Source organism: Strix aluco, chromosome 1 (assembly GCF_031877795.1).
Source record: "Strix aluco isolate bStrAlu1 chromosome 1, bStrAlu1.hap1, whole genome shotgun sequence".
NCBI lineage: Eukaryota > Metazoa > Chordata > Aves > Strigiformes > Strigidae > Strix > Strix aluco.
Genome location: NC_133931.1, coordinates 10,982,915 through 11,126,785, shown reverse-complemented (window position 1 = coordinate 11,126,785; position 143,871 = coordinate 10,982,915). Strand labels below are relative to the sequence as shown.

At 45.7% G+C, this 143,871-nt stretch overlaps 1 protein-coding gene and 1 long non-coding RNA gene across 2 annotated transcripts; both read left to right on the top strand.

The window, feature by feature from the left end:
• Positions 1–33,782: 33,782 nt before the first annotated feature.
• Positions 33,783–37,732, top strand: MYC (MYC proto-oncogene, bHLH transcription factor). Its single transcript, XM_074841767.1, has 3 exons — positions 33,783–33,913; positions 34,857–35,571; positions 36,596–37,732. Exons 2-3 carry the CDS (start codon positions 34,872–34,874, stop codon positions 37,156–37,158), a joined length of 1,263 nt encoding a protein of 420 aa, XP_074697868.1. The 5' UTR covers positions 33,783–33,913; positions 34,857–34,871; the 3' UTR covers positions 37,159–37,732.
• Positions 37,733–52,925: 15,193 nt separating this feature from the next.
• On the top strand, positions 52,926–102,694 carry LOC141932674 (uncharacterized). The gene is made up of 4 exons (XR_012625881.1): positions 52,926–53,086; positions 62,793–62,973; positions 95,005–95,365; positions 102,417–102,694. It is a non-coding gene; the product is annotated as an uncharacterized LOC141932674 (long non-coding RNA).
• The last annotated feature ends 41,177 nt before the right edge of the window (positions 102,695–143,871 follow it).

Genomic DNA, 143,871 nt, shown 5'->3' with positions numbered 1-143,871 from the left:
AGTGTATCACCCTTTAGCTGTTCCCCAGCACACAGCCTGCTGCTGGCATACAACCAGTGAAACTCCAACCCATAACAACATCAAGAAACAATTGTTGTTCCTGCTATCACAAGAATCCTGTTCAGCTTTGGGGATGGGCGGCTCAATCACAATCTTCATAACAGATCATCCAGGCCAATGAACAGTTCACTTTTGGAGCTACAGATAAAGAAATCATGGAGGGATGTAAAATGCCACCCAAACACCTCTGAGGAATCATTTTCCTATTTTGGAGATTTATTTGTAATACTGTTAAAGAGATTACTGTTTACAAGTAGCCCTGTATCTTTAAAATGTTTCTAACTAATATGAATTGGAGGCTTCCTCACACGCACAGCACCATTATCTCTTGGGTTTAATACATTCTCAACTGTGGAATAGTGTGGGGATACTTAGAACATCAAACAAGCTATTAATTTTGTGATTATGGAAATGAGTAGATTGTAGTTTGTTTCCTAGAACAGCTTCTCCCAGGGAACTGAACACGGTGCTTGGAAAACCTTGTTTGAAAAGAAAAAACCCACAAGTTGTTATTCACAGACTGACCAAAGCAACAATCCCTAAATATCACCCCAGTCGTCTAAATACATACAGAACAGGCAAAAATATTTTAAAAATCCACAGATGGGAAAAAAAACTACTCTGGAGATGGAATTCACTTAACCTGATATGTATCTACCAAAGTATGTGTCTGTATCTGGGCAGGTCACCTGAAGATGTCTTCACAGACAACAAAGAATTAGACAAACAAATTAATGAAGATGGTGACACAATTAATCTCATTAGTTTCCTACATTCTTAATTGCATTTTACCAGTTCTATTAACTGCTTTCTCTAGATCTCCCTTGCTATAATAGATGTTTATGAGGAGGAGATCTAAAAATGATGGACCTCACCCTAATCTGCAAGGTGTTCTCAGCTCTCCAACAGCAGAGGACCTTCACTGTAGTCCATACATATTAAAGTTCACTTTCACATCTTTATTTAATCTGAATGTTTCCCACATTGGAAACATGTATTGAAATCCTCAGTTGAGGCCCTTCTAATCCATGTGAAACCATTTGAGGAGCCAGTGTGTACAAATCTGTAAATATCATCCATGTCAGAGGTCACACTGGGTATGATGCCTAAATAACATCTATGTGCCTGAAAATTCTTTATTAAAATGTGATGTAGGGATACATGATACATACTAACATGCCAGGTTGTTCACCACCAACCTAACTGGTCATAAATCACCTCTTTAAAAATGAACCAGAAGAACACAGGAAGAGTTTACTTGCAAATATCCAATGACTCAGCATATACAAGCCCCATGCTGGCAGAGTAAGAGTACGTTTAAGAGACTAAATTATTTGCCTCTATCTCATAGTTTAGGCATAAGACAGCTGAAGAAAATAAAAACAAACAAACAAAAAAACAAACCACCCTTGTGATACCATGACTATATCATACGGATGATTGGCCAGAAACCTTCCTGTTACCCTAATCTATATGACAAGCAGACAAACAGGTACACAACCTGTCCAACTGCCCCTAGCAAAAGGGCAGCTGCAGGTTATAGAGGCAATGGCCACTCCACCTAGACCTACCCATGAACAAGTCCTGAAATCCACAAAGAGCCCAAACTTGGAATGACTAGGGTGCTGAGCTATCTGTACAGGGATTAACCTCCTCACCTTTGCAACGCCTCTTACTTTTGGTTTGAATACAAACTTTTTCTCCCTTCTCAAGGCATAAGTGGTGCCTTTCCTTATCAGCATGATGTTAGTGGCTCCTATGAGCAGCTCCCTCAACAGTGCACACTAAGCGTTGCATAAGAGAGCAATAAATCATGGTGCTGTTCAATGGTGACTACACTTTTTTACCCATACTTACCAGAATCAAAGGTGTAGGAAATTCAGAGACACAAATAAAACTGAAATTCAGAAGTTGGAGTTTCAGGACTTGTTACCTGGGTCAAATCATGGCTTTCCACAGCCTTCCTATGCCCATTTGGGTGTGTGGCCAAGACTTTTTGTGCCTTATCCTCCTCTCCTTACCAGCAAAGCAAGGAGAGCAGCACTTCCCTGTCTAAGGCTGAATACATCAAAGATTGTGATGTACCCACATATTTTGGCAATAAAGTTGTAGCAGTATCTCAGGTAGATAAAATCTTCTACAAACAAAATACTGGATTCTTTTAAAAGAATATTTTTTTTCAGTTCAATCAAGCTAAAAGAACAATATACATTATACAAACAGGTTTTCTGATTTAATTACCAGCGTTTCAAAGTCTCCTCCTGTACTTAACACTCAGGGTTATAGAACTTGTTGCCAAGCAATTACCCCTTAAATTTGCTTTAATCCATGCCGATCATTTCCCAGAGTTGATCATTACTGCAGACTTTAATTGCTTTTGTTGGCTTGTATGTTGCTGGAGTTCAAACAGAACAGATTAACAGGAGGCTGCCAGCCACAAAACTCTTTGAAAAAAAGGCGGGAAGCCGAGTTAAGAACATCACAGTGTACTTTATTTCAAGGACTTCCCAGATATTGTGGTTCACACCTATATTAACCTCACAAAAGGTCTGCAGGAGTTAGATCCTGATCTTGCTGCTATCAGTTTTATGGTGGTACTGGCCATCTGTGTTGTATGGAGTTGAAGGCATGAAAGTTGGTACAGAATTGGAAAAACAATGACTGAATCACAGCAGAAAGAAGGATAAGAACATTATCTCCAGATAGAGCAGTATGCAAGACAACTAAGATATCAAGTGCATGTAAATTGCAAGCCCATGTCAATAGAAGAGACAGTCCCACACTGTCACTCCTTGTGAGGTTTGGGTTTGCAGGTCATTGGGAGAGAAGGACATTCTCATTCCTACCCTGAACACACAGCCCGGTTCCCATCCCTTCAGATCACATCATTTATCTTAAGGAAGCTGCCAGGTGCAGCAGGAAGCTGGATTGCGTCTGTGATAAAAGTGATCTTTTCCTTCAATAACATGGTTTATCTATTAAGTGAAACTGCTTTTAGAAGAGGCTCAGTATGTTTGCAACATCCCCCCCGGTAATGAGGTTAATGCGCCCAATACAGCTGATACTGTGGAGCATTTGTCAGGAGCATCTTCATTTAAACACCAGATATATTTGCAGTCATTCAGCACTTTCCCATCTCACCCAAACTCATCCATTTCTCTGTTTTCCAGTTTCTTTCCCACATGAACATTAAAACCTTCTTTACATTTCCCTACTCTTTACACAGAGACGGGCTAATATAAAAGAGAGGGAAGTTTTGTCCACACAATACATTTTTCTTCCCTCCCACACCATCATTATCTCTTTTCCTTTGTAGATCAGTAGCACCTAGAAGCTTTGGCAGCACACCAGGGGTTTCACCAGTGCTCGGCATTGTACAGCTACATGGCAGTCTCAGGATCTAATCAGGTTGGTATCACAAAACCGCAGCAAAGGAGGGACAATGTATATACATGCAATATGCCTGGGAATGAGCAAAATCCAGGAAGAAGAAAGGGAAGGAAACCAAACATCACATACAAATATGATGAGGGATAGCTGGATCTACAATAAGTCAGTGATGGCACACCATCATGATAAAGTGACAAGATTATGTTTACATAGTTTATGTGGGAGGAACATGTTGGTAGGTGCTACAGCCACCAAATGATTATCAGTCATATTATATGTTTACACACAGCTGTGCCATGACAAAAACAGAATTTATAGGGAGGGAATAAAAAAGAGCTAACTTCATGGGAAATTGATGTTGCCGTGCCCACCCAGCATAATGGGAGCCCAAAGCAGTCTTAATCTTTAGATCAGGAGTCATGAAGAACATTTTCTTACAACTCTCAGTAGAGCTACGCACCATGATCTCAGGATAAAGGCCTGGAGTGAGAGCCATGTTATTACAGTCCATATGAAAGCAAAAACCTGTGTTCTGCATGCAGAGAGGCTATAAGAGCCAGTGCTCCAAAGTTCTTCTCTTTCCTCCTTCCTTGTCTAGCTAAACAGATACTCTTTACCTATGAGAACAAATAGGTATGTTCAACAAGGAGGTGCTATGACACTCTCCAGTGCAATAGACAACATTTAGCAAGTAGCTGTTTCTTTGAAAATTATTTAAACTGAACAAAATGGGAAATGAAAAAATAAAAGTTTTGTACACATTTATTGTTCTTTGGGAAAAAAATAAGAGACTATGGTAAATAGGAAATTTGAGAAATACAGAGAAATTAGAGTGGAGATCATCAACCTAAAACTGAGAAACTGATGATGCAGAGATGGGAGTCACTGCTCACACTGCATGGCACAAGACTATCATACAAGAACAGAAGAATCGTTAATAGAGATGGACTGGAATGTAAAAGAAGTAATTGCAAGGTCCCACATCTGGGAATTAATACTACTAATATTTTTCATGAATATGGGCTTAGGAAAGAGAGACAGAAGAAATTGTGTATACAGTAAACAGAGAGCTATATGCCACCTCTATGTTACAAATGTGAAAAAGGAGAATGCAATCCTAAAATGTTACAGGATGTGATATTTCAAGAAAAAATGAAGTGAGGTTAAAAACACCACACAAAACTCTGAGAATAGTGTGTACAATTCCAGCCACACATTTTCAAAGCATTTAAAATGGAAATCGATAGAAAGAAAACTTTCTAGAATAATCCAGGAGAAATAAAATCTTGTCAAATGAGAAATAATTTTCTTGCTCAATCCAGCAAAACAGATTGTCAGGAATACAATTGGTTTTTTCCCTATAACTGTAGGGTCTGAACTAGGGAATGAAAAAAGATATTTAAGCTGAAAGACTTTGTTGACTCAATAGGCAATTGAGTACGCATGCGCCATGAATACAGTCAGCTTGGAAACTGGAAGAAAAGTTCTATGTCTATGTGCATATTTAAGGACAGGGACAAAGACATTATATATCTTCCTTTGCTTCAAAATGTATCAGCATGAACACCAGCACTCTTGAGAGCTGATTTCTGAGGCATCTGCACCTTTTGCCTGGCTCTCATTACTGCTCATGACACAAGCTGTGGGTGAAGCTCTTCCCATACCTGAGGTGTCTACAGGAGCCCTCTCCAGGGTCAATTCTCTACTTCCTCTCCCACAGCTGAGGGCATGTACAGGATCAACTTTTTTATCTAACTGATAATTTTCATTAAACTTAGAATAACCTAGTTATGTTTGCAGTTTTATTCTCTTCCACTAAACATGACCAGTCAGCAAGCAGGTTCAAAATGTAGCAGCATAAGACATATGGATATACTTAAACAGTGCGTCGTAACATAATCCTCTTTTTCTTTGAAAACAAGGTTAAAACGCCTGTCTTAAACTCTAAAAAATAAGATAAAACACACAAAAGTGTTTATGTTTCTTCTCAAGACTTGGGATACAGTCTTCCTACCGCTCTGTGGACTCCTTAGCTAGATGATGGACATGGGAGTAATTCCTGCACTCACAGAAGCAGCAAGGTTTGGATTCATCCTGTCTCATGCAGGCTGAAGACTCCCTCTATACTCAGTGGAGATGAAAAATAATCAGAATTGCCTCCCTATGATGCTTTCTTCTCTGTGTTGGTGACAGAGAAAGCCCTGAGTGATTATGGTCCTTGTAACTTCAAGTGCTGACTCTGGCTGAAGCGCTGTGTTCATCCCACCACGGCATTTCCGCTGGCACAAATTCTTCTGGAAGAGCAGTAAAAGCCTCTGAGCAAAAACTTGATCCAGGGCCCATAATCACTGCAGAGAATGCTGGCTCTCTGCAGTGGAGGGGGATGGTGAACAGGTTTGTGTTTCAAGAACTCTAAACACAGGTGGCAACTATATCATTTATGCTGATAGTACCAGTTTGCCTCCTTTACAGCTCTGGCATAAGGAAAACATTTATTGCCTACTTTTCAGTGATTTGCCATTTTTACTGTGCCAAAGCAAGGTTTTATAAGTGTTCTCTGTCTTTGCACATTAAATCCAGGGTGTGTAAGGTGAAAAGAATGTGGGGCTGGTGGAAAAAAACACATAGGGTTTCTTAAGGAAATTTTTCATTGTGTGGCAGAGACAAGAGAAGCAAAGGGTCTTTTATCTGTAAAAGCACAGAATTTGAGAAACAAATTTTAGGCAGGAAAGTCTAATGTTTTTTTACTTCCTGTGGCCTGAGGAAATCGAGAATCACTTTAAAGCTGAATTGTGAGAGAACGCTTGAATTCCTTTTCCCATTTCAATTCAAACGGGTGCCCATTCTTAGACATTTCAAATAGAAGCAACACTTTTGAGCATCACTCAGTCAAAGAAATCAAGGGTTGGCTCAAAGAGGAAGGTTAATCCAGTAGTTAGAGTATTAGCACAGAATTTACAAAACCTATTGCAGAACAGGGAGATGAATACAAGCCTCCTATATGACCTTAAATTACATTGCCTTTCTTTGCCTTGCCTTTGCTTTCTACATATATTTGAGGTGTTCCCATACTACAGTAAAAACAGGTACTGGACAGAGAGATGGATTAAACAAAGCAAACTTCAAAAACAACTGCAAATCCAATTCAGTTTTGTGTTGAGAATTAACAAAACAAAATACAAGTGGATTTCTCAAGTTTCAGGTCCTGTTACAGATATTTTGCACCAGCCTTTGAATTAGTCCTTGTCTTGCACATTAAAACATTTTGGGGGCTAGCCATTATCTAATGGAAGAAGGTGGATGAGGTCCTCTTCAGTGAGGACACTTTCTTGGATAAAATGAATGCAAGGGTATTGAGAGAAAAAAACACCAATCCAAGGTACATTGTCAGATTTCAACTCTGCCAGGTTTGAAGTTGAAGTCTCTAAGCAAACATCTGGTGCATACACAAGGATCTGTGTAACTCTGTACCATCAAAGCCTCCTAAATCAGCTTTGCCATTTTTACATTTCAAAAATATACATTAATACAACACATGTCATACTTGACTACATATCTATAACGTTCTCTAGCTAGAAATTTGTGACTTGGTTCCAGCTGCTCCATCTATCTTTTTTGCTTCCTCAAATAGGTGCTACCTAGATGTTAGCTATATTAGCTACATTCCTGAAACACTTAAAGTCCTTTGTGCTTTTAGTCATATGTTCCAATATGAATGAAATGTTTGAAATGTTAGTCATAAAAGAACTATCCCTCCAGAAAAAGTATCATTATCTGACACTGCACAAAGTGCTTGTCAAATTGCCCTTAACTTTCAGTCATTTAAGGCTTTTGATTTCTGAATGTAATTGCAAAAATAAAAGCTTTGCTCCTCAAGTTTTGTTAATCACATGGTTAAAAATCAGACAAATATCATCAACAAACCCAGCTCAGCCTGGTCATGGTTACCACCTTCACCAAGTAACTGAACAAATTTCTTCCTTTCCACAGGATGCAAGAATGGAAATTTTTAAAAAATGTAGTAAGTGGTGTTTCATTGTCTTAATCTTGCTTTATTTTAGTAACCTACTGCTTATTTCTCCTTGCACTGGAAAATCAGGAAGTCAAAATATATGTATTTATTTACATTAACTGTAAATACCTCAGAAAAATCTTCTTCGCCCCCTAATATACCTTTAGTAAATACATTTTTCCATCAGCAACTTCTGCTTTGGCCTTTATTCAAGACACCACCCCTCTGATGTGATGTAATACACTGCATTCACATGTTCATTTCCAATCCCAGCTGATGCAATGGTAATGAATGCTTTAGGAAGACAAACAGGTGAATACCTAAGTTTGAGCTCATGTTGTGATTTCTTGCTATCAGTATCCCATAATCCTGCCTCATTCCCTGCTTTTGCTACCCATTGCCATATCATAGCTAAATGCAAGGCCCGACCATAAAACCTCATCTGCCCAGATGGATTCCTGCGCCTCTCTGGAGCCTGGCACCTCCGTTTGGCTCCTTCTTGGTGTGAAGATTTGTTTACAGTCATGCAAAAGTCAGATTAGGGATGATGTGGGTGAACTCCACAAGGTATTCTATTTGACAGTAAAACCTCAGGCATGTGCACAGAGCTAAGCAAGTTCACTAATACTCTGAAACAGCAAGAACCCACCAGCAAATTCATTTCCCAAAATAATATTATGTCAGATCTGCGGATTGCACTGATGCCACCAATACTTTCATCACTGGGTATTAAGATTTCTTTTTCTTTCCTTTAATCTTTGAAGATACAACTTTCCACCTGATAAAAATCAGCAAAGTATGTTGATAAGCACATATAATCAGCTAGGTCTTTAGATTAGGCTAGATTTGATTTAACATTATTAATTATTCTGCTTTCCAATGAGTAATTCAGCCATGTGATTGCCTACCCAAGCCATAGCAGAACATCCACACATATTGTGTAATCTGCAACTGTGTTAACTTGAAGGATTCCTCACAGTATAAAGGTCCAGGTGACAGAAAACTTGATGAAGTATGTAGGAATTTCTTCAATATCTACAGTTATCTGTAGGCCAACATCTGGATACCATGTCCACTTTGAAAGATAGGACATACAAGAACCAAAGCAGAAGCACAAGGATTATATATACTGAACACATCTTAACATCGGTAGCTTTCATCCCTTCTGGGCAATAAAACAGTTGAGGCTGAAGTGTTAGAGTAGGGCAGAGGAGGAACCTAAAGATAAGTACAAGAAGACATATTCCCAGCTAATATAAACAGTTCCATTGAAGCAAAAAGACAAGAAAGTGTGGTCACAGGAATTACAAATCTTTATGCCAACCAAGGGTGCAGTCAGGAGAGTCTTACAAGCACATGAAGAACACCAAATATTTCTTCATAAATTTAAAGCCAGACAGGCCCATTAAAAGATTAAGCCTAGCTCTTGTATGACATACTCCATCTAACCACATACTGCACCCATGGGCTGAGTGTAGGAGTTCAGGTTTGACTAAAGCTTATCTTGCAGAAATGCATAGAGTTCTGATTTGAAAATGTCAAGAAATGGAAGATCCAGTCCTTTCCTTCAGGACTTTACCCCAGATTAAAAAAAAAAAAAACAACAAAACCAAAAAACCAAAACAAACCAAACAAACAAAAAAAAAAAACCCAAGCAACAATCCAAACAAAACCCACAACAAAACAAAATAAAAAACCAAGCTGTTTTAGTGACAAAACTTGATTTCAGCTTCCAGCCCTTGTTTCTGATTATGCCTTTCTCTGCTAGACTGAGCAGAGTTCAACATCCAGTATTTTCTTTCCTGGAAGTATTTCTGTTTCACAGTTAAGTCACCCCTGTATCTTTCTTGCTAAATTAGGCAGATGAGTATCCTTAGGTTTCTCTCTGTTGATTCTGCTTAGAAGAAAGGAGTTTGTTAACTAGGTTGAAAATACAGCTAACGATTACAGTTTGCCCCTAAAAAAAGGAGTAAATAAAATAAGTTAATCAGTAAAGCTGACAACTTTTTTAAGGTGAAAAGTGGCAAAGAAGAGAGAAAACAAATTCTGATAAAAGCATCAACCCAGACATACGATGGGGAGTTTCCCTGTGGTCTGTGACTCCACCATTAGATGTCCCCGTGTGCCATCGGGGTAGGGCACTGGCCCGGCAAACAAAAGGGACCAAGCAGCAGCAGCTCAAGCTGAGTGGAAGCCTGTGGGTTTGTTGCATTCACTGTGTGTGTGTGTGTTTCATACACGCTTACTGCTTGAAGAGCAATGATGATTTTTCTGAATGATCACAATAACTGAATGGTTCCAGAGGGAAGACTCCAAAGCTGAAGCTATTATGAAAAAACTCACTCAGGATCTTATTTAAACAGTCACAAGTTGAACCCTAGTTATTAATGTCAGTGGTCCCCGTACGAAGAAACAAGGTTGGAGTAGACAACATAGGCCAAGTTATTGATGGGTATTTATTTACAGACAGATCAGATCTAGTTACTTGGTTCTCCCACACCAGTGGCCAAATTGCAGTTACCCATCAGAGCCACACACGACTTTAGAAAGCAAACAAGGCAAGACCACATCTTCAGCTGCTGTAAATTAAAATCAGTCAATTACCATATTAATCTCAAACCCAAGTGAGATGGCTGGAGCAGTTACTGCTCACAGAGGCTGCCACTGGGGCAGCCCAATAAAATGCCCCTAAACCACTGCAGTTTACAGAAAGGCATGTGAAAGTAAACTTTTGGTTTGGGGTTTCAGCCATGGTAGTTCAAGATCAGCTTCACCAGCATTTCAGCAGGATGATGACCACCAGGAGAGAAATGGGAAGGACAGCCAGAAGCAATAACTGCCTCAGTCATCTCAGTTCAATCTGTCTGTGTTCATGAGTGACCTTCCCTCTTCAGTGACAAGCATAAATACCTTCAATGACAATTTTAGTTGAACAGCAGGTGCTTGAGAATAATGGTTTTAGCTTTATTTATCTATTATTTTAGTTAGCTGAATGCTGAACTTGCAACCCTAGTTCATCTACTGAACAATGTAATTCTTTTGCTTATTATGAGCAAAACATTGTAGTGTTCTAACCAGTATTAATTCTTTTTTCCAGAAAATCCTTTCACTTATTAAAACAAGAACAAGTGGATAGTCCTTTTTAGCCTTACTAATTATCAATGTCTCTTATACTTCAACAGATTACCCACCAAAAAAGAAAAAAAATCATTAAGGAATGCAGCAATAGCTGAAGGATCATTTCTAGATTTACTTAGTCAACACACAGGAACATGGAGACACTCCCCTTTTCATTAACCTAGGAGCCAGCCTGGAGATGGCACAGGGAGTTTCACAACACTTCCTTTCTGCACAGATGAAAGGCTGCAGATTATTCAGTAGCGAAGGTGAGCCAGGGGAAGACAGGAACATCCAGGATGACAAGGCTGTCCACACCCATTAGCAATTTTTAACCAGAGAACTGAGCCACAAGCGAATATGTGCCAGCTACCTCTGTAAAATTATTTCTTTTAGATGGTTCAAGGACAACGCTGCAAAGACTGCAGAGGAAAATTTTTAGAAGCCCACGTGAAGAGCCACCACCAACCAGCTGGCACTTCAATCTGGCACTTCAATAGAGATGTTGATGAGGTTGGCCCAAGTATCTTCAGATGAAGCTGAGTCAAGAGCCTGCACACTTAAGGAAAAGTTTCTTGAGGCATTTGAGGACATTGCATTTTTCTATGTCTCTGATGCTGTGCAAGACATTAGTGGCACTATATGCTTTACTTGGAAAAAAACATTAGTTTCATGGCAATAATAATTATACAGTCAAAAATGCCCTTGCTCCACCACACACATCTCTCACTCCTTCATGCTAACCAACACGACTACAAGCAGGGATATATGTTCTTCCTTTCCCCCCCATCCATCTTTCTCTCCTCTTGAAACGTCATGTACTTAGTCTGGCAGCTCTGGAGCAGTCAGTTTCACAGACATACTTGGCTCATCCCACAAGTGGTTAACCAAGTCATCAATGAACTACTCAGCGGAGGACTCCAGAGATTTACCTCCGCTGAGTTCTCCCTTGTGGCTGGATTCCAGCAACATGAAGCCAGCTTCTGGCTCTGGGTCTGTGAGGAGATGGCCGGAGACCTGGACCCCGGTCTCTGGCTCCCTGCAGGCTGCACACAGAGGTTTTGGCTCTGGGGCCGCAGAACACATTGCCTCCTCCTCGTTTGCTTTGGCTGCTCTCGGACAGCTGGCCTGAATCTTCCCTTGTTTCTGTTGCAATAATGGTTTGAGGAGCACAGGGTCAAGGCAGGCCAGGAGACCTGGAGGGGTCTGGCTGGAATAATAAGGAATTTGTTCAGCCAACAACAGGCAGCAGGTTTGACTCTTTTCCAGGACTAGGGCCATGCTAGAAAAGGTCTGAGGTTTTAACTCCAGGGCTACAGATGGCAATTCAAAACCTCCTCGTGTAGATGGACTTTTTATGGGCCAAAACAAGCCCATATAAAAGAAGTTTCTGCCAGAAGAGTTCCTGCCAGGTCCCCGAACAGAATAAACAGAGCACTTCTGTGAGGGGATAAGGGCATGCTCACAACAGCTTGGGTCAGTCTCAAAGCATTGCCTAAGATCCCAGAGCCCTACCTGGTGTTTGGTACACCAGCAGAAGCTCCTCAGGTGGATCTGACTACCAGCCAACCCAAAAGGAGTGAAGCAGGGGCTGTGCAGCAGTGAAGTCAGTGTCACGTCATGTAACCAGGGGACCTCCAACCCCCTTGGTTGCACTCTGATGTAAATCCAGCCCCTTCAATCAGTGCAATTTTCCCTTTGGAGACCAATGAGCAAGGATGACTGATACACAAGAACAGAGCACACTGAGCTAACTGGGGGGGGTTAAACCTACTACTAACTCCCAGAGGTAAAGGAACTCTCTCCTCTCCCTCCTGGCTGGCTCCCATTTCCTCCCAGCTGTCCCCCTCCTGACAGCTTGGGAGCTCCTCAGACCAATCCAGAGCTCACTTCAGTGAACTGAAGTGACACAAAACTACCCATCACTTTTTGCTGGGCAGCTCAGAACAGAGCGTTAAATCAGCTCTCAGAGGAGCCTGCCTCCTAGAAAGCCATGAAGGGTTCCAGTAGCTGGAGTGGAAATGTGATAAACCTGACCTTGAAACAAGATGCTGTTTCCTGGGGGTAAGGATGATTAAACACTGGAACAGTTTGCCAAGCGAGAGGAGGATTCACTTTGCTTAGATCCTTTACAACAAGATTAGATCTCTTTATCAAACCTATGACTTAATCCCATTTTGGGGGAGAAGTTCTACAGTCTAAGTAAGACAGAGTGGAGGGTAGGGGTGAAGTTTGCTAATCACTGCCTCCTTGACCTGGAGTCCATCTGTCTCTGAACATACCATAACTAATGACAGTTGTGCAACAAGATCAGAAATGTTTACTCCTTCCTCCAGCACACCCTGCCTCAAAAAAAAAAAAATGAGGTGAGGAGAGTGCTGGAGGACCTATGGATTTCTATTTTTTCTAACCCTACATGTGAGATTTCACAAGTCAGATGATAGTTTAACAAGCAGCATTAGAAAAGTGTCTCTTCCACCAAATGTCCTGTGGATGTGATGTCACCCTTGAGTGCAAGTACTCTCTGGTTTCCAAGCACTGCGTCTCCTGGTACAAGTGGTAGCTTTCCCCAATAAACTACACTGGCCCCCGAGGTCCCACAGTAAGAATGAGGTCAAGTCACCTTGCTGCCAGTGTCTGGGATGAGGCATGAGGTGAGCAAGTGAGAGACTCTCCCATATAATACATGAGACTTGACAAGTTTGAATGTAGCCAAGTAGGTTTTAGACCTTCCAGGGATTACCTTCAAGCAAGTTGATTTCCATCAAAGGTGACACAGCTAATCTCTTCTCCCCTGTGCCCTTCAGGGAAGAGGAGCAGAAACTGAACCTGGTCTACAGAGTAGTTCATATCATGGCTAACAGCATGTTCCTACTGCATTAGGCCTCTCTGTCCTATGCCTGGGCTTCACACTCTTCTTTGTCAAAAGCATATCAGCTCATCCTCCAAATAAGATAGAAAATGAAGGAGAAAAGAGGAAAATTAGAAATTTCATAGCCTGCAATCCCTGCAAGAATGATTCTTTTTCAACTAGTGTAAAATATTCTGAAACCTTCAGACTTGTTAGATATCAGACCAATAGACATTTATACTTCTGGGATTGTTACACCATCCATACCAGCACTAATCTCACTATGTATGGTTCACAGATTTTAAGGTCAGATGTTTAGGATCATCCAAGCAGTATAACACAAACCATTGAATTTCAGCCAGAATTTCACCCACATCAGTTCTGTACATTCAGTTCAGTAGATTGCTTGGTCAACACCTTTCAGCTCAGTGAGATCTTTGATTTCAATACAGCCAGTTCCTTTCTATTTCCTTTGAAAACAATGGCTAAGGTTAGAGGAAAACAGGAGACAACAACAACAAAACCATCTCCCTCAGCGCAGCTCCCTCCCCACCCCAGAAAGTTAGTGAAAAATTCTGAGTAATTTGCACCAGAGGCACTCAGATTTTATGCAAAATGCCATAAAGTGGAAAATACCTGGTGACAGCTCCATACTGAAGATGCTGCAGCCCTCAGTGGCCTTATATAAAAAGCCATAATACACATAAAAGTCTAATGTGCCTTCAAAATTACCTCATCTTTTATTTAGAGGTTATTTCACCCTTGTCTTCCTTTATCGCTCTTTATATGAGTGAAGTGAGGAAGCTGGACAAAATTGAGGCAATTTAGGTTACTAAGTGGAACTAGAGTTTATGGTCAAACTTAGATTCTGAAGGAAGAATTCCCCATCACCACCCCCATAGCCAACCCACCTCCGCTTTGCACTCAGCTTTATGTAGGTGTTTCTTCTCAGCTCCAGCTCCCACCCTCTGCCTGTTGATAAGGCTGTCTACTAAAAGAGGAAAATACAAACAGAAAGCTATGGAGGGCAGGTGGATGATGGATAAAAATAGCAGCGGGCTTTTTGTAGTGGTGTCCTTTGTACCATTACAGTGAAAATTTTGGCAGCATTTCTATTTCATGGGGTCAGTATCTCCAAGGGGGAGCGACACACGTACACCCTCCCTGCCCAACTCTGCCCCCCCCCCCCCCCCCCAAAAAAAAAAAAAGGCTATAGGCTGAGTTTTTGGCATGTTAGTGACATGAGTTAGAAATCAGCTTGAACCACGCAAAGACAACACCCATGAAAACAGTGGAAAACCCCTCTTGGAGCATAGGATGATGGAGGACGCAGGAGAGAAGTCATTCTGCCACTCCCAGCTCCAACTTCCTTGGCAGCCTGAACTCACACTCCTTTCCCCCATCTTTCTGTTGTCTCCCCTCCACCCCTTACCTATTTCAAGGCTACTTGGAGCAGGCTGTCTCTATCTGCGCAGCACCTGGAAGACTGATTATGATCTCTAGGCTCTACTGTAACATAAATAGTGAGACTTCAGTTGGCTCCGAGGCCCACATATCTCACCAACTACTAAGTTAAAAGTTCCTACTTGGAAAAAAAAAAAAAGAGGGAGCTATTAATTTTAGAATTAGCAGTAGCAGCAGATTCACAGCTAATATTTTCCCATGCAAAACAGAAATAGTGCTGAGGAGCAAGATGCAGTCATTGAGGAAAAAAATACCAATATTATTTTTTCTTCCTCTCCAGAAAATTCTTTATACTCCCAGATATCTCTCCTATGCTTGCTGGTATAAATTATCCTTAAACCTATGGGGATTAAGACAACATTTGCATAGAGATTGATTGTCTCCTAACGGTCTGCTGTAGCCTTCCAGTAAAGCTGCTAATACTGAGTATCTTCCAAGACCAGATCCCAGACCCATGTCTGCAATTCTCACTCTGCTCCAGCATTGCTATTGCATTCTGTTCCTCTGAAGGCCTTCTCCAACAACTGTTATAATCTGCCAGTGATATCACTGATGCGCCCCCCCTCATCTGGACAGATACGGAAAACTTTCTGCAAACTGCTGAGCAAACAGGTTTTGCTGGCTCCTGTCTCTTAAACTGCCAAAAAAAAAAAAAAAGCTCCAGATCCAAATATCTAAGCTCTGACTTTCAGTAGAACTGAATTATGCAGTGAAGTCAAATTCTGAAATTTCAGTTCAGATGTAGTTTAAATGCAAACCTGTGGCTTTCAGACTTATGATACACCTAAGTGGCAACAAATCAAAAGTTTTCTGAAGTTGACTGAGAAATTAATTAGTCCCTTCAGGTAGATATTCTTCTGTATGCTTTAGAGGATGACACAGATGTAGCTTAACTCAGTAGCTAATCAATGATTTAATTTTGATCCCTAACTAAATGAAGCTTGATAAATATCAGACACTTTTAAATTGGGTTTAATTAGTGTTTATGCATGTATTTGAGGGCTCTGATTCACAAACTGTGGCAACTCCATGCTGAAGCAACCTAACCTTGTCTTCTGCTAGAAGCTACTGCCCTGTGACCATTTCAGAGGCAGCAGATGGTCCTCAGACATGCAGGACTTGGTTGCCCTCATCCTAACGGAAAGTAATCTCATAAACCTTATCAAGATGCCTGCATTCAAAGGGAGCTATGTTGGTGATGTGGAGGGGGAGAAAGGGACATCAAAGAGGCAGCCGGGGAGGGGCCCAGCTTTGAATTTCCAACTGTGGGTAAGAGGTGGTTCAGGAACAGCTGATGAGAGTGATGAGCAGCACAGAAAGACGTCAGCATGGGGAGAGATGGAAGAGATTGCATCTCTTTCCTTCGGAGACTATGCAAACAAGGAGTGACATAAAAGAATTAATAGTCTAGAGAAGCTATGGGTACCTACCATGTCTCCCAACACACAAGAGCTCCTACCAAACCAGAGACAAATGCAATTCAGCAGATGGATATTTTAAGGGTAAAAACACTGCAGATCCCATTCTCATCATCGGTCAACATCAGAACGATATCAGAAAACAAAGCACAGCCATGGGTATAGCTCCCAGTTGGCCTTATAGAGAAGACTACTCTGCTCCGGGGAGAAGGAAGGCTGAGCACAAGCCATGCCATGCCTCTTGCCCTCTGGGCTGGAGCAGGCCCTGGCCTGCTTTGTGCGCCAGCACAGACACAGCCGGTCAGGTGGAGAAATTAGCCGGAATCCAAAAGGTGTGAGATTCTTATCAGGACCCAGCATTGCACTCAACAGGGAAGGAAAGCACGAAGGCAGAAGCCAACCACATGGTGTTGAAGATTACAAAGAAACACACTCTAGGGACACATTATTCCTGACACTTGCCTACTCCTCTTCAGAAGTCACCAGTATCGGGGTTTGTTGAACCATTGGGCTGACAGTGCAATTCTCAGGCTTCCATACCCCAAAATTGAAGCTAACAGCCACCACTTCCCAATGGAAATTATCACAATCCCACCAGCTAACTAGCTCTGTCACATTATGGCTTTCCTAGATGTAGCATGCACATACATAGCACATATTGGACTGGTGTGGAAAAACTACATCCCATGGGCAAAGGAAAATATGCTCCTAAATGTGCAGTTTTGCCAGTGTAACCACATTGGCCCTTAGGATCTCTGCCTGGAAAGCTGCTGTGCTGGAAGTCCATGCTTCCTCATGCTGTGACATAATAAGGGTGTGCATTTATCTATCATACTTCACTTTAAATAAATATCAATATTTTTTCCTCTGGGCTCTCCTTTCTCATTTTGTCAAGAGCAATGATTATATCAGAGCCAACATTATGATGCAAAATTAGAGGGAAGCAAATGCATTAGAAAGGTGGCATCAACTGAAGAGATGTGATGGCTCCTCACATTAGCTCAAACATCTTTCTCCCTGAAGTCTGGCCCTAGGTGTAAATCGAAGAAGCCTGACGGGACATAAAAAGAAATATTATCCTGTTGACCCAGTTTTCATAGAGAGCAGTGTGTATAATTATTTTGGCCACTTGCAGTTGATAAACCAATCCCATGTGAGGTTAAAAATTATCCAGGCATTTACTGGTGACACAGCAGTACGCTAGAAACCTGCACAGCAAACCTGCTCAGCCACAGCTATGCTGGAGGGAGGTGTGGTGAGGCATGATCCAGGACTGATATAGCTCTGCTTGCAGATGTTCTCAGCACAGAGAAAGCTCTACAGGCTTCTGCTTAGATGGTTTATTTTGTTCAAAAACAGTAAAATAAGTGATACCACAAATACCTTCTTTTGTGATAAGGTAGGAGCTGCACAAGGACTGTGTGTACTGTGCTCCAGCCTGCAGGAATATCATTTTTAAGCAGTAAATAAAACACTCTTGGAACTACTGCATTGCTGCAGGAAAACCACTCCCCATGGGAAAATTTATAGTACTAACAGTGCAATTTTGTCTATAAATAGCATCAGTGCAAAGGATTTCTGCCATAAAAGCTGTGACACAGAGTGCCCCTTCTTCAGGCCCCAGCAGATGCCATCATGCCTGCAGAAGTCCACAGCAGAGACTAGGAGGAATTTGCTGAGATAGCATCCTCCGTGTCTGTGCTGATGATGCCACTCCTGTACATTACCAGGCTATGATCATCTGCGCCGGGGACTGCAGTGCTGAGCTCAAGCAGTTGAGGTTCACACAGCATGTTTTCTCCACGGACGAGGCTGGTGCTCCCAAGTAGCGGGGCAGCACAGGTTGGGCAGCCAGGTGTGAACACAACCTCCAGATGTTCAGTGGGTTCTGCAGCCCTGGAAAAAGGTTTCTGGAAGAAATCCAGCACGGTACAAATGCAGCCCCTCACAAATCACTGCCCTGTCACTCCCTTTTGTCATCCCTCACACAGCCTTGGTGTCCCTTCCCTCATTTCTCAGATTTTCACTTTATTTCTTCACAGGTTGAAAAGGACTAGAAGACAATTTATATATCTATATAATTTTGGTTTTATGTAGAGCGCAGAATCTTTTTAGACCACCCAGCTGGGGTGTGAGAGACAAGGATTTATATGTTTTCATTTTTCACAGCTAAAACATATTTTTTTTTGTATTTGATGTGTTGCAGAGCCTCAGTGAATCCTTAGAAATAAATAGTGATATAGCTGTTACTAATTCTTTTAAAATTAAGCAACCTACTTGGAAAAGCACTTTCCCTGTAACTTAAGGCAAGAGCACAAATGGATATAATTATATAGGCATAACTTTCTATTCTGTCTTCGTTTTGTTTATGTCATTTGGGAAGGGATTTAAGTTCAGCCAAAACATTCCGATTCCTATTGGGAAAAAAAGGTGAGATTCTTAAGATAAATGAGAATTACACTACACAGTCTAATACAGTGGTATTAATGGTAACGGTATAATGCACCATACAAAAAAATCTAATACCTGTATCTTCCATTACAGCTTATATCCTGATTTCATGCAAAATTGGAGTAAGCTATTAATAGCAGTGGACTTCCTAAAGATTTACTCTGAATTAAAATATCTTCATCTGCTCTTAGCATGCAAACTGCTAATACTACTCTAATACAAACACAACTGAACTGTAAACCAGCTCATTACATCTCAAGTCTGGGCTAAGTAATGAGCGTGCTACATTAAAAACATCAGTACAGGCAAGTTTTCCTTTAACAAGATTTCCTCAAGACTGGACAGCTAATGAACAGGGTTTAATCATGATACTGAACCATTTTCCAGGAATTATTCTGATTTGCACTCAGGTACAGCAAGTTCACATTGGACATAAGTATAGTGTGTATCCATGGTTTGATGGGTTGTTTGGTCCATATCCCTGTGAGATACCATGTTTATAACATGCCTTAGTCGTATCTTCCAGGGAAACCCAAATCATGCTCCCTGTGACACAGCTAGTGACAACACAGTCATAAGGACATTTCTTCTCAGCAAGCCAAGCACAATACAGGTCCTCTGCTGAGAAGAAGACACTTTCCCTGCCCCCAAAACTAACCAGAAATTATCGTACTGTGGTCCTTGTTCGCTCAGTGCCAGTTTGCTGTGGAGGCCCAAATACAACCCCAACTGAATCTTCTCTGATGGCTAAAACAGTGTTGTCGGGCCCCCATTGCTGCTCTGTTGGTACTGCTGTGCCCTGGTGGCACTCAGATGCCACCCAGTGCCAGCTTGGCATTGACAACCACCCAGTGTCAGCTTGGCATTGACAGCCACCCTGCATGAAGTGCTGTGGGTGGGAGAGGCAGGTCCCAGCTCTTCCCTTGCTTCTGCTTTCATCCTGCAGAGATTGTGCTTTTCACAGCTCGGTTATTAAGGCAGATGGTTGCCTGCAGAGCCCAAGGCAAATGGACAGATGGGCTCTCCTCCCCTCAAAACTATGAGCAAGAGCTTGCTGACCTTGCCTGTTTTCTTGGCTGACATCAGTCAAAAAAAAACTTTACCATAGCTTCCATTCCTGCTTCCACCTGGGGTCAACTGGGACCAACGCAAATCTTAGTTTTTCTTATCTACCTGCGGAGACCCAGTATCAGGTTGGGGCTTGCCACTCAGAGATGAACTTGAGCTAGTCCTAAATTCGATGGTGCTTTCACCTTCTTTTGAACTCACATTGCTCCCCTGCTGCATTTGTTCCCAGATCTGATCAGGCAAGGAAACATTCAGCGCTTCACCTCTATATACACCAAGCAGCACATTACCTTTGTTCATATTAATAATTACATGTATTTATGATACCATAAATGCTTAGAAGAGCCTTCAGGATCCATGTGGCTTGGGAGGAGGGAAGAAGAGATAGTAGAGAATATAAATATAATATTTAGACTAGATATTAGGAAGTATTTCTTTACAGAACGGGTTGTTGGGCTTTGGAATGGGCTGCCCAGGGAGGTGGTGGAGTCCCCATCCCTGGAGGTGTTCAAGAGGCGGGTTGAAATGGCGCTTGGGGATATGGTGTAGTTGGGATCTGTCAGTGCTAGGTTAACGGTGGGACTAGATGATCTTCAAGGTCCTTTCCAACCTAGATGATTCTGTGATTCTGTGATAAAGGAAAAATGGATATGGAAATACGCTGACCTCAGAACAAATTGAAACTGGTGCTGGTACAAGCTCTCACATTGGAATAACTCTGATACATCACCTGGTGACCAGCTCCATCTGATGCTGTTTCCCTGGAGGTAGACATGAGAAACTACAGAGGGAAATAAAAATAGATGTAACACAACCAGTGCTGCAAAACCCTGAGAAATTTCAGCCCTCACCCTCCAAAGCCAAGAAGGGATCACCTGTGTGTAAAGACAATATGCAGAACCTCAGGGAGGGTTAGTTGACTTCTGGCAGTCCCTTCTGACCTAAATTTTCTATGATTCAACTCATGAAAGTAGGACAAGGGGGAAAAATCCCAAAATATCCTTTATGGTGAGAGCTAAAAACGTCAGTTTGGTCCATTTGAAACATATACAATCCCTCCTCCAACCTCTGCAACACAATTTCACATATCGATGCCGTGGGAGCCACAGCCAGAACAAGGAGACAAGCAGGTACTTGGTGGGTCATTGAGGCCTTTGCATTTGGACCAGAAAGTATTGCAACGATTTAAAAATTACACCAGAGTCAGTGAAAAGAAGGCTGTAGAAACTTATTGAATATGACAGACCTGCCCTAAAGGCTTGTGAGCTTTAGCAAACCCCTTAAGAAGCCTAGTTTGAAACAGGAATTTGTGACAGAATTCCAAGTCAACAGCTTTACTGTAAACATTTTACACTAAAGTCAATCTGCTTTCCTTCCCTCTTTTATAGTAACATTGCCTCATGTTCTTTCCCAGAAATCTGTTCTTTGCACTGCTTTGTTGTCCTACAACCTTCCACTCAAAGATGTCAAAACATAAAAAAGCAAGGAATATTGCATCCAGCAGAAACAGGAGTGGAGGAAACAGGCAATGCCATGGAGTATAATGGCCCAGCAATACATTCTGGTGTCATGAAGCTGATCTGATTTCTCGGTAACAACAGGGCAGACCTGCTGAACTGAAGAGGAAAACTGCTGGCTTTTAGCTCACAGAGCTCTTGACTCACTGCTGAGCAAAAATCCCTCACCTACTTGCTTCAGTCAGTCCTGCTTCACTCCAGCTACAGGAATCACACAAGTGGCCCATTACGAGTGAAAGCTCTTCTCCAACTGCCTATATGGTCTCCATATCAGAAGATTGTGGGTGAAACTGGAATGTAGCCTTGCCTACAGGGCTCAGTCTAAAAAAAGGATTACTCAGGGAGTAGAAATCCAGCACAGAGATTGGGAATTTAAGAACCCCTCTTTAGCTCCCCATCAAGAGTGGGATCAGCAGGTGGGACCCACAATGACATCACTGTCCATGCCGAGTTTACAAGCACCCTCAGGTATGCCTCTGAGCTCCCAGCTACCCACGCTTTAATCTTATTCCCAGAGACTCTGCCTAAGGCAATGAGGGGCACCAAATTTTGTGCTCAGTAAGAATATCAAACCATTCCCATGTCCCAAATTTTTCCCTTCCCACTCCCCTTTGGACACTGGTCTAGCCCACAGTCTTTCACCCTGCAACCTATTTTTATCTTCCCTTCAGAGGAAGCAGCATTTACACCAGTTCAAATCCTCCAGCTCCCTCGAGTGCAGGCTGCTGGCCTCTATTTACACGTCACCTCCAAAGCTTTCATTTGGCAGGCAGTCTGGAAAATGCCAGCGTGCTACATTAACCTGCATTTCTTTCTTCATTCACCATTCTTAATCAGTGTTTGGGAATGTATTAACATGGGGCTAAGCCACAAAGTTTGCATCTGGGATTTTCTCATGTTCGGAGGAGCTGAGCTAGCACCAGAGCCTGGTGAAGAGTCACCCCTTCTTCACGTAGCACCTCAAAGCTAGCATACAGAGTGACTCCCTGTTACAGAATTCCCTCTTCTGCTTGAACATACAGTCACTGTGATTTTTTTTCCCCTGCTTTCCCAACTCTAAGCCTCCAAACAGTCATTTGGTCCAGATACTGAAGCTTTTTCAGAAACTACCAGCATTTCTAGCTTAGCCAAAGTCTTTGCCTTCAGGCAATGATGTAACAAAAAGGGAGCAGGGGTAGTGGATGAGTTAACATTAAATCTTTCTATAGCCACTTTAGGAATTAATATATGAGCTAGTTATTACTGAGTTTCATGTGTGTGTGTGATAGATGAGTCTAAGTTTGCAGCAAGATAGTTACTCTGATACCACAGGCTCTGAAATAGCTGCAAGGTCAAAGAGAGGTGGCAGAGGAGACAAGATGACCTCCTCTGCCCTTCCTCAGGTGGCCCATCTCACCAGCCAGGTGCTAGGAGGCAAGCTGAGGTCTGAACTTCACACACCACGATGTCATAGGGAAACATGTAAGTAACAGTCAGCATAACCAAGTGAACAACCCTGCTAAGGATAACTACCAGACACAGCATTGTGCCAAGGACAGAAGTTACTGAGGCAAACTACCAGCACACATCTGTAGATGACCACCCCTCTTCTTTCACCAGATCTTTCCCTTAGGTTTTCAGCAGTACCAACTCATTTGGCAGTAGGGGTAGGTCTACACTTCACCTTTTGTGCAAAGCAGTAATTCAGTGATGCACTGACATATCTGAGGCACTCAGAGCTACCCAGCTTATTGTACAGGCCCTTCTCCACCAATTGCTGATCTCAGAATACACTGTAAAACCTGTATGGGCAAAGCAAGGTAAGTGAATTTTGTCTAAGCTCTGAGCTGCCATGGGACTACAGGTACTGAGGTCTGCTGGATTAAAGATGTTCAATATCTGTCTCGATCATAATATTGCAGGCACATAACATCACCTACACTCCTTATGCTGTATCATTTTGAGTGACCTACAAATGAGTTCTCCAATTTTCCAAGTACAGAAAAGCTACGGGCAGTTGGGAATCTTCATCACACAACATAATCCAGGAGATTTCCCATTTTTGGATTCCTGGAGAACATCATCTACTCAGTGTTTGGCAAACAGCAGCTTCTGGGACTCTGAGGGAGGTGTACGACAACTCTCACGTTGCCAGCAGTGCAGGAGAGAATGACCGAGAATGTAAATGTAAGGATGATCTTGCACCTTCCAATTAGAAATATCACGACTAAATTCCACAGCAAACACACACAGCCTTTGGCTTCACAGACATAATATCATCAGAGATCATTCTCTTTTTGTTTTGAGGGAAAAAAACCAAAGGAAGCTGAGAAAAGCATAAACTGAAGACAGACACACTTTCTGGTTAAATATTATAGCACTAACAACATAATAGTTGTAGATATTAGCACATTGTGGGGGCTGGCATACATATCTACCTAAAGTTCTCATCACATGTGTAGGTAGAACTTGATATTCTGAAGCATTCAGTAGTCTCAACTCTTAATTCATAGAATTTTTGTGATGGTCCATTAAAAAAAAGAAAAAAAAGAAAAAAAAAACCAAAACAATGCACAGTACTTAGTAAGGAGCAGAGCTAGATGGACCTAAAGTGATATATTCTTATTTTTTATTTCTGTTCTCACCAAAAGTGAGATCCATCTCTCATTGCCCATTCCCATGACACTCACAGGAGTGTATATCTACACTGGAACTACACTGGAGCTATATCGGTATAGGAGGGTTATCCTAGATCCTTTAGGCACTATGGTTTGGATCTGCAGATAAGTCCAAATGAAAGTGAATAGGAAGGAGAGATGTTCCCTGCTTCCCAAACAGACAGGCCACGATAGGTTAGAGAAAATCTGGGGCTTCCTAGATTCCCTTGCTGTATTCCTGTATGATGTGTTGGTCCTCTAAACTTCCCTCCCCGCTCCCTATTGCACATCTCACAAGCCCTCTCAGAGCTAACCAGGCAGTACGATCTGTAAAACACACTTGGCCCTACATGATGGGGTCTGAGCATGGTTAAGTGCCTTTGCAATACAAATGATAACAGTAACAATAATGGTTGTAGCTCACTCAGGACCTCTTCTTTCCTTTCTAAGGCTGGGTGTAAATAATGTTCTTATCTTCTAAGAAATACCTCTGGCATCTCTGACTAGGCGATAAGTAGAAAGAAGAGAGACACTCTTAACTGCTGATCAAGAGGGAGAAGAGTGATTAGCATCCTCTGGGGAACACCTTGTTGATGATGGCTGCTTTGCATTGTTGAGGTGTAAGAAGCACCTACATTCCTCCTCCAGACCTCTCAGCTGCTGATGAAGTCAGTTCTACATTAATCCCTCAGCACACTCCTAGTCAGCCCAATTTCTGATCAAAGCTTTTCTTGCCTCTGCAGTCATAATTGCAACCCTCTGTAACCCTCCCCAGTTTGAGAAAGGGACATAGTCTGAACATCAGTAGGAAAAAAGACTGTATTTAAGCAACACCAAAAATCTTCTGAAGTAAGAAAATAAACCAAAAACATCCTGCAGAGGGACTAATTAACAGAAAGGCTGAAACAATTTTTGGAGTTGTCACACTGGGGGTTGTGGCCATAGTTCCCTGGTAGCTGGGTTTGATAGGCTAGGCCTCAGCAGTCTCGTGGAATTGCCCATCAGTGCACAGTGCACTGCCCCTTCTGGAGGTTTAGCCCAGTTTCTGCCGTGCACAGACTTAACCAAGGCAAGAAGCAACAGGCTCAGTGAAACAGCACTGCTTGTACAAGGTCAAAGACTGGACTAACACGCAAGGTTTCTGAAACTCACTTAATCTCGAGGAGGAGTGGATCAATGCAGATGTGTGGGCACAACCCACTGCATTGATTTGCATTGTGAGTACCAACAGATCCAAGCTCTCTGTCCTCACCACCCTCAGCAGTGCAAGCAAATGGCATTCATGTGGCTCTGAACCCACGCTGGGATCCAGATCCAGGATCGCAGCCAGACCCAAGATGGTTAGTCTGGGTAGCACCGCCACACAGCCTGACATCTTCTTGCTGAGGCCTCCCCAGCTTGGGCAACAAAACACAGATATAAGGACATGCACATTTAGGCTCTTTCTGCACAGCAGGATCAAACTGTGCTTTAAACATCTCAGAAAATATCTGTGAAAGAATGTCCCTCCATCCCAGATATACTTGGTCTCCTGGCAAAGGTGGGCCCCAACGTTGTGTGGGCCTGGTTGCACAATATGAAAAACATGCCAACCAGATCAGAAATACATCTATATCTAGCAACAACCTACATTTGGATAGTGTAGGAAGAAAATACAACCTCACACTTCCAATTACAGCCCACCTCTTAAATTAGGCAATCCTAGCCCATAGCAATGATGTCCTTTCTCCCCTCTTCTTACACTTTTTATCTCTCCATATTATTGCTCACATGAAACATCCATTTTCAAGTATGGCATTTCCCTTTCTAATAAAATGCAGCAGGAGGTTCCACAGGTTAATTATAAATTGGTTTAAAAAGCATTTACCAAGAAGTGTTTAAAATCCATTTCCCTTAATTTCATTTGATGCAGCATATGTCTTGCAGTGCAAAAGGGAGATGCGGCTTTATTGCCACTATCTGCCAGATGAACATGTTCATCATCAACAGTGCAGGGAGTGATAAGTCCCTTATCTGATACAGAGAGACAAAACACTCCCTCTTTCTTATCAACAAATTGAGTTATCAGCCAAGTGAAGTAGTTTTTAGGTAGCCTTTCTGACTGCGTTTTGCTTTTAAATCCATACTGGCAGCAAATGTTCATGGATGTATTTGCCTCTCTTATGCTCATTTCAAAATGCAGCAGCAGCCACAGATAAGAATGCTTCATCTCCCCAAGACATCTGGTCTGAGTGCTGTTAAACAGTTCTGAATTTGCTCTGATTGCTGGTAAACTAAACTACACCAAAAGTAACAAAAATGATTCTAAAACAATCATACAAAAACTTAGAGGAACCCTTCATGACCAAAGCCTGCTGACATGACCATCACTAATGGCTTAGGCCACATTTCTCAGTGCTATCCCTTACTTTTGGGTGCCTGACCTGAGAGAATTAGGACCCAGAAACCTTGAAAAGTGCAAGCCCTGATCTAGCCAAGGTAAGGCTTTGCCTATACCTGGCTATGTATGTGCAAATCCATTCAGAATGAACTGCACAGCAAAATAAAGCTAGAGTTAGGGTTGTCAGCCATGTGACATTATGAGGAAACTGTAACAACTGAATGCATTAAAAGGTTTTTAGGTGTGAAGAGTTAGAAACCATCTGACATCTTTTTAGAACTCAGTCTGATGGTATGTTCCCTGCTGGCGTGATCTGTGCTGTGAGCAGCTACTCTGAAAGGCGTTGCACAGAGTACTACCCATGAGAAAGGTGTCAGCATCGCACTAACGTGAGCAGAGAACGAACGTGCTCAGTTGTTGGCACGTATTTCTCAGTGATGAAGTCAGTATCATTTTGGTTGAGTGTGGCTGGAAAGTTAACATCATTGGGATAGCACTGGAGAGGATTCATCCCTGACTGCAGGGGTCAACTGTGCTCATTCCCAACTCACCAACATAATTTCTAAATGTGGCTGTTCTCTTCCATAAACCAGCCCCAAGAAGACATGACTTGATAGCAGAAACTCATGGAGGAGACACTTTTAAGTTAGAAATGTTTCTTGTAAATACCTACAAACTCCCTGCTACAAGCTCATCTTCCTCCCTCCCATAAAGACATGATCAAACAGGAGCTCCAAGATTAATATAAGGCTTGTCGACAAGAACGAACATCATCATTTCACCTGCTGAGCAAGACAAGCAAAACCCATGAGTGCTCTTGAGCTTGCTCAGCACAGAGCCAGACAAAAGAGCTCAGACAATCTTCACCAGCAGCTTGAACCAGAGCTCTGGACTTTGCACTGATTCAGATGAGTAGATTGCATACGTCCTTCCACCTCCCCAAAAAATCAAATACAATCACCTAAGAGCTTCAACAACATCAGTAACACCTTCAATCTCCAGTGTTTTCCAAAGCCCATACATAGCTACTTTTTTAGAGATTCTCCCTCTACAGTGCTTTCTTTCCCAGAATGTTTTCCTGTGGCTGAACCTGTTAATTTGGTAGCAATCAGATGCCTCATCTTTAAAGCAGCTATTTTGCAACCAGCTGCATTATTCCTGGAAGGGTTGTATACTCTCACCTGTTTGTAGACAGGACAGGATTGTTGGATATTAATTCTTGAAGAGACAAGAGATAATTATAATAATGGCCCAGCTGACAATAGTTTCAATAGTTTCCAGCCTTGCTGTCAGCTGACACATTCCTTCCTCCAGATAATATCTGATACACTCAGATAGTTCTGAAGCTGTGCCTCCACAGGACGTGCCATAAGAACTACAGCAAACTCCGTGCTCCTCTGTTTTCATCCCAAACTTGCAAGAAGTTGTTACAGAAGGGATTGCTTATTTTTCTTGAACATTAATAAGAAACCTGCCTTCTAATCCTTCCCTCCCTTCCAGCTGTGCTGGTGTTCTGGAGCTCCTTCCCATCCCCGATGGCATTAACGCTGAGTGGAGGGGGACTTTCTGCACTTGCAGATGCAATATAGCAGTGGCTCCACATGCATGGGTATGCAGAAGGACTCATTCCTGCTGCCTCACACATGATATTCAGTCCTGTGCAGGACCCAGAACAGGGAGCATGATTCAAAAACTCTCCCCCACCAATGTTGAAGGGCTAGAGGAAGGCGATGGGAGAAGCTCTGATCCCATCTTGGCTCTGAAGATCAAGGCTTTTAAAATTAAAAAGTCTTGACAGTGTTGGTACCTGAAAGGATCATTAAGTAGTTGCAAACAGCCTTAATACTTTAAAGAGGACTTAATCAAGTAGAGCTGGGACGTCTTGACAATCTGATAATTGCAGCATAAAATTCAGAGAATGCAGAGGTCGTGGAGATGCATGACTGGCCTTTTGGGGCTGATTGTTCTGAAACAGCCCTTCTTTCTCTTTTTGAAGAGAAATTTAAATTACCCAGACTTTCAAAAATAACTGTTTATCTTTCACAAGAGCCTTGAAGATCTTCTCATTTATCATGCCCTTAAATCAGTGCAGATTTCCTGTAATTCACCCTTAATCCACAGCTGGACAAAACTTTCTATCAAGGAATGCCAAACTGCTGGTTTTAGTTCAGTCCCTCCCACTTATCCATGTCAAAAGGTGTTAATTTGTGTAGGAAGGGCCGATTCAAACTCTACTCATATTTTTGGGGCTGCTTCAAGGGACTTAGATTAGTTTACAGGTAGTATATTTAAACAACAAAAATAGCTAGCATTACATAGCTGGTATTGAGATTCTAAAATAGTATATGCATCTGAATAGTTTTATTTTATATAGTTAAGAATAAACTTATCAAGGGCTGCCCTGTTAGAAAACAAACTAAAATTTGATACCCAAGACACTCTGATGGTTTGAAAGAATTGCAAAGTGAAACTGTCTGTAAACAAAGTTAAATTAACAGCTGTGGTAATTTTACCTTGAAGCAAAAAAGGTGAAGGTTGTAACACAATGGAAAGACCAAAGATGATAAAAAGGATTTTATTCTCTGTATTCAAAAAAGTTAGTTACATTGCAGTGAAGATATTTTCCTTTCTTTCGATCCTGATGTCCTCTTCAATTTTACAGTCACATAGAGCAGGATAAAGCAGGTCAAATACATATGTGTGTGTCTAATGCCAGACCACCTTTAAAAATCACTAATGTTTCTGTTTCACTGAAGACTTGATTTCATATGCAGCTACAGATTGAAAAGTTAACATCTAATATGTTTGGTTTCAACAACCAAAAAATGAAAAAAGTCCTAACTCTGAATCCTGTGTGGGATTGTTTCAAATCTCCTTTGTTTGATTTGAAGACTGGTGTTTGCAGGCCAAGGCAGAGGAGTGGTTCAGGCTCTGTCCCAGTTCTCTTGATGACAAAACTTACTTTTCTGGGACTTCAGTGGGTTTCCATGAAGGACGTGGTACTCGCTACAGTGCTGAGGGAGTAATTTAATATCAACATAACCCTTTCTTTCCCCATCCCTCTACCCATTTAATTTTCTTCTATTTCCTTCTATGTGTTGCCCTTTTCCTGGTGGGAATAAATGGCCTGAATTTTTCTATAGTGAGGATCATAGGCTGGCAGATTATGAGAAGCATGGTGCAGAGGAAGAAGCTGCCATGTTTGCTGCAAGCACTCTTGGGCACATTGCTGAGACCATGTGGGAAAGTAAAATAAATATATTACTCCAGATGCCACTTCCACTGACCCCATGACATCACTCTCTGAAGAAGGACATCCACAAGGCGAGGATGCACAGCCTTGGCTTCCAACAGCGGACGAGAGCTTAGGATTCAATATGCACTACTCCTAGTTTAAAACTAGTTCCTTTTTTTTTTTTAATTTATTTTGTGATACTGTTGTGAACCTCACTTTCATATCTACTGATGACACATCATCCACAAAACCCACCGTTTTCTCCTGCACACTTTATCATCATTCTAAAGACTTGTAGCCTATGGCTGGAGCTGCTATACTAGGCTAGCTATGATGGAATCTGCAGAGGAGCTGGTCCCTCTTCATCTTCAACAGGAGGTGTATTTCTGTCTCTGTTTTTCACCACGGTACACAGACAAGGACAGTGGCCCTCCCAGACGTCTGCATTTCTGCGAAGATCGCACTGGGGAAGTCCGTTGAGAAGGTACTTGCTAGTGCAGCATATGAGTCTTTCTGAGCCTGGAAAAGGGGGGTAGGAAGATGTTTTTAATTTAGTCAGTTCTGTGCAGCTTGCAGAAATACTGTCAGCTTCTGCCTACACACATCGCACCTCCTATTATTAAAGAAAGTACAGCCACTGAAAGAGATGAAAAAGTAACATGTTTCTTGTCTGGTTTTTACAGTGATAAGGTGAATCCGATTCTTCTTGCCCCTGTAGCGTGGACCTGCTTTTTGGACTGGGGTAGCTGTTGGAGACATCATTCCCTGCATGGGTGCTATCAGACGCACATAGGTGCACTAAACCTCTTTTAACAGGCAGCTCTGAGTGTGAGGACCACATTTGCTTGGGTAAATCTCTCTCATACATGGAGTTAACACTTTCCAGGACTAATTAATATCTGGTTAATGCTTTCCCATTTCTCACCAGTGGAAGAGCAGCAACCTGCAATGCTGTGGTGAAGTCAAGTGAAAGTTTCAGGAGAAATTTCTGAAGATAGCTACGAATTCGTGGTGACCCTACAACTATTAGACAGCTTATTGTCCATTGAAAAAGAAATTGCAGATGTCTCCTGAAAATAAAACATGCAGTAGGTGGCACAGGCACACATAACATTACAAACTGTCTCAGGGGTTTCCAGATGCAGAGAGGTGTGAGAGCTTTTTCCACCATCTCCACTTCTCTCTCAGGTTTTGCTTTCGTTTCTGCTTCTCACAGGTTCCTGCTCTGCCATCACACATAAATTCCTCCCAGGCTCCCAGTTCAGCCCCCTCCCATTTCCTATATATCACTAAACCCCCTGTGTCAAAACAATCACGTTGACTCTGCTGTCTCCTTAATGTTATACTTGTGTATTTATTCTTTCCATATAACAGCTATTTTGTCAAAATGGCCTTTTTACTGAAGATTTATACTTACTGATTTCATACCTTGCCTGTGTTCTTTTATAGCTGGGGCTGGACATAAGAAATCAGAGAGATATGTCTTTCTTCATCCATGCTAAAACTGCCACGTAAGAGCTGTGCTGGTACACCTCAGAGTTGGCTCCCCAAGAAAAAGTGAACTTTCAGTCTGCATGAGACCTGAAGAAATCCTATAGAGTATTTTAAAGACTGTTTCCTCTGAAGGCTGTATTGTTTCAATAGCACATTTCTTCCAATCCTCCTTTCCTGTTTTTCCATTCATGTGAACACAGGGTATTTTAAGAGTCCATCTGCTCATGTTACTTATTCCTCACTTCAAGTCATAATCCTCTGTGATACTACAGTTAATTGCTCTGCCTATGATTATATTGCAATCACGAATGGGATTATGATTTTCAACCCTATCTGTAGTGGAGTAATTTCAAGACATTTCTGTTCCGGCTGAACTTCAACAGCTTTTACAATTTTGAGGACGTTTATTGTGTAGCTGGCTATTCTGATGCTGTTCTTAAATAGATAAAAGTGCCCACACCGTGTTTTACACTAGTTGTAACTAGATCAATTTGGATCTCGCACCTTTCTGGCTGAGTTCAGGCCTGCCTTTAGTCACGTTATTTCCATTCACAGCAGCGAGGTCTACTATAGACAGAGGGTGATGTTATTTAAAAATAGCACAATGTATTTTAAGCCATTTCTGAGCAAGGGTAAATCCAATTCTGAAAATGCCAGTAGGTGAAGCATCTACATCACAACTATACAACAGCTCTTGGTTGTTTTATCGCCCTTTCTGCGTAAAGCTGTCCCTCCTTTAGCAACAGGACACGGGACAGGAGAAAACGGTCCAAATTTTGCTTGCAGCCCTCTGCTCCGGGAGGAGTTTGATGTTTGCAAATACCGCCTGGCGAAACGCTGCTCAAAAGAAATGGTCGACAAAAAACAAAAACAAAAAAAAAAAAAAAGGAAAAAAAAGGAGGGGGGGTTTATATTTGGGGTGGGTGGGTGGGGTGCAGCCCACGGGCCCGCGGGGGGGTCGGGGAGCCGCAGGTGCGCGGGGCGGGGGCTGCGCGCTGCCTCCCGCGGGCGCGGACCGGCCGGGAGAGGGCGCGATGGCCCCACGGTAACGGCGGCGGCCGTGGGAACCCGGGGCCGCCCCCAGCGCCGGCGGGCGCTCTCCGGGAGCGGGGAGGGGGGTCCTCCCGCCTGGCGGGAGCTGCATCTCACCCCCCCGAGGGCTTGTGCTCGCCGTGCGCGTAGGGAAAAAGCTGGGAAGGGGAATGAATAAATAAATAGACCTGTAGGAATAAAAAAATCCCTGCGGGGTGCCCGCGGTGGGGACGGGACAGCCGCATGGAAGCGTTTGGGGAGCGGGGGGGCACACGGGGTGTCCCTTCATCTCCCGCGGGTGCGAAGCGCAGCGGCGGGGGGGAGGGAGGATGCGCGGGGCGCAGCTCAGCGGGGGCTGGCGGCGGCCCCGGGGGGCGGCGGGGGAACCGCAGGTGCGTGAGCTGCGCCCGCCCGGGCGGCGGGAGAGGGTCGGGGGTGTCCCGACCGCTAACGGTGTGGCGGGGCCGCGGTCCCGGCGGGACCCGCCTGCCCGCCGCGATGGGGGGGGGGTCGGGGGGCGCCCCGTCGGGGCTCCGCAGCCGCCCCGGCTCCGCTCCCCTCGGGGGTGACCCAAGGGAAGGGGGGGAATCACCCTGGGACGGGGGGAAGGGGCCGCTGGTGGGGGTCAGAGTCGGGGCGGCACAAGCCGGGGCGGGGGCACAGCCGGGGCCGGTCAGAGGGAGCGTGGCTGCAAGGTGACCCCCGTGGGGCTCTGCCTCCGCCCCCCCGCAGCCTCCTTCTCCCGGTTTAATCCTCAGCAGGCGCCGGCAGAGGCGGGATAATCGAGCGGCGACCGGGGCGGGGGGTGCCCGAGCCACACACGCTCCTTTGTGCCGGCAGCCAGCGCCTCCCCCGCCGCCCCTCGGCCACCCCGCTGCCCCCCCGGGCCCGGCTCGCCCTCGGTGCGCGCCGAAGCCTCTTTGAGGTGGGGAGAGGAGGGTGAAGCCCCTTCCCCGGCCGCCGCCATCGGGGGGCATTGCGCTCTCCCTGCTGGAAAGCCGGCGGGAGGAGGGGAACGACGAGGAGCTGCCTTTTAATCCCTACTCGTATTTTTTTTTTTTTTTTTTTTACTATGTTTACTTCCGACCTCTCCTTGCGCGGCTCGTAGTAAAAAGCCAAAAAAAAAAATAGTAAAATAAATAAAAAGGGCCGCGGAGCGCTGCATCGCCTCCCCCCGGCGCGTCTCCCTCCCGCCCGGCGGAGGCAGGGAGAAAACCGTCGCCGCGGATCTCTCCGCAGCCGAGCGGCGGGAAGAGAGGCGGGGGGGGGGAGAAGAAGCGCGGAGCAGTAACGCGGGGCAGCGCGGCCGCCCCTTCGCGGCGCGCCCTCCCCGCGGCGGGAGCGCGGAGCTTGCGCGCCTGCCAGCGGTAGGCGGGGGCGCGCCGGCGCGCACGGCGGGAGCGCGCCCAGAGCCCCGCGGTACTGCCCCCGCCCCGCGGCGAGCTCCTGCCCGCCCCTAGCTACCGCTTTAAAGGAGGAAAGCAAGTAAACTTCTATTGTACCGGACAGAGCGCGCCGCGCCGCCTTGGACCCTACAGTGTGCTGCACGCCGCGAAGGCGGCTTCTTTCCGCGGCTCCGTGTGTTTTTTTTAAACCGTGGTGGAAGAGAGCTACGTTCTCTCGGCGTTTTGTCTTTTTCTTTTTTTTTTTTTTTTTTTTTTTTTTACCGTCCTTTCCGGCGGTTCTTCTTATTTTTTTATTATATTTTTTTCCCTTGTTTTGTCGTTCCCCGCACCGCCCGCAATAATTGCCTCGCTACGTCTCGCAGCTGGCGCGTTGGAGAAGCCGGTGAGTTGCGGGGCCCCATCACTCGTTTCCCCGCGGTCGTGGCGTTTGGACTGACACGGGCTGGTGACACCCGGGCTGCCGGCGGGGCTGCGCTCCGCGGACGTGGATACCGACGGTCCCTCCCGAGGGACGCTCGTCTCTGCCGGGGCACCGGCGTTCCCCATCCTTTTTCTTGCGCTCGGATTTTAATTTTTTTTTTCTTTTTTTTAGGGGGGGGGCGGGAAAGCATTTGTTTCTCCTGCGTATGCGCGAGCAGGCTATGGTTATTACACATATGGCTTATATGCATATATATATGCGTGTATATATGTATATATGACAAGATTTGGCAAAGTTTGACAAGGTCCCTGCCCGTGCATTGCCAGCACGCCCAGGTGGGTGGCTGGGGCGCAGCCTGGCTCTTGGCTGGAAGCTGCCCGGCGCCCACCGCCCCTTCCCGCCCGGCTCCCGGGACGCGGGCTGGGGATGGCGCGGCGACCCGGGAGGGAAGGAGCTCCGTGCGGGCGCCGGCCGGAGCGGTGCCCCGTGGGAGCGCGGCGGAGGGGCGGCAGGCGGGGAGCCGAGCCGAGCCGGGCGGCGCAGGGCGGCCGAGCTGCGGGAGCCCCTCCGGGGGAGCCGCCGGCCGCGGGGAGGGTGGTCCGGGAGCCGGCGGCAACCGATCCCTCGGTGGATCAGGTCGCGCCGCCCGGGTGTCCTGTCGAGCTTGGGAGAGGGTGAAGGGAGGTCGTGCATTTGATCTTTTTTTTTTCTTTATTATTATTATTTTTTTTTTCTTAATTACGAAACGCGGCTGCGCGTTTCCCCGCCGGCGCGGCGCTGGGGGCCGGGAGGGAGCGCTGCGCGCCAGTGGGGGGGGGGGGCCGGTGGCCCTGCCGAGGCCGGGGGGAGCCGGTCCCCGCGGCGAAGCGCGGCTCACCCCCCTCTCCCCTGCTCCTGCCCGCAGGCACCAGCCGCCGCGATGCCGCTCAGCGCCGGCTTCCCCAGCAAGAACTACGACTACGACTACGACTCGGTGCAGCCCTACTTCTACTTCGAGGAGGAGGAGGAGAACTTCTACCTGGCGGCGCAGCAGCGGGGCAGCGAGCTGCAGCCCCCCGCGCCGTCCGAGGACATCTGGAAGAAGTTTGAATTGTTGCCCACGCCGCCCCTCTCCCCCAGCCGCCGCTCCAGCCTGGCCGCCGCCTCCTGCTTCCCCTCCACCGCCGACCAGCTGGAGATAGTGACCGAGCTCCTCGGGGGGGACATGGTCAACCAGAGCTTCATCTGCGACCCGGACGACGAGTCCTTCGTCAAGTCCATCATCATCCAGGACTGCATGTGGAGCGGCTTCTCCGCCGCCGCCAAGCTGGAGAAGGTGGTCTCCGAGAAGCTGGCCACCTACCAGGCGGCCCGCCGGGAGGGGGGCCCCGCCGCCGCCGCCCGCCCCGGCCCGCCGCCCGCCGGCCCGCCGCCGCCGCCGCCCGGCCTCGCCGCCTCCCCCGCCGCCTCGGCCGGCCTCTACCTGCACGACCTGGGCGCCGCCGCCGCCGACTGCATCGACCCCTCGGTGGTCTTCCCCTACCCGCTCAGCGAGCGGGCCCCGCGGGCCGGGCCGCCCGGCGCCAGCCCCGCGTCCCTGCTGGGCGACGACACGCCGCCCACGACCAGCAGCGACTCGGGTGAGCGGGGACCCACGCGTGCTCGGGGGAGGGAGGGGGGGCTCCGCCGGGGCAGCGGGGGGCGGCCCCGCGCCCGCCTCCCTCCTCACCCCCCCCCTTCCCGCGTGGGCTCTTCTAAATGCCACGTTAGCGAGGCACGGAGAGACTGCCGACGAATTTATTTCCTGGAAAACCAGCCCAGTTTTCCCTCCAGGGGTGGAGGGAAGAAAGGAGCGGGGGGGGGGAAAGGGGGAAGGAAGAGCGGGAGAGAGAAACTTTCATAACGGGGTCAGAGCCGGTCTCCAGCGCGGGGTCCCGGGGCAGCGGGGTCGCGGTGCCCCCGTGGGCTGGGAAGGAGTTAACTCCCGCCCGAGAGCTGCGGGGGGAATGTGCAGTCAGGGAGGCGCTAGTGAAAGTGACTGCAGAGAGTGAATGGGGCTGGGAAAGTTTTAGAAATGCTTCCTTAGGTATTTGACAGCGTGTTCCGCTCCCTCATAAATTTGGTTTGAAAGTGAGTTTCTACTCAAAGCGCTACAGCCTTCTTTTTTTTTTTTTTTTCCTTCCTCCCCTCCCTTGGATTTTCCACAAATTAGCAGATCAAGAGAGATTCAGAAAATGTCTCTGAATACACATGTGTGTTAAGTAAGCTTTCTTTTGAGGCGTGGCCAAAGCCTTCTAAATCCTTAATTAAGGGCAGCTTGAGTCTGGGAGCTTTATTGCGCTGTACTGCTGACAACCGAGGTTAAACTTCCCTTCTATCTTTCATGGGCTCCTTGGAATTATGCAAGATCTTTGAAACTTTTGAAATCAGGGAGCCTGAGTTTGGAGCGAGGTCCGTGTGTCTTATTGCACTTGAAGCCTTGCTTCCTTAAAGGAAAGGCTCTTGGGGGAAGCGGAGTCCAGCAGTATCAAATGGGTTTAAGGAGGGTTTGGTCAATGGGTTCCTCATTGTGCAGCTCAGGAGTAGCCTTCCCTTATAAATACAGTGGTCTTGAGAGTATTTGCACAGATCAGCTTATGAGTAATTTTTTTTTTCCCCTTGCAGAAGAAGAACAAGAGGAAGATGAGGAAATCGATGTCGTTACATTAGCTGAAACAAATGAATCTGAATCCAGCACAGAGTCCAGCACCGACACATCAGAGGAGCACAGTAAGCCCCACCACAGCCCGCTGGTTCTCAAACGGTGTCACGTCAACATCCATCAGCACAATTACGCTGCTCCTCCCTCCACCAAGGTTGAATACCCAGCTGCAAAAAGGCTAAAGTTGGACAGTGGCAGAGTTCTCAAACAGATCAGCAACAACCGAAAATGCTCAAGTCCCCGCACGTCAGATTCGGAAGAGAACGACAAGAGGCGAACACACAATGTCTTGGAGCGCCAGAGGAGAAACGAGCTGAAGTTGAGTTTCTTTGCCTTGCGTGACCAGATACCTGAGGTGGCCAACAATGAAAAGGCACCCAAGGTTGTCATCCTGAAAAAAGCAACAGAGTACGTTCTTTCCATCCAGTCAGACGAACACAGACTGATCGCAGAGAAAGAACAGTTACGGAGGAGGAGAGAACAGTTGAAACACAAACTCGAGCAGCTAAGGAACTCTTGTGCGTAGGAACTCTTGGGCATCGCTTAGAATAACCCAGACTAGACTGAAAATATGATAAAATATTAACGTTTCTAATATCATTCATGAACTACACCAGTCCATCGCGTATGGAACTATTGCAACTGCATGCTGTGCGACTTAACTTGAGACTACACAACCTTGGCTGAATCTCCCAAGGGTTTGGCCAGAACCTCAAAACTGCCTCATAATTGATACTTTGGGCATAAGGGATGATGGGACATTCTTCATGCTTGGGGATGAACTCTTCAACTTTTTTTCTTTTAAAATTTTGTATTTAAGGCATTTTTTCATATGAGAATCCAAAAAAAAAGTTGTCCCCAGAATGCTGTATATATTTACACATCTTATTGCCATGTAAATACCTTTAATAAAGCCTTTATAGAAAAATGTGCAACATTAATACACAACAGTTGTGGCAACTGGATTTATACTTGTCTTGAACTTCTGTGCCATAACATTTCACAGTTTTGTTTTTTATTTAAATACATTTTTCTTTTTAAAATGATTTTTATTTTGTTTTTAGATAAATAAATATTTGCCCAAAATATAATTAGCTAAATCCTGTGTAAAGACTTTGCTTTGTCTCCTGCTGTTGTCCATTAGATGCTTATTTCTATGACATCCCTCTCCCTGTCATAGCAGTGAGCTGACAAAGTAAAAAGGGAGTTAGGTGAGAGGAAATGATGATAGTTTTGCAGCTTAGGAGGGAGTTGAGTTTCTTCCTCCCTACTTCTATTAATTTGAGTAGATAAAATCATTGGTCTAATGTGCTTTGTTGGTTCAACCAGTGTTGCCACCAGAGCCTCCATGAAGGTGGTTGTACCAATGTCTGTCTTGGCCATAGTCATATGTCTGCTGAAAGTAAAGCTGAGGTGTTGTATTTTTACCCCAGTGTATGGGGCTCTGCATTCCCTACAAATAATGTATAATTGCATTTTTGGGGCATGACCTTCATTCTGCACTAAGGACGGGGCTACGTATTTTGAGGGCTGCTTTGTAGTAGGCTCACCTTAATTGCTTCCTGTTTGATTTTGAACAGAAGTTAAATAGGATAAGAAAATAAACTGAGATGGTGAGAGTTGAAGTGGTTAAAACAACAGAGTGGTTTCCATATTTAAGTGCTGAAATCAGCAGAGCCAATCTTCCTGGTCAAATGCCCTAACGCTTTATTAATGTGAATAGATGCTTGGGATTTCAGGGAATACAAAGTTTGAGGACACACAAAAGAGAGCAAAGGAAAAGAATTCTTGAAGACTATGCTTGGACAGATTCCTAACATTTGCCAGACAAATATATTTACATTCAGGAATTGTCTCATCAGCTTTGGATGAACCATAAAGTACTTGCTTGACATAGCTCCTAAGATTAGATTTGTTCTTTTTCTCTCCTCCTTTCACCCATTTAGCTTCACTTTGGTCAGAACTTCAGCAAGAAATCCATGAGCCCTTTGATGTGGGGGAAGAAGGTGCTTTTCAAATAGTTGAACCTTGTACTTTTGATTTTCATAATTCCCGTTAAATACACATTTGCTTGGCTTCTAACCATTCGTGGAGCAATGCTGCCAGATAACACCAGTGCCAGAAACCAAGCTGGTTTTCTATTGCTTTTGAGTTTGGAGCGGGAAGAAGAAGGGTTGAGTGTGGGTGTATATGGGATGGGGGGAGGTAGCATTTTATAGACGGGTAGATGCAAAGCCTAGGGTAACCATCCCAACAATTTTGCACATGGGGCTTCCAAAAGCAGGTGAGTGTCTAGATCCCATTTGATGAAGTGCTTTAGGTGCTGGGCTGAAGGTTTCTTGGGGAAAAAAATAATTCTGTTAGAAAAACAGGAGAAAGCAAGGCTTATTTCTTCAATTTGTCTGCACCACCTGCTTGTAACTGGGTTTATAGAAGAGGTCTGCAGTTGCTTTTTTCAGTGTGTGCTTCAGATATTCGCTGATGAGGAAAAAGAATGATGTGAAATGAAGCTGTCAATTGTATCTGAACTGTAAATCAGGACATCTTCCACCTCTGAATAACAGAAAAGTTCTACCTTTTATTAGACAGGATAACTTATTTTAAAAGAACATGAATTTCACTTGTCTTTTGGCTTGTGCCCAGTTTTAGGAATTACTTTGGAACAGAAGCAAGGTCTTCAAGAATTTCTAGCTGCATCCTCATCCTCTGAAACAAACCAAGAGGTGCAGATCCATCCACAAAGTATGAAAAATACATGTCACCTTTGGGTTCCAGTTTCATGTGTTAGCAAAACCTGCTCACTTCCCATTAAATGAGGTTAGACCACACTGAATAATAAACCTCTTCTTATTTGTTGGCTTCTTAAATCATTTGGAGAATAGTTTGGGTTTTTTCTTCTATATGCAGAAGATCAGTCTCAGTCTTTTGATGAGTAAGATACTTGCAGTTATTTAATTTCTTACTCTGCTCTTTTAATTGAGAATCAGTTCCAGTTACCACTTTCGTACTGGAAGAGCACACCAGATCATGAACAAGATCCCAAACTGCCACTTGAAAGAGTATGATTTTGTGTGATGACACTTTATGACATTTCTTTGTTGAAAGGTTGCAAAGTACCTAAATAATGTAGTATAAAATAAATTTAAAACAGCCTATGGGTGTAGGGGTAAGAAACTTCTGCTCATTAAAATGCTGCTACAATAAAGTGGAAGGTGGCTTCCACTTTCCAACTCAGCGCAAAAGGTTAGGATATTCGGAAAACACGGACATCCCACAGGAGTTTCCAGGCTGGATTCAGTTAGTAACACATTGTATATGGATAGGAAAGTGTTGGGTTTTGCTGCTGTTTTGGAGCAATAAAGGAGAAAAGCTTATAAAAGAAGCCTCTGAGCCTTGAAATAAAATGCAGTAAGTATTTACGGTGCTTGCCAAACAGCTGTACCAAAACACTACTTGAAGTACAAGGAGCATTTTTAACTTCGGCTCTCTGCTCCTTTTCTTTCACAGGAGATTTCAAGCTACTTCTCTTCCAGAAAAACATTAGGCAAAATATGGCATCAAAGGAAACTAGAAACAAACCATCATGGTGAAAATAAAATTGCCTTTATCATATAACCTCATTGTTTTCATTTAATAATACTGATTTTTAGGGTTCCAATTTAATTTATTTCCTTGTGTATAAATTCTGTCTTTCCAGACAACTAATAATCTAAATGACTTCAATGTATCAATACAGAATATGCTGGGAGAGCATTGGGATATACAAAAACACCTGTGTCTGCTTAATTCAGCTCCCATCAGAGCCTGTGGAAATTCCATGTTTCTTCCAGGGAAACAGATTCGTGCCAGTGGAGTTGAAAATTTTATCACTGCCTACAAAGAAATCACTTTACTTGCCACTTCCAGAACCACTCTTGCTCCTGCAGCACTCTGCAACCATTGCAGGCAGTTGAGAGATGACAAACATTTCATCAGAGTAGTGTGAAAAGGAGAATTTCAGGTAAGTGGAATAGAATTACTGTAAACTGGAAATAAGCCAGGCCACTTCAGTTAAAATCTGAATTTATTCAAAACAGAAGGTAGAGGTGGTTTGTTTCATCTACAGAGATGAACCATCTTCTAAATACACCGGATTTTTTTAACTATTTTTTTTGATTGATCTGTGTTAGAGTCATCGGCCAGTGAATTATCAGAAAAATAAAACTAAACACTAGGAGATCCTAACAGAGGCAGACAGCTTGGGAAAAGACTCAGAACTTACTTCCCAGCTTACAGTTTTGCTATTACCTCATTTTAAAAGGACATCTATGGGAGTTTCTGAAAAAAGGCTCTGCTGACTGAAAACTAACCCCTGGTTTCCCCTTGAGGTTTCCATGCAGGCAAGGCCTAAACCTGCCTAGAAAAAAAGAAAAAAAAAATCAAGAAATGAGATAGATGAGCCACAAAAGCCGGATTTCATTTCCAGTACAAAACGTCTGACGTTCAGCAAGTTTTACTTACCTTCATGCCATTTACTCATCTCAGGCATAGCTGTAGCATCAGTGGGCACAGGCAATGGAGAGAACGTTATCCCAGATTCAGACTAACAGCTAGGAAGTCAAAGGGCTTTTTTTTCCTAATTCTGCCATTCATCTTCTACAGAGATCTTGGGCAAGTGGAGGGTGCAAGTGTTTGGAGCATCTTGCTGATGGCAGTGGACTCTGCGGTGCGAGTAATGCACAGCATGGAAGAGTTGCAGTTACCATGTGTCCAGGTGGGAACAGAGATGGGTGAGACACTGGCCAGGTAGTGACAATACCACCTCTTAATCAGTTCTTGACTATATGACAGAGTATTTTTTCACATCTCTACAGAAGCCAAGCGTCTTGTCTCTAAATGTGTCCAGACTCCCATCTTCCCAGGAAATAAGGTAAGTTAGTTTTTCTGATAACAGAGTATGACCTTTGGAGGTGAATATCAGTGCATATAAAAAAGTTTTATTTGCCACTTGCCAAAACTTTAATATTTGTAGTTACCGAGCAAACCTTGCTTCAAGTTGCCACCAATGCATGGGAGCCTGAGCTATGAGGCACATTTGGATGGTCGTGCTTGAAGCCATGGGACATGAGGGAGAAGTTGTTGGCTGAGAATGGAGCTGCACGACTCTGGCTGGCTTTGATGACAAAACATCTTATTTCCACAAGTACCGTTTCCAGTTTCCAGTTTGGTATATGAATTGTGGAGCTATTCCTTGTTCTACACAAGTCTGGGAGAAAGCAGCTAGGTAAGTGAGTTCCTGATATTATGTATTATGGTGATATATTTTGTTGCTAAATTCACCTTTTATGTACGTCTCCCTACAGATCTTGCCATGGCTACTGTTCTGTTGAACACGTTTCCGTTCAAGGCAAAACCTTTCTTGCAACCATGTGTAATTTCCATCACAAGCTTCTATGTCCCAGTTATATGGAATTATGTTTTCCCTATAGGCTGAAAAAGAAAACAAAAAAGAAGAAATAATGGATTAGGTGCTATGAATGAAGAGGTTTTAAAATATAAGCTGCAAAAATGGAGCGACCTGACTGGGTAACAAAGAGTTCCAAGCAGAGACATTAACACTGCTTGGAACTATTTAGCCCCATCAACTTCCTTCATGCTAATTTATCCATGATGGAAAAGGATAGAAATATCAGGAGGAAAAAACAAATACAGGAATTGTGCTTTCTATACAACTACTATGGGCAGGCAAACCCCCCCCAAACTCTTCAGGCTAAAGTACGAGCATGCATGATCAAACGCAAAGCCCTGCTCCCGCGGCCACGTCCCCTCGGACACCCCCCGCATCGCCACAGGCCTCAGTTGCACAGCACCACTCCCATTCCCCAGCACATTTTACTTGCAGGTGCCACACGTGTGCAAGGGGCTGCTCATAGGGATGCAGCTGCTGGCGGGAGAGCTTCTTTCCACTCTTTTTTCTCCTATTAATCTGCTCCGTGACGACAGCAGAAACAAACAAAGCCTCTTGGTGCAGGTAGTTCCTGTGATCTAGTGCCCAGCTGAGCATCTGACAAAGCGTTTTTTGGCTTGTGACCAAGGCCGTGCTGTGCTAGGGATGAATTAGGGGAAGAGGGATCGACTCTGCAACTGTGTAGATACAGCAAATGCGAACTAAAGGTTTGCACGCTTCCCCGGGGTACAAAAATATCCCCGCTCTTCCTCCCCTGCAGAAAAGTGGTGTCTGCAACACCAGGTGGGCTTCTACCCCTGAACTGCACAGACCCCACATTGCTTAGCTTCCAGACTCGTTCAGTCTGATTTATGTAGTTTATTTAGGTTTATTCAGTCTGATATGGGCAATGCTGTTTCCTAGAATTCTTTGGGTTTTCATTTGACTGCACTACAATCACTCCTTAAATAATTTGGTTTTATTCATGTTATATGTGTCCCAAGGAAAAAAAAAACCCTGCTCTGTAATAACTGCTGTCAGAACAAGGCTTTCCAACAAGAGTGCTTTTGAGAAACTGGTGTTGAAGTACCTAAAAACAAGTAAAAATCTAGAAAATATAGTGAGGATACTGGATCAGACAGCAAAGATGACCTTCCACCCTCAGTTTCTTTCAGGGCTTTTTCACCATTCCACACTTACTAATTTACTTTTAGGCTACACATTAAACAGGAATAAAGGAGTAACCTGAATCTAAATTAAAAGGATGTAATAAGGTATATTGCAAGCATTATGCTATAAGCCATGTTCCATGTACATACAAATTTCAGAGAGAAATCAAATGTCATCTGTTAGTTTCTGATGAACCTGAACAAAGATACTTTTGCCTTGGACTGGGCAGGGTTTTCAACAGTAAACATCATCACCGTATAACATTTGCAACCCAGCTTTCAAATGTTAGACTTTTTATATTGTATAAATGCGATGGACAAGAGAGGAAAAAGGAGATTTTTTTTTTTTTTTACTTTTATCAAACAAGTATTTTTCATAGACAGAGATTTTACAAAAAAATCAATCAGGGTAATAGTTCACCATGAATTTGCTGCAGACATTATGATTCACAACGGATTCAGAGAAGAAAAGACATATTATTTTGATAAATTGTACTGTTTCGTAATATTAATTTGATCTGCAAAATTCCTCTCATCTGGGGTAAAGCAGATTTTTCTTTGGGCACAAGTAAAATCTTATTATGTGTTCTCGTTATCGTTCATCATTATGGTAAAGAGTAAGATAATATTGTATTGTGCCTAGACTTCTACACTTTGAGGGAATGTAAAAGGCTATATGAATATCTTATGAAGTGATTGCAAAATAAAATTGACATTAAAGTGATTCAACTATGTAACATACTATTCCCTCCCTGGAAAATTGGATTCTTACTGAAAAATGCTTTCCTCCTTTTGCATTTGTGAAAGAGAAAAAAAATGAGTCTCCTGCCCTTATGGAACAATACAGCATTTTCCCATGTTTTACAGGGACAAAAGTATTCATCAGCATCTGTACTTTTATTCAAAATTTAATTTTTGGTGCTTGATTAAAATGAATCCACCCCTTCCCCATTCATTTCAGCATGCTGCCTTAAAACTGAGACCCAAGTGTGACACCCAAAACAGTGAACACAAACTGCAAAAGCATTAATGGGGCTACAGGGGCCAAAAAAATCACCAGATATTTATGACCTGCTTAGCAGCTGGAGCAAAATATCTGGGCAGTGAGGTGACTGCCACGGAGGTCTGTGCAGCTGCACCGTGTTGCCTGGTCATGGGAGTTCCCCCATCTTTCTAACTCATTTTCAGACTCTTTTTCTTGAAATCAGTGGGCAGATTCCCATTAATGTCATGCACTCCTGTTTGGGAATGCTACATGCCAGAAGATTTTAAGCTCAGTTGATGTTTCCATGAAGTTACTCTGTAAATGTGCCTGTTGCTGGCCCTTGGGGAGCTTGCTCGGGGGAACAGTAAATCCCACCAAAGACTGCTGGCTTCTAGAACAGACACACCACATCCAGACGATGCAAAGTGCTGATCCAGTGTGAACTCACTTTGCCGGTTCAAATCTCTTTAAAATGCTTTGAATAGAAAGCTCTGTCCTGCCAGACATTATGGCAAATCTGGTATCCTACCACAGCCGCTCTAAAATCATCATGAGCACCCCATGTGCACTCAGTGATAATGTTGTTGATAGGAATCATATTGATCTTGCTGGGTGCTCCAGCCATGCATGGTTTCAATTTTGTGACTATGAGGCCACCACAACTTATTTACTCACTAATTTAATTGGGTCTGTCTAAATTAGCTCTCAGTTCATACCTTCCTTTGTCTTGGTGTGCATTGGGAGCAAAATCTCGGCCTCTTCACGAAGCACCACACAAACCACAAAACACTTACTGACTCCAGCAGGGCCAGGATTACAGCCTTAATTTTGCAATCTTTCTTTAATCTTCTCTTAATTAATTTAATTCCGATATCATCATCTAGATTGCCCCATTCATTCAGCATCACAGCATCTATCTCCTCATTCTCACTGGAAGGCTTTGGTAACTTTGCAAATGTTGCAGCTCTATCTCCCATTCCTACCTTTTGATCTTCACTAACAACCTTCTTTTAATGTCTGCTGAGCTCAGCCTTTTATCAGGCAAAGCACTCCACCCTCCCTGGTAGAGGGGGCACTGCTCTGATTAATGTAGGCACAAGGAGCTGATTTTCTACCGTCTGCCTCTCGAGGTGATCCTGCTGGCCTGTCCTGGCTCTGCAGGCAGCTTTAAAACCAGTTCAGCCAAATCCAATTTAAAACTGAAGGGCAGACAGGATTTCATAAAGTTTTATGGCCCGTTCCAGTTGTAACTAATTTCAGGACCTGCATTGTCTCTGCTGGGGGGTTTCTTCTGGTAAAATCCTTGGGTGTACAATTCTGGTAGGGGTGGGAAAACGCAGTAACCCACAGATTGCAGCAGGCAGTTTAGGTTGAAAAGTATATAATCCATCTGTGCTGTTGTTCCATTTACTTTGGTTTATGAAATGAGCTCAGCTGATGCCTCATTTTTTTTTTGCCTAGCCACACAAAAATACCATGCTGTTGCCATATGTACAGTCAATCTCAATAGCACCATCTCAGTATAGAGAAGTTGTCCCCTCTTCTCCTTGGCCTCAGTGTGACTGTGGCTCAGCTGGTGTGAAGGAGGGACCCAGTGAGGAGGACAGGTATTGCAGCTGGGTCAGGGCAAGAGAAGCCCAGAGGTCATGGTGCAGACTTGCGGGACTTGTACCAGCACCCCTCACTGGCCCTCAGTCCATCCCATACCACTGGAACAAAAAGACTTGTTCTGGTATAATCTCTGCCTAGGTGGAAAAAAATCATATTAGCATGACTATGCCCATACTACATCACTGTAATTCATTGGATTTTTAAAAATGTGTAAATCTTGGTATAACAAGCTCTCGAAAATGCTGAGGCAAGTTAGGCTGTGGAGTTACACAGTAATTTCCCCTGTGCCATACATGATCCAGCCTTTTGGTTCCCTCAGTAAATGGCTGGTAATTTATCTCTATACTGAGCTACCTCCTGCTGACAGTGGACCATTGTGAAATAGCTGTCATGCTGGATATCCTTGTGCCCTTCATCACAGACTCACAGGTGGGTTGAGGTTGGAAGGGACCTCTGGAGGTCATCTGGTACACCCCCCTGCTCAAGCAGGGCCACCTTGAACAGGCTACCCAGGACCATGACCTTTTGACTATGAGCATGGCTTCTGACTATCTCCAAGGATGGAGATTCCACAACCTCCCTGTGCCAGTGCTCAGTGATCAACATCCTGGTCATGACTGCTTTGCAGGGTGGGTCTTATTGTTACACATGATTTAGCACAGAGTATGCCAATTTTCAGAGCTGCTGAGCAGGTCCCATGGTTGCTTCCAACCATGGTTGGGGATGCTCATTGCTTTTAAAGATCAGGCAAAAAAACAGCTGCCGTTTTCCTCTCCTGAAGCAGTAACGATTTCTGGATGAAAAGATCGCGGAGAAAGGATAAATCTGGGGTACAGACACATACAAGTGCACTGCCTGCCCTCTGCCATTTTTTTCAGGGTAACTTTAAACTCTGATGCACTCTGGCTCCCTGGCGAGGCACATTTTCAGAAGCTCTCAGATGTCAGTGGATGCAAAGCTCAGCTGAAACTGAGCACAAATGGAAAATCCTGTCCTTCGGTCTCTCCTGGCACATCAAGGTTTTGCTCTGACCTCTTTAAAATTTACCTGCTCTGCCCTCATTTTCTTACTTCCATTCACTTGTATCTGTTGGGATCATCCGGCTGTAAGACAAACCACCCAAACAGATTGGCATGGCTTCACTGTCATGAGCTAGGGAAAAAAATAACATCCCCAAACTCTGTCGGCAGAGACTGGACACTGGCAGGAAGGCAAGTAACAGCACACAGCATCTGTATGGTGATGGTTTTCTGGAGAGATAGTCTATTTACACGATGCTTTTCATACAACACATGCTTTCTCTACCCATCGTTGCTGAGGTGAAGCTATGCAGCATGACAATAAAATAAGGTGCTCTGCCTAGTAGTGGAAAGGTCTTTTTCCAGCACATATTTCTGTTTGCTTAGATGGGTGGCTAAAAATGGTGTGTTGATTTTAACGAAGATTGATAGTCAACACGAATATGCCACCTGCCTCGCTTCTCTGCTGGACGCTCAGCAGAGAGCCTGGCAAAACTTAAACAATGGGATTGCCCGTTGATTTGGGGATTAAAAGCTGTCTGTGGAAGAGCACGCTGAGAAAATGTGCTGAGAGCTGCTGTTGAAGGGGCTAATTCACAGTCTAGTCAAGTAGCTTCATAACCATGTCTATCATGAAAATTTGTTATCAGCATACTGTTTGAATCACAGATCAATGCACACTGATTTTGGCAAATCTAATTAGATTTGATGAGGAGGAACATGTTTGCATTTTTTAGGCTCTGTAGTTCCCATCTCTTTACGTGTAATTTCATTTTTGATTTGTTTAACAGTGATGAAGGGTTGTGAATCATGATACTGCGGAGATGTTAGCCATGGTTACCCCACTTGCTTAGCCTACCCTGTCTGTCACCCTATGCTGAGAATGAGAGCCTGGGAGTTGAGACTCCAGTGCCTCCCAGTTACACCAGCCAGAAGTCAATGTGCGCTCCCTGTATGGCCACAGGCAAGATATTTTACATATCTGCACCTCAGTTTATGTATCTGTGAACTTGGGTGTAGCATATATATGCATCTTGGGGGCATTATAAGACTTCATTGGTCACTACTATTTCTAAACTGTTTCCATTTCTTCTCCTTCCAGGGCACAACACAAAATTATCATCATTTGAGATGTGGAAGGGGCACAGCCTGCTGCTTATCTACCTTTGTGAGTACTGTGCTGCTCTGATTTCAATTTTTGCCTGTAATATGCAATTGATTAGATCTCTTCTTGGTACAGCGAGGATACCAGCTACATGGGAGTCCATTGCGAGGTCAGGGCTTAAATGGGACTCTGGGACTAAACCAGTGAGCCAGTGAGCAGCTTATGACAGACGTCCACACCAGATACTTCTCCCTCCCCCCGTAGGTCTTTCCTACAGTGCCTGTGGAGTTTATTTAGTGGCTGTTAACCAGTTTGCCTATATTCATATTCCCCTCCCAGGGGGAATCCTGTGTCTTGTAGCATAGGAGCAGCAGCATCATGGCTATGAAATGGGCTTCCAACTCCCAGGACAGTGTCCTGGTCCAGTGCACACCTTCACCTCTGACACGGGAGATGGGAAGAAAGAGGCCGGCACAGGACAAAGGCTGAGATGGCTCATTACACCCAGGGTGCAGCCACTGTCTGAGTGGCAAAGAGATGCAAAGGAGGGTGTTGAACCAGGTCTCCCACTTCTTAGGGAGGTGCTGGATCATTATATGAAATGTGGGCAGTGGTGCCACTGTCACCAGCTGTGCTAAAAAGAGCACAAGTCTCCCAACTGCCTCCGAGGGAGATCCCAGCCCTGCAGCCACAATCCAGCCAGCCTGAGCCCCCAGAGGACCCAGCCCCAATGCCTACCCCATGGCTGCGCCCACTCAGGCACTGCAGGCAACGTCCATAAACAAGCACTTTGGGAAGGTTAAACTTTAAACATGAGTGCGTAGACAGCGACTGGGCTTGAGAGGAGAGGAACACCAGGTCCAGCGTGGGTTTCACACTGTCCCCTGCTCCCATCCTGCTGCTGGAGGAGCACCGTGTGTTGCCCCTGAGCACAAGTTGTGGCTTCATGGGCTGTCAGTGTCACTCCCTTGAAAATCGCTCACATGAACGTTGTGTATTTGTTATAGATGGAGAGATTAGCGTAAAGGCTAAAAAAAGAAAGTAAACAAAATGGGAAGGACCCTGGGGATACCGCGGTGTTGTATGCCAGCTTGGCTGGTCCAACCTGTTTATAATGTCTAACACAATCACAGGTGCCAAAGAATAACCGACAAGTTAAACAGTTTCCTCTTTGCGATTTAGCAACGGGATCTTTCAGCGAGGAGGGCAGGGCCCCTGCTGTTTTCCCAGGAGCTGAATGCTTCAGAAACAGGAAAGCAGACATGAAGCTCTCCAGAGACGGGTGGCGTTTTACCTGCTTAGTGTGTCTTCTGCTGCTGTTGAGACATACAGTCCTCATGTGGGCACTGCCAGGTGCACACGGCTCTCCTGGTCTCCTCCTCTCTTCATAGGGCTCAAGGAACCCAAATCAATGTACCCTGGACCTCTGCATGCCCACAGCTGGGTATCTCCAGTCACTTCTCAAGCTGAGCATCTGCTGGTGGATGACCCCTCGGTGTGCCATGCTTAGTGTGGGACATCTCCCTAATGACATGGCATTGGCTTCAGTAGGCTTGCACTGTCTCCTGTGACCAGACTATGACTCTTACCTCTCATCTGACCATGTCTTCATGTCCTGGGTTTTCTATCCCGGCTGACAGCACCACTTTCCACTTCTTCTCCCAGGCTTGCAACTTCTGTAGCGATTTTTCACCCCTCACACAAACAAACTTCTCTCCAAGGACTTGGTCTGTCCCTTTCCCAGGGGCTTCCTTGGGAAATCTGCCTGGGACCCAGATGGTGCTTCCTCCCTCTTTCTTGAACTCTGTCTTCTTTTGCTCACAACATTTGTTTTTTCACTACTGATGCTAAACCTCCAGCTCACAGGTTTGTGAACTCTCCCCCAAACTCAAGCATACTCATCTCTGGATCTACTTTCCATCCTGTCAGTCCATCACAGATTTAGTAATGCAGACACTTGGTTTCACTTTATTCCACTGCTTTCTTGTTTCTTAAATCACATTCAAGCTAATCATCTTAAATGCTTGCCATAATCTCAAATGGAGTTTTTGCACCTCTCTGCCCTACTAGTTCAGTCTGCACACTCAGAAAGGCATCACTTTAAAATGTCATATTTAGTTTCCTTTTTCTATTCCACAGATTTGGGGAATATATGGAGCATCTGAGTCACATGGTCCCATAGCTGGGCCATCAGTGACAAGTCTGTTATTTCCCTGCTTCATATCAACCCTGCATATCCTCTTTCTCTGGTCTGGAGTCACAGTTAAGCAACCCTGAATGAGAGCCTTAAGAAAACTCCCACTCCTTAGAAGATGTTCCCAATTATTTGCCAAGCATCTTCCCTACAGTCTTTCAGAGAAAGATGAATCATACAGTTGTGGGGCTCTGGCAAAATTGAGTCCAGCTTCATTAACATAGCTGTGTTACAAAATGGATCATCTCTGTTTCCTTTATCCTGTCTCCGTGCTTAATATAATCATCAAGTAAGGCACCAGCCTTCATTTATGGATAATCTGTATGAAGAAAAGGACAGGCAAAAATTTAGCAACATAATTATATTGGAAGAAAATTACATAAATTCTGGGGAGTGGAACTGGCGTTGATGATGGTGTAATCTGCTCCCACAACTCTAGACGAGGACATTTCTTATACACCTCAGTAGCCGCTGTACTACTCTAACACCTTCCCTCTCTCTATCCTTCATCTTACATTCAACACAGAAGGCAGTGGAAGTCTTTCCAGCAGCTTCAGAAAGTTTCCAGTGTTTGCTCCTGCTCTATTATTGCCACCCGCTCCTGGCTCTTAGAGCTTCGTCCCTACCAAAATCACAGGTGAGTCACCATCACCTTGAGATGGATCACTGTCTGGGGACAGGTATGCATTTTCTTTAGATTAATACAAGTACTTAAATTAAAAGCCTGGGGAGTAGAAATAAATTATGTTAAGCACCATTGTTTTATACCTTTATTTCATCACAAAATGAAGTTGGTATTGGTAAATACAGCAGGGAGGTGTGTGTAAGGGTGAGGAGAAAAGCCAGTTGTGTCAAATCATAACACCTGCTGCAGAACAAATGGGTGTACACTGGCTTTGAATGCATTCTGGATGGAAATTAGGTGGTTTCTAACCTGCAGAGAAAAAAAGTTCCAAGATAATATCCAGGAAGGTGAAGTGAGGACAAGACACTGATGCTCAACTTGATGCCTTTATGGGCAGGCAGATGTGAAATGATGGCTTCTAGTAGGAGAGGAGCAGATGCAATGACACAGCCCTTTCTTCTGAGCATCTGAGATGACTTAGGTTTTTGGACAGTTCTAGAATTAACCTGGAACAAACTTAATCCCTGGATGAGAGAAGGTATAATTATTGCTACGATTACACACTCTCAGCTGCTTTTTCTGCTCTGCTTCTCCACAACCCATGTTTGGAGGGGGATGTGCAGTGGTTCATTCCAGCCTTAGCTCCACCTACTTGCCCTGGCTGAGGACACTTCACTTTCCAGCTGCCTATGGTCACCAGCTGGAGACTGTCACCTCCGCGCTGTGATAACCACAGGGAGCACGTCACAGCTCTTGTTGGCTCCACCGGTGTTTCACCTAACTTGGCCAGCTTTGCCTGACATGGATTAAGAAGCACTTGTGTGATCCCTGCAGTTGGCAAAGCTGGTGGGGCCACAGACGGAGAGCAATAACAGAGCGCTGGAGGGCAGAAGCCTTCAGCTGGCACAGCCTTGTTACAGCCTGACCCCTGATCTTTGCCTCAGATCTTCTTTTGGCCTCGAAAGAGCGCTCTGCGTCATTTGGCCTTGACTTTGCAGTGTTTAACTTGCAGGGGTGAACTTAGAGCAATGCAATTGCCTCGCATAAGTGTGCTAAGCTGTCATAAAGATGTTTATACACAAGTGCTTTATTGACATGGACTGAGTATATTCAGGCTGGAATACCAGATGATTTTTAGAGTACAACCACTAGAAAGGCTGCAGGGCTGAGCAATACAAACACAGGACATATTCTACAAGCCAGATCCTCTTTTACAGACCAGGCACCACAACCCATGCTGGTGCTAACAGGTACTCACTCAGGTTGTACACACCGCAGGAAAGACACACCGTGTTGTTGCAGAGGTGTCGGCACAGCAGGATTTCAGGTTCCCTCCTGGAAAGAAGCAAAAATAGTACCGGGAAAAAAAATCACTAGTCATTGAAGCTTCTGCTTCATTTCAGTTCCAGCTTGGAATCGAGGAGGATATATTTCATTTTTTCTGTGGTTTTTTTTTTTTTTTTTTTAAAAAAAAAGGAAAATAAAGCTTGTTTCCTCCATATACGGGAGATTTGCTTTTGTTTTAGTGTTTCACCAGTCTGCAGTCTGGTCTGTATTTTTGATGTTGTTTTTTCCAGCACTTGGATGACCGCGAAGCTACTTTCTCTACTTGTATGTGGGATGCTTGTATCCTTCTCTCCTGTGATTATTTGGAGACATCCGTGGCATTTCAGCACTTGAACTCGGGGACATTGGGGTATTTATTTAAATCTACGATTTCCATTAGCAAGTAAACTCGCGGAGTTCGGGAGAAACGGGGCCGGAGGCACCTTTTCAGGTTAAAGGCTGCGGGAGACAAGCAGTGCAGGCTCCCAGATTCCCCATTCGCTGTTCTGGACGCTAATCCCGTTCTTCCGCGGCGTGTGCCGGGACGAGCGGGCCACCCGGCACGGGACGGGGGCCGCGCAGCCTCCCCGCGCACGCTGCGCGCCTCAGCGCCGGCTGCCTCCGCACCTGCGGAGCGCCACCGCCGCCCGCGCGGGTTGTTTCTTTCTTTCTTTCTTTTTGAAGGTTCTGGGGGACGCCGCGGCGCGGGGCGGTGCCGGCGGGGCCGCTCGGCTGCGCGGGGCAGGAGCGCGGGGGCGGGCGCTGCGCGCTGCCCCGGGCTGCGGCCGCCGGCGGCGGGGGGCGGTGACGTCACAGAGCCGCTCGCCAGCACAACGTTCCATTGAGGCGAGCGCGTGCTCCGGCGAGCACATGGGCAGCGGGGCCCGCGCCGCTCCGCGCCCGCCCGCGCCCCTCCGCGCTCCTCCGCGCCGCCCGGCCCTGCCTCGGCCCCACGGCCGGCCCGCCGGACCCCTTCCCGGGGACTGGGGGGCGCGGTGAGTACCGTGGCTGCAGTTGACGGCGGTGGGTGCGGGGAGGTTGTTTGCATGTTTGTGGGGTTCCTTTTATTTATTTATTCTTTTGATTTCCACCCTCTTTTTTTTTTTTTTTTTTTTCTCTTCACCCCCTTGCTTTATTATCTGTGTCTCCCCGGCGGGGCTTGCAGGTCACGGCGGAGTTTACAGCTTAGGCGCGGGGGCTCGTGCAGATGGAAGTGGGGGGGGGGGGGAATTGCATTTCATTTTATTTATTTATTTTTTTATTTTTAAAAGCGCTGGCTCGACGGTGGGCTAAAAATAGCAATTGCAAGCCGAAATCCGTGCGGATGGGGAGGCGAAGGGCTCGGGATGCCTCCCAACGTAAATAAATGGCTGCGATAAGGGCCGGCGATGTTTGGGGTCCAGCTTTGCTCCGGAATGACACGGCTCGGTGCGCCCATCCCCCGCGCAGCCCTCCCCCGCCACCCGGCTCCTCCGCGGCCCCGGCGGGGGGACATGGATGACCCCCCCCCCCCGCCCCCCCTTGCCTCGGGGGGTACCTCGGGGCAGGGGGTGATGGTGGGGTTCCCCGCGGCTCGGGGCCGTGGTGGTTGGTTGCGTCCTCAGCAGCTGCGCGGAAAATGCGCGCTGTGCTCTGGCCGGGTGCGCGGAGGTGCGTGCGGAGCAGGCCTGCTGCTGCCTGCGTGCATTTGCGAGGTGAATTAAGCTTTTAATCTGCAGAGCCGAACTGTTTTGCTCGGGCCGTCGTTAATATGGGCAATCGAGTTTTAAGCTGGGTAGCACGAGGGCCTGAGGAATAAAAAGGGAAGATTCTTCAGGGGCTCCAAAGACCGTTTTTACAAAGGGTTTTTTAGGCCGTATTTTCCTTAAAGAGCTGTGGAGTTTTCAAGTACAACTTGAATAGGCCGCATTTTATATTTATATGTATAATATTGAAATGTTTTCATTGACAGGGTGCTTTAGGACTTCGGTCTCGATCTTTTAGACTGTTGGTTGCTGCATCTTAAAATACTGTGCGGTGAAATCCCAGCAGAACTGATAATTGTATCTGGAAGATGCTGGAGGCCTTCAGTGAGATCTTTTCAATCCCATATGTGTTGACAAGTTTAGACATGTTTGCCTGTCCACATATCTGGTCAGACACAGTGAGTCGTGAACCCCGCGCTAGTTCCTTTTTCCCAATATGTTAAAAAGTAGACATTATTTAAGTCATTGATTTGGAACAAAAGAGCTTTTCGGGGGGTATATTAGAATGTATTAGCTATTGCTGAATACAAAGAGCACAATATATTATGTACAAGTTATGGCTGTATGAAATGGGAGCATTTATTTCTTCATAGAGCAGAAATACAATCTCACTAATGTCAGTTTGTGCCAACCGCTCTGGATTATCGTAAGAGCACTTATATGTTGTAAAATATGAGGATATTAAAAAAATCTAGCTCTGAAGTGTTGACATGACTGTAAGAGATAAGGATACAGTCTGATATTTAGTCGTGTCTCATAAACATACAGTTTCCTTTCTATTGTGATTTTTAAAATTATTTAATAAATATGTGTATTTTCTAAGCACGTGGACCACTCAGATGCTCTTTTGTGCTAGGTGCTGCATATCTCTTGTAAATGCCAGTTCACACCCCAGGGAGTTTCAAGGGATCTTCTATATATATCGCATCATTTTAGAAATTCACCTCTAACTTTATTTTTTTTCCCTCTCTCTCTTCTGTCTCTCACAGCATTAAGTCATGAGTCTGGCTTACAGCTAGCTTAGCATTGTTATAATTCCGATCGATCTCGCTGTGCCCTTGTGTGTTTTAAGTTATATTAAGGTAATCAGTTGTACAGGTGCGGTTTGTCAGCCTATGGAAATGCCTCTGTACCTGTAAAGAGTAAAATATACTGTACATCTATACATCTAGCATCCCTGGGAGAGGGGTTGTGCTGGTCTGACAGCACGGGAACAGCGAGAGCAGTGCCCAGCTCTCTGCCTCTGCAAGGCCTGAAGGGTTCTGCACCCTTTGCATCTGCACCCTGATGTCCACACGTCAGAGCTATTCTGCAATAGCGAAAATAAGGAAGGGCTTAGGCCTGCCACCGTTGAAAAGCCCATCTGTTGCAGAAACGAATTGTGTGTTTGAATTAGTTTGTAAAACGGGAATATTGGCTCCCTGGGTGAACGTGCGTGCGTGGAATGTAACTTTGGTGGGAGCTAACGGCTTTCAGAGACGATGGTGAGTTGTGTCTCCTGACGGCGCAGCGCGTTTGGGCACCTCTGCAGTCACGGTGTGCTCCCTGCCCCTGCTGAACCTACGTGTACATTTTGGTTTAATTAAGGACTTTATCTGCTAACTTTGGAGTTTATGCTTAATTCTTTGCAAGATTCAAACCGTATCTTCCTGTTTTTAATCAGAATGCTTTACAAAGACAGCTTGTGCTTCCTGGCTGTATATATTACACTAACTTTTATACAAGGAATTGCTGGCAGGGGTAGTGACCCATAGTACTGATGTGGAGCAAGACTAGGGGAAAAAAAATTGCATATCTGTATGCTTTTAAGATATCGGTGCATCTTGTATTTGTTTGTCACCTTTCAGTTGAAGATATTTAGTGGGTTATTACAGCATCACTATTTTTCTACAGGCCTCTTTCTTCAGGCTTTTTCTGTAATTACAATGGTGCAGTTCTACTACGAATTGCAAGGTAGGGGTTACACCTTACTAAAAAAATATATATTTTTTTTTCCCCATCGGTCTATGCAGATGACAGCACTGGCAGGCCATGGGCAGGGGAAATACTGTTTTTTGAGACCGGGGAGGTGTTTCTGCTGTTCGCAGGAATACTGGGGGTTCGTCCTTTTGCTTCCAGTACATGAATTGAGCAAAGGCTGGTGTCAGGAACCCATGGTGTGGTGGCCCTGCAGCTTGGAGCAGTGCGCTGCAGCTGTATATCCATCAGTTAAGCAATGGAAGTGGGTCTGTCAGAGCCTCAGGGGAGCCTCTGTGCTCATCTCAGGGCATTACTGGTAGAGAGGCCGAGGTGGCTGGCAAGTTGCCCCGACTCCTTGCTGCTGGCCAAGGGGATGGTGGTGTGGTCGGAGGTCATGCTTTGTGAGCCAGGTAGGGTGCAGAGCTGCAGACTGAACTAGCGGAGAGGAAGATGCATACCTGGTCAGGAAGCTTTTGCCTGTTTGCAGCAAGGTGATACAGATCTTATTTTGAAGCATGGTGTGTTATTTTCTGTCTCCTCGCTGGCTGGTGGCTTTAGTACTGAACACTGGCAAGATTTATGAAGAGTGAGGTGGGAATAAAGACATAATCTGTCTCTTGGACCCATTAGCACTGCGTATAGGGCACGTTTTCCCTCATCACAGCTGCATCTGTTCCTGAGCCGGTCCGTCATCTTATGTAGCGAAGTGCTTAGTGCCCTGGCAAGCAATACCGCTGTACATCTGCACTGGGTTTATTTGTACCTAGAGATGCAGTGCCTGCCGTTTGCTTGTTGGCACAGTTCAGCGAAGGACAGCATTTTCCGGAGTCACTAGTGTTGTGATAAAGCAGTGTTCCTGAGTCTTTCCTCAGTTCTCTCTCTGGCAAGTGCCAGAGGTTGTTTAGTACAGGGCTTGCTGGTGGTGCTTTTTTCCCGGTCGCTCCAAGGGTGACAGATGAGAAGCAGCAAGATGGTTACCTGGTGCGTGAGCTCCGCTCAGTCAACGACAGCAGTCTGCAGGGTGACACAAACATGGGGACCAGCCAGGCACGCAGAGCGGTCTGGATGGTTTGCAAGCATCCAGATCTGTGTGATCTAAAAGCCTGTTAATGCATCGTTGGTGGTATCATTCTTTATGTGAATTCAAGGTATGGATGTGAATACCAATGTGGATCTGTATCCTGCAAATCAGGGGCTGATTGGTTATCACCCAGGGTTTCCAGGCAGGTTTGTCCCACCCACTCTGATGCCTGTGCTGTCACATCTTCACTGCTATCGATACCTTATATTTCTCAGCGGATATTACAGTTGCATCCCCCATCGCCTCAAAGGAAAAGTGTGCTGGTATAACACATCAGGCAGTACCGGGCTCTCGAATGCAGCAGTGACAGGCAGAGCTAGCACCAAAGCCTGGTAGATAATTCAAATTAGAAATGATGGCAGAGGTCTTCAATGGCAAGGGTGATTAGCCACTGGAACAAATTGCCAAGAGAAGGGGAAGATTCTTTCTCTCAGTCATATCTGTCTGTTGTGGTTTGAGTCCAGAGGACAACTGAGCACCATGCAGCCCCTCAGTCACCCCTTTCCCCCGAGCACTGGGAAGGAGAAAATGAAGCAAAAGGCTCAGGAATCAAGATAAGAACAGGGAGGGTGCTCATCCATTATGGTCACAGGCAAAAGACAGACTTGTTAGGGGAAGAAAAAGAACATCACATTAATTCAAATGCTAACAAAACCAACATTTAATGGACAGAGTGGGACAGTGAGAAGCATTATGACATCTTAAAAACACCTCCCCCACCCCTCTCTTCTTCTTGTGTTCAGTTTTGTTCCTGATATCTCTACCTCCTCCCTGCAGGGACAGGGAGTGGGGGATTTTCGGTCAGTCCACTGCTCCTTTCTTCTCAGATGTGGGGAGCACTCCTCTGCATTTTTCCCTTGCTCTCACAGGAGACAGTCCTCCATGAACTTTCTCTGTTGTGAGTTCTTCCCATGGGATGCAGACATTCCTGGACCGCTCCGGCATGGGTCATCTCCACGTGCTGCAGTTCTCCCAGTGCTGAACTACACCAGCGGGGGCTACTTCTTCCTACAGAGTCCTGGGGATCCTCCACAGGCCGCAGGTGAATCTCTGCTCCTCTGGTGGCCTCCATAGTGGTGTGGGGGGTGGCCTTGCTGTCTCACCACGGGATACAGGGGGACTCTCTGCTCCAGAGCACCTCCCACCTTCCTCCTCCTTCCTTCCACTGACCGTGGTGCTTGTACAGGTGTCCTTCTCATAGCTCCACTTCACAAGTCCCAACATCCTTCCAGGTTCCCCTTCTTAAATACGTTATCACAGAGGCACAGCCACCATCACTAATTGCCTCAGCCTTGCTAGAGGTGGGTCTGACTTGGAGCTGGGGGAGCTTCCAGAAGCTTCTCACAGGGGATGCCGCTGTGGCCCTGTCTTCCACTACCAAAAGACCCGCCACACAGACCCAGCACACTGCCTTAAAGCCTGAGTCAGAAAAATCAGTAGTTTTGTGTAAGTATTACTGGGTAGGTTCCTGCAAATCAACTCACTAGAAAGTCCCTTGATAGGAAAGGGGAGGTTTGACCATGCCCCCCACTATGAGGTTGGGTTGTGCGGGTGTTGGGAGCCGACCTGCACTGCTGGAGAATGGGCTGAGCTGAGATGGGGCGTGCGGAGCCCAAAGCTGTGGAAGGACTGTGTGTTTGCATGGGAGGGTGTCATTGCCATGAGATGTTTTGGAAGACAGTGTTTTGTCACCTCTTCTGCATGCCTCTGTCAGGAATACCCAGTGCCAAAACATGTGCGTGGCCAAGAGCTGCAGGACTTTGAGAGCTTCTCAAGGGGAGAGAGTGGCATCACCGGGGTTCTCACCTACAAGCTGCGGGCTTGTCCAGGCCCAGGACCCAGCTCCTCTCCGAGGGATAGGCATGAATGGCAGAGAAGCCTAAAGGAAGCAGCAGAAGATTCTCCCTGTTTGGGGGAGAAGAGGTCCCTACCTCAGGAGCAGTGCCCAGAGATGTAGACTGCTTCCTTAGGGGCAGCTGGGGAGCAGAGGTGGGTGGGAGAGGCAAGACCACATCCTGTCATGTAGTTTATTAAGCAGCTTGTGGAGGCCCTCAGCACGATGTGAGTTGTGCTGGGAACACCCAGGCTCTGAAGCAGGCCGGTGCAGGGATTTTAAGGTGGAAAACTCTGGTCCAGTCCTCCTAACCACCCACCATCATCTTCCTTCCATCCAGGCAGTAGGGTCCAGTGCATTTCTCCCGGGCTTTCTCTGACCACTCTTTCTTTGCTGCCCAGCTTCCCTGGATAACTGCTGGTTGGATATCTGGTCTGCACTTCAGCTTTACCGGTGGAATTGAGCTGGTTAAGGGGTATGTCGTACTGGTAACGCCTTTGGTGTGGATGCAGCATCCTGGTAGAAGCCATCATATTAGTACTGCTGTAAGCTCTTCTGCATCAGGGGATTTTTGCAAGGTAGCAAACCCTACAGGGTCAAAGTTGTCCAGAAGCAGGTATGGGCCAGCCTCTCTGCTGCTCACTTACATACTGCTTGCCTTTGGCCTCAGGACATTTTGTGCCTTTCCTGAAGTCTCAACAGCTGGATTGAACAGATTGCTTGCCTCGCTTTTTTCCTTCCAGTCAGGAGAACTGAAACTTTGATCTTTTCACCGGTGCTTCAGGGGCAGCATCCTGGGAGGTCCTGTATAAATCTCAGCTGGGGTGGGGGGCTGTTGCCAGTAACTTAGAAAGCAGACGAAAAATCCGATTTAGGAGTTTGTTTTGTTTTTTTAAAAAAAGCAACAACCTGAGACTCTTGATTAACACTTTGTATTTTGAGGCCTAGATTTGATCATATTGCAACCATCTCTTCTTGAGAATGTCGGCTGAGCAAAATCCCAGCCAAAGTAAAATTCATTGCATTGCCTTGTGTGGTTCCCTGCCCAGACAGGGAGCGAGCCCTGAATGCACAAGTGAAAGGGACTTGCAGGCTGTGTGAGGAACAGAGGCTGGAGCGTTACTGCCTGTGTAGGTTTAGGAAAGGTGGCTTTTCCTGGCCAGCTTTTAGCCAGGTGCTGTGTCCTTGCAACTTGGTGTTGGAATGGGTAAGGCTGTCCCTGGCGGTGGTGCAGTGCTGACGTACATGTGACGTTGTGTGTGCTGGTTTATGTGGTGGAAACAGCAGCCGTGGGCTCATGCCTGAGCATGTGGGATGTGGAGCAACGGCCAAAGCCCAGGCTGTGCTCGAACCCTTTACGTTACATCTCCTCTGCATGGAAAAAAAGTCTAGTATGGGTCTCTCTTTGCTAATATTAAAGTTCAGTAACATTATTATCATCATTATCATCACTGTAATTATTATTATTATTAGCTGTGTTGCAGGCATAAAGTTTATTATACATTAATGTAGTCATGCTATAGCAGTCTCTAGACGTGATGTACCAAAACCCCTTTATGCTTCAGCTGATGATGTAAATAGGTAGTCACATCTATCAGTGCCATGACCTGTAATTTAACATGCAGAGCAAAAAGCTACCATACATTCTTTTGGAAATATTTAGTAATGTTTCCAGCCCTATTTAAATAATAATGGGTTGTTTATTTTTTTTTTCCTCCTTCATAAGAGTAGGAAAGTGTGAAATACACTTTCCCATAAATGATCATGGAGGGAGCAAAGACCAAGAGCTTCGTGCTGCAGCACAGGAAATTGAGATGGTGCTCAGGGGTGTTAGACAGCCGTGTTTGTCATGTGAATTGATGGATTATTTGATTTACAGGTATCTCTCATCTGACTGTGGTTCTTCTCAGTTTGCTTTTGGGGGTGGGGTGGGCAAAGCTCTAAATTTTTCTTATATAAAAATACTAACAAAAAAGTACATGTATTTGATGTTACAGAGGAAAATAATCAGCCTTGTTTACAAACTGGAAGGTTGGTCTGGAGACCCCAGAGGGTTCTTCCCACCAGCACTTCTCTGTTTCTGTGGTAAATGGGGAAAAATTGAAAAGCTGAGCTTCAAGTCTCCATTTGTGGAACAAGATGGAAGGAGGCCCAGCTTTCATGAATGCACAAAATGAGTAAATAAATGTGATTAAGATGAGGAGATTCAGAGGGGAAGAAAGATACTGCTTTTTGCAGTCCAAGATGCTGAAGCAGTGAGGAGTTTGTCTTGAAATGTTTTCTTTATCTTGGTAGTTAGTATTAAGACCCACAAGTCCTGCTTGTTACAAGTGGCTCAGAGAGATGATGGGGTTACCAGTGCTTGGCTGTGGGTAGGATCTGGGGGCTCTGTCCTTGGCAAGCCATTTCTTCTCCCTCCCCTTCCACTCGTCTGCTTGCCTCTTTCATCTGTGAATATGTCAGGGCAGACGCTGCCTTTCGTATGGTTGTTCACAGTGTAGGACAGTAGAGCCCTGATGGCAGGTGGATCCTCAGAGCTTCACAGAAATGGTAGAGGTTCTGTACTACTTCTTGACATGGTTGGAAATGGCATCAGTGACTTCTGTAGGCTGCCGTCTTTGAGGGGGAGGTCTGGTGACTGCAACCAACACAGCTAGACAGGAAAAAAGCTTTTGAAAACTTCTCACCAAGTAGCTATATGTTTTAAGTGTAACTCTTGAAGATCTGGAAATAAGACCTTCCTTAGCTTTTCTTGGGTACTTTTGTGAGACAAATTACAATAAATAGGATTTCAATTCTGTACATCCCTGTGTTAATTAACTGCTAACGCTGCCTCATGGAGCAAAGTAGTATGGGAGGGATTAAAGAACCTGCAGTCACTTGTGCTGATCCACCATGACTGGGAGAGCTTACAGTTGGTCTTGCTAATACATTTAATCATTTCTAATAATACTAGGAGTGCTAATATTCACTGACAAACACCTGGATCCTATTCTGCTTAGAAAATCTGGATGTTGAGCAGGTAAAAATGCTGTTGTCTCCACTGTGGTAGCAGAAAGACAGCTAAAGCTCATGAAGGTACAAGGTACCATCAGGGACTGGGCTGGCTGGTGGGATCCTGGGAGCCATGCTCTCTTGAAAGTCTTGAAATCTGGGCTAGATCTGTTTAAGGCCTCCCTGAGGTGTGACAAAGCCTGTAGACCCATGAAATACTGCTTTTAACACTAATATTTCATTTGAAGGTATTAAGGGATTTCGATGCCCATTAGAAATTGGCAAGTGTTAAGGCTGAGCTCATGCAGCTGCAGTTTCACTGGAGGTTTGGCTGGCAGAGCAGGTCTGCCCAGAGATGCTGCTGACCTCCCTCCACAGCGACAGCCTACGGTGGCGTCAGAAGAAGGAGCTTGAAGTCATGTCTGAGCCCTTTGGTGTGGCTGGTACCACAGAAGTGATGAGATTGCCTCCTCCCACCAGTCTCCACACTTGGAGCCCCACACTCTCTTGCAGTAGATGACCTGGCTGGGCAACCCAGGCTCAGGTGACCATGGCGTGAAGATGGTCCATAGTTCTCTTTAACCTTTTTGCACCCAGCTGCTTCCAGAGAGCTGAGTTCTTGGACATTGCTAGCTTATTGATGAGGAACAGCACTCTGAGCTCCAGCAATGCGGAAGAGCATAAGGAAGGAGTTGAAGAGTCTGCCACTGCCATGCTGGCTCTGTTGACTGATGATACCATCCTCAGCTGGTCAGTTGCATTAGTGGGTTAGGAGTGCTCTTGAAGTTCTTCTGGCGATGAGCTCTTCTCTAGCTCTTTTTCTGGTGTTTTTCATCTCTGGCTGATTAGGAGGTGCAGCCCCATCTTCCTGGGAAGACTCCTGATCTTGGCATTGACATTCATTGTGTCTTGGCTTGACAGCAGCAATGTCATACCTATATAGGGAGCCTGAAAGTGAAGGAAGCTCCAACCAGTCAAGAAGGCTGCAGCCCATCTCTGCCACTGCATGGGCAGCTTGTGATCTCTTTCTATGCTGTCTTCTGTTGGAAATATCGATAAAGTTTTGAGGTCTTTTGTTTTCTTTTTAGGGTGCCATGTGTATTGCCTCAGGTAGCAGAAAGACTGCTTAAAGCTTTGTGCCAAAGACCGTACCAGCTTTCTGCAAGGAAATGAAGCTCTGCTCTCTGAGAGTCCAGTTTCACATGGCCTGGGCAACCCTAGGAGATAAGGACCACCGCAAACTTCATCATATTGTGCTTCAAGTGCAAGGTATGTTCAACTGAAGGTCCTTTTTCTAAGTATATAATAATGTTTTCTGTAACGTTTAAAGACAGTTAAGGAACACACAAGAAAAGACCCTTCACCACTGGGTTGGAGGACAGAGGAGAAATAACATGCATCAGATGTTAGTTTATCACTTAACACAGTACCTGAAAGATAATCTGGTGATGACTGCAGTGTTTAAACTGAGCATTGGGGAGAATACATTTGACTGTAATTCCAGTTACCTGCAGTGATTGAGCCTTTACAGCATATTAAAAAAAGTTAGGAAACAGTGAGAGTGAGGTATGTACCCAGACATCCTTAACTCTGCCCTCCCTTTCCTCTCTTCACCGCTTTCAAACTAAGGTTAATTACCAGGAATTTTCTGCAGACACAAGACTGATTTGTAGCACCTTGTTGTATTAACAGGTCAAAGCAAACTGGTTTAATCTAGCAGATGCTTTAAATGTTAAATTATATTTTTCTTTAATTGCCTTGCCTCCTTTATCACCTTGTGGACGGACTCATAGATTCCAAGATAATTCATGTACAAGTCTTGGTCCCCATCTGTTTTGTATGTCCCAAAATGTGATATTTAAACAAACCAGCAGTCATAAGAGGAATTGTGAAGTCAAGATTATGATGGACATTGTGGCCACATTAGTTAGGGGTTGTTCTCTGTGTGGTTTGATGGATGTGGTAGTTCTGATGTGGGTTACTACTTACTACTGGTTGTTTCAGTAATGGGGGATCTTTATGCCATCTTCATTAGTGGTTTAAGTGGGATTTCGGAGAACAGGGAATGGGTGGGTCTTTGCTCAGACTCTGTTGTGGTTGACCCCTTCCTGGCTTCCTGTCTAAAGCAAGATGGTTAGATGTGCCCATCCAGGATTGCCATGTATGGTGGGATGATGATATCTCCTTTGGCATGTCTTTTGTTCCACTCTGGTCAGCCTGTCTTATTTGCTTGTGCTTTCTATCTATATCTTGGTTTTACTCTAGGTCATTTAGTCTCTGGGACAGAGACTGGCCTTTCTATTCTATTTTTGTTTAACGTCCAGCACAGAGACATTTGGTATCTCAAGCTCTTGGTGGTGCTATATGTAATGCCACAAACTAATAACACTGATATTCCTCCCGAGGATCTGTGGCTATCTCTGCACATGATGGAAATGTGATGGCCATAAATGTGCTGCTGTAGTGTGAATTTTCTGAGATGACTTCTGTGTTGTTTCAGCTCTGAATAGCAGTAAATGTGGGAACCAGCTTGGTCTAAGAAGTGTGCAGAAAGCATCCCTCTGCAGGTGAAGACTGTCTGTGCTGACCTGTCAGAGCCGGTGGCCGGTGGTGAAGTTTTTGCTTTTATTCATGACAGTGTAGCTAAAGCATGGCACAGTTTTTCTACTTGTGCATGTATGTATATATCTATATCCAAGTAACTTCTATGTGTATTTTTTATATATATATATATACACACAAACATGTGTGTGAAAGCATCATTGCCCATTTAGCTCTAACTTTGCTTCCTCCTCCTAGTTGCCCTCTGTTTCTCTTTTTCTGTTCCACTTCATGTTTGTGTTTTATGCCTGTGGTGTTTTTCATGGGCATATTTCCCTTTTCTCTTACCTTATTTCCCCTTTTCTTTCCTATTCTGGCTTTTCATTCTTTACCTTCTCGTCCACATGTTTCTGCTCAGAGTTGATTTACAATTTCTCTTCTGCATGTCTCCTTCCTCTCGCCAGGGCAAGTTGGCTCTTAGCATCTCTGCACACCTCGAGAGTTCGTGGCCTGAGGAGTGGCTGCAGCTGTGCCCTTTATTTCTTGGAAAAAAAGGAATAAGGGAGTCAGAGCTGCTCTCATTTCCCATCTCTCTAAATGAGTCTTAACCTGACAGTTTTGGCTTCTCTTGCCTGCTCTGGATTACAGCTGACGTGGCTGAGTAGATCTTTCTTAGATCTGATGGTAAAGAATAAAATTGGGGTGAGTGGCTATAGTGCTTCTCCCCTGCACCGTGGGCTTGGTGATGCTCCTTCCTTGGCGGTTGCAGTCTGCACTCCAAGCCCAGGCTCTGCATTCCTGCTGTTACCTCTCTTACCTTTCTGCCTCTAATTTTAGTAGCCTTCCAGCTTGCTGCAAGCCCAGGGCTTTTCCATCTGGTTTCAACCCAGTTTCTTCCCTCCTGAGGGATGTGGCCCCAGTTTGTGGTGGTCCTGCGAGGGCTGCCATGCCCTGATGGCAGAGGGCTTTTGGATGCCTGAGCAGTTGAGCAGGTTTGTGCATGCATTGATGATGGCTCAATTTGAGCAATCCCCATTCCTGTGAGAAAATCCTGCCTGGGCAGAGCAGGCAGGCAGCCCTGGGTGCAGGGGGAATTTTAAATGGAATTGAGGGCATGTCCTGCACAGTGCTTCCCACTTCGGTGCAAGCAGTGAGCGCTGTGAAGTGCCGTGTCTTTTAGGGGTTGACTTGTAGATGATAAAGCCGAGTGTTTCGACTGCTTCCGATTATAGAAATGCAGGGATCCAAAATTGGGAAACGCTTTGATGCTGGCAAACATGCTCAATATCACTTGACAGTAGACGTTTTATTCTTGGCCGCATCAGCCTTGCAACAGGCAAGTTTGTTGGGTGGCTTTGCTTGCACAGCTGGTTTTTTTTCCCAAAAAAATCCCAGGACTCAGCACTGTGTTTCCCATGCTGGAAAGCCGACTCTTCCCAGCCCTGGTTTGTGGCGTTGGTTTCTTCGATGGGTGGCAATTCCTGAACGTGCCCAGCCTGCGCTCCGCTGAGGTCAGGTCGGGTGAGCTCTGCTGAGCAGTTTAGGCAAGTGGATCTGTGGAGGGGGCTTTCCTTCAGATAGACGGAAAGTTGTGGTGTTTTTTTTTTTTTCTTGGAAAGATGTAACCTGAACAGAAAATTTTAAGGGATATTGTCAGGGTGAATAAACAGAAACCAAACTCCAGACCTTCCCTTTTGTGTTACTGATCATAATATGTGAGGCTTCTTAAATGAAATGTGAACGCTCAGTGTCATGTTTCGTTCAGGATGACTCTTCTTTTTTTTTTTTTCCTCCTTTGCAATGCAGATTGGTTTCACCAATGGTGAAGGTGTCATGGGCCATCCACCCCCTCCCTTCAGCCCCCCTTGGACAAGGGACTATTTCAGGCCATGTTTATAACTTGATCTTGCTGATGACCCTTGCACCCAAGGATCACTTAGTGCCAATTGTTAGGGTGCTTTGCTATTTTCAAGACACTCAGGCTCAATCCCGTTTCCCTTGCACACCCAAATGGAATTTTTTTGCTCTGGTTTAGTTTGGCTCAGGAATGGACTGTTTACCTGCTCACACGTTTGGTGCTGTCAGTCCACTGCACACGGTGATAGCACCTGAACTTCTGTACTAACTGCGGCTTTTGGAGTGGGACACTGAATGACACTGGCTGACTTGGGGAGTGCAGAGGACCTTGTCTTGGGAAGAATAAGGAGCAGGTCATGGCTGAGGCAGACAGCTGGGAAAAATTGTTTTTAAAAGTCAGGTCTGCTTAATGCAGAGCTGTTACTGTGCAGGTTGTCCCAGGTTCGATGGCAAGGCTTGGGCTGTTGCTGGCCCTACATTTTTGGGTTGAAGTATGAAAGACTTGCTGTACCAGGGCAGATGATTGTGTTTTTCTTAGCCAGCATCTTGCCTCTGGTCAAAGCCAGATGTTTCAGAGAAAAAAAGTGGGTGAAAGTGAAATAGATGGCTAAAAAGTGTCCATATTGTATGGGCAATTTTCTACCAAAACATTTCAAGCTCCGGTTGGCTTGTGCCGAAGTCATGCCTGCTGACTGGAGGGCTTGGTGATGAGTTGTAGGTGATGGATTTCAGCTAGCTTACAGAATCTAAACAAATAAATCTTTTTTTCTTTCTCCCAATATCTAAGTGTGTGGCCTTTGCAACTTGAGTGTCTCTTTTAAGCAGCTAAAAAGTTTTTCTAAGTGAAATATGTTTCTGTGCTGCAGTTGAGAGATAAATATAGCTGATGAATTCAAAGAAGGTCATAGTATGTGTTACGTTGCCTTACCCAGTATTTTTTTTTCTTTTTGTGGTGATTCTGTGCTAACTCAAAATGGAAAACCTCCTGAAAGATGTTATTTTTCCTGTTGAAAGAAATTACACACCAGAATGCCATTCACTGCCTTACACTGCAACCAATGAAGGATTAAACCCCCCCTCTTCTTCAGCCGAGTGCTGTGTGTTTGGAAAGCAGGCGCGTTTGCAGCTGAGCCAGCTCTAATAATAATAATAATTTAGGTTGAGAAGTGCAGAGCAGCCTGTGATTAGCAGAATAATTATTGAACAGTGTATAAATTGAGAGGTGGTTTTTTGACATGGCGAGAAGAACGCATGCTGCAGCTGCCTGGGGAGGCAATCGGCTCATGTCACCTTGTTGACGTTCCCCATGTAAAACTGGGTGCAGGAGCCGCACAGAGAAAAACATGCTTGTAAAATGATGATTGCTTTTGAGTTTTTCCAGTAAATTCTGCTGATGAAAGAGCAGCCAGAAAACTTGTAAATAAGAGTTTTACACTGTGCTGTGCTCCCCAGGGTAATTTTTTTTTTTAAAGTTTGGATGTGGTTGTTGGATATGTTCTCTCTCTTTGCCAGGAGACCAAACTTTGACTAGCTGTTGGCTCTAGAACCTAAAAAATGGGATAGGAAATGTTCCAAAACTTCTCCTTCACGGGTGCCGGTTCAGATCCGGGTCAGTATGATTGAGAGAGACGTCTCTATTATACGATGCTGCTCTGACATGTATAAAGCCAAATTCGTTGGCTCATAGCTGATGATTCGTTGCCTTAAAATCTAATCTGCCCTGCTGCATAACAGCGAGCAGGGCATTTTACGCATGCTTTCCCCTCTGTGCCTAGTCAGCAAGGGCAGGGTTTCTCCCTGGCAGTGGGCAGGTGGCTGTACTGGAGCTGCTGTACAGGGTGGGTTGGGAGGTGGCACCACGCACACGGGTGGGTGCCGTCTGCCTTCGCCAGTGCAAGGCTTCGGGGCAGAACTTACCCCAGGGACATGCACAGGCAGGCCCAGGGTGAGGGTCTGTTGGAACTGATCCAGCCCAGAAAAACCAAGTCGTGTTTGGGAAATGCTTCCTAAGGATGGTGCTGGGACAGACATCTGCAGATCCGGGCCGTGGTCCTGCCTCCACCTGGGCTGCTGCCAGCCTACCTCCCCTCTCCTTTTTTTAAATAATTTATCTGCATATAAATATTGTACCAATAGAAATAAGTCTTTAAGACAAATAGATTTAAGCTAAAATTAATACAGGTTTTACATCAGTTTAACTGAAATCTAGTAGACTGTAGATCTCTTCCAGACTGCCTTAAGTATTTTCATAGGACTCGTATAAACAGAGCCCTGATTTTCCCCCATGATGCTTGCTACTGTAATAGACAAATAATAATAATTTTAAAAAAATGCCTTAATTAGGCTTGTTTTACTTGAGGCAAGCAGGTGGAGTGCATCCTTTGATCCTTTCCAACTCTGTATTTTGTGATTTTATGTTTTTCTTTCCTGTATTTCTTTTGTTGACAATAATCAGAAGGATCTGTGTGTTTATGCATGTATGTGCATGTATGGATACACATACCACACATTCACACACACATACCTGCTCTTTTTCTGTATTATAAAACACATATATTTTTTTCCTTGTGTCAAAGACAACTGGTATTGCCTGCATGCAACTAAACAAGCCATAAAGTTAATACCACTGTCTAAAGTTCAGGAAAGCCCAGTGAACATTCTTCTAATAAGAGGATATTCTGGTCCTCTTGATAATCAGCCCCCCATTGTAAAGTCATTTTGAGTCACAGGTTTAAATCTTTGTTCCAGTGGAAAAAAATTTTATGGGCAGCCCAAACAGGCATTAAATCCTTGGGTTTTTTTTTTTGTTTTGTTTTGTTTTGTTTTTTTTTTAGCAGGGTTGCTTAAAATAGTACAGATTCTGAATCAGAAGAGTGACTCCAAGAGAAAAGAGAAAAATTGAAACAATACAAATCGTGGTTTGGTGGCACAAACCGTTTGTCCCACCCCAGCCCCTGATAGAAATTTGGCAGAGGCAGCAGTCTGGGTTTCCTCACTGTGAGACACTGCATGCTTGCGATTGCTCTGCACAGTTGGGTTTCCATCTTCCTTGCTGGTGGTCACCCCTCCCTTTTTTTAGAGATGCCAGAAAATTACTTTGGAAGTCAAAACTATGCCAGTTTTGTGCAGATTTATTCCCCTGCTTCCTGCATTCCTCCTGTATTTGCAGGGAAAAGGCTTTTCTGGAAATTACGCCAGCACTTTGGAGACAAGGTGTCCCCATGATTTTGGGTTTTGACCTCTTTCTCCTTTCTCTTCTCCCAAGGGGAGACAAGTAGGACATCCCCAAACAGGTCTGTAGCTTTCCCCACTGGTCCTGGACAGTTTATCCATCGCCTTTGTTTTCAGTGTCTGGGATTGCCATGGCAGCAGCAGTGCTTGGGATTATGATTTCATCATGACAGAGCATCATGTCGAGACAGCCTGTGCCTCGGGGATGGTGTGACTTGTGTGCTGATGAAGTGGCCGGTGGCTCAGAGTCCTCGGTCAGGATGAGCTGGGAAGCTGGGAAACCTGTCCCGATTTTTCCAGTGCTGTAGAGGATGCTCCTGGATGCATGGTGGATTTTGCTGGCAGCATTGTAGAAATGAAGCTCAAAGTTCTGAAATTTGTTTTTGCTCTTCATTGCTGAGAAATCCAGTATTGAAAGGCAGCATTCATCATTTTCTCCTTCTTGTCCAGATGCTGGTCTCAGTGCTGGCATAGCGGCTGGGTACCCCTCAGATGTGGCATCGCCTTTGCGCCTGCTGTGCTGCAGGTGATGGATGTGCTGTCTCTGGTGCAGCCCCTTCCTCACCCTCCGGGGTCCTTGGTGGGGGACCTTCTCCTGGCAGGTGGGCAGGGCTCTCCTTTTAACGAGCCCGTGCTATCTCCATGTGTACCTCTGCTTGTATGCGCTTTGCCCGAGCAAACAAGAACTGCGCTTTCATCGCTGCTTTATCGCACAGGAATGGCAGCCGTGGTGTAAAGAGCTGTTATGCTGCACAGGGTCTGTACTCGCTCAGATTTCCATTCCTCGGTCTCGGGTACTTCCTTTGTTCTCCTGACTCTGATACTGAAGCATCGTTCCAAAATTAAAGTGACAGTGATCTTGGTCTTTTCCTTAGAACAGTCCCTGAGCAGAGAGGAATGGTGAGGTTAGCATCTGGAGCTGACGTATTTATTATTGATGATGCCTTTAAATGATTAAACAAATTTTCCTTGCATTATTTAGGGGTATTATGTTATTCATCATTAGTGGAAAGATGTCTGGAGAAATGTGTGATTCGCACTCACAAATACCTTCTCTCCTCCTTTTGTTGTTTGCTGCCTGTCTTCTCCCAGCTCTTGCTTGTCCTTCTGGAGTCAGTGTTTGTCCTTCTGTTGATACCTCCTGCTGCCTTCCCCCTTGGTGTAGGTGACCCGTGGCTGTGTAAGGGTGAGGTGTCTTTTCTTCTAGACAGGTAGCTTAATTTGCAATGTCACCAGCGCTTATATAAGGGATGTGGTAATCCGGGTAAGGAAATAAGATTTAGAAACTCTTAAGTACATTTGAGAGCTCTTTCTAGCAAATGTTATTTGGATTAATGTTCTTTATTTTACTGTCAAGGATAAGTGGAAGCATGAACAGCCCTGGCGTTAGGTGTGCTTGTATCCCCATGATATGATGGAATATTGCAGCTGGGTTTTATTGCAAAATCAGACAATATTAACTGATAATTAGGTTGTGAAAGGGTAGGCTTCCCTCTGCACCAGTTAGTTTTATTGGATCCTTAAGTCATTAAAGCACATTTTTTTTTCACACAGCAGAAACACTGTTTACAGCATGCAGTTTAAACATGAGACATCTGTTAGCTTACCTGATGCCCTACAGGACATCAACATCCATGGGTGGAGCTTGGGTTGACCTCCATATAGTAAATTCAATCTTTGAAGCTAGTTGTCTTAAATCATTTATCTAAAAGCTATTTTTTAAAGAAGAGGGAACCTTAACTGTTGATATTAATTCTTTTGGCTGAAACTATGTATCTTGCCTTGTGCAGTCTAGGAGGTTGACTGGGGCTGGAGGAGTGTGAGGTGCCTCCACACTAGGTCAGGAGATACGAACCTCAGCTTCAAAGGGGTATGTGGAAAGGATGAAAACTGCACTTTGAGTCAGTGGTTTCCTCAAGAGCGTGCAGAACAGAAATAGCCTTAAGTAAAAAAGAAAAATAATTAGATAAGAGACTCCCCCCGCTTCATTCTTCTTCCTGCCTTTACTAATGTTTGTTTCTGGCTTCCAGACTCAAAAATCCCTCCTGTAGTTGCCTGGAAAAGGGTTAATGCTTTTGTAACTTCTCCTTGTAGATATCTAGAAGGGAAAACAATTTCTTTGCTACTTCTTCACCCTGTTTGCCTCTCGTGCTGGAGAAGGTGAGGTGATTCTCACCTGGCATCTCAAGCTTGCTTGTGTGTCCTTACACGGTCTTTCTGGGAAGAGTGGGGTAACATGAGCAGAGACCTCCCAGATGCATGGCAGCCTCAGAACACAGTGATTTTTGGGAGTGAACCTGGAGGAGGGTCTCTCGAATATTTCAGTGCTCCATGTTTTGCAGCCCTCATCCTTTGGGCAAGCTGTTGAACCCCAATCTACATGGTTATGCAGGGCACCGTGGTGGTACTGAGGGAAAAGAGGCCCCACTCTCTGGCCTTCGCTGACAATCGGTTCAAGTCCAAGAACATAAGGATTTATTGTTTTTCTTATTCCACCTAATCTCTCTACAGAGGCTCTGTTTAATATCTTACCCTTGTTTGAAATGTGGAATTTATCTGCTGCTATTATTATCCCAATGCAAAGGGGCCATGAGACTGTTTCAGCCCAGCCCGGATCACTTTGTGCTGGGGGTCCTGTCTGTGGGATGGGGCTGCTCAGGCCACGTCCTTCGCAAAATAATGTATTTCCCCTCATTCTAGAACAGTCTGTCCTGCAGCTACAGCTCCTTTTCCTCTAAAAATTGTAAGTCGGGTGACAGGCTGCGTGGGATGCTTCTGGAGGTCTCATTCCCCACAGTGAGGTGTCCTTTGTCACTAGACATGCAGAAGGTGCAAAGGAGGCAGAGGATGGTCTCCCTGGCTAGAAACCCCATACAGCCCCAGTCCTGCTTCTGGATTCCTTCCCAGCAATGTCTAACCCATCCTGGGAGCTAAACTGAGTCCTTTCCAGATAGTTGCCGCTGCTGCGTGGAACGCTTCTTGTCACCAGCAATGACTGCCACCTCTCTGAAGTTGCATCCCTCTCCCGATGTCTTCCTCTCCACCTCCCGGGAAGCACTTCTTAGCCAGCCATCCCTTGCGCCGTGGATAACATCCCATTTATCTCCCCTTTAGGGCTGCGCCTGCGCTCACAGACGGTCACGCGGCTCCCACAGGGCTGTGCTGGCTTTGCCGGCGCTGAGCATCCGTGCGGGCGCGTGGTCCCGGCATGCAGCACTTGCCCCCCTCCGGCCCCCGCTTCGGTGGGGAAAGAAGGAAAAAAAAAAAACCCCTGAATTCTTAACCGCTGACTGCAAAGGGCAATTATTTAGAGGGATTTCAGGCAGAGGGAGCCCAAAACAGTGAGGCTGCTCTGAATCTGAGCTATGAGGCAGCACTGGATGAATCATGGGGGGGAGGAAGAAAATGATCTCTGAGTCATAATCCCTAATACTACAGAGCGGATTTGCTTTGTTTTTTTTGTTGTGTTTTTTTTTTGTGTTCCTGAATGCTGACTAGTGCCCAGAGAAGCAGCGAGAGCCCTTTCTCTGCTGTTTCATCCATGAAGAATGCAGCCCTGTCTCCCGCCTCTTCGTCTCCACGGCTTAACGGAGCGTGGCATCCTCCCCACCTCCCAGCCAAGCCTGAGCCCTGCAAACCCCCCACCACCCAGCTGGGCACTGCTCCCCTCCTCAGAACCCCCCAAATGCCAGCGGTTGCAAGGGTGGGTGCTAGTGCTTTCCAAAACATGTGCCACAGGAGGACCACGGGCTCGCAGCTGTTTGTGCCCCTGCAGCTCTGTCACCACTGGGCAGCAGAAGGAGGGGGGAAAGTGTCCTTAAAATACCCCTGTTTTGCAACCGACACCTGCACTTTGAGCATCTCAAAATGATTTATGAAGAGGGTTTAAAATGGTGGCGGCCACCCAGCACTCACAGCTTGGCAGTATAAATACACTGAAGGGAACTAGCTGTCATCTCCCCGGAAATGTTCCTACAGCTACCTGAGCCTCAGATCCTGAGGAACTTGAAATCTATATATTTTTAGAGGGCATCTGATTTTTGGCATTTTGTTCTGTCAGTCAGCTCTCATTGTGCTTTTAGATTCAGACTGCATGGTGATTCCCCCTCTGTTAAATTCATCTTGATTAGATCTCCCTCCCCAAAAGACGTATGTAATATCAATACTCATTTAGTAAAATATACCTGCCCCTGACCCTTTGCTTGTACCGCAGTAGGGCCAGGGGTGGAGTAACAAACCTGAGTCCCCAGGACTGGTCCCATTTGCAGAGGCAGCAGCGTAAAGAGGCAGTGGATGTCCCTAAAGATGTGGCCAAGAGACCGTCGTGGCTGAAGGGAGCTAATCTGTGGGTAGCAGAAAGGGCAGCTTCTGCCAGGGGAGCCAAGTTTTGGCTGTCTTGTTGTTCTAACCGATTAGATTAATTCTCTGGCTGAAGTAACTAAGTCACATTAATTATGTTACATTACCATTATGAGCTACTGTTTTAGGCTCTGTATGTGTTTAAAAATATTTGTGAGTATTTCCTTTGCTTGAAGCATGCAGAATTGAAAACTAAATGCACTGGTGCACACCCGTACTTGCACACACACCAAAAAGAGGTATGGGCGATTTAAATTTCAGTGAGCAAAGTGTTTTGTTGGGATATGAGACTGTTCTTTTTGCCTGACAGTATCCTTAATTAATTTTTCATTATTAGTGATAGGATAAATCTTCCTTCCCAGAGAAAAGACAGGGTAGCATCCTGGTCCAGGAGTGGCAGCTTGGAGTTCCTGGTGCTGGATCTGAGTTTCACTGCCCCTTGGGTTTCCTACACCTAAAACTGCTTGCATAGAGTGACAATTGATGCTATGAAGTTTATAGGTTGTTTTGTGGTGTTTGGGGTTTTTTTCCCCCCTTGTGTAAGGCTATTTTTCAGTTTCCTGATGACATTTGCTACCTTTCTGTAGGAAAAGAGGAGGTGGCATTTTGGAGGGGCAATGTATGTTTGGATGATGCAGATGTTGCCTACGGCAGGTGACGTTATCCACTCCCCTGATGCTGCGTACAGCTCTTCTGCTGGGCAGCTGAAACTGGCTTCCAGAAAAAAAAATAAGCTTCTTCAGCAAAGAAAAGGGTTTTTTCTGGTTTTCTTTCCCTGCTGCCTCCATAGAGCTATTTCTAAATTGATTGCATTTCATCAGCATAACTACACTGGTTGGGGCTGTGGTTGTATTCTGAATTTTATTTAATTTTCTTTTCATCATTTTACCAGCTTCTGACACATCTTAAGTACAGATCAAGCCAAGGCAAATGTGAGACGCCTTGGTTTCTTGTCTGTGGAAAGGAGCTATGATGCCTTGGGGTGTGAGGATTGGGAATTTGCGAGTCTCTGGATATGGATTTTTTTTTCTTCCCCCGTGTGTATGAAATTTAAGGGGGAAAGGAAGTCTTGGGATAGTAAAGTGAAATTTGTATTTTGTAAATACTTAGGCATTTGCCTGTATGCAAAATCTTCACAGATTAGGTACTTAATTATTTTTTAAAGGCTCATTACCTGTAGTGATGCAGATGTTGGAGTAAGTGCTCTTACTCTGTTTTGCTGACCTGGAGTGCAGACAGACCTTTTCCCAGTCAAATCCAGCACCTTAACATAGTATCACACCCCCAACCTGCCTGATTGCTGCCTTCAGTTGCTGTCTCAGCCAGCCCGCTTGGGCCAGCCTTGCCTGCTGAAGTGATGTGACCTGTGATGCTGTGATGATAGCAGTCCCTGGCATACAAGCAGGCAGGGAGGGTGGTGATGTTTAAAATATATATCCATTCAGCTGAGCCTGGCTAAGGGTCTGAAATGAGAAGTGGATTCCCTTTGAAAACATCCCCTCCCCTTGTACTAAATCTAAATAAAACTGGAATACTAATTAAATTCATGCACTCCTGGCATGTAGAAGAAGCTAAAGACAAGTGCATTAAAGCAGGTGACACGATCCCAGCAGCTTTACTGGGAGGAGGAACGCATTACCGCTGCGAGGCTTTGATAGAATGAGGGCAAACTTGTATAAGATGCCGACGTTTCCTCTTTATTTTATATTTGCATAATTTGCCGTGCTTTCACAGGGCTCCTTGCTTGCAAATAGTTGTCCAAATGTTAAGTAATCCTCACCAGTTTGGGGCTGTCGGTAGCTGTAGTTTCTTGTCTTGAAGGGTGGGGAGGCTTTGTGCTAGACGAGGTTTTGCTAAAGATGGAGTTCCTCAAAGAGACTGGCACCTGGCTGCCAGCACCTGGGACAACCCAGCCATGCACAGCAAGACATGTCTAAATTCAGGCTTGTTATATTCCGGAGTAAATTTGGGTGCTACCTTAATCTGGATTAAAAACAAAACTCGTGGTTATTCCTGAGCAGCTGCAGCTGGAATGTTTTAGGGGATGTACCCTGTGGTTTATAGTGCTGGGGTGGTTTTGGATTTGTCCCCAGCTGGTTGCCCCCAAGCTTTATGGAGGCTGGAAAACAGGTTTTTCCTTGTGTCCTCAGTGCCAATGAGATGTATTTCAGTTTAAGTAAACCCTGGGTTTCAGCCATGCCTGTTCACAGCCGGGCTTTCCTGTTCACTCAGCTGAGAGTTTGAAGGCAAACCCAGAGTCCCAAGTTCACTGTGGAGTCTGTGGGACTGCTCAGATGTGCAAGTAGAGACCTCCCAGCCTCATAGGGAGGTGGGGGTGTCCTGGCTGGTACAAACCCACTGGTCTCATCAAAGCCCTTGCAGCTCCCAAGTCAAACCTTACATTAGAAGGCAGTGGAATACAAGAAATGAATCCATTTGTGTATCCTGGTAGCTGTAGCGGAGCCACTGGGGATGTCCAGAAGGAAATGGTGTCACACGTTGGCAAGGCAGCAGCTGCATTTACTGGCTTAACTGAGATTTGGTCATTGAAAATCTGGAGCTGAAAGGCTAAACTATGAAAGTAATTTTTATCTAAACATGTGGATCTGAAAGCTGGAAACCTATCAAAGGTACAGGCAAAGGATCTGAGTGCCTTTAAAAACAAATGGCTTAGAAGAATACTGAGCAGTAATCTCCAGAGACATCCCAAAAAAGTGGTGGAAGTGTTTGTGGGTAAGAAACCGGGGTGTCTGGTGTAGAAGGGGGGCTGCTGGGAAGTGGGATGGAGACACACTGGGAGGTGGTAGGGACAACCCCTCTCTTAAAACAGAGTCCGATAGAGAAGATTACATTGGATTTATTGTAGCGTGTACGTGAAGAGCTTTCAGTGGTGGACAAAGGTGGTGGAGTCTTGCATGTTGTTTAAGAGCTGGGCATGGGTAACAAGAATCAGGCAGAGCAAACTTGGTTCAAAGCTTTGGGAGTTCTTGTCCTTGGAGGAGTGGGGTAATCCCTATGATATATGGCAGTCTCTGTCACGGTGTGGTTTTGTCCTTGCTGGTAGTTTGGGCTTGATGTGTAATTCATGTTTGTGATACATAGCCCAATGCTGAGAAGTGGTTCCGTGTGGTGTAGAAGCAGATTCCTCCTGTCCTCATTGCTGCACCTGTAAAATGGGGTAAATAATATTTATTTTCTCTGCAGTAGACTTTTAAACCTCTGGGTTTCCAGAGTGTCCTGTTACATGTTCAGAATGAGTTTCCATCAGAGGGGATGGGTGTAAGAGTTGTGGCATCTAGGTGGAGGAGGATAAGCAGCAGCCAATTAAGAAATGCTGCTAATGAGAGGAAGAACACAAGAGTGCATAACACTGCTGGGATCACGAAGGTCTCTTCCTTACCCTCATGAGCAGCCAAGGGGTATAATCTCATTAATAAATTTATCAAACTGCATCTTAAGATTGATTGAGCTGCCTGCCTTGCGACTGCTGGAAGGCATCCAGAGCTGGGCATGGCTAGGGACCTTCTTGCTGCAGCCTGAAGTCGTTCATAGCCAGCTGATGCTCATTTGTTCTTGTGCCAGTGTTGTCCTTTAGCTTATATCACTTTTTCTGTGATGGAGACAGCAGTCTCATAACCTCTGAGCGATGCAGGTTCAACACAGGCAGCTCACTCTGTCCTGTCTTCTGAGAGGGGCTCCTCATTCCCCTCCTGCTCCTGACAGCTTGATCCTCTATCGCGCTCTGTTCAAACACATCCTTATTGAACATTAGTTCCCAGGTAGAACATAGCATCTCAGTGGCAGGCTATCCTGCTGTGACTGGTGTAGCCTTACATCTTCTTTAGATCTACCAGAAATACTTTGCTCTCCAGCATTCTCCAGAGTCATGTTGCCCTTGAAGACCTGCTGTGCTGCCATCCCCAGCGCACCTGCACTCACCTACAGAGAGGTGAAATTTCTAGTGGGACCAGCCTTCACTAAAACTAATCTTCACTCAACTCTGGCACCAAGCCCCAAGCTTGATGTCACTGCGGTACAATGCAGTACTTAAAAGGAGCAACAATGAAAACTTTATTTTTCGTGATTGGGTCTTCTTTACCAGGATTGTTTGGCAATATGGGGTATAAAAAGTACATGTAATATGATGTTTTATTTATTTTTGGTTATAATTGTGGCAGTGATGACTAGGAAGATACAGCTGTAATTCTGTGATGGTTTTGTTCGTAATAGACTTTCTGCTGCTAAGGTGAAATTTCTACTTCCAATTTTCTGCAGACCTCAGGGGCTCCAGTTCTTTGTTTAAACTATTTTCATCTTTTTAAATGTGGGTCACAGGAGCTGAAGTGAAACACCAAAGCTTTTAGGCAGTGCCGTGGTTCACCCGGCTTTCAAGAGGTCCTCCTCTGCGCTGTGGGTTTATTGTAACTCTGGCTACTCATGCAGTGAAGTCAGGACAAGCCCCTGCTGTAGATGGACAAAGATGCTTTTTGCAGCAGTGCAGTTTGAAGTAGATGTGTACTCTGCTGTAAATAAGGGGTTTATCTCTGGGAGAGGTTTATCTGTACGGTTGTACTTGTGGTTGTAATTTGAGGTCCATCTCCCTGGCTGGCCCTTAGGAATGAACAGGCAGTGCAGAACAGATGCTGACAGGGCCCTTGCTTTCCATGCTTCTTTTCATTTGTGTGTGGAAGGAAAGGGAAAAAAAAGCAGAATTTCTGCTGCAGCTGTTTGAAACAATAAATGAACCACAATATGTGGGTGTTTATTTTTCTCCTCATTTCCTCATTCAGCTTTTATTATTTCTCAGTCTTGGCAGTGGGAAGGACCATTCTGGAGACCTGGAGCCTTGTTTCGGTGATTCCCTGAAACCAGACATATCCCCATTTACTAGAGTGCAGAACCTGCTCACACTCGCTGCTTCCCAGTGTGCTGCTGGTGGCTCTGCCTTTATGAAGGGTTATTGGTACAAAATGGTCATGGAAACTCATCGCTGTAGAGCCAGTACCTGAGCTACCAAACTGGGGAGTTGAGGTCAGGATGACACATAACCACAGTGACATAATATGCAGGAGGAGGATTGAAGTGGACAGTGGTGGGTAGCAAATGCCTGAGCTGTCCTTACTTCAACTCACCTGGGCTAGGGAGTCAGCACTCTCCTCTACTGCCAGACATGAAGTTATACCCTGGTGAGATTCAGAATAGGTCTGCTGGGGCAAAAACACAAGAGGAAGGCTATCTGAGATAAAAAGTAAGTATCTATATATCCACATGGAAGTACATAGTTGGTTTGAGCAGTGACCCTGTGGTTAAATGGACCTCTAGGGGTTGTGGCAGGTGGTCTCCCAATGATGCAACCCCTTTGGTAGATGTCATGTCTGTCAGCTGTCTGCTCTGCTTCCTGGAGGCTGCCACGCTTGCCATGGGTGGCAGAAGGGGAACCGTGTCAGCTCCTCCGCTGCTACTAGTCGCAGCCGAGGAATTAGTTTAAACTGTTGTTTTAATTAAGCTGTATAATGCAGCAGGTCATTTGTGTGTGCCCAGTGGTGAGTGCGAGCAGGAGCATCCTCTCACGTGTGGGTCTCCTCTCCAAAACATCTGAGGTTGGAGACCGGATGCTGAGCAAGAGTGGTGGTTGGTTTTGATCCCATCTGGTGATTCCTGTGTCACTATGTTTAAAAGCTATCCCTTTCACTGGAAGGCTCACCACATGGTCTCTGGAGGGTTCACATTCTTCAGAGTTATTCCTGGTCTCTTTAGATATGCAGAGCTGTGATCTTTAGGTATTATGGCCTAACATGCCTCCGGCCATCCTAATGAATAGGACTTCATTAGTGCTATTGAACCACTTAAAATAATATACAATAAATTACTGCAGGCTTCTGGGTTGTGTATGTCCATGGGGATGCTTGAGGGCTTGGATTTAGAAGACCGTTTCACAGAGGTCCCTTTATGGGGTGGCACGTGGAAAGGGAGGGTGGCAGGAAGTGGAGATGTTAAGGCAGTTGAGGATCACAAGGTCTCTCATCCCCCAGTGTCCCACAAGTGGGGCTATTTGTACTGCTTCGTTATGCTGCATTAGGGTCGGAAGAGAACAGACTCCCACCATCCCTCCCAGTCCCATGTGTGGTCTTCAATGGCTTTACACTGTCATGAACGTTCATGAGAAGATAGGAAGATTGGATGTCCTCATATCAGTTTGGGCGCATTGATGCAGATCTCTGCCAATGGAATTGTTTTGATTTAAGGAAAATCAGCAATTTCTGTCAGTTTTGGGTTCTGACTAGTGGTGGTGCTAGTACATGATCTGCATGGGGAACCATGTGGCAGCTGTGCATGTTCCCAAACCTGTCTGGGAGTGGTCGGACCTCCTCCAATAAAGCTAAAGTGTACTCACAGTTGATGCAGATACTCTTACTTGCAGCAAGCTGTTCGCATCCAACTTGAGTATCCAGGTGGATCAAGGTTGTCAGCTGTGAGAAAATGTAGCCCTGAGAGGGTGAATTCTTACACAGATTTGGCTTGTGTCAGTGAGAATAACAGCTAAACTGAGCTTTGTCAACTCAAGGCCAGAACTTTGGTGTAGCTGTGGAAAGATCAGGTTGGCTTTGGCCATGGATATCGGCACAGTGCATTTCTTGGTGGTAGATGGTGGGAAAGGCCACATCTGCTGTGAAATGAATACTGCTTTCCTTGGAAAAGTACTTACTGAGATAGCAATGATGGATAAGTCTCTCTTGATAAATGTGACTTCACAGATCGTGTTTTCAGCCTCATGGAAAAAAATGGAAAAGGTATTTAATGCGTTGAACTATTTAAAGGACAGGTCTGGAGGTTTGAAGGTAATGCGTTCTAAAAATAAACATTAAAAATCATTCTTGAGCTTGGGCCAGGTTATTTCAAGATCAAAATCAAGGCCAAGGCACTCCACTGTAGTTTTCCAGGTCGTTTTTATCGGCTTTGTTAATCCGTGCTGCTTTTGAGGTAGGAAAAAATTGTAATATCTACTAGGATCTTTCCACTTTCTTCCTGAAAACATGTTCCTAAGGAGTCCTGACTCTTCTACCAGTCTTATGTTCGCAGCCATGTTGCTGTATTGTGTGAGCCTCTTTTTCATTGATATATCAGTTTACACATCAGGAAAAAAAGCCCTAGTTTTGGTGCTTTTTTGTATAATAAAGACTCTAGTAACAATTTTTTGGTATGGTGATGTATGTATAGTGACAGCATGTGGATGACTTTAAAGGGGCATAGAAAGACTAAAAAGATAGATAACAAAATAAATAAATAAATTAAAAATTGCCATCAGTGGGAACCCAGATAGGCAGACCAGAACCGGAGCAATTAAGCAGCTAACATAACTTCTTGGGTTTTCTGACATCGCACTGGCTGGCTCCAGCACTTCTGATAGCTCCGAAGTCCATCCTGCTGGATGGCAGAGCTGAGGTGAGCACATTAGCTGGAGCCAGCTGGGCACTGGGGAGGACGTGGAGGAGAGCGAAGCTGAGTTGTGATCAGGCATGAACAACCCGGTCCAGCATGGGAGACAGTGAGAGTATTTTGATGGAACCAACATCAGGTTTGGATCTAAGCATCCTCTTGATGGTAGCTTCTGGCACCTTCCTCTGGGGCTGATGCATTTCTGATATGTTTTCCCTCTGTGAATTTCCCAGATCGCTGTTGCTGACTTTCAGGTCCTGAGTTTGTTGTGCTTTGCTGCCGGGCTGGAGAGCCAGCGGGGTTGGAGCTGGAAAAGCCATCAGGATTTTCGACATGCTGGTGATGTTCTTGCTGCACTCTTCTCTGGTGGCCCTTTTCAGGAAGGGAGCATCAGTCCTCTGCATGAAGCTGCTGGGGCTTTTGCTTGCACCATGGTGAGGGGGCAGCCTCTGCAGAGGAATGAATGGGGACTGAGCCCTGTCAGAAGCCACGGGGGATGGGAACAGGCTCTCTTTTCCTGGAACAGCCTGTTCTGATGCCCTGGGCTCTGGGGATGGCTTTGGGCATGGGGTCCCCCCTACTCCGACCTTAACTCGTTGTGTCCTGCGAGGATGTAACTGATCCTGGGACCTGTTGGAGTGAGCAGCCGTGATGGGGCTTGTTTTTCCAAGATAATCTTTTATTGGGAAAGCAGCTCAGCAGATGTAGGTGAAAGGTGATGCTGGCACGCTGCTGGCGCAAGTCGGCCGCTGCTTTCCCGGCTGCGTCCTCGGCTTTTTATAGCCTTGCTGCATCACGCCGCAGCTGCCGCCCACCTCCCAGCAGCTCCGGGATCACGGGGCAGCCTTGGGACCGTGTGTGCCATGTCGGCTGCAGGAGCACACACCGGCGGCTGAGTACGCTGCCACATTAGGTTTGCTGGGTTGCATCAGCCACAAAAGTGTCCAAGCCTATAGCCCCACTCCCAGATGAGCAACGTCAGATGGGTCAGAGGAGGGCAGGAGGTGTCATCTTCTTGAGAAAAACATTATTAAGTTTAATCTCCTATAATAAATACTTTTTTAAAAAAAAATTTGTTGCTGTTTGTTAGCCCTGAATCACAAAGTTCAGTTGTTAGTGTACCACTTACTATATTGTTGATATGTTTAGGTGTGTTCTCCTTCCTTCTTTGTTCCTTTAACCTTGGGAGCTTTCTTTGTCAAATACATCCTGCAGTCTGATTATGTACCATGTGTATCAGCTTTGCATTTGCTATCTTACGTAAATTGGAAAGGAGGTCTGGAAAGGCCACTGACTACTGCTCAGGCATCATCCCCAAGAGAAATGAGTTCAGCCTAGGTAGGAGATTGGCAAAAAAGTCTTGATGAGCAGTCTTCAGAAGGAAGTTATTTCAGTTATTTCAGCCAAATAGCCCTGGGGACTTATGGATTGGGGCTAATATTGCTTCACTTAAGGAAAGATAGCATCACCTGCAATAACCTTCCTCCATCCTTTGTGATAAAGGATGGGCATCTACATGAAAACAGATCTTCTGTTCCCCCACCCTGTCCCTGCAGCAGATTATGACCGTGAGAGACAAATCCTGACTCCATTGAAATTAATAGAGAGGCTGAAGTGGGACTGTTTGCTCCTGGCAAGGGTAAGTCAGATGCTTAAGAAAGGCTGATCTTCTTAAGCAGCTCTTGGGAAGGAGAGGAGCAAAGCTCAGAGCACAGGCAGCAGCTTTGTGTCAGGCACAGCTCCAGTGCTTCAGGCCAGTGGTGACAGATGGATCTGCTTTTGGTATTAATGTATTTGCACAGTAGGTAAGACACATCCCGGACTTTATGTGTGGGTTTGGTAGACATGCTGGCAGACCTTTCCCCTGCCGAGAAGCCCATGTGGAGGTCTCCGCTGAGCCTGGGGCAGGGGAGCCGTGGAAGCGGTGGACAGTCAGTGCTGTAGGAGCAGTTGTACAGGCTCCAGGCGTTTTCTCTCCCCATCCAGTGAGCTCAAATTGATGTTTAAACAGCTTCATCCGACCCTACCTTTTTTTTTCCCTGAAGCAAATCAAAGAGCACTCACCTGCATCGCTTTTTTGGCATGGTGGCAGGGGCAGTGCTTCCAGTAATGGGGTCATGGCAAAGAGCAAAGGGACAGCAATGCCTAACCATGAGATGTGTTGGCAGAGTGAACCCTGCACCTTCCAGGACAGCGTCATCCCTGCAAAAGAAAAGGGACCTTTTGGACTGGAAACTTTCAAGGTCAGGTTGGATGGGGCTCTGAGCAATCTGATCTAGTTGAAGATGTTCCTGCTCCTTGGGGAGGGCTTGGACTAGATTCCCTTTAAGGTCCCTTCCAGCCCCAACCATTCTATGATTCTGTGACTCTTAAATTCTACTGAGACTTACTGAGCAGGCCTTGTATGTAAATACAGTACTTAGCTCCATTCACATACAGCAAGCGGTGTGTGGCTAGGAATTCCTTTGATGCCTTTAGATGCTAATGTAGTGATAAAATAATCCCATTTTCCCTTACTTTTCTTGCAGCATGAAAGCTCTTCAGAAAATCTGGTCATTAAGCATTGAAAAGCCTGGACATGACTAAAATAAATGTATTAGTAGCAATAAATATGTCAGTCTTGGAATAAAAATCAAAAAATGTCCTCTTTGGGTTGCAGGAAGGTTAGTTGGTTTTGTGTGCAGAGTCAAGCATCAAAATGATGGGGGTGCCAACCCTGGGCGGTCATCCATCCACCCAGCTGAGCTGGAGCCTGACTGCTGCCCTGTTTGTGCATGGTGCGGGGTTGGTGGGAGGTGGCTCTGGCAGTGAGGAGCAAACAGCTGGTTCGCTGCAGCTCTCTGCCACTGTTAGGCTGTATATTTATTTTGCAAACACAAGAGAGGCTTATACAGGATCCAGATGTGTTTTCAGGGGTCTTGTTTTTTGTGTTTTGTTTTTTTCCCCTTGATGATGAGGCTGCAATAATCTTTACAAAGGATGAAGCCTTTTACAAAGGATGTAGGCGAAAGAGTGATGGGAATGGAGGCTTGATAGGTCTGATGTGATTTTGTTGAGGAGTATTAAAACTGGTACACGGTAGGGAGTGCTCTGCAAGTACAAGACAATGAGCAAAACATCCTTTCACAAGTGCATGGGACAGGGCAGGTAGAGATGGAGCCCAGTCCTCGGTGGGAATCTTTGCATCAGCAGAAAAATGAGTCCTGGGCTGTAATTTTATAATGTAACTGTATGATTCAATAAATAAAACTTTTCCATGCTGGGTTTAGTTAAATCAATGCAACATCTATGTTTGGATGAAGCCTAATCCTATGTTGTTAGGAAATCTTTCCGAATAATAATATTTTCTTTCACCTCAAGAGAGTCCTGAGCTCGTGCCTGTTGATTTGACTGAGCAGCACATTAAAGCTGCCTGTAATAGCAAGCAAGCATTTATTTGGAATTGCTAGCCGAAATGAGTCAAATTATTCCATGGGCTTCGGTTTAATGGCAAACACTTTCTGTTATTATTTACGGAATATTGAACATGTGCCCTTAGTAAGTGGGAGCTTTAAAAAAAGTAACAGGAAGACAGAGCCTGATCTGCCAAAATGTCTCTGCACTGCTATTCCCAGAGATGTTTTGAAATCTTCACCTCAGTTGCCTTTATGGAGTTGTGTGCCAGCCCTGGAGCACGTGGGGCTTCTCTTGGGCTCCACAGGGATGCTCGGACCTCAAGCCAAGTGTGACAGTGCACAGGGAAAGTCATTACCACTGGGCTTCCATCTGGTTCTTGGAGGAGGAGGAGGCAGCCACTGAGAATTCAGCTTTAAAAGGAGCCAAATATTAAGCTTGAAACACATCAGCTGTGCAAGGCGTGATTTACCCTCATTAAAAAATGGCTTTTTTCCTTCTTGGCCCTTAGCCCCTTGCTGCTTCTCAACTAGCTTTGGGCTGGTTTGTTTTACCTGCAAAAAGCGCTCCTAGCAAAAGTAATGTGTGGTTTCCTTTGGGTTGATGAGTTGAGCTGGTCCAGAGGAGCATGGAGAGGAGTAGCAGGCTCAGAAATGTCCCCTTTTGGCCTCGTTGGACCAGAAGTCAATTTGGTGTTTGTGGGGCTGGAACTGTGTTGGACCAATGCCGCAGTGATCAGACTTTGCCAGCACTGTGGTCTTCTGCTCGCTCTTTGTCCCACTGGTGCCTTCAGAGGACCAACCCCACCATCCCAACTCTGGTGGCTGACACATCTCTACCTTCTTGGAGATGAAGCAGTGACAGTATGGACGGTTTAACAGGGAGAATTGCAAATCCAGTTTAATAGAGGGATTTCAGGAGTCTGTAGTGGTGTGGGGTTGATGAAAGCAAACGTCAACTGTGAAGGAGATGCTTCCAGTTGGTTGATTTTACTTTTGAAAAGTGAGGGGCTGGTGCCTTCTGGGGTTTTTTAATAGCATCTAATTAATCTCTCTATTAGCCACTTTCATAATTTTAGCACAACTCCTTTGCTCCTGGGGTGGTGTAGTCTTCTGAGAATTTCAGCATTTGTTTGACTATAAAGCATGTTTTTAGCCTTCATGGTGACAGCCTAGATCCTGAAGGCTTAAAGAACAGCTCTAAGATAAAGAACTGAAAATGTAGCGAGCGGGAGGATTATTTTTGTAGCTGGCTTAGTGATTTTTTCCCCTTTTTTTGTAAGCTGGTAAGTAAAGCTGTAGACTAAAAGTTATAATTAAAAAGTAGCAAAAAGCGACTGCAAGCTTCAGACTGGGCCCTGCTCTAGAAAGCCAGGGTGTTTCACGGTGACCAAGCCGCGCATGGGAAGCCGCAGTTCGTTTTGGACAAGGTAAGAAGTGAGTTTGCAGTGAAGTTTCCCAGTTTCCCAGGAATCCCGCAGTGGTGCCCAGCAAGGGAGCATGGGGCTGTGTGTCACGATGCAGCTAAGCAGCTCTGGAGGTGGAACAGCAACTCCCATCTCATACCTGTGAGAGGTCTTTGGGGCTAGACTTGTGCCAGCGGGAGAGCTAATGGTTTCCTTGCTGCCACGTGCCTGGCTGTGGGACCTGAGGAAAGAAAGAGGCTTTTGTTTGAGCACACCGGCAGCCCAAGGAGGTGAAATGGTGCCCACTTGGGTGTGAACAGTGGGATGGAAACCTGGGTAAGCACCAGTTTTCAGTGAATGGGCAAGTACCAAATGTCTGTTTCATAAGGACTTAGAAGAATTAAAGAATTTAAAAAAATGTGTACTAATTAGGCTCGGAGTCAGGCTTATGTGGAGCTTCTCTCTGGCAGACAGGACTCAATGGTTGGTGTGCCCTTGTTACACGCTTCTCTGGGTATATGTGAAACGTCTCCACCAGGTATAACAAGTGCCTTTTGTTTCTTTTGGAAGAGGAGAAGTCAGCTGACTGGGAGGCCTCTCCCCTAGTGGTGTTTAGGAAAAATTGACTGATCAGTGCAGCTGAACTCTTTGTCATCTCTAATCTCCCATTCAGGTCTTTGTCATAGCTAGTGGTTGCCTCCTGCACACTTGTAGCAACTGTGGAGTCACCAAAGGCTTTTCAGAAGTCTTGGAGGACTCTTTTGGGTTCCCAACTGCCTTTCTTCTGCATTTGTAAGAGGCGATGAGACGTTTTGGTCTAGCTATTGAATATGCAGACCCAGGCAGCTATGTCCCCTTGTCTGGAGGAGATTGCTGCTGCAGGTGTAGAGGTAGATATTTTAAATGGTTCAGTAGCTTGAACTATTTATAAGTGGGTATTATTTTTTATTACATTTGATCTTGGAAGTGGAAGAAGTACTGGTACCACCTCATAAAATCTTCACAAACATGAACCCCTCTGATTCCCACTGCTGTGTTATCCCTGTATGTTGGTGACCAGGTAGTGATGATCTGTATCTGCTGTGGGTGTCTCCTGGTTCAGTTGTTGAGGGATTACCAAGAACAACACAAACTTGGTGATTTTACACCCCATCATGTAACTCTGTTTTATAGCACTGTAGGTCATGGGAGGCTTTACCCCCATAAGAGCTGAATCCCCCCCCCCCCCCCCCCCCCCCCGTCAGCAGCAAGGTTAGCACCAGAGAGCTCATGGCTCTCTGTACCTCCTTTCAGCCCTTGGTGTTGCTAGAAGGCTCACAGATCTGTACCAGCAAAGACTCTGGAGGTTTGTCTTGCATTGAGGAGAATAGTGCTTTTGCCCAATTATGCTTGAAAAAAGGTCCCAAACAGAAGGATGGACCAACAAAAGCCCAAGCATAGCCCCAGGGGTGCTGTGGAGGAAGTGCTTTTGCCCCTGCTGTGTGTTCTTGTTGAACTGTGTGAAGCATCCTCTCTGTAACAAGGCTGTCTGTCAGGTCTCTGCTGCTCTTGGTGGGCTGAGACACTTCTCACTTTTGACTGGTGAAAGACTACGCAAGGTCCAGCTGTGTTGGCAGCTAGTTGGAACTGGGTCGAGATACAGACCCAGCCCTCAAGCATGGTTGTCCTAAGATGTAGTTTCTCCCATGTGCATGTAAAACCAAAATGAGTTAGAAGAGCAGAAGAAAAGGTAGAGATTAAGCATGAGGTTGTGCTGCTGGTGTCCTGGAGTTTAAGGACTAATGTACCACAAAGTATTGCAGTCCTTGTCCCCACTCCACCTGCGATGAGCAGTGTTCTCCCTGGTGGGTTTTCAGAGGGGTGTTGCAAAAAGCATGTGCTGACTCTCACTCCTCCTAAAACTAATGTGATGGGATGTGTTGTGCGAGGCACCCTCACATGGCCTTTTCCACTGCCTCCGTCCCACAGCACCACACAACCGTCAACCAGTTATGTGCCCTCCTGTGTCTCTCACGGCCCATGTGAAGCAGAGAAGATGAGATAGGTGTAGCCTGGACTGGTGTGGCTCTGCTTCTGCCAGGGTGGTGACCCATCTGTACCTCCTTCCTGGCTGGTGCAGAGGAGCAGGAAAGCCTGTGGTGTGAAATATCTCATCCGATGAAGAGACAGCTGAAGGATCTGCAGTTGCTCTTGCAGCGTGGCCAGGTACCATGTTGGGGTGGTGACGTTGGTCCTCCCTGGGCTGATTGATGTGCTTCACTTAAAACTGTCAGGAAGGGCCCTTAGCCCAGGTGTGGCAACCTGCCTTTCATTTTGATGCACAGATCTTGACTTTTCTTTTGGTAGTTGGTCAGTAGAGACTATTGACTTAAATGAGAGTCTATTTAAAAAAAGCAAGCAAACAAGCAAAACAAAAATCCATTTCCTCCTGCACTTCAAGGGGCTCAGCTTATCTCTCTAAGCTTAGCCTGGAGGCCAGCATTTCTGTAAACCAGCTTTGAAGCCAGAATCCACAGTCCTGGGAGAGCAGGAAGAGTGAAATGCTGTCCCTTGCTTTACATGCCTCTGCATTGGATCTGCAAGTCTGATTTTGCCCTCATGCGCATCCCATGCCAGGAATATTTGGGAACTGAGGTCAGCAATGGGTACCCCACCCTGCAGTGCCCTGTACTGCTGTGTGGTGGGAACAGGCAGCTGGAGGGAGAGTGCAGGGGTTACAGCTCCTCTGGTCTCACCTGTACCCAACTAAAGTTATAATTGCAACACAGGCGCAGTTTGTGCTGGTGTCTTGCACAGATGTTCTGAAATGAAAGAAGGGAAAAAAAAAAAGTCTAGGCTTTTTTTTTTTTTGATGAGTCAGCTCGTTACTGAGTGACCCACACTCTTGGAGCATTGCTGAGCAGTCAGGTGGATGTTCCTCTTACCCAAGGAGCCTGACTGCATCTCAGAGGGTAGTTGTTGTCAGAGCTGAAAGTGGTTCAGGACTGAAGTGGTCATTCTTGATAGACTTGTTTTTCCTGTGACCTTTTTTTTTTTCTAGGTGAGGCAACTCAGTACCTCTTGAGAATGACACTCTTTAAATTGTAAGGCATCTTTTGCAAAGACGAGGATGTATGGACTGTTTATTTCCATATTAGAGGTGATTTCAACAGCATGAAATAAAATGATTTTTCTTGGTACTTTCACCTACTAAGTTGGGGAACATTGCCGTCTTGAATACTATAAAAGGGCTAGCTAATATTTACTTTACAGTTTGTTCCTTTGGTCTTTTCTGTGCAACAGCCTTCCATTTATTAGGAGAGGTTCTCCCCCCAGTCCTCATTAGGGAACATTTTAAAGTTAGTTATACTATGTCAACTGGTGCAGATGGAGCGTAAGGTTATTAAATCTTACTTTGAAAATGGTCCAAGGTGATTGTCCTGGTTTCAGCTGGGACAGAGTTAATTTTCTTCCTAGTAGCTGGTACAGTGCTGTGGTTTGGATTTAGTATGAGAATAATGTTGATAACACAGGGATGTTTCAGTTGTTGCTGAGCAGTGCTTATCCTAAGTTAAGGATTTTTCAGTTTCCCATGCTCTGCCAGCGAGCAGGTGCACAGGAAGATGGAAGGGAGCACGGCCAGGAGAGCTGACCTGAACTAGCCAAAAGGCTATTCCATACCATAGGACGTCATGCTCAGTTATAAACTGGGGGGAGTTGGCTGCGAGGGGCCAATCGCTGCTCGGGGACTGGCTGGGCACTGGTCAGCGGGTGGTGAGCAATTGCATCACTTGTCTTTCTTTCTCTCTTCTTGTTATCTCCCTTTTCATTACAATTATTATTACTGTTATTATTATAATTTATTTCAGTTATTAAACTGTTCATAACTCATGAGTTTTACTTTTTTTCACGATTCTCCTCCCCATCACATTGGGGGCGAGGGGAAGGGAAAAGTGAGCGAATGGCTGCATGGTGCTTAGTTGCTGGCTGTGGTTAAACCACGACAGTGACATGGTGCTTAAAATGTCAGATTGTGGGACATTTGCTTAAAATTTTGCTTTTTGTCTTCCAAACAAAAAGGGTTAGAAGAACAGGGTTCAGTGTAAGGCATCTCAGCAGTGTTTTAAATAATAGCATCCCTGCTTGTGATCCTCATTTGGAATACTTTTGTGAAGACAAAATATCATAGTCATGACCTGCATTTTGTGAGGGAATTTGAGCTGTAAAAATACAACCCCTTGGTCTCTTGGGAGTTGGTTCGGATTGGTTGGCAGACCCATATTGAGTGTGGGTGAGGAGTCCTGTATGGATGCAAGAGAGAAGAATTTGTGTGATGATACCTTCAGTGGAATATCTAAGTTTTCATTTTAAAAGTGCACTTTCTTTTGGAATTATTACAAGAGTTAGTAGTTCTCAGAAGCATTTTCATGTTGCACTTTATGCATTATCAAGCAACTCACCTTTGGGTGGAGGGTGGGTTGGGGTTCCCAATCTACCGGGCAATCCTTCTGTGCTTATCTTTCTCTTTCAAACATCTTTTGGTTGGAGTTCGCAGGAAGGTATTGACTTTTAGGATGAAAAATGCAGGGTGGGACATGGTAAATGGCTACTGCCTCCACCTTGTTTTCCTAAAATACTCTGTAATACAAACAGTGGTTTGTATTACAGAGGATATTTCAGACTGATGCAAGTTTACCAACTCTTGGGGGTTAATGAGCAAACTGTAATGGTCTCCTGATTTGCACTGTTAATTGGGTGTGCATGTGTCTTCACCTGGTCACAGGGTGATGGAGCATCTGTGAAGTGCCTTCCCCTCATTAATCATGCCCCAGCCATAGCTGCTTTTTCTGATTTAGGAGCAAAAGTCCTAGCTCTAGAGATTGCCTGGAATGTGTCTGTTGGCCAAGCTTGTGAAGCCCTCAAAAGCAGTCAGGTTACTTCAAGAACTTGGTGTTGCTGAGTGAGGAGGAAAAGGAGCCTTTACATTTTTTGGGGGAGGGGGAAATTTGTTTTTAGGGGTTTGTTTTTTTCTCTATTATAAAGATCTAAATATTATAGGCACATGTTAGAAGAGACTGTTACTGATGTCCCTCCATGACTCCACAAAGTAAACAAGTTCATGTTTCCTCACTGCTACAAAACACAAGTCCTGTTGACCTGAAACCTCCTGATTTTGCCACTCTCACTGCTATGCCAGGTTCAGTCTATAATTCTTTTCAAATTACATGCCTAAGAACAGAGAGGTTATAGCCAAGGAGAGGTTTTGGAGATGGCTTGAGCTGATTCACCAGCTGGATGTTATTGCAGGGGACAGTCTGGGCTTGATCCTGCCCTCTTCCTTCCACCGATGCTGGTGTCGAGCCTGCTTTAGCTCACTAAACCAGGAGAAAACCATTCCCCATGGTAGCTGGGACACACACTATAGTGATCTGCTGCCTTTCATCAAATACACCTGCAACTGTAGGCTTAAAATGAGCTGCAGAATTTATAGAAAAATAGAAAAGTTGGGGTTTTTTTTTCTTATTTTTTTTCTTCTTCTATTGGGTAGCATTGACTTTGATAATCAGTCTTTGCACCTGGAAATGTTCTTCTGTATGGGGATGTAATGAAACCATTGTGAGATGTTCACCTTGTGTTTAGGAGGGGATTTCAGTGTTGGTGAACTGAACACGCGCTGCCCGCGGTGCCTGGTGGGTGGAGCAGTGGAGGTGAATGTCCCCAGTTTCATTCTTGCCTGTAATAAAGTCACTGCTGGAGCTTACTACAGCAGATCATGAGGTTTAACAGGTCCCTTACTACACTTAACTCACATGGCTGGGTTGTAATGAACATGCTGAAGTGGAAAAATAGCCCTTTCCTTAAACAAAAAACACAGGCACAGAAAACATGCTTTGTTTTCTAAATGAGCCATTGCACTTGGGACTCTTTTAACGGTCAAAATTCAACAGGTGGAACTCCTTATTCTTCTCTCTTTCCCCCTTGTATTTCTTAACTAATTAGCAACGAGTCTCTTAAACTTTTTTCATGTGGCTATTAATCATTCAGGGGCTCTCCGTAGCAGGGCATGCTCTGCTTGCTGCTGTTTTTTTTCAGCTCATGTTGACTTGTTCTTGCTGCCCTTGGAGAGCAGCCATGGGCTCAGAGTGCTGCTGTCCGTGTTGAGGCTGATGCCTTATTTGCTCGGAGCTGGACGCATGCTCAGCACGCCGTGTTTGTTCATGTGGGTGATGGAACCTTTGTTGTGTACGAGTAACGGAGTTATTCCTCATAAAGGGATGGGGAGGATGAATGTGTTTTTCAAGTGCTGGCTCATGACTTGCAAAATCTGGATGTTCTTCAGGGCTTTGCTGCCAACCTACTGCATGACTTTCAGTAAGTTATTTAGGGCAAGACCTAAACTGTTGGTGTTAGGCAATACTCATAGGCAGTCTGCAAGGAAGACCCTCTGATTTGAGGGGGAAGCAAAAGGCTGCTGAGAGCCTGGAGTGCAGTGAGCTGTAGCTGGAGGTAGGGTCTTCCTAGCAGGCAGAGTGCTTAGCCTTAACAACCTGGTGCATTTTGAGGATAGAGCCCCAGGAACTGGAAAGTTGACTTTTCAGGCATCTCTCCTGGGCACAAGAGATTTAACTGGGAAGCACTGAGACAGTATCTTCTCCTTACATCCAAGGGTGGAAGGTGCTGAGGTTCCTTCATATCATGAAGAAAGATGTTTAAAATGAATATTAATCATCTGTTATTGGTTTCTCAGTTGTGCCAACCCATATAACCTGAGTAGAAAAGCCCATATGTAAAAAACACGACATGTGCAAGATGGTGGTCACTGAGCTCTTCCATAGCCCTTGGGTCCTGCTGCCATCCAGCTGGGCTTGAAGGCAGGTGATGGGAGTGATGTGAGTGGTGTGGTGCATGTGAGGTGGGGGACAAAATACAAGGAAGAAAACAAGAAAATGATGTTTTTGCTCATTGGACAGTGAGGACCGTTGGGCTCGTCTCCCAGGAGAAGTGAGCAAAGTACATATTGACACATCCGTGGTGGAGTCAGGACAAAAAGCCCTGCTGCTGCTCCAGGCACAGCATGATGAAGGTCTGGGTCTGTGGGCAAGTCTCATTTCTCTGGTGACAGAGATTTATCTCTGTTTGCATGCTCATATTTTACAGGTAATTGGTTTATAGAGAAAACCATTAGCTCAAGGATTTTAGGCAGGTGTTCCTGCAGTAGAGAAATAGGTTTTACAGGCGTTTTGAGTGTCATCTAGTCATCAAAGTGGCTGAGGTTCACTGTGTAATTGGTGGGATGGGAGTTATTTTGGGGAATTCGAGTCCTTTTCCAGCTCAGCTCAGGGGGTTGGGTCAGACCTTCTCCGGCTTTGGTTCATTTAATGGAGGGGAGGTTAGGGAATAGTTCATTTCCTAACTCTCCCCATCACTGGAAAAAAACTGGAAGCAAGGGCAAGGCAATTCAGATTTCTTTTTCCATGAATTAACAGACCTCAGCTGCATCTGCAGACATGTCTGCAGACTTCCAGTTGCCTTGTACTGACTTGCATGCTGGATTTTGTAGTTAACAACCCAAATACATTTCAGAGACATCAGATTTTCATGGGTTATGGTGTCGTCCAGTCCTGTTGGTGGCATCACGACGCAGGTTAGCTTGGGTTGCAGTAAGGCTGCATCTTTACTGCAGAGAAGGGAATTTTTATTGTTTTCCCTAGGGAGGAAGAAGTTTTGATTCAAAGCAGGTTTTGTACTAGAGGTGATTTAAATGTGATCAAAGTCAGTGGAATTTTATTTAAAATAAACACGTGATTCTCCTAATGAACCCTTTAAAGAGAGCATCTGGGGAAAATATAATAGGTTTTTGTACATTTAATTATTCACTTGATTTTTTTTTTATTTCTGATGACGTTTCCGCTGTTTGAGGATAGATAGGACTTTATTGACACAATTAGCGGATCAAATTATTATCACACCTTTTATTTAATCTTGTGCTATTTGATCTATTTGCTTGCACTTTCATTACTCCTTTACCTGGTTACATTACACAATGATATCACCTTCCTGTCCTGCTGCAGCTAAAACAAAGTGGAAAAAAAACCCCTTTTGGCTCTCAGCTGCTCTCTTCTGTTTTTATTACAGATGAAATAGAAAGCAGTGTTGGACAAAGAGTTATTTGAGTTTCCTTGCAGTGCTTGCTAGGCGTTATTTCTGGGCCTTGTGCGACAGTTTTCATACCTTAAATAACAAACAAAATCCCAGCAACTCTATTCCTAGCACAATTAGTAAACTCAGATTTAAAAAACAAACAAACAAAAAACCCAAACAACAAAACAAAAACAAAACCCCAAAAACCCCAGACTATGATGATTTTATATATCTCAAATATATATCAAAATCTTTATGACTAATTACCTGCGTATTTTGAGCCATTTTACTGGGATGTGTTTATTTTCTTTGAACATAGAGGTGGGAAGCGTAGCTCTGCCTGGTAGGAGGTCAAAGAGGGTTGTACTCAAGAGCTGCATGTTTCTGAGATGTCGAGGGTAGGATCCCACTGATGGGCCAGACCTTGGCACGGACTCCTGACGGTGATGCTTCTGACGGTGGGTGGACATTTTCCTCTGAAATCAGGAAGGCAGATGGTCCTGCTGACCTGCTGCCTTATAATGCCTTCTGTCCTTCTCTTCGCTGGTGGAGAAAACACATCACTAGGTTCAGAAGGCGTGGAAAAAAAGGAGTGGAGAGGAAAACTGTCTCATTTCCTCTGACACAAAAAAAAAAAAAAAAAGAGGGTTTTGGAAGGATCTGTTTAGGTGAGAACTTTTTTTCAGTTGCTGGCTTGTTGTCCTCCTCTGCTTACATCACCTGGCATCTATGAGGCATCTGGAGGTGGTGGCCCCATGGTATGCCTATGCTCAGTGTGACATTCATTTAAATAAACCACACAATTTGAAGAAAAAAGAAAGCAAAAAGGAAAAAAACCCTAAAAACTTCCCCCTGTGCAAAAATAAATCAAAAGATACAGGTTTGCATGGGAATAAGCCTTGTCCAACATGGTAAGAGTTGTCATGTAACGGCCTGTCCCTTTCCTCTCTCTGAAGGTCCCAGCCCCATGCTTCCCACCAGTCTGGAGTAATATTTGGAGGAGCCTGGCAGTGTGGTCCTTCTGGTAGCTCCCAAGGATTTTTAGGATGTATGGACCTCCAAAACCCTCTGGAGAACATCTGCTGCGGATAAAAGCATCTGGAAGTTCCTACTGTGCTTTTAACCTTTTTTTTCCTGGGTCACCTCGTGTCATTTGGGAAGGAAACCTCTCTGTTCTGAGGATTATAGCAAACAGGTCACTTAATGGAATACCTCCCCTTGCATTTTCTCAAGATGGAGCCATTGCTTTACCCAGCAGAAGAATATTTTTTTCTTCTCCCAGAGCTTTTCCAGTACATCAGCTCTCACGTCCAGCAGGTATGTACATGGTTTTCTCATTCACTAGCCAGTTTGCTTTCCTGATCTTTAGGAGTTCAGTCGTATTGTTTCCTCACTAGCTTCTGCTGAAGGCAAGACCTTGCAAAGTCCTTGGTGCCATGCTCTGAAGGTGGCTTTTCCTTGTTAGGACCCAATTTGAGATGTAGGTTTGTGTGGAGTGGTGGGGTCAGCTTCTCCTGAAGGTTTTGATGCCCAGCCTAAGCTTCGTATCTGAGGAGGGGGATGGAGGTGCTCATATCTGCTCTCCTTATTCCTGCTTCTGGATCACCCTGGACTCTCGGGCAGCTTTCCACTGTGTTTGTAACCCACAGCTGGCACTAGCCACATGTGGATCAGCTTATAGGACTTTGTTGTCTGGTTTCAGAGGAGATGACATGAGTGTTTATTCCATTTTTCATCATCTTAATTTAACTATTTCTGCTGAAGAACATCATTTTGAGGTTGATTCATCCCATTAAAAAGGAGATGGCTTTAAATTTTAAAATTAAAACTATTCCTATTCAGTGTAGACATGGATGACTCAATAGCTGTAGTGATAACAACCAAATTTGCATTTTTATAATCATTTACAGTGAGTTAGATGCTTTAGTGAAGGTGACAAGCTTTTTTTCTATTTTCTCTAATACCAGAACCAGATCATTGTGTTGGTCTCTGTGGGTATCAATTTGCTGTGAAAGTCATCCTTTTTGGCAGTTGTGCTGATTTGGGTTGAATCTCCTTATGTGTGTTGGCAAATAGATCCCTCCTTCCGCAGGGTGGAGAAAAAGTTAACTCTTTTAATCTAGCTTAATTCTATTTATTTTTACTATACAAAGAGCAGGTGCTGAAGGCAAAGGGCTAAAAATGCTTTGCTATACATTTATTCTGCATTCATATCAGTTTTTGTAAGACATTAAAAGTTTCATCTTCCTGCTTCGTAAGCATGATTTCGCATCAGATTAAAGGAAGGAAATGGGGGGTAGAGAGGGTGTGCAGGGGGAAACAAAATCGGTCGCCTCACTCTTGAATTTTACTGCGACCCGTAGGCCAAATTGAGATGGTAGACGAAGATTGAGGATAAAAACATTCTTTGCTTTAACTAGCAGGGAAGTCAAGCACTTGCTGTGTCTGTAAGAGAGGCTAGAGATAACCACACGGATTTGCACATGGTAGGTGAAAAACAGCATCGTGCCAGGTTGGTGAGGATGGTTGGTGGTCAATCCCTGTGCAACGTGGTCATGTGACAAGACAAGACCTTCACCAGGAGGACTGCCTGGAGGCTCAGCCCAGAAGTGTCTGCAAGACACCACCCCTCAGGGAGGATGGGGACCCCTGGCATTGCTTGCATGGGTTTTGTGCTCTGCTGCAGAGGCATCCCCTGGGACCCAGACTTCCCCCCGCTGAACTGTGTTCCTGGTTTGCTCACTCAGCATGTTACAGTCTGGGTCAAATGACATAGAAGATGCACTGAAAAATTATTGTATTTCTTCTGCATGATGCCTCTTCTGTACATTGAAGGCTTGCTTTTGATGGCCAAGAGAGAAGGGCAGCTAGGAAATCTGTATTCTGCAGCTGACTCCTCCAGTGACTCCATCTGTACCTCTGGTGAAATCACCAAATAACTTTGTTTGCTTGGGTCCACATGTGAAAGATGATAACACTACATACAGTGGTGTTTAGATTTTCTCTTCTCCCCTAGCTTTTTGTCCTTCAGCACACAGAAACAATTTACTAAACACATATAAACACTGCTGAAGTTCACCTGGGCTCACCAAGCCAACTCCACTCTCATTTAGATCTGCTGCAAAATGCTGGTTTGCAACTCAGGTTTGGTACGTCGCTGTGTGTTGGGTGTCGGAGCTGGGATCACCCACTGAGATGCCCCTGGCTGGGCTTTCCGATTGCTTGGGCATCCCAGGATCCCACTGACCTCCCAGTCCTACTGGGTCTTCTGCTGGTGGAGCCAGAGGGAAGGCATGGCCGGTCTGTGCAGGATCTGGCCCTGGGTGAGCAGACTGGTGAATACCACTGTAGAGCAGCTCCAGTGAGGGCTTTGCTCAGAGCCTTCTCCTGGTCCTATGCACCAAATTAAGAAACTAAAAATCCAGATTTGGCTGTGTCTTCGACTTGGGTCTCAGCCCTTCCCCAGCACTGAAATTCCTGGTATTTTATTAACTAGTTCCTAACAGCTTCTAAGGCACCTGTGAAAGAAGGATCACTCACTGGCAGTACGAGCTTTTTATCTACAGTTAAAGCAAACACATTGATATCTAAAGTCTTTTTTTTTTTTTAAAGCCAGCTGTTTGATAAAGACGTTGCAAACCAGATCTCCCACTTGTTCCTGTAAGGTGTGAAAAGGTTCTTTGTCAGCAGTGCATTGCAGTGGAATGAGCTTTATCTTTTGTATGTAGCTAGGAGCTTGGGTTTTCCTCCTTGCAGGCAAAGAAAAACCTAATTAGAGCCTTGCACACTTCAAGAAGACTTGAAGCATATGTGCAAAATGTGTTTGTTGGTCTCCTCCTAGCCCTTGTTGCTTAAGCTTTTAGGAAGAGCATCTCTGTAATTTGATGCGAGGAAGTTCCTGGGTTTCCTCTTGTTTAGAGAGCAAGAAGAGGTGTAATCACCACTTGTACAAAGATCTCTTCGTGGATCTTGAGTATGACAAGAGGCGTTGGCTACAGGCCTGGAGTACAAGCAGAGTGGTTACACTCACCCCAGAAAATGGAGTACCAGTTGCTCTGTTGCAGTGGTGCAGTCACTTTGGTGCTTCTGGATATGCCTGTTTGGAGGCCAAACAAAACCTGCCCATTACCTGGGTAACATAGAGCAGCCCCAGCGGTGCTTGGGCCTGTGCTGACACTGAGCAAGGAGAAAAGCTGTGGTAGAAGTACCTCAGATCTTGGGTTCTTCATTGCCCCTTGCAGAGGGGGACACACAAGGCCTTGCAGGCACCTGAGAGCCTGCTGGTACCTGGGGGCGGCCCGAGAATTAGAGCTTGGTGAAGAACGATGTTTCGGTTGCAAATTTACAGCTGTCTTTTATGGGGAAGCAGAATCATCTTGGGTTTTGTTCAGAGCCAGTCTCATCCTGCACGGACGTGGGGCAGCTTCAAAGGGAGTGTAATTTAAGGGCTTTCCCCTCAGTCAGTGTGAGCATCCGGGCTGGGGGGCTACCAGGTGCATCCTTGGGTGCGAGTTAAAAGATGAACTCTATCAGCATTTAAAATGCTTGCTGGTAAAATAGCAAAGCCTTTCAGTCAGGGTGCAGAGTGTTAGGTCAGAATGTCCTTTAGGGGGTAGGTCTGTGGACAGATGCATGTTATTAAAAAAAAATACAGAAAGCTTCAGTTTGGCTGCTTGTGAGGGTAATGTATTTGGGTGTGTGTTTCAAAAGCACAGAACTGATTATAAAAATCATGGATGGGCTAAGTCGGTATTAACAATGGTTGGATGACAGTGAAAAGCAGCCCTGGCACATTGCAGGGATGTTCTTGTCATGACTAACCTCTCTCACTCTCACCCGAGAGGAATTTTTTACTGCCCAGCACAGACAAGCACTGAAATTGCAGGTTTGCAGAAGTTTTCAAATGTCTCCCCAGCTGGCAGCAAATAAAGGAATTGCAAGTATTTATTGGTTTAAGGAAAAAAAACCCCAAACCCTCAAAGCTATAAAATAAATTTGACAATGAAGGTTTTTTTTTAGGGAGTCTTACTTTCTTTATGGCTTTGTGAGTTGAATGTATTGAAACCTGGCAAAGGAAGAGGATTTAATCTACAGATGCCATCTTTTGCTTGATGGTTTCCTGCTTCTAAAATTACTCCCAGTTCTCTGGAATTGGGGCTGAAACTAGTTTCAGCTTTCAGTTTGTGGGCAACCTACCTTACCCACTTCAGCAGGCTGGATTTGCAGGGGTTGAGGGCAGCAAATGCAAGTTAAGTGCTTTTAAAGATTCTTATCTTGGCTGCCAAAAGTCCCTTTGCCACTTCTAAAATATCTACGGCTGATTATTTGGATTCGCTTCTTCCTCTGCTTGGGGAAAATGCTGAAGCCACTGATGCTGAAATTACAGTTCGATCTTTCTTTCCCTGTACTGCCCTGGGGAAGTTTGAAGGAGAGCATGCCCAGGGTGAGGGATGCTGATGGACATGTGCTTATCCTGCCGCTGTTGACCCTGGGACTGTGGTTTGGAGGACGTTGGCTTTTGCTTGCCGGGCAGTGGCGAGAGCCAGCCTGAGCAAAGCAAATTAATTGTGGATCTCAGTCCTTAGGTTATGCTTAAACCTTCAACCTCTTTTGCAGCGTGCATTTTCTCTCCTTAGGCTCTGTCTCTCTCTTGGGGCACTTGTTGACAGCATCTTGGCATGTGCCATTTGTGCCCAAACTTTGTGGCCTCATTGCAGGGCATCTAACTGGGGATACCCAAGGTCATATTTCTATTTATTTCTATAAGTAAATAAATATTCATATATTTTTAAAGGTCTGGAATAATCCTGCTAGTACGTGTTGAATGATCCTCTGTCGCTTCATGGTTTTGCTTGGTGATTTATATTGACTAAAGAATCGTAGTCATTACTTTTACAATAAAGATCTTTCTTAATGTGTGATCTCTGCTTTTTCCATGAACGCCTGCAGCTGCAGGTGCTGACTAACTATACACAGTAAATACTTAACTATCTGCTGACTTATGGTGCTGCTTCAGGTTGCAAAGAAGCAGTGAACTATCACAAGATGTATCATTACTAAAGCCAGCAAAGCAAGAGTATCTGCTTGGCTCCTGAATCCTTTGCATTGCTTTGAGGGGATCTGCAGAGCTGAAGGTGTCGACAGGCTGTTTTCTTGGGCTCCCATCTGCTGAGCAGCATTATGTGGATTAATATTGAGGAACTCGTAGTGAAATTTATCTCATGCCACGAAAATGTAAAGCCTCCAAAGCTGGCTGGCATCCCAAGGCTGCGAGAGGCCCTTGGAGGGGCCGTTGGTGAAGGTGGCAGGATTTGCAGCGTCCCAAAGCCGTGAATGGGATATGATCTGAAGAGTTTGTAATTAAGTTTTAATGGTTTCTGATTTTGGGCAGCAGACAAAAACTGGCAGGCAGGAATGACTGCCATGGGGCCAGCCTGCCACTAAGGGAAGGCATCTGCCCAATCTTCTGGTCCTGCGGCGTGGAGCCCAGTTCAGAAACACAGAACACCGTTCTGGGCAATTCTGAGGGTGTTTCTTGAGCTGGAAGTAAATCTCACACCCATCCTTCTGTTTTTTTTCCCTGGCAATGTTTTGGGGATCCTGTGGTTTTGCCGGCTCTGCTTTTGCAGGAAACCATCATTGTGCTGCCTCCTTTCTACCTTTGCAGAATCAAAATCAGGAGGTTAAATTAGAGATCCTAGGCTCCAGCAGCAAAAAGGGGACCTGAGCCTGTGCTCTGCTGCCATGAAATAAAAAACCTCTATATTTTTATATAGGTTACCATACATAAGTTGGGGGATGAGGCACAGATGCATCCCAGCCATGGTGCATCTGCAAGGTGGACCCCTGCCCACTGTCCAGGTGAGAGGTCCGTCTCCAGCCTAGGCTCAACACCCCAGTTTCCCTGGCTGAAAGGGAGTGCTGGAGGCATTCACTGGGGCACTGAGCGATGCTGGGACCCCCACACTGCCCCAGCTCCCTGCGGGTTATGGGGGCTTTTGCTGCCTTTCAGCTTGGCCACCTCCACAGCACAGATGTGCCCTCCCACCAGCTGACACCATCCTGGTGGCCATCACCTTCCCCGCTGGCACCATCACTTGGTTTTCATTAAGGTTTTGCAAGGAGCAACTCTTTCTGTCGGGGTCCCTGTGCAGGTTTATCCAGGGCTGCATTTACATCAGCATCAGGTGGTTTTCATTTGACCTTTGCCCTCCTTAAAAATTAAATACTGAGGTATTAGGAAGAGAAGTAATCTCTCAGATTGGCTTACCCTGCCTGTGGATGACTAAGGAGGAAATTCTTTTTTGGTTAGGATAATGCTGTAAGTTCACTGGATTTTTTTTTTATCGTGGGTTTATCACTTCCTCCCTTCAAATTCCTAACTCTTTCTGTGCAAGGCAGGAAAAAAACAAGGGTGACCACAAGTTATGGAATTTGCTTTCTGTGGAAAAGATGCTGAACAGCTAAATAATGCTCTCAGGTTAGACATGGTTTGCATGGGGGATTTGCTCCATATCCAGTTATATAAACAGAATGGGTAAGAGTCATGAATATTCTAGCAGCTACTGTTTTTCAAATGTGGATTTTTTTAACATTGGAGTTAATTAACGCTCGTATCTCTTGAATATAGGTGAGTGTAAGCCCGCTCATCATGCAGACGGGGAGGAGGATTGGATTTATTGCAGGTCTCTGAGAGTCGGCAGGGTCAAAGTCAAGTTTATGTGTAAAGAGTTTCTGGTTTGTCTTGTTAATCTCCATACCTCCCTTTTTTTATAGAGGGGATCTGGATGTGTGTCTCTAGAGAACACAGATGGAGTTTGGCCAGAGAGACCTTGCCTTTCAGTTAAACACGTGTTTATTCTTGCAGTGTTTGCTTCCTGGTGGTGTTACGATGATTGCACTGTTGATCCTTCTGCAAAGGCTTGACAGTGCTGCTGAAAAGCTTTGACACTGCAAAGCATTGTTTACTTGTGAAAGTATTATTATATTTTGAATATCTATTATTCATCTCTTGTGCTAAAAGTGACATTATATCATAAAATTGCTCTTAGATTTCAGAGCTTTGAGGAAAAGCTGTTTTTTGTCCCTGGCTCCCTGTGACAGTGCTGGGAAGTGATTTACCCTTTGTATCTCTGTAGTCCCCTTTTATGAATTGTGAGTGACAGCAGGAAAGTATAAAAGAGTGCAGAGGAGCTGGTTTTGATGTTCATAAAAGGCTTTGATAAAAGATGCAGCACGTAGACTTGATATTATTTCCTATTTTTAACTTCTTAAGAACATAAAGCGCTCAGATCCAATATTTATGTAAAAGGAGAAAGAGGGGGGCTGTATTTCTTCTTTTTTTTTCCTCTTTGTTTTTCTTTTTCAGGACCAGGTGAATTAAAATAGAAGAGTGTCTCTCTTCCATGCCCCAGTAGAATTTTGCTTTCTTCCACGAAGCATCTATGTCTTGTCTTCCATGAAGCATTGGTAAAGTCGACTGCCATGGTGTTAACAGTGTGGATGATGCTGGAGGAGACCAGCTGCGGTTTCAAAGGCTCCTTGGTTGTAGGCTCATGCCTTCAACCTCCCGGTTACGGCTCCAGTGGACCCACCAGCCGTGGTGATGTCCCCTGACACCTGAAGAAATAAAACATGGGAAAGCCAGGGCAGCTGCTCTCCTTTTGCTAAAAGTCAGATCACAGTAAAGTCATCTCTGTAATAAGTAGCCTTGCTTGCTCCATAGAGATGAGAGGCTGTGTGCAACGCTGGGTAATTGGGGTTTTACTGATGAAGGTGCTTGTCATTATTTCCAGCCTCCATGTTGCAGTCTCCTCTTTAATCTCGTCTGCAAGTATGGCTTGTCTGCAGTGGGCCTGTGTACTTGTGCATATTCATGTGCATGTGAGCACATCCATAAAACTCCATCAGGTGCTTTCCTGTGTGCTTGTGCGTAGGCACACCTGGATACCTGGATAGAAAGTATGTGTGAGGAGGAGTGCGGGTAGCTCATGCACTCATGGCATTGGCACGGCCATTTGCACGACTGGGTTCTTCATCCATGCAAGGGCCTTCATGCTGGGTATCGAGACTCCTAATGATGACAGCATGCAAACCTGACTTTGAGATCTACCTGATGATAAAAGTGTTTCTTTTGCTTGACACCACATTTTCTGTTTTATTGGGGCGAAATGCCTTGAAACACCTTGTGCCGGAGAGGAGGGATCCTGTTATCCCCCGGAGAACCCCAGGACAGAGCAATGTTACCGAGTCCTACCTTGCTGCAGTGCTGATAAAGAGTTTATCTCGGTGGGATGAGCATAGTTATAGCTGTCAGTGGTGGTTTTGAGTTCTTCAGTAACGTGCACTCGTCTGAGAGGCTGTTCAAATCAGATGCTGGGTTTGAAGTAGCTGGACTCAGGCAAAGACATACCAACCTCTCACCCATCTGAGGTGAGTGAGCACCTTCTGCTTAGTTCCTCACACAGGAACTTTTATGCGAAACCATAAAAACGAAGGGAATTACCAGCCTTGGGCAGTCATCAGAAGATGCAGAGAAATGTGTTTGCTTGGATGGTGTCTCCCTGCCTCTGCTGTTCCTCTGGGAGCTTGCAAAGCTGAACACTTAGCGTCTGCAGGGTGGGATGCTCCTTCGGGATGTGTTGGCATAGCACTATGCCTGCTTGATAGCCTTGCCTCTCATGTGGACCTTCATGGTGGTGAGTCTCCAGTTATTATCCCAAATGGAAGACTCCAGAAGTGTTTAACTGGGCCCACACATGACTTTATGTGATGAATAAATTGAAATCACCATGTCGGAAGCACAGTCTTAATTTTTTTCTTGGCCCACCCGTGAAACTGTGTAACACCACGTGCAAGAAGGTGCTGTCATCTTCTGCTGCGTGATTTGTTGGGCTTGGCTAGCTTATAGCAGAAGTGTGTTGGCACATATGGGTGTCTTTTCAACTCTGACAGGTTGTCCAGTTAGCCAAAAAGTTTGGGTATTCTCAGTTATTCGGTAGAGTATAGGAGGACTTTGTTGTGCCATTGGAGTGGACACTACGGTAAATTGGAAAAACTGTTGATGAATCCAGGAGAGACAGAAGGGACAGGTCAGGGTAGGACTTGTTGAGCAGGAGTGACACTGTGCCGTGCCCCACCTGCAGCAGGTTGGTTGTATGGGCTCAGATTCTTGGAGGTGTTTGCACCCTGCCTTGGTGCATGCTGTGCAGCAGCTCAGGTGCTTCAGTTGCATTTCCAGAAGCAATCCAGCCACCTCGCTGCGAGTTGGGGAGGAGTGGGCTCCGGAGCACACCAGGGGCTCACCAAAACCTGGGGCTCTGTGGCATTGAGCAGAGCTGTGCCAAAGCATCTGATGAAACATGGACCTTGGTTGGCGGGAGCTGCAGTTCCTCTGCTTTTGAAAGCATCTGGGCAAGGTGCCCCAAATCAACCACCAGAGAAAGTGTCCAGATTAAGGATCTGGTAAGCATCAGGGTCCCCTCTGCTGTGTTTTCAGGCTCTTCTGTAATCAGCTGTCATTTCTAGATCTGGGCATATTGGAGTATGGATTGAAACTTAAACAAACAGTGACTCTTCTGTAAATATTTAGCTCGCACTGTTTAGGAGCTGCTGGGAGCAGGAGACAAAATAAATTTAAAGTTCATGACTTTCTAAAGAAGCTATAAGAGGATGGCACTCAGTCACCAGATTCTCTGGCATGTAGGTTTTCAATAGCTGTTCCTCCTCTTTCTTTTTTCCTGAAGAAAAGGATGTATTTAAGCATCCTTTGCAGAGACATGAGGTTGCACTCTTCCAGTGTTTACATGGCTGCATTGGGGATTCAAATCAATGCAAAAGTCATCTTCAGCTTGGCTGGTATAGCTGGGTATGCAAGAAGAGCTATGATATGGAGTAAATGGATGATGTTCCCTGGCCCTACGCATCTTCTTTTGTGTATTTGGACTGGTCATCTGAAGTACGTACATCTGCGTGGAAGAGGGGGATGTATCTGAGTGTGTGCTTTTATCTGGCCACCGCAATACCAGGGCAGTGGCTTGCGCCTGGGCTGGCTGCAGACAAAGGAGCTGGGGTCCCTGGTGGGGCTTGTGTAGACAGCACTAAATCTTGGGCTGCCACATTGTTCCAGCTCTTGCAAAAGCCTCGATAGTGAGGTAGACCTATCCCTGTCAGCCTTTTTTGCCTCTTAAATATGAAGATAATATCCTTTCTGTACAAGAGCTCTTGCAAGAATGGGAAAGAATGAAACATGCTGATAAGAAATGGTATCAGTAGCTGAGATGGGCAGAGGCATGCATGCTTTGAATAAGCAGGGAACTTGATGATGCACAAGAGTCTGGAATTATTGATTAAAAAGAAAAAAGATCGATCACTGATTATTTTCTTTTTCTCTCCCCTTGCTCTTCTAATGCAAAGTACTTGCAGTTGGACTAGATGATGGTTGTAGGTCCCTTCCAATTGAACTATCCCATCCCATCCCTACCCTACCCTACCCTACCCTACCCTACCCTACCCTACCCTACCCTACCCTATCCTATCAATATAACAGTAAATATTTGTCATGCCCTGTGAGATGCTTTGCAACTGCTTGCACCACCCCTGCCCCTGGTTGCAGCATCCTGGGGCTTTCTGTACCAGGACGCTCAGTGTGCCCTGTCCCCGTGGTGGACTGCTTTGCCTGGAAGATTAATGGGAGAGGAGAAAATGCAGGGGAAGAACGGGTAAGAAAAAGGTAAATTCCTCATTTGCCAGCTTGTTGAAACCACTTTTGGGGTTTGAGAGAAAATGTCAGTGTTTGAGTTGGAGGTGGTGGCGAGCTTGATGGTTTTTCTCTTTCAATAGTTTCTTTTAGTGCCCTTCCTAATTTAAAAGGAGGAGTTTAAATTATTAATGTTTTACCTCCAAAGCAGAGGGATTCCAAAGCCTTTGGCAAATCTCTGCTGAAGCATCTAGCTTAAAAAAGAGCATCATGCTTTTTGCCAACTCCGTCTTTGACAGAAGCCCCTCCTTGTGTCCACGAGAAGCAGTAAATCTGCAGAGGTGGACAAAGACCTTGATTTATGTAGAGAGCAATTTTCTCCAGTGATGTTTGGCCAGAAAACATAAAGATGATAATGATTTTTATTTTTTGGCATAGATTTTGCAGATCTCTGTGTTTCTGCCTGTTGCTGAAGTAACACTCTGCCACGGGTGAGTGCCAGTTCTCAGTCCGGGATGCTTGGGTGCTGCCTGCGAGGGATGGGTGCCCTTACCTGGTCATTTTGGCCCCAATCCCTGCAGCATCCTGATGGTGAGAGGCAGCTGAGACTTCAGACATTGATCTTCACCAAAGCTGTAGTTAGAGCTCAAGCCTTCTGTTAGGTTTATGACACATTTGCCCGCTAAACCTCCCCATTCACTTTGGGTATTTGTCCTGATTTTGTACCAAATCTCCTTCTTGCGACTTGAACTGAAGAATAAAGTATTATAACTTTTGCTTGGGGCAGCTGTCCAAGGGATATATTGGGATACACTTGGCTTTTGACAAAAAGGACTTTAGTCTCCAGCCCTGTCAGTCTCTCTGGCTCCTGGAAGTTTTCCTTCCAAATGGTTACTTCAAACCTCAGAGAAGAAGTTTGTGTTTTTTCAGAGCTATGATTAATGCCATTTTTACGCTTCGTTGCAAAATGCCGCACAATGAATGAGACCAGCAGGGTGGTGGTTTATGGGTGGGAGGAAAAAAAAAAATCATCAAACAAATGCTTTCAGATGCTGTTTTGGAAGAGTGATGTGTGTATGCGTTATATAATCTCCTGTAAACTCTGGGGTTGCATTCCTATTAAAAGGAAGGGGGAAAAAAGGCTTAAACCTCATCTATGGAAAGAATGTCAGAAATAGAGGGAAGTTTAATAATTATGGTCTTTTTTGCACCAGGTCAGTGAAAGCTAATTTAACGTACAGGATTGCAATGCAGTATGTCTTTACAATTACAGAATCACAGGGTGGTTGAAGCTGGAAGGGACCTCTGGAAATCACCTGGTCCAACCTCCCAGCCCAGGCAGGGATACCTACAGCCAGTTGCCCAGGACCACGTCCAGATGGCTTTGGAATATCTCCACAGATGGAGACTCCACAACCTCCCTGGGCAAGGTGTGCCAGTGCTTGGTCACCCTAACAGTAAAATTAGTCATAGTGCGTTGTATTTCAGTGAGTCGGTCAGAGGTTCCTGCTTGTTCCTGGTGCAGCTTGGAAAGTTTTGTGTTTGTGTGTGTGGTTTTGGGTCGAAGTTGGCTTGAGTGCGTGGGGTACGTGGGTCTGCAGCTGAACCCTGTGACTTGGGCTTGGCAATGCTTGGTTGGGGCTTGGGAACCAGTTGGGCTTGGCACAAGGTACTACATATGGTCCCCTCGCCAGTGTGCAACGAGGGTTGCTGTGTGATGGCGGGGTGTCTGAGAGCTTGTGGTCCCTCTGGTTTGGTTTTGAGGCTGGGTCTGTAGCTAGCTCTGCTGACTTCTGTTCCCTTTCCTTTGACACCATGTACCTATTCCCAGTCAGTGAGTCACTTTGCCACAGGAATCTGGGACTCTTTTATCAGCATAAAATGAAGCTAATTACACCTTTGAAGTGCTCAGCATCAGTGGACTTGCATCATCAGGTGCTCCCCAGAAAGCCCTGTCTTCATGGCAGACGCAGGGAAAAGAGGCTGAGGGGTTTACTGTGGCTATGTGCCCAACGTGTCCCCATTTTGGGGACACAGAGGATGCTAGTGCACATGAAAGGTCACTTAAACTCCTGTGGGGACATTGGGGTCAGCACAAATTTGCTTCCTGGTGGCTTTGTGTGTGCGCATCCCTCACGTGTGGAAAACAAAAGCAAAGCCTAAGACTCTGCTCAGGATCTGGTTCCTCCGCTTGGTCTCTAGTGTTTCCTTCTGTCCTCCTTCATGGAAAACAGTAGCCCTTGTTGTTCTTGGTGCATTTTTTTTTCTCTAAGCCACTTTTTTTTCGTGCCTTCTCAGTTGCTGATAAGTAATGGGAATGGCAGGAATGAGATGATGGCTCCCAGTGAATGCTCCTGCTGTCCACAGACGTGTCCCATCAGCATGTTCAGCCCTCGTGCCAGTGAGAGGGGTGTTTTCTCATTAAAAATAGACCACAGACAATGCCACTTCCTGAGGACTGTGATTTATCATTTAATAACAAGTGGTTACTCATTTCCTTCGGAAAACTTTCTGGAAGTGTTATTTTGCTTTCTCCCCTTGCTTCCTTTTTTTTTAAATTTCTTTCAAAGCCCTGCATTACCCTTCAGAGCCACTGTGTCTGTTATATGAAGTGTTGCCTTTTCAAGTGGAAATCATATTTATGATTTAAAGATCATGAAAAAACAAGTCTTAACCCTTTGGGCGTGAGCTTTTCTTTGTAAGCTCCTGCAGCCCTGAAGTCCTAGCTCAGCCAAGGGAAATAGCAACAGAAAGACAGCTGGGTAGGTGAGACTTGAAGAAAAACGGTGGTGCTTATCCTGAATGAGGAATGGATGATCTGCTTGATCTGACTTTAAAGAAAATTTTAAATAACTGCAAAAGTCTTACCTGTCATACCTCCTGGTGTAGCAAGTTCTCCTGGAGGATGGAGGGCTCACAGAACTGCTAGGCAAACTCATAACAAGTCTGGTATTTTAGTGACTTTACCAAAAAAAGTGCTTAAAGCTGTTCAGTAGTTCTTGAGGAAATCCTGACAGCTTGATAAACAAACTCGGGAAATGTGCTGAAGATGAAATCATTGTAAGTGGGTACTTAAGAAGCTAAAAGAAGTGGTTCGCTGTTGGATCAGGAAGGCATTTTGAGGATCAGTAACAGATTGGCTGGTAGACTTCAGAGGATACGGAAGATGAAATGCAACAAGAGATGTTGCAAGTACTTTAGGTGATAGCATCTTCTGTTACAGTTGTCTCAATGAGCTGCAGGGGTGGGTTGAAGACAAGAAAAATAAATTCAGTAAAGACCAGTGCAGAGAAGTGCTCTTGGAAATTGGATGCACGTACCCAAAATGAGCAGTAACAGGTTAACTGCAGAAAGGGATCCGGGAGCTGCAGTGAATCACAAACTGATTGTGAATCAACAGTCAGATGCTGTTACAAGAAAGGCAGATCTTGAACAGCCCACCAAAAAATGGAAAAGGTAATAGTTCAGTCTTGGTTGTCATGTAAAACCTTGCTTGAAATACAACATCCAGGCTCAGCCCCTCTATTTTTAATATGAAGGCAGATGGTTTGGGAAAATGAAGCTTGTGTTTGGGAAACTTCACTTAGGAGGAATAGCTGGAAAATTTGAATATGCTAAACCTAGGGGAAAAAAAGCAATGGATGTGTCAGGCTATGTCAGGCCATGGTTTGATGGGATGCTGTCTTCAGCAGTAATTTTGGAGCCAGGTTATCTCTGTTCTCCTCGTGTTGGCTGTACTGTGGCTCATCATATGGTGGGTTGTGTAGCCACAACCCATATGTCCACACTGTGAGCTGGGACAAGCAACTTTTGGTAGTATAGAAAAAGCTGAAATATATCCCCAAAATGATTTCAAAATATGGCTATGCAGTTTTGCCTGGATGACAGTTGGCATGCAGGAGAAACGAAGGAGGGCTGGGAGAGGAGAGGTGAATGAGCACCTGGTAGACTTGAGACTTGAAGGGAACATAGCAGATGTGAGACATCCAGGAAGGTGGTGTGAGCAGTGCAGCACCCGTTGTCTCTCCATGTCTGAGGACAGGACTAGAAGAAAATTGCATACAGGGACGTGCTTCTTTGGATGCTGTCTTCCAGTGCATCACCTCCGTCGTGCCTGGTAGCAGTGGAGTAGGCTGGCATTTCTCAAAGCGTAGGTTCCAGCTCCTGGTGGTGGTGGTGAAAGAGAATGAGTGATGCTGGAGCTGGCCCAAAAAGCGTTAGAAGCCGCTTTGTTAGCAGCACAGCAGCCCTTCCCGGATGGTGGGGTGAGCGGTGCTCGTCGCTGGGAACTGCAGCCGAGTCCTGCTTCCTTCTTGGCAGCGCTGTGCCCGTGTTGCCTTGGAGAGTGGCATGAAGGCAAACAAGCCAAGAGAGAGTTCAGGGCTGGGTGGCTGTTTGATGTCCCTTCTGGCCCAGCGTTTCTGCAGTCCTTGCATCCAGATTTTGGCATAACTTCTGCCCTTGTCGGTCCTGCTGAGGCCGAGTGTCCCAACACCTCCTGATGTTCTGAATCCAAATTTCTGACATCACTGCATTTCACTTGGGTTTTCGGCTCTTGGGAGTAGTTTGGTTGACCACAAATTGGTCACTCTGTGCTGTGATGCAAGCTGATGATTTCCTTCCCTGCGGATGCTAAACCAAATACCCCTGCAACTGCTGTCTGACGGTGATGTTACTCGGCTGGTGGTTGCAGCCAGTGAGAATGTTCTGGATCCATGCAAGCCTAGATGATTCAAGCTGATACTTATGCTTATAATTAAATGATAAATGCCTGACCTGTTCTGTCCTACCAGCTGTACCCCCTAGGGAAAAGAGGGGTTTTACTGCAAGAAGAAAGGATATTCTGGTATTGGCTGGTTGATAATGAGAATGCATAGCATCAAAGCTGAAACAGCGTGTGCTGGGTTTTAAAATCACAGGAGGATATAAAAGTGCCTTGAAGAGGAAGATCATAGATAAGTGGACCTACTGGATATGCCTGGTCTTTTTTTGTAGGCTGCAGAGCTTTCCTCAGTGGTTTGCAGGGTTCCCTTGCCTTGCTGCATCCCTGCACAGCACAGAGCACAGAGTCTCTGTCTGCTGTCTTGGAGGATGTAGATGTAAGCCTTGCTAGGAAGCTCTAGGCTTCAGTTCTAGCTTAGTTGATGCTAAAACTCCCGTGGATAAAAAAAATATAAATGCTTGCTATGCTTGTTTGTGTTGTGTGACATGCTGGCTCTGAATCTGACTTGTGTTGATCTAGGTTGCTTAAAAAATAAAAGCAGCATAGTAATTTGTCTTAAAAAAGGTACAGAGAAAGTGAAGAAGGGAACAAGCAATTTGATATTCATTGCCTTTTCAAGGCTAACAGGCTGGGGCTTACACTGGGAAAAAGTCAAATCCCCAGGCGGTTCCTACGCACCACAATATCAAAAGGAGTGATCACCTAATGTAGTTTGCTGGATGGCAAACTTGTAGCAGGGCTGGTGTGGCAGGACTGTTGCTAGCAAAGCTTCAGAGCTCTTCAATACAGTCAGTCAAGTTGTAGTGACATCTTGAGGATGTGTCTTCGGGCACGCGGAAAACCCATCTTCTGCAAAACACAGTGTGTGGTTTGGGTGATGCTGAAGGTCTTTATTTTCTCAAATGCTCAAAAGGTGCAGGGTGAGCCTTGAGGATTAGGGGTTGAGTTTTTTTTTTCCTTCATGACTTCTTCCACATTTGTACTTCTGAAGCATGCAGAATAACGTCTCTGGGCTTGCTCTGTCTCTTCCTTGGTTCGCTTCTGCTCACCTTCCTTTGACCACTTCCTTCCCCAGCTGCCCAGTGGATTTTTGACTAGGATTCCCTTCTGCTCCTTTCCCCACATGTTATCTTCCTCACTGCTCTGTTACTTCCCAAAAAGAGAGCAAAGGAGAATAAGCACCTGGAGGGTGCCAAGCCCGGCTCCAATCTGCTGATGGGGGGCTGGAGGGGAGTGCACTGGCCTTGAGATCTGGGGCAGGCTCACTGCTTGCAGAGCCGCTGTGGGGAGCCTGTATCCAGCTGGTCACCCTTTTCATGCCCAGGCGTGCTATTTGCTAGCATCACCTTTGCCCTGCGTTTTCTGGGTGTTTCTCTGTGCAATAATACATGTGTCATATTAAAAAAAATAAAATAAAATGAAAGTAGTAGAAGCTGTGAGGCTTCTGGGTTGGGTCACCACCTCTGCCCAGTCAGTATGGGAAGAAGAATCTCCTCCTGCAGAGCTGTAGCCACCGAGTCCTCTGGCAAACAGCGCTGCCTGCGTGCAGCCGGCCAGGGCGCCTTGGGGCAGCACCAGCTCCGGGTCTGCGCCGAACCTTGCCCTGCTCTGTCTAACGCACCGTTGCGGCTGCGAGTCCTGCTCCCATGCTCACGTGGGAACCTCGCTTGGGAACGTCTCTGGAGGACGGGGTGGTGACGCCCTGGCACACCACCGTGCTTGTATTAATGAGTCCATGGGGGTAGTCCTGGCAGCTGTGTCTACTGAAATCTCTGGCCACACACAGCTCTTTTGCCCAGATCTTGCAAGTGTCAGGATTGTGGCTGGCTCTTATAACCCGCTGGTGCATTCTGGCTTCTCTGTGATGCTCCCTCTATTTTGGCTCTCTCCTTCTGTAGATTTGCACCCCTAAATCATTATGTTTTGCTGATTGAGGATGCCAATTAAATTCAGACACCAGAGTGAAAAGAGTAGGCTTATTTTACTGTTAATAATTAAAAGGATATAACCAAGTAATACAGAAAATAAGCAATAAGAAAAATACAGAATAGTACACTTAATTATTACTACATACAGTTAATTATAGAGAATAAGCAAGGCAATGCACCTAATCATTACTACACGATGGGGAGAATAGTGATTAAGAAAGATACATCACCACTTGCATCGTTACCAACATCCAGATCCGCAGTCGCTGGGGAGCTCCGGTTACAGTGAGGATTTGGAGAGCCTGTCCTGGCAAGTGGGAAATCCTACATGGTACGTCCGTCTGTAGGTGAGGCAGCCAAAGTCGCTGTGAGCGGGTCCAGCCTTATATACCTAAAAATCAGCAAGTCACAATAACTTGCACTTTTCTTTGAGCGGAAACATCTTGTTTCATCCTCCTGTTGGATTCCACCCAAAGTCTGGCCAGGGCTCGGGGGAGAGAATCAAGGGAGTTTCTAACAAGGCCAAACACTTGGGTTCTCAGCCTTGAACACTGCTAAACAAGGGAAGTTGGATACGCATTCTCACAGCATTTCATTCTCACTACTGATTATATTTTGTCTAAGCTATGTCTTTCACTAGTGAGCATACGTATTTTGTTAATGATCAGATACTAATAATTAATGCTAATGGTAATACAGATTTAGTAATTAGCAGATACTAATAATGGATAACGTTTGGTTGTGAGGTTCATCTAGAGGTCAGCTTTGTTTCAGGGCCTATTATTCAGGTCCTAGCACTACACATTATCATCAGCATGTTTTAGCAGGGCTCCCACTGGCATATGCGCTCTTCCTCTCTATGCTTGGGCTTGAAAAGCCATGTGGAAGAGTCTTGCTCATGCTTGGTCCAGGGGAGACCTCATGTCTGCATTTGTCCTTCTACCCACCCATGTCTAAGGGGCAGAGGGATGTGTTAGAGGAGAGCAGCTGCGTGCGAGTGGGTCCCCAGGTTTCCCTCTCACATTGCCCTTGGCCTGCACTGCTGCTGGAGAAGAGCCGTTACGGTTTCCCTGCCAGCCAGCCCCGGCCCATGGCAGTGGTGGTGGTGGGGCACACGAGCCTGAGGAAGCGCCACCACAGCTGAGGAGCCCTTGAGCTCTTTGGGGGAAACGTGGTTACAGCAGTGTTTTGTGCTTCGATACAGGTGAAAGAGGGGGCCTCATATTAACCTATAAAAGGTTCACTTTGGGAGTGTGGAGGTGGAAGGGGCTGGCAGTAGTCCAAGCTATGTGTTTCACAGCCCCTGTCAGTGGGTATCAGGAAGCAGAAAAGCTGCCTATCTGGGGGCAGCATCCATCATGTTTCACCACCATCCGTCTCACCTCTGCCTGCCTGCTCCAAAAATTGTTCCTGTCTTGGAAGTATAACGATGGCAGGAGGAGTAGGATGCAGGACCTCAGAGTGGGAATCATCTGATACCCGCAAGGAGATGTTTAATGTTGTTGTTCTTCCCTTGATGCATTTGTCCCAGGGCTTTCGGTGCTGCAGGGCATGCTGAGCAGGTGGATACCAAACAGCATTTGTACCCAAATGGATCATCCATCCTCTGATCCGTTCTCCTGTGAAAGCATCTCTCAGGCGGGTTCAGTGCCTTGGGCTGGGCGGTACCCACATGGGGCATCCCCACTGCGGAGAGCTCTGTGTCATCCTCACGGGATGGCTGCTTGTGTGTGCAGGTCTACCGTGGCTTTGCTTTCACCAGCTCACCTCCCAGTGCACTTGCTCAGGGCAAGGCATCGGTGTGCCAAAAGCAGGGAGCCTCTGCTGGCAACCACTGGACAGTGATGGACCAAGCTCTGCTCTCCACACCAGCTTTCTCTCCTTGTTGCTGTTCCCCAATTTTCCACTCACCTCCCTCCAGCTCCGTGGCTGGGGGCTGCCAGTGACTGTCCCCGGGTGAAGCCTTGCCCCAGCACCTTCCTTCGCTCTTCTACACTGCTTTTCCCTCCCTCTCTGGCTGCTGGGTTGCTCTAATCGACTTTGGCTTTTGTCCCAGGAACAGCCTCTCAGTACACACAAACCAGGAAGGCTAAAATAACACTTTAAAATTGTTAAATAAATAGCGATCGGGCTCTGCTTAAATGGGAAACGCAGCTTAATTTGTTAAAGGTTTTTTTGTCCTGCCTTGGACGGGGGATTCAGCTGGGCGTGTGTGTGTGAAGCGTTTCTTGTAGTTTGTAATCTGCATGTCATGGCCCCAAGTGGGCAGAGAAGGGTTATGTGACTCTGAGTTACTAAACACTTACAGTAAAAGTGTAGTCATCCTGAACCTCATCCAAAGAGCTTTAGGTTTTTGGGTTTTTGTTTTTTGGTTTTTTTTAACTTCTTTTCCTCCGTCCTGGCAGGATGCTGCTGCGTCACTTGCATTCTTTACCCTGGCTGCCTTGTTGGGAAGGCAGAAATCCTGCGAGCCCATTGGTAACTCTTTCAAGGCTGCCAGCAGCGGTCCAGGCACCTATATCCCACTCCATTCCCTCTCCAAGAGCTTTGTGCATAGTGCAAGTGCATCCCTTCTCCCCCAGCAGAGGAGCAGCTGCCCTTCAGGCAGAGGTGCCCATCTTTCTGAAACACAAAAAACCCTCATTTCTCTCTTGCACCTTTTCAGATCTCGAGCAAAAATAGAATAGCAGTTTATTGTCATGTGAGAGAGTGAGGATGGGAAGCTTTGTTTTCCAAACAGTGTTTGGAAAATGCCCAAGGAAGACAGCTGCTGGCAGAGGCTCTGCTGAGTGGGAGCAGGGATTGACTTGGGTACCAAAATGTGTGTGTCAGGATGAGAAATGCATTTCTCTGGAAGGACATGAAAAACTGGCCACTTCTCAGCACACAGTTCCCTCCTGGGGCTCATCCTGTGGGAGCCTGGAGAGGTGACACTGGGGTTGGTTGTCTTCTGTGCCTTGGTGCTGCTCATGTGCAGAATATATTAGTGTCTTTCCCAGGCAGCTCCAAAGGTATCCCAAGGCTTGGTCCATTGGAAAGAAAACAAGACGCTCTCCAAGATTGTGCTGGCAATTGCCTCTGTTAAGCACCGAAAGGCACCCCGCTACATTATTTTGAATTTGAGCAACCTGATCTCGTGGAAGGTGTCCCTACCCATGGCGGAGGGTTGGAACTAGACGATCTTTAAGGTCCTTTCCAACCCAAACCATTCTATGAATCTATGATTTTAGCAAGGGATACAGAAATTGCTGTTGCAGCTGGGGCAGCAGTCGTTGCTGCTGGCAGCGGGGCTCTGTGCCGGGGAAGGCTGGGCAGGCGGCATGTGAGCAGTGAACCATCTGCACCCTGCAGAGCTGTGCATTGGGGGTCGGGTTCTGCTGCTCTTTGCAAGTAAAAAAACAGTAACTGCAAGTAGGTTTCTTTATAGGTCATTAATTGTTCAGTCAGCTCTTCCCTGGCTTTCAGAGGGACTATTTCTCATGAGGAATGGTTTCCACACTGGCTCCGTGGAGGTGCCAAGGCTCTGCAGCACAGGAGCGAGCTGCGGTCCCACCAGGTACCAGGGCATCCACACTGTACAGAGCCACAGGGATCCAACTTTTCTTTTTTCTGGGTTACACCTTCCCCCCTGCTCTCCCTCACCCATGGTGGGGTTGCACAGACTGCATCTGGGCTCCCCTTTCTCCATCGCTCCTTGCTGCAGCACTGCTCATTTAGGCGCTACACTGGGACCTGTTGCTCTTTCAGGCTCCTCTCCATTTTTTTTTTAACACATGGATTATTCCAGTCCACTGTTCTGAATAGTAGAAACTTGTCTGTGTTTTGGGAGACAGTTGGGGGAAAAAATAACCTTTACTCCCTGTAGTAGGAATTGCATGAGTCAAAATTTTACATTTCCTTCTTCAGATGCCCAAAGCTGTTCATGTAAGGATGAGTTGTGGGGTCAGAGAGGGGCTTTGCCCTTCTGCCACACCAGCTGTGAGGGCTGCAAGTGCGGTCTGTCTGTCTGAATGTGTGATGAGAGCAGAGTAAAACTGCAGTCATGGCTTGAGCAGGGATACCCAAAATTAACATTAAAAGGAAAGGAAGGAGTTGTCTGAATACAACCTGCAAGCCTTTAATTCTTTGTGATGGTGATACCCTGAGCCTGGTTATCTCGAGAATCAGTGTTGCTGCAGGGATGGAAACAGCTGATTCTGTATGGGAAGCGGAAGGTTTGATAGAAGGTATAATAATATCCCTTAGATGTTTTAATTTTCCCCTTTTCATCCCAAACTGTAAGTGCAGAGTTTCCTCCACTTTGAATGTGTCTCTTTATGTTGGCCCGCCTTTCAGATTGGGTAAAATCATGTTTCTTCAATATATAAAATGAATCTGTCAGCCTGGTGTTGTACTTCAGCCTCCCAAAGAGACAAGCGAGCATAAAGCAAGAAGATTCACTGCATACTAAAATGCTCCACTTATTAAAAAAAAAAAAAAAAATCCTCTGTGAACATCCTATTTCAACTCTGCAGTAAAACTCACCGGTCAGTAAATGGTGGATCTCCTGTTCCCATGGAGAAAGGCAGTTGCAGACTTAAGAGGTTGCTGTGGGAAAGGGGAAAAAAAAAATAATCAAAAAGATCCACTCTTGGCCTTGCAAACAAAGGTTGCCTTGGATTGCGGTCACATGTTGCAGTTCAGCTGATCTTGCTCATGCCAAAAGGGGAAAGATTTTTAGTACTTGCCTGAAGCCCACTGAACTGGTTTAGGGAATTAATTAGCAGAAAATTACTCACCTTTTTTTTTTTCCCTAGCTAGTTTTCTCTTAGAACCGATTGCCCTTCATTGACTCACCAGGTCAGGGAAGCCAGGAGGAGCTGGGACAGGACTACCTCCTTGATGATACATGGCCATTGTGTGAATTTAACTGTGATTTAAAATTGCACCATCAACAAATGTCTTCTGTTTTTTCCCTGTTGAAGATGAAGGTGTCTCTCAGGTACCCAAATCTGGGATGCTGCCAAGCTTTGCAAATCATACCCGGGGGGCCAAGTTGCATCAAGAATATCAGGGCAGAAGCACCTGAAAGAACATTTGGGGGTTAATTGCAACCCCCAGGCACATCAAATGAACTGATAAACTGGTGTTGGTGGAAACCTCACTGTGCATGTGTCTGTATTCAGTAAATACTGTTGGCCAGGTCAACCTCCTTCTCTTGGGTACACCCCTCTGTCCGTGCTGAGGGGAGATGTTCAGGAGACCCTCATATGGCTGGACGTCATGTGACATTACACAAAATCCACTGCTTTCTCTTGGTTGGTATTTAGGTAGGTATGTATGTTACATGCATTATACATGGCTTTTTGGGGCAAAGCCAGCATAACAGGTTTAGCTTTCCTCCTGGGTGGTTTTCTCAGGGCTTAGGGCTTACTTTTGATCTTTTTAAAGTGTATGAGGTCCCTCGGTTTCAGAGGGTACTTCTCTGAGAGGTATGGTCTCAGCAGAGCCGGGTATTGAAATGCTTTCCAGGATTTTGTCACCTTGCCCATGTGTGTACTGGGTCTGGCTGGGTCTGGAGAGCTGCCAGGCTCCAGTCCCTGGGAGCACCACTGCCCAGCTCAAGCCAGGCTCTTGCCTCTGCAGTACCCCATTATCTTTAATTATTGGGGGAAGAAGTCAAGTATACCTAAGACCCCAGACCTGCTCATTTTGAATGGGCTGGTGGTTATTTTCTCTTTTTTTTTTTGAAACCTGGAAGATTATGGATTAGGGCTGCTGAATTAAAAACAAGGAGTGAAAATCAAATTTAAAAAAAAATTCTATGGTGAAAAAGCATATCGCTGTTTCTTGGGTGAGGCAGAACAAAATACTTGCCACTTCCCAAGTTTCCTGTGCTCCCTTGTGGCATCACGCGCTTTGTTTGCAGCACCCTGTTCCGGAGATGAAAAGCTTTGGTGCATGCTCCCTTCAGGGCAATGTGGATTTCTTCTCAAAAATCTCAGTTCTAGCAACCGGTTTCATAAATGCCTAAAAAATGAGGCTTGTACCTTATCTCTTGGGAGATCGTTGATGGATCCATTTCTCAGAAAGATATTTTATTCAGTCCTTTAATGCCATGCCACTCCCTTCATTCAGATGCCTGGAGTCTTTTATCACGTCTCCTCTTACTCATTGCTTAGCCAAGTTGGGCATATTTAGTTCTTTTAATCTTTCCTCCTAACTCAACTGTCTTTAATCATCCTTCTTGATGTCAGAGCGTTTGATGCCCACTTTTACGGAAAATAAGCCTAGGTTTTTTTTTTGGTGTGCGTGTGAATTGCTTGGGAAAGGTCCCAGGAGAGCAGCCATAGCTCCACGGCCGGTTGCCCAGACTCATGCCTGGATTCCTCAAAAGCTCCCTCAAATGTCTTGGTGTGGGCGCCAGGGAAGATTTCTGGCTTACCTTGTACGCCATTGCACTTGGCACCCTCTGGGATTAATTAATGTGTTTATATGTTGAGTGTGGGCAGCAGCACCCCCCCAAGATGTTTCATGGGTTGGGTTTCCAGGGGCAGATTTCTCTGGGCATCTGCAGGAGGGTGCAGGTGCTGATGGTGTTTATGGAAAATGGGCCCAGAAAGGTTACCATAACCTACATTTCTTTCCTGTACCCGCCAGCAACAAGAGCAAGGGGGAGGTTTAATTTGCTTCTATGACCTCAAAAGCAAAGCCTGGTGGTGATCAGATGTTTTTAGGTGCCCATGCTGCAGGTCAGGGCAATGTTTCTAGGCGCTGCTAGGGATGGTGGCCCCTTCTTGCTGCAGGTATTGATGCAGTCTTTCATGAGTAATTAATCTATTTTGCACCCAAAAATATCATTCACAGCTTTTTAAATCAGTTTGAAAGTAAGGATTGCTGCTAGCTGTTACCAAGCTAAGCACTGCATCCTTTCAGGGCAGAGTCTTCAAACTTGGCTATCTGAAGTTGACTGCCTCCTTTCCTGCATTGAGATGTCCCAAGTCCCCCCCCACGTACCTTCTGGAAAACTTTTTCTTTTCAGTGGGAACTGTTTCAGAAAGCTTGACTGAATAATTTTCTTAAAATCTGACCAAGCTCAGATGCTGACTCGAAGGGGTTAAGGCACTGGATCTCCAGGTTTTCTGGGTCTGGGCCATTGCAGTGCAGTTTGGGATGGCATCCCTGACACGACTTTGAATTACAGAGCACTTGGCAGGGAGTTAAAGGAGGCCAAAGCCTGCCTGTCCCTCCCCCACCTCCCGTTATGAGGAATGCTTCTCATACTCTCCCAAATTTAGCAGTTCGGATGTGGCTGAGTTAAGTACGATGAGGCTATTCTTATGGTAATAAAGGTCCCCATACCCTGCTCTGCCTCAATCTCAGGCTGCCCGAGCATCTGTGTGATATATGGCTGTGTGATATATGGCTGCCCTGACAAGGAGTCCTGTTGCCTGAGAGGAAAGAGAGGATGGGGACCTAGATGGTGGGAGAAAACAGACTGCTGGGACCACCACCCAGCATGGCACTGGGGACCTGAGCAACAGCCTGATGTCCATCTGGCTGTCCTGTGCAACCCTCGGGCTGTAACATGGAGTGTCAGCAAGGAATGGAGGTCACCATGAGAAAAAGCCCACATCCTCTCTGAGATGCTGCTGGGATGTTCTGGGTCACGGAGCAGGGATCTGCTGCCTCCACCCCTTTCCTCACAGCTCTTTGCCAGCCCTGAGCGAGCACCACAGGAAGGGTATTTCTTCATCATCCCAGGCTCCCTGGCTGGCACTCCTGGCTGTGTGTCCTCCCATTACTCTTTAGGAGCGCTTGGGGGATTGCCTTAGAGTTGACAGTGGACATCTCAGGAAGACCTCATCATGCTCTCTTTAGTGCCCCGTTGCTGGGTCATCATGGGTGTTCATCATGGGACAGGCTGTAGGGCTCCATCCCTGATGCTGGTCCTTTTGGTGCTACAGAGGAATGTGCTGCCACCTCAGCCACTCATGGGGGCTCCTGTTCCCTCCCCAATTTATATATATCTATTTAAATAGATAATATATATTAAAATAAAATAATAGATGTATTTTCTGCAGTTTATATATAATTGCTTTCCAGTGCAGCCTTATTTTGAAGAACTGAGGAAGTGAAGCTTTTCAGTTGCAGGGAGGGAACAAGGTTGGGCTTGCTGACATTTCTTTTGTTGTAATGTCATATAGGTCTCGGATGACTGCGAAAAGGGCAGAGGATGAGCGTGTGGAAGGGAGGTCAGATCCTGCCAGGGTTTCCTGGGAAATGAGGTGAGTAATGACAGCATTCAGCACTTGTAAGCTTGGAGATATAAGTCTTCCTGGGCTTCCCAGCACCCTTTGAGTGAGACCTCCCCTGTTGAAGCTCCAGACTTCATTTTTGTTAGAGGTTTCCCTGTATTTTGACTCTTCAGGGGAGGATTTTAGACTGCTGATGTGCTTGGGGATCTCAGAAGGGCTGGAGGCTTATCCTGAATATGTTGAGATCTGTGCATCACACAGATATTGTTTCTGGCTGGTTTTGGGCTTCACAGCTCCTCTAGATTTAGAGACCTCTGCTGTAATTACCTGCTGCTGAACCAGTCATCATTACCCTGCCAGCCTCCTTTCACAGTCGCTGGAGGAAAATGGATATTTTTAGGAAGCACCTGACCCTGACCTGCGGTAGGCATCTGCATGGTATGAATCATTCCCTACAATACCTGCTTCTCCACACTGTCCGGGCATCTGGGGTGGCTTGTTTGGATGTAGGGTCTGCAAGGCATGTGTAATGTCTGCACCTTGTGTAAAAGGACTGGAGTTCAGGATGCTTGCTTGTGGCTTGGAGTGTCCAGACCCACTGCATGAAAGCCTGGGCTTCTCCTAAGCTGCCCTTAAATTTTCTTCAGGGTTTGGACACAGCTTAACTCTGTGAGCCAGTTGTCTGAGACTGCTCTCAGCATTTATACACCCTGACTGGTAGTGTAAGTATGTTCCTGAAGGATAGGGTATGATAGCTGAGGAGGTCTCAGTCCAACTGGGCCATCTCACACTGGCTGTTGCAGTCCCAGTGGGGACCAGCAAGATGACTTCATCCCCAGGAGATGACTCCAGCCCCAGGAGCCACTGCACTGAGACCCGGTGAAGTTGCTGGGGCTGCCCATGAACCTCCTGGGAACCAGCCCTGGAGCTGCCCTGGCCTCTGGCTTTTCCAGTAATGTGGCTTGTGGCTTTTCAGCTGCAGGAAGGTTTGGAGCAATGCTTACCCTGTCCCTGTGGGGGTCTGACACTCATAGCGGGAGCATCCACATCCCAGTAACTCAGCTATGGTGTCGCAGCCCACAGGTGCAGTAACGTGAAGAACTGAGACCTGTGTGTCAGGGCTCGGTTGATTAGCATCTCCCTTGAGAGCTTTTGTGCACTTCACTGCATCTCCCGTGCGGGGGAAATTCCCCCCCAGATAGCTGTCTGCCTTTGCTTGGCTGCCTCCTCCACTTCACCTTCTTTTTTTTTTTTTGACGGACAGGGACGTTTCTTTCCACTCATGTTTGCAGAGTGCTCAGCCTGTGCTGGCTAGTCTGTACTGCAGTGTGGAAAAATATTGAGTAGAAAATATTAAAATTTAGATGTACAAGCTGTTGTATCTAAGCAGACTCATCTCTGAAAGATTTTTGGTATGCTTTTGTTTCTGCTGATGCCCTCAATATGTTCTCAGAGGTGCATCGTGTTGAGAAAGAGGGATTGATGTTGATAGTCCACCATCAAGATCGTCACCTTAAATCAAGGAACAAATATAATTTGCCATGATACATCAATCTTGTTTAGTTTTAAATGGGCAAAGATTGTGTGTTTTTCTTATATATAGGGTTTCTTCTGCAATTTACTGTTATCTTTTCTGTGTTACTAGTCTTTTCACTGCAGCGCTGGAGAAACGCTTCCTTTTATAGTGAGAAACACTGTCACAGGGAAATTATGTGGTCACAACCCTTTGCCTGAGCCCTGGCCATGTTCAAGTGGGGGACACATACATCTGCCTTCTGCGTCTGCTTTGGGGACCAGGAGATGTTGCAGGGACTCATGGTGCCCTTGGGTTCAATGCTTGCTTCTTCTGCTGGTCTCAGCTCTCAGGTCATGCCTTGGTTCTCTGTCTTTATTTAGAGTTGTGGTGAGAATTACATTACGGATGAGTGATGTAACAGGAGATCCTAGTGCTGTGTCTAAGCAAGGGTGATGCTTTCTGCAGTGTCAGTGTTCCCAGGAAAGAGCTTCATTTTTACACAGCTGCTGGCTGGCTGGCTGGCTTTTAGACGATAAAGTTCACTCCAGCTGGCTTCACTTCTCCATCCGTCCTTTTTTGTGAGCATCTTTGTGCCTGGCTGACACCTCGGACATCAGTGAGAGCATTTGGGGCTTAGAGATGTGGAACTACAGAGCCTGTGTCCTAGTGCGAGACTCTACACTTTCGCTGGATTTGGTTTGCTGGGATGCTTCGGGATTCTGGGTTATGGAAAGCAGGAGGATGGGCTCATGTCTATCTTGACCAAGATAAAATGATCAGCCTGCCTGAAGTGAGGAGGGTTTTAGAAGTCTCAGTGACACCAGCTAAAGGGTGTGAATTGGGGGTGGGTGGAGTAGAAGGTTTGTTATCTGTTTCCCGGCAGCTAAAAGCAGGTGTTCAGTCAACCAGGAGTTGCCCTAAAGGCAGAGAATAAGGATGCAAATGACTTGTGAAACATAAAAGGAACCATCTGAATGCCCCTTTCTGCCACTAACAAAGTTTACCTTCACCCTGGATAATTTGCATGAGCAAGCTGATCAGTCCTGAGAAAAGGCAGTTGGGTCTAATGTGACAAGATAACTCTGTCAAACCTAAGGATCTTGCAAAGAGGCAAAAATCAGGGCAAAATCCCGAGGCCAGGCCAGGAGATATAAAATACGAAAGGGTGGGCTGTGGCAGTGCTGCCCCTGAGGAGAGGGGTCCTCAGGTGTGGGCAGAATTTTCATCAGCCATTAATTGCCAACAGCGGCTGGTTGGCACTTGTGAGGTGCCTGCAACAAAGCTTCCTCCAGGTTTCACAGTAATTCAGCTAAAGCAACGCCGATCCACAGTATAGGAGTGTAGGGAGCAGGTTAAAACTTTCTTTGATTAATGCAATCTGAGGAGCATTGGGTGAGCAGAGCTTGCTGAGCTGCTGCCCATTAGACTGTTGCAAGTATGACATTAGACCAGTTAGTTTAAACCTACCTGGAAAGGCTTTTAGGCTGTGCTTTGCCCTATGCTTGATGCGGTAGCAGTACTTAAATCCAACCAGTTGCTGCAGCTCAAGGGGTAGCTGGTTAAGTGTTGACATCCCTTAGATTGAAACCTGTCCTGGGTCCACTGCTTTGGATTTAGGACCCTTCTTGGCGATGCTGCGTGCGCTGGGGAGCAGCACTGAGCTGTTGCTCTTCCTGTCCCACCCTGATTCTGCTGCGGATCAGTTTTACACCCAACCTGGTCTTACACCTAACGAAACCTTTTAATGAATTTAATTTTTTTGGCTGTGATTTGGACCTGCACACGTCCTGTCAGGTGCCATCAGCTCAGCCGTGGCTGCAGATGGCTTGTCTCCCCCCATCTCTTGCCTGTGCTTTCCTGCGGTGTGACATGCCCCGCTTCATTTCATTGATATTTTCACTAATATTCCCGATGTTAATGAGTACTTCTTCAGTGCTCCCCAAAGTCAAGACGCTGACTCTTTCACTGCAAGGGTTAAATGCTTATTTATTTTGTGGGCTGCTCCTCCCCCTTTCTGATTTCACTTGATATATGCAGGATGTGATGATAAAAATCCGCTTGAGCTGTCTTCTATTTCAGTAATTTTTACTTCTTTAAAGTAGCTTCATGGGGTGATGAGCGTGTGCGTGGGTGCCTGGATGGGGAGGTGGGGAGGGAGCAGCAGGCTGGGCAGCCCCACGCTCTCTGCAGGCTCCATCTGTGCTGGTTTTGGCTGGGCTAGAGTTAATTTTTGTCATAGTAGCTAGTATGGGGGTATGTTTTGGATTTTTGCTGGAAACACTGTTGATAATTCAGGGATGTTTTCATTATTGCTGAGCAGTGCTTACACAGAGTCAAGGCCTTTTCTGCTTCTCACACCACCCCACCAGCGAGTAGGTTGGGGATGCACAAGAAGTTCAAGGGGACTCGGCTGTGACAGCTGACTCCAACTGACTGAAGGGTATTCCATACCATATGATGTTGTGCTCAGCAATATAAAGCTGAGGGAAGAAGAAGGAAGTGAGGGGACATGTTCAGAGTGATCATGTTTGTCTTCCCAAGTAACCGTTATGTGTGATGGAGCCCTTCTTTCCTGGAGATGGCTGAACACCTGCCTGCTGATGGGAAGTGGTGAATGAATTTCTTATTTTTGCTTTACCTATTAAACTGCCTTTATCTCAACCCATGAGTTTTCTCACTTTTACTCTTCCAATTCTCCCCTCTATCCTGCTGTGGAAGGAGTGAGTGAGCGGCTGTGTAGGGCTTAGTAGCCAGCTGGGGTTAAACCACAACACCATCCTTGTCCGTGTGGACACCCAGATGTTTGATCAAAGGTTTTGAGGCGTTACATCCTCTCAGAGCTGTTGCTATAAGTCTGGAAAAAATAGATGGTGACGTTGTTCAGTCTGGTCTTCCCTCAGCTCCTTGCATTTTCCTCTTCGAGATTCAGCTGCTCCTCATCAGTGGCTCCCAGCATTGTCTGGGCCAGCTGGCGACTTGCCGTGTTTGGTGGTTACACATGTCCGTGCCTAGAGAGAGCACGGCATCAGTACAGATTTGTACAATCTCCTTTGCTTGGTGTGTATGGCTGTGTGGGTCTCCTGTGTTCATGAGGAAGATCCAGTAGCAGGCTGTGCATATATTTAGTTGAACCAGGTGTTTTCTGGTCTTTTTTTTTTTAGGTTTTGCATCAATGGGTTCAGTCTGCTGCTTCCTATTAAAGTTAACGGTGTCTATGGATGGTCGAATCACACACATATAAAAAACTGTTCTCAGAGGTGGTTTGTATCATCTGTTTTTCTTGAGTATCTTCTCAACACCCCCTTGCCTTTGCCCTCCTCACATATGCAGAGCTGCCCTGACCTTGACTGTGTTTCCTGGGAAGCTTGAGGATGTAACAAGGGGAGTTGAGGGACATCATCCAGATGTGATCCATAGTGGGGACCTGGAGAAGAGCAAAACTAGGGGGGAGGCAGGGAAGTCCTGGGGGAGCAGCTGGGCCATTGGTGTCTCTGACAACACAGCAGGACCCAAGGGAGACCCCCCGAAACAATGACTGGGAGGGACTGTGGGAGGTCTCTAGTGCCACCACCACTGGAGCAGGGCAGCTAGCACCTCCAGGGATGGAGACATCCCCACTCTTCAGGTGACCCCTTTCAACACTGCACCACCTTTCTCGTAGGAAAGCTTTCTACTTGTCCTTTGTGGCCACAACTTGTGGATGTTGCTCTTTGTTACGTAGTCTGTCTCAGCTGCAGTGGGGTAGATGTTGAAGGGCTTGGGAGGAAGCAGGGAGACGCATCCTCTGGACCATTTGCTGGCAAGAAGTGATGGCACTGGCAGGCAGCAAATATATCTGCAGCATGTCCTGCAACGAAGTCTCATCTGGGGAGATGTTGTCCTTGTGCAGATCTTTTTCTTTAATAAATTCGGCTGTTTTGTAGAAAACTGTGTTCATTTTCTGAACTATGAAGTTGCGTATTGAAAACCAATATGGAGTAAAGGGGACCAAGGTCAAGAAGGATTAATTATCAAAACTGGGGCATATTCTGCTAACATCCAGGTGCTCTGGGGGTAATGTTTCTTAACCATAACCCTGAGTCATAACTGCCTGCTCTATTGCAATATGCAACCAGACCAGTATCGCCCTGGAGAAGGTGGCATGCAGGCTGGAGCTGAGAGGCTTGAGGGGTCCACGTTGATGGGGCTGGCAGGTGCATGGTGCCAGTGCACCGTCATGGAAGGGGGGATTAAAAATCAGACAGGAAAGCACATGAACCAAACTGCCAGACAACTGCATATGTTGTGTTTTCATTTTTTTCCTTTTGTTCAAGTGTATTTGCTTGAATTTGTCAACTGGATTCCCATAAGAGGACCTGAGAGGTATTTAACAGCAATAGATGGAGCTCAGCTGTGGAGGAAAGGGTTGCCCTTGTGTGAGGGGTTTTATTGCTCCAAGCAGACATGCTAGGAGCTGCTGACCTGGAATGAGGTGGGTGTTTTGCCATCTTGTCGTTCCTTGTGGTCACGACAGGGAGAGCTGATGTTCCTTCAAATTGGCCATTCATAGTGACATGCCAGGAATACCTCCTTACTGGGTTGCCATCCTTCCGTGGGAAGGCATCAGATATACATTGTGATGGGGATTAACTCATTAGACCTTACCATATAGATAATGCTTTACAAATGATCTTTTCCTGGGAAGATTTCCTATCTGGGCATGGTCCCAAAGAGCATAAAGTGGATGGTTCTGGCTATTTTATGTTACTCCCAAGTGCCTTGGTATTTTGGATAAACAGCTGAAGCTGCGATCCTTTCCTTGTGCTCTTCCCTGTGGTGATGCCGCTGGTGCGGGCAGGGCTGCTGCACAGTTGAGCAGAACCAGGTGGGGATGGGGCAGAATGGGCATTCCTTGTCTCTGCCTGCTGGGAAGTCATGTACCACATAGGTTATCTGGGAAGAGATGTCTTGACGATGGGGGGAAAATGGATTGTCTTGCCAAATTGAATTTTCATATTTCTGTAACAGTTGTGCTAAAAAAAACAATAAATCTTGATGCATCTTGGGATTCATTTTTGTGTGTTTTCTGAGAGCATAAATGAAGGCTTTTAAAGCAGTTTCATTTTCCAAGTCGGGGAAGAGCCCAGGCTTGAGTGTGGGACACCCCGGTCGTGGTATTGCCACATACTTGTGGCCTTGGACAGGTCACACAGCTGGACCAAAAGTGTGTCTTCACAGCCAAAATGCTGGCTCGTTTGGAGATGTTGTACTGGCATGACTCTGCCAGTTGGAGCTGGTATTTGATGGATTTCACTGCTCCTGAATGGCTGTGGTTAGGAGTCAGGTGAGGCTAGGTGTGAAATCTTAAAAACTGTTTTCCAATGTAAGCTCCACTTAGATTCTGTAGGAAGAGGAGGAACAAATGATACTTTGGAGCAGCCTGTTCCTCCATGAACCATGGAAAGTTTCCAGACAGCTGGCTTACATTAGATACCTAACTGCTAGACAGCTGAGGTTAGGGAGAGAGCAGTCCCACCTTTTAATTTCTTGGTATCTCTGTTGCTTGTATGTAAAATGAGTTTAATGAGTCCTTGTTTCCCTGAAACAGAGGATAAATACAAAATTTGGAGCTGCTGCCTGGCTACAGGGAAGATGGGTGATTGCATTTGGGATAACAGGCTATGGGCAGCATCTTTGAAACTGCCAGCGTGCCAGGAGTTAATGAACATGCTTGGGTTTCTCCTGATGAACCGATGTGTGGAGGCTTTGAAAGCAATTTTACTGCTGCACGCCACCACAACCTTTTTATTTAAGATGTTCCTTTCACGAAGCTTCAAATAGCACCCACGTCAGACTGAAATCAAATTCTCCAGGAGAGATTAGGACAATTTTGCTTGAGGTTTCTGTTGTGGTCGCTTGCAGGAGAAAAAAAGGAGGGTAAGATAACCAAGGTCAGCACCTCACTTCAAGCTGCCAGTAGGGCTCCTCTGGGGGAGAGAGGGATTGAGTTACCTCACACCTGTAATTCATCCCTCCTTCCCACAACCAAATAATCCAGCAAAACAGCAGCGAAAAGGATGGGAAAGTTAGGAAAACTTTTTGCTGTAAACCGAGCTGGGCAGATGATGCTCAGAGCTGTGTTGGTGTCTTGGGCACAGATTTCTCTTTGGAAAGCGCTGTGGAGGGATTCTACCCAAGGTTTTGCAATAAAAGCCCTGATGCCCATTAAGTGTGGAGGTGAGTGTGCCTCTTCAGGTGTGCCATGCTTGCCCCTGTCTTGGTGGTAGGTCTTAATTTTTGGGTGTAGTGATTCAGATTACGTTTTGTACTTATTGTTGCTCTGTGTACGTGTTGCCTTTATTTGAATTTGATTAATTGCTGCTTAATATTATAGCAGATCAGTACTACCTTGTATTTATTGGGTTTACCTTTTCAGAGTTGTTAAATGATTCCCAGCCTTGGGATGCTTGTGTGCCCCCTTTGATGCCCTTGGGCACATTATCCAATTGTGATAAAAACTTTCTGGCCCATTTTCATTCATTTTCAGTCTTGTTTTGCACTGTAACTTGATTGATACGAAATCATTGAGCTAACTACAATATTACTCTATTCTCAAGGATGGCATCCTGGCATTCCCTGCCAGCATTACTTTTTGTCTAGTTAATGTTAGACTAGCCTTCAGGGAATAGATTTTGGAAAGTTATTTCTGAGTTCTGCTGATTTTTTGCAATGTCAGGGCTGCATGATTTTAAGAAAATTGCATTTCAGCAGCAGGCTGGCTTAGGCAGCACACTGGTGCACTCTGTGATGCCAAGGAAATAATTTGCTGCAGTGCTCTAATGCATGCAATCCTTGTTTTTCCTGGGATAACTCCATGGACCATCTGGCTGATTTTTCTCTTGTGAGATCTGACTTTATCATTGTCTGTTGCGGTATGTAGGGCTCCAAGCCAAGAATATCCGCTATTTTTGAAATGTGATCATTACAGTTCAGAATAGGCTTTTTTCCATGATCTTAAAAGATTTTGCCATTTCTCTAATAAGCTAATTTTATCCCTGCTTTGGCATCTGTACGACTTGGTGTTATTTTTGTGTGTCCTTTATATATATCTTATATATAGCTCTGTGAGTGTACGTGTTACTGTATGCGATGTATACGCTGCCTGTCTTGCCTGCATTGTCACGACGAAACCATTCTCAGTTTTGTGGTGGGATCTTGAGTCAGACGTGTTGGGTCTAACCAGTCCGTTGCCAGACCTCTCTGCGACCTGTCCCAGTTCACTTCCCTTCGTCCCCAAATAAGATCATTGCTCCAACTGGGCAAGAGAAGACATGAACCATCCAGCACTGTTTCAGTTGCCTGTAGGTGAGGGATGCATGGGCTTTGTAGCTGCTAGGTGGAAGCCCACAAATGTCCGAGTTAGAGGTGCTTGTCGACTGCGTGTGTGTAAACGGGCACGGGTCCACAAATGTGGTCAAACCATATATGGGGAAAATGGCTTTAAAAATAGGGATGAAACTGCCCTGAAAGAGGAGGGGAAACATGCTGGACCATGACTAGGGTGTCACAGGCATGGATGAAGGCTGGAGACAGCAGCTGGGGCAGAGATGGAACACGTGGTGGTGGGTGGAGAAGAAGATCAGTGGGAGTAACTCTGCGCTGGATGGCAGACTTGAAAAGGAAAATTCTGATTTGGATATGGAGATCATTAATTGGTGCAAGCTGGTTCCCCTGTTGTTACTTATACACCTTACTTTACTACTTTGCTTACTTTGCTTTCCTAGTGTGCCTGCCAGAGTCATGTGCATGGACTTAGTAACTGGGTTGAAGGACTCCGACAATGCCAGCATGCTTTCGGGGCAGAAAAGGAGCCAAAATTAACCACAGGGTCAAGTCACGGAAGAAAAGTGGAGCCTCGCAGTCAACTCCAACCTGAAGGAACCCATGAAGCAAAGTGCCCACTTAATGCACCCATCTTTTGCTCCTGATTGGAAGAGGACATTCTCATTGCATGGACATTCATGGTCTTTTTATGATGTCATCTCTTTAAGGCCTCTGCATAGTCATGATGGTATCTACCAAGGAGATGGTCATAATGATACCAACCAAGGAGGTGGCGACCTGGTCTATTGTGACTTTGTCAGTTTTACATATTTGCCTAATGTAAATCACAGTGCGGCTGAATTGACGGGCTTTGTCGTAGGCAAGTAAAGGTTTCCAAGAAGCTCTAGATTGATGATCAAGAAGCTTGTAGATTGATGACCTGAAAACAGGCACATAAATATGTGAGATATGTAGTGGGAAGGATGACTTGTTCCTTTAAGGCTGTTGGGTTTTTACTAGGAGAATGTGAGGCTGAAATTATTACAGGTAGATGTGCTGTGTACCTTGACTGCCAGTTTTGAGGTCATCAGGTGAGATAGGCGTTAAGCCAGAGCAGGATACTGCCACCTCCAACAAGGGTCTTGGTGGGTGTGGTGTGACAGGGCAGACTATAAACTGGATTTTAGCTTGATTTTACATCAGGTTGCTGGGCTGAAGGAAGAGGCAGCTCTTGGTTTAAGGAGCATTGCAGCTTGCCACCAAGAGGGCTGTGACTGATCAGTGCTGATGGTCCTCCATCCTCTCAGCTGGGGTTGTTACTGGTGGTGGGATCAAAAAATACCATTTTCCTGCAAAGGAGGAGACCTTACAGTGTGATAGGGGCCACAAAGGTGTTCAAACGTTGAGCCTGAGTTTTGTCACTAAATATCACCATCAGTCAGTGAGAGCTGTGAAGATAGAAAGGTTTCAGCAGTATGAAGTTACTGAAGGAGGCAAGACATTCAACATGATTAGCTTAATATTCATTCAAACCATAGGGAGTTTAGGATGGGTTGGTGAGTGTATGGGCATGAGCAAGCCTTCCAAAATTGGTGTGAGTCCTATCAGCCAAAGGGGGTTTTTCCCAGGTTGGTCCTTATGTTCTTGAAGCAAGGCAGGTTGAATGTCGTTGTAGCTGACTCTGCAGGAAGGCTCTGGCTGACACTGTGGCAACAACACTCAAAATTATGTATTATTCCCTTCACAGATGAAGCTAGAACAAGAAAAATGTCCTGTGTCAACCTGGCCTTTGAAATACAAATGAGTAAGACCAACCTCACTTGTAAATGTCATGGTGTGCTTTGTGTTCCTGCTTTGTAATGTGCTTGCTTTTCTTTCCTGGTTAATGCATTTTCAGGCTTTTGCTTCAAGTGATGCTTCAACAAAAGGGAAGAGAGTCACCGTGCTGTGTGTGGAGTCCCACAGGGCTGTTTCCCCACTGGGGAGCTGCACTGACCTTGGGTCAACTCGAAACCATCGGCACAGGCACTGTGCTCCTGTGAAAGCCCAGCTGATGGTGAAAGTACCTGCAGCCTCATTTTCTTATGTTGTCAAATTTGGGGGACCGATGCATGAAGGGGTGCTGCACAACTCTTTGACTTGACAGCCATGGCTTTTTCTATATGCTGTAAGTCTCATTTAGGGTCTTTTTGCGTCCATCTGTCAGGTAGAGTGTGCTTACTTGCTGAAAGCCATTCCTCCTGTCATAAGGGTGAGTTATCCTCTATGGGACCACCAGTTTGTCTGGCCAGCCAGGCAAGCTTGATGCAAGCCAGGGTGCCGTGCTTGCTGAATCACCTTTGGGGTCAGCTCTCTGCTGCCTTTTGCATGATGTGGTTTTGGGATTTGCACTAATCCATGCAGCTTCTTTGTGAGCTTCTTCCCCTCAAAACTGAATCATGAGGCATATAGAGAGCCAAGATTGGAATAGGATACATTGCTTCTGCAGAGAAGCTGGTTACAGAAACCAATTGTGTTATTTTGGGTTATACCACGATGGGCTGGCTGGTCTTGATGATGTTTCCATTCTGTCTGATTAACCTGATGGTGACAGTAAAACAAAAAATAACATTAAAAGTGAATAAAAACCTCACGATATTTCAGATGCCAGAGGATGCTCATCCTCAAAACGTAATTGTTTTAAACTATTTTGATGATTAGTTCAAGCCAGCTTTACAGACTCCTATTTGAGCAATGGACATTTCTGTGGAGTTAATCAGAAAGAACTTCAATTTCTTTTACCATGAGCAAAAATAGCTCTCAGACTTAGGACAATGTGTAACAGCAATGACTGGATCTGTTGACTTAGCCAGAAATATGCAGCCAGTTAAAAAAAAAAAAAAAATCTGGAAATATCTCACAGGCCTCTGAATCAGTGCTGAAAATCACTGCTGAGCTTTACTTGCAGTTGGTGAATGAAGTTGTTGAGAGGCATAGTAGGAGTGCAGCAGTGCTGGAGATGCTCTTTTGTGTTCAGGTGGAGCAGAGAAATGCTCATCCTCCTCATCTCTTGGTCTGCCCATCTGCAAGGGCTGAGCATCCCAGGATGGACTTAACCCCATGCCTTTTTGCTTCAGTCTGAGAGAGGAGAAAAGAAGCCTGTGAGCAAAAAGTAAGAGTCCTGGACCAAATTTTTGGCTGATGAGTTTTGCTAGATCAGAGCTGTTTTCTAAGCGTGATGGAGCCTAGAGAACACTCATCCACCCCAGCTTTGATGCTGCAGGGTGGCAATTCACATGCCTGTAGCCAGCGCTGCGTGGTGGGTAAATGAAGCGACCTGGCTGGCACAGAGGTGCTCAGGTGCCCCAGTGAAGGGTGCCCCAGGATGTCCCATCAAACTGGCATTATCCAGCATTTGAGGTCCAGGAGATGGACTGTGCTTTCCCCAAATCCATGCCCATCTGACGGCAGGTGAGGGCTGGGAGCTGCTGTGCATTTCCCCTTTTCTGCCGTTCTCAAGGGGAGCACTGTGCTCCGCCTGTATCCCATAATGGGACTGTTTCTCTAATCCAAACTGTGTGGGTTTGGCAGGATATTGGGATCCTATATGATGTGGAGGGGGCAGCTATCATATGCATCCTTTCTGGCTGGTTAATATGCTAGCTTGCAGTGTATTTTTTCCTCCCTTCTTCTGTTTTCAGCATTTTAGTTAAAAACATAAACAGCCTGGTGTTGTGTAACAGGCTGCCGGGGCTGTTGCTCATCCCCATGATGCTCAACCAGGGAGGATACACTCAGGAGCTGATGGTCCAGCCCTGTGCCGGAGTGCCTCCCTGTGCATTAGTGTGATTTAAAAAAATGTGGGAGCCTTCCCAGACTGAAACAGGCTTTGCCTTTCCCGCATGAGCTCAGCTTTTTTTTACAACACTCTGAGCTCAGCATTTTTTACAACACTCTCCTTATGCCCTTATGCGGGTTGATGTCTTTCCAGAAGCCTGGAGTTGGGATAGAGACCCACGGCTGGAGCATCTGCTGGAGCTCCCTGGACAAAGCACTGAGCCTGCTGCTCTCTGAGGAGGAACCTGCCAGGCAGTTTGCCCAGGGCTTTGTAAATAGTTTTAGTGATGGCAGGGCCATGCCAGTTTGATCAGTCACGTTCATAAGATAAATAATGTTGTTGTTAGAAGGAAGGTGCTGAAATATTCCCTGTAGCCCCTTGCAAACAGCCAGTGCGATTGGTGAAGATTTACTGTCCCCCCTCTCCATTTCTCTTTCTGTTTCCTGTTCATCTCTGTTGATAATTTTGAGTCTTTCTGCTTCGTGTTTCTTTAACTTTTTGTTCACTTAACTTCCAAGGCATGCTGTTAACTTTATTGAGTTTAAATGCTTTTGCGTTTGCTGTGTTGAGCAGTGCATGCCAGCTGGATCATTGCTGTTATCTCAGGTTTCCTCACGTCTTACCACAGGCTGCTTTAGATTGCAAAGATGTATTTGTTGAAAAAAGGAAGATTTCCACAAAAACGGCCATCACACCTCTGACGCTTTCAAGTGCAACTCCTGTTGAACTTCTGTCCTGTTTTATCTTGGCAGTTAAAAGATGATTAAAGGAGCAGGGATCCCGATTTCAGCTATGTTTATTGCACACGTGTGACTTTGCGTGCATGCTACTTTTGCAGTTGGATGTCCAGCAGACTGGTTGGTGATGGTTGCAGGCACTTTTGGGCATGCACACAAGCCCACGGCATCACTGCCTGTCATGAGTGCTGCAGCCACAAGCACTGAAGTGGCAGACCCCTGGGGGGATCAGCAGCAGTGCCTGGGGGGTTTGGGTGAGCTCTTGTGGGGAAACGTGAGCTTCATCTGGCTGAGCCCCCACCTTTGGAAACTGGGAATAGGTCCAAATTTACCGCTCGCTGCACCTTTCCTCCCTGTGCAATATCTCCTGTCTTCTCCTCCAGATTGCTTTCCATTTCCCAGCCCTGTGCTGACACAGTCTGGGTAGGAGCATCACAGGCTTCTGTGCAACACATCAGCCTTGTGCTACCATACTGACTTACCTCAGTGATACCCTGATGGATGGTGGTAGCGATAGATACTCCTTCTCAGCCCAAACCTTCTTTATTGGGTGTGTTGCCCACCCCGCATGGAGACAACCAGCAAAGTCCTTCAAAGCCCAAGCATCAGCTTGTCAAGGTGGAACCTCTTTTGGATGTGAATTTGCACATGAAGGTTGGTTGAGGTTAGGTCTGAAGCTTTTCCAAATTGTCATGTTTGGAAAGCATTCCTGCCTCATGGAAGCTGCAGGGAGTCACAGCTTGAAGGCTGCTGCTCTAGGCAAGGTCAGCAAGTACTGAGTGGGTGGTGTGCGGGGTCTGCCAGTGCTGCCGACGCCGGCTCCCTGGCCAAGGTGTCACTCTGATGGTGGCCAGAGTGAGTCACCTCCAGCATCTCCTCCCTTACACACGAGGGCTTGGTGGCTCTTTGCGTGCTGCTCTGTGAAATGCTCGGGGCCTTGCTGGCGAGAGGGTCTCCAGAGATGCCCCAAGTGTGTTGTTGGGTTTAGAGAGGAGTGGTGCTTTTACAGGTGGGTGAAACAGTAAACAGGCCAACTGTGACCCCGCTGAAATAATTTCCGAAGAAAATTCTATTTTAAAAAAATTAAAAAAATAAAAATCAAACATTGAAGTGTTTTGAGATCTTGCAGCTGCTCCTGCCTTGGGATGAACCTCCAGTGGTTAGCAGTGCCTATGGGAAAGGGAGCTGGGAGAGGTGGAGTTCGGATGAGTTCAAGTCCAGAGAAGGGCACTGAGATTGAAGAGTTATCCTTGGGAAAGGTGGGTGTAAAGCCTTTTGGTGAAAGAGCAATAGGAGGGAGTGGATTAGGTGGACAAGTTGTTTCACAGAATGGTTTATTTCTTAGATTGCAGGTGCTTTGTACTATTAGCATCCAAATGGCTCCAGCTGATCTTTAGAGTCAGTGTTTTGTTGAAAAGCAAAGAGCAAAAGAGCTGTGGGGAATACAGCATTTCTTTTATTTTTTGGTTGCTGAATATATTTCTCTGCAAAGTTGACTTAGCAGTGAGACTGTATGTGGCTTATTTTGGGAGCACTGTTTCTTTGAAACACAAGACATTTATCATTTTTGCTGCGTTTTTTTCTTCTTTTTCCTCTGTTCTTTCTTAAACTTGGTTTATGCAGAAAACAATATAAAGTGACAAAACTGTAACTAATTTTTTACACCCGCTGTTCCCCAGTGGTCTGGATTGTAAACCAACAGCAGCAGCTACCGTCTTGTCTCGTTCCTTCTCTGTGTGGACCTGCTCTCCAGCAGCAAAACTGGGTGCTGTGCTGTTTTCCACTTCTGTGCCCTTCTCAGGAGCTGGTTTCACGACAGTTACAACCCATTACTGGCATCGTGGGGTGAGCCAGCAGTGTGGCTTTGATCCAGATCAGCCCTGGGCATTCAATTGCCTCTCCGTGGGATTGGGCTAAACTTGCCACGTGAAGGTTACGTTGCCTTGCTGTGTTTGGGCTAGCTTCATGCCGACTGCAGGAGGACAGATGATACAAGATTGGGTGTAAAATTAGTGGGGCACATGGATGATGACTGGCATGGCTTTACCTGGCACCGCTTTTGGGCAGATGTGGACTTGATGAGCATCACCACATTGTGCCACCTCGCAAAGGTTCTGCAGCAGCAGCAGGGGCTGCAGAGCCTGTGACAGCATCCTGATGAACTGTTGGCTCAGGTCTTGTGTCAGCAACAGATGACATTTTTACATACAAATTACAAAGTTGGGGTTTTTTTAAAGTGACTGAGCGGATTTTACTGTGTCATTTATCGAGGTATTTTCATCCCAGCTCAGATCATTAATCCTATGAATCTGCCCGCCACCTGATTTGCCCCTATAGTACTCAGTTTATCTGCCTTCCCCTGTCTCTGTAACATCCCCACACTCTAGTGAGACTCCTTCACACCCTTCCCATTTATCCCTGTGTTTTAATTCTTGCTGCTCTTACACCTTTTGTAGGATTCTGCCATGCTTGCTCTATTTTCTGATGGCTTGGAAACTTCCTGTTTTTTTGTTTTTTTTTTTTTTCTGCTTGGTTTTCTGCAAGTCTCTTTTTCTGCAGTGCTTCTTTCTGTGTTTGAAGCATCCTCTGCATACTCATAATATCTTGGAGTGAAGCCAAAATATAGAGGACCACCAAAACTTGCCTGAAAGAATGGGAGATCTGGCAATCTTTTCCACCAGAGATCTTCCAGAGTCTGCAATGTCTGAATTTATGTGGTCCATGGGACAAAGATCTTTAGGGAGCAAGAGCTGCACGAGACATGTTGGGGAAATGATGGACCACGAGGTCCCTTGTGCTGCAGGTTGGTGTATCCAGCTTTGCTCCCTGTGCAGTGCTGATGCTGTCTCACTGGTGAGTTGTCCTCCCTCTGCGACCCAGGGCCACCAGCGTCCTGTGGGCAGGAGAAGCCGGCGTAACCTCTGCCACCTCTCCTCCTGTCAGGCACCTGCCGTTTGCCTCCAGCCCCTCTGTGCTTACCCTTAATTTCAGCTCCTTGGCTGCATTGCTGTGGCACGGGGCTGTGTGCCCCTGCCCTGACTCAGCCCTGCTGAAACATCCCTACTCCCTCACCCAGGGCTGCGAATATCTGGGTGCTCATTTGGGGCCATTTTTGATAGCCTGGTGAAGTCTTTCCACCAAACTCATCACTTCTGACTTGGTCCTTGCATCCTCACATCTCCCTTTGAGTTTGCATCCGATGAGTTTGCATCCAATGCATATCTATGCATTGAGATGATAAAGTTTTGTGTTTTGGGTTTTTTTCTCTTCAAAAAGGTCAACTGCTTCAAGAGTCCTGAAAGTGCTGAGGTGTAGGTGGTCATTGATTTTTTCCCCTCTAAACTGTCTTGAAACTAATCCAAGCCCTCCATAGATAAACACAGCATAGGGTGTAATTTTATTTCAACAGAAGCTCCTTTTATTTTGGTGTATGGTTTTCTTGTCACCCACGTACATCTAGAAATAGGCTTTCTTCTCATGTGTTTACTGAGGCGTTCAAGCTAAGCGTGATTGAGCCTGGTGGCTGCTTGGATGGTTCATTGGGCACTTCCAGGTGCCATCTGTACACAAGAACGTTGATGATGCAGCAAACGGCTATTTTCCCACCTTTAATGGACACCTGTTATTGGAGGTGCCTTTTGATGATCACTCAGGGTCTTAAAGGCTTCTTTGTACATTCACATTTATCTTTGTGTTGGCTAAATTTCAACTCACTTTCTTCCCTGTGAACAATTTCCTTTTTGTTGAATAAACTGTTCCTCACAAACCGTAGCAATAAGGTCACTGCTGTTGGTGGGGGTTTTGTTTGGTTGGGTTGGGTTTTTAGCAGCTGTTTCCGCCCAAGGTTGGATTTCTCTTCATTATGCACCTTCTAACTGGTTCTCCAAACATTTCTTACCTTGTGGGTTCCTAAACTTTTTTTTTTGATGGAGGTGTGGAAATGTAAGTCTTATGACTATAGAGTTTCTTGTATTATTTTTCCCAGACCCCTACAATATGGTACATGATTCCCCAAGGACCAAATGGCTTGAAAGCCACCGTTCAAACAGGGCAGAGTAGTACATTTGTTCACTTAAATCTGTTCTTTCTAATAGTTACTAATCGTGGTTATTAGGAATTTTCTGGGTCGTTGATGATTTATAACCCTTCTATTCTCATGTAACTGTTGTGGAGGACAAAATCAAAGGTCTGGATGACATTTGCCCAGGGCACCCACTTTGGGCATATGAGCTTGAGCAGAGAGCTGTACTACTGTGACTTTGTGGCTTTTGTCTTAAGCTTTGTTGAATTCCAGTTGGCTTTGGGCACAAGTGGAGCAAGCCCAGGTCTGTCTGCACATGTCTAGGTAGACACATACTACTTGGATCATGTTGAAATCCTAGCTCATCGAAGCCTTAGGGGGACCTTCTTGCCTTTGACTGTACCTGTGAACTGTGTAGCACTGCATGTACAAATTAGTCAAAGTGAGCCTGAAAACGCCTGTAATGTGTAATTGTTAAGTTATACAAAAAGGGAGTAGTTTGTGTTCAACCAAGCAGAATCTTGCTTTTTCCCAAAGAACAGTGTTTTCAGCCTTTCACTCTTTGGAGAAACCCTCATCAAAAGTGCTGGTAGCTGACCTACAGGACAGGTGACTGCAAGGTGGAAGCTCTTGCCCAAGAAGTACTTTAACGTGCATATGTGCAAAATGTCTGGTGTGAGCCGTGGGAAATGCTTCCCACTGGGGAAGGCAGAGTGTGCCTCCCGCAGTGCAGATGCTGTGGGGTCCCTCTGCATCGGGCATATCAATCCCAAATCTGCAGAGATGTGGCTCAGCCCAGCAAGAAGCACTAAAAGAGATAGGAGAGCTCTCACTTTGTCTAAGTTCTATAGAGCCTGTGGTTTATGCCTGGCTTCTCTCATTACAGTGTCAGTTCAGGCCAAGTTCAACTAAAGGATGAGTGAGAAAGGGGGGAAAAAAACCCCAACCCTGCTGCGTGTGCATCTTCTTTTTGTGCTGCAGTGCACAGGTCTCATGTGGCTATTGGATTTTCATCAGTCAGCGAGCTGGCGGCGCCGTGCTGCGTGGGGCTGGCAGCACCAGTGGCAGAGTGAGGCAGGCTCAGCCCTGCCCACAGCACGGTCAGGCCTAGAGCCTGGTGGAAGAACTTGCCTTGCAAGCCTCTTCTGGACAGCAGAGGGAAAGCCATCTCTGCATGGGCTTGCTTTTTTTTTTTTCAGTGTCTTTCAATCTGCTAGTAGCATCCACAGAGCCGTGCAAATCTGTGACTCTGTGTCAGAGCTGCCTGGGGTGTGAGCTGTGATACTCAGGGGTTGTGTTCCTGGCCAATTGGGTATCATCTCCTTGATTTGATAGCAGAGATGCTGGTGCACATGTAGGGACTGGAGCTATGGCAGAGTTTGGACCAGAGTGCTCTGGTCTGTCCCTGTTTCTGGGGCTAAATGACAGCAGGGACTGCTTGGTGGTGGTCACCTTTGGATGACAAAAATGGAGGGAGTGCAAAGATTCAGAGATCCAGACTAGCTCATCTGGTCCACAGGAGCACAGTGACACTGATGAGACAGCTGAGACAGCTGTGGTTGTTCAGCCTGGAGAAGAGAAGGCTCCAGGGAGACCTTATTGCAGCCTTTCAATATTTCAAGGGGGCTTATAAGAAAGATGGGGACAGACTTTTTAGTAAGGCTTGTTGTGATAGGACAAGGGATAATGGTTTTAAACTAAAAGAGGGTAGATTCAGACTAGATAATAAGGAACTTTTTTTATGACGAGGATGGTGAAACACTGGAGCGGGCTGCCCGGACAGCTGGCAAATAGCCTATCCCTTGAAGCATTCAAGGTCAGGTTGGGGCTTTGAGCAACCTGATCTAGTTGAAGATGTCCCTGCTCATTGCAGGGCAGTTGGACTAGATGAACTTCAAAGGTCCCTTACAACCCATATTATTCTGTGATTCTGTGATTTCCAGTCTAGTAGAGAGAACATCACTGAAGTGCAGTCATGGTCAAGTAGTCAGCATGAAGCTTGTGCTTGCAGACAAGGGTAACGCTGTGTTCTTCAGCACGTACAAAAAATCATCATGGGATGCCTTCACTGCTACCAAGAGTGGTGTGTCAAGAGATGCTAGTAATGACTGGTGGGAACGCTTTGTGCTATGATTTGTGTGGGAACAAATAGAATGTTGTCATACCTAGATGCAACAACAGAGCACCCGGATGTTGGTGCACTGTGAAATGTCCTCAGGTAAGTTGCGGCTTCCTGGAAACATTATGCGAGTGGACTTCTTGGCCATGTTCTCTACTGTAAATCTGGGGATCATACCTAGTGCAAGCAGGTATCTTGACCTTCATGGGTGTTAAAACATGTTATTTACACCACTGTGACACTAGGAGCACTAACTGTGCCCCAGAGCCTATCGTTCTTTGTACAAATGTTGAATCAAAGGCTGTCTGTCCATCCCTCAAGGAGCTTACAGTCTGGATCAATGACGGAAGGTTGTGGTTGGATACATGCAGATGGGGGAGTAAAATAAAAATGCCAGGACACTATTGATCATCTTGACAAATGCATCTCAGAACACCAGCAGCCTCACAGTTACTGAGTTTTCTTGTAAATGTCACAGCAAAGGAGAGTTTTGATGAAGTCAGTTTGGTGTGGCAGACATTAGAGAGCAATTCCTACCAGACAAGAAAGGGGCAGGAAGAGATAAAATATCATTCAGTGTCAAAGATGTTTTCCACTGACTGGCCCAAGAGAGCAGCTTCCTAAGTAGAAGTCAGCATTGTAAGAGTCAACAGCAGATAGTGGGTACTGTAAGGTGTGGGATAAGCCTTGAAAGTTAGAGGGGTCTTTTGTGATGAGATAGGGAATGTGGTGGCATACTCTTTGGTCAGGAGAAGTTGGGTTTCTCAGGGAAGGGTAGTTGTGTTGGCTGTGATGTGGGAAAGTAAAAGCTTTGGTGACAATGGCAGGTTCAGATGCTGGATGAAGGAATGTCCAAAAGATGTCCTGAGACTTAATTTTGAACATAAGGAGACCAGCCTGGAGTAGAGAGTCTGTGCAGAGGAGGGCTGGATATGTGTTTCTGGTGGAGGTGAAGAGAAGGTAGAGAAGGATGGGGCCATGGCTGGAGCCACAGGGAGGGGGTGGGGATGAGGAGGGAAGCCTGAAGTTGAACTGCGGGATGATGAAGAGGTAGCAAGGAAGAGATGAAGGATGGTGCTGTCAGAGGCAGGTTTGAGGAGCCAAGGCCAAGCAGAGTGATGTGTGGATTCTGACCTTTGGCTAAGGAACCACTAAATTTTTCAGTAAAATCATGAATAAATAATATTATTGCTTCTGGACCCAGACAGGATCTTCTGTAGATAAACTGGTGCAGATAGTGAAAAGCTTTGGGTGTAACATCATCCTGGGGTGCATCAGACACAATATAAGCAGCCAGTCAAAAGAGGTGATTATCCCGCTGTATTCAGTGCTGGTGTGGCCTCACCTTGAATATTGGGTGCAGTGCTGGGCCCCACCATTTAAGAAGGATGTGAAGGTCCTTGAATGTGTCTGGAGGAAGGCAACAAAGCTGGTGAAAGGGCTAGAAGGAATGTCCTATGAGGAGTGGCTGAGGACTTAGGGCTTGTCTAGCTTGGAGAGAAGGAGGCTGAGGGGTGACCTCATTGCTCTCTACAGCCTCCTGAGGAGGGGAAGGGGAGAGGGAGGTGCTGAGCTCTTCTCCCTGGGATCCAGGAATGGTTCAAAGCTGCGCCAGGGGAGGTTGAGACTGGACATTAGGAATCATTTCTTTACCAAGAGGGTAGTGAAACACTGGAACAGGCTTCCTAGAGAGGTGGTTGATGTCCCAAGCCTGTTAGTGTTTAAGAAGCATTTGGTCATCTCTGAATTGGTTAGGCAGTTGGACTTGACCATTGTAGGTCCCTTTCAACTGAAGTAGTCTAATCTAGTCTATTCTACTCTAGTCTAGTCTATTCTGTCATCAGAAGTGGCTTTGTGTGTGTGCTTTGGTGAGGGACCCATGCTACACCCCTGCCCAGCAAGGTGTCTGCCTGGCTCCACGCGCTTTCCATCCCATCTCCGTACACTCATGGTGGGGATGCTATTCCCATAAAACAGGCATGTGCTGACGTCTCCGCCTGGTTACACAAGCTGGCTCTGGAAAACCTCTGCTCCTAGATTACAAACATAGCAGGGCTCTGTCTGCAAAGGTGTAAGGTTACAAAACACACACTTGCACACTCGCACGGCTTAACCAAAACCACCTCATTTTTAGCAGTTTGTGAGGGTTTATTCATTACGCTGTGGCAGAGGAATGCAGGAATGTGAGCAGCGTTAAACCTATTCATCTGGCAGGGAGACATCTCCTCTCCCCTGCTCCAGCCTGCTGGCTTTAATGATAATTGCATCTCTTGAGTTGTTGAGTTGGCTCCCTGCCACAGCGGCCCTCCTCACAGAGATGTGTGTGGCACAGCATTGGGAAGGAAGGCTGGAGCCGGGAAAGAGTTTAGGATGATGCTTTGGAGCAAGGTTGTCTTTCCCGCTGGGATGCACCCCACACCCTGCCCTGCATCCCGCCCTGCATCCCACCCCACTCACACCTCCTTCCAGGCTCCTCTGCCGTGGGCAGCTGCCTGCTTCCAAAAAGGCTTTTGTGTTCCTCCTGGTATTAGCTTTGCCAGGGAGAGAAAACCTGACAGTGCCTCCCTGGCAAGCCCTCGACACTGCAGATGTCCTCAGCTGAGCCTTGAATGGCTCCTGCCTCCTTCCCAAAGGGCCTGTCCTGCAAGTCCTGGGCCACGCGGCCAGCATGGGCAGTGAGATTTGTGGATGCTCTTTTGCTCCTGAGTCAATGCAGGGAGGAGACTGACAGTCATTTCATAACTCTTGTGTATCCTGCTGGGGAATTTATTTTGTCATTATTATTATTATTATTATTATTATTATTATTATTATTATTATTATATTTCTTTAGTGCCTCTGATTAACTATCCCCAGGTGCATCTAACAATATATTATGGCATTTAAAAATCAAGTATTGATTTCAAAAGCCTTGTCACTTTAAAAATGGGAAATAAAAAAAAGATGGCAGCAGTAGTTTTTGTTGGCTTGTTAAGAATTTGAAAGATGCAATAAAATCGGATTTTAGGTTTATTTGCGCTGCCCGTTCCCAGGGGAGGAATGCAGTGTTCTGCACGACCCGGCTGCTTGCGGCAGCTGCTGCTGTCGCTGCTCTCAGCTCTGCTGCTGGAGTTTCACATAAAGGGCCTGGGAAGTTGGGGAAACTGGTAACGCTGGATCCATAATGCAAAGATGAGTATTACATACTAGCTGTGGATGCACAGGCTGGGCAGCTGGAGAGTTTGACGACAGAGTGAGTGGCACGGGTACAATAGCACTGTCAACCTCATAGAAGCAGGTACAGCTGATTTGAGCCACAGAGACATATAGAACATTTTATTGAAGGTAGCGTTAAGGTCTGTCTTTAAAGGACACTGTATTGAAGGGTCTTTAGTGAGAGTGGAAGCAGCCTAATTCAGTCAGTTAGCTGGGGACCAGCCATTAGCTGGAGACCCCAAGGTTTCTCATGCTGCACAGTGCCGAAGAGGAGACAGCCTGTGCCTAAAAGATGACATAAAATTAGCCATGCTTCAACAGCTGGGATGCATTTGGATAGAGTCTATCAATTGCACTTGTACTGTGAAATTTTGGTTAAACCCTCTTTCCCAGCAGGACTGGGTGATGCATAGTTAAGCAGTAAAGAGGTTTGTGTAGCAGCCCCATGGTTGGGATGCTCAGGTGCAGTGCTTTGGTACCCAACATCTGGATTTTAGGCCAGGTCACTAAGCTGCTTTGTGCCCATGGTC

What these genes read in the sequence shown, in the direction of transcription:
- MYC (XM_074841767.1), top strand. Translation starts at nt 34,872, where the DNA reads ATGCCGCTCAGCGCCGGCTTCCCCAGCAAGAACTACGACTACGACTAC. An exon ending in CACGACCAGCAGCGACTCGG is followed by an intron (nt 35,572 to 36,595) that starts GTGAGCGGGGAC and finishes TTCCCCTTGCAG; the next exon opens with AAGAAGAACAAGAGGAAGAT.